The sequence below is a fragment of the Corvus kubaryi genome, unplaced genomic scaffold (genome assembly GCF_017639235.1).
Source record: "Corvus kubaryi isolate FWS band 111438036 unplaced genomic scaffold, C.kubaryi_AGA036_p1.0 split3-73, whole genome shotgun sequence".
Classification (NCBI taxonomy): domain Eukaryota; kingdom Metazoa; phylum Chordata; class Aves; order Passeriformes; family Corvidae; genus Corvus; species Corvus kubaryi.
Window position 1 is genome coordinate 43,139,183 of NW_024582091.1, and position 137,028 is coordinate 43,276,210.

At 41.5% G+C, this 137,028-nt stretch overlaps 3 protein-coding genes across 4 annotated transcripts; 2 read left to right on the plus strand and 1 right to left on the minus strand.

Annotated features, from left to right (window-relative positions):
• The first annotated feature begins 40,097 nt into the window (after positions 1-40,097).
• On the plus strand, positions 40,098-43,040 carry CITED2 (Cbp/p300 interacting transactivator with Glu/Asp rich carboxy-terminal domain 2). Its single transcript, XM_042017078.1, has 2 exons — positions 40,098-40,395; positions 41,027-43,040. The coding sequence occupies exon 2, from the start codon at positions 41,034-41,036 to the stop codon at positions 41,754-41,756; it is 723 nt and encodes a 240-aa protein (XP_041873012.1). The 5' UTR covers positions 40,098-40,395; positions 41,027-41,033; the 3' UTR covers positions 41,757-43,040.
• Positions 43,041-59,634: 16,594 nt separating this feature from the next.
• On the plus strand, positions 59,635-95,969 carry TXLNB (taxilin beta). Of its 2 annotated transcripts, XM_042017042.1 has the most exons (10): positions 59,635-59,862; positions 65,184-65,600; positions 67,540-67,631; positions 71,433-71,603; positions 77,152-77,346; positions 78,981-79,100; positions 84,254-84,328; positions 89,561-89,653; positions 90,771-90,866; positions 91,954-95,969. In XM_042017042.1, exons 2-10 carry the CDS (start codon positions 65,198-65,200, stop codon positions 92,749-92,751), a joined length of 2,043 nt encoding a protein of 680 aa, XP_041872976.1. In that variant the 5' UTR covers positions 59,635-59,862; positions 65,184-65,197; the 3' UTR covers positions 92,752-95,969. The 2 variants fall into 2 exon arrangements, with proteins under 2 accessions (XP_041872976.1, XP_041872977.1); XM_042017043.1 differs by lacking the exons at positions 59,635-59,862; positions 65,184-65,600 and adding an exon at positions 66,679-66,879.
• Positions 95,970-110,862: 14,893 nt separating this feature from the next.
• On the minus strand, positions 110,863-136,846 carry HECA (hdc homolog, cell cycle regulator). The gene is made up of 4 exons (XM_042016665.1): positions 136,636-136,846; positions 121,047-122,087; positions 117,795-117,949; positions 110,863-115,173 (listed from the first exon to the last, which is right to left on the minus strand). The coding sequence occupies exons 1-4, from the start codon at positions 136,844-136,846 to the stop codon at positions 115,009-115,011; spliced, it is 1,572 nt and encodes a 523-aa protein (XP_041872599.1). The 3' UTR covers positions 110,863-115,008.
• Between the last annotated feature and the right edge of the window lie 182 nt (positions 136,847-137,028).

Sequence of the window (137,028 nt, forward strand, 5' to 3'; positions counted from 1 at the left end):
GTTTTATTTTAAAGACAAAATAAGAACTAATGTATATGAAGCACTTACACTGTAAACCTCTTGTTTTATACAGCACTGAATTTCAGCAATAAATTTTGTGTTCAAGGTACTTCAAAATGTTTAGGGATAAGGAGGTATTAAGATTTTGACCAGCTCTTGGCTTTTGTTCTTTCTCTCTTGAAAGAAAAAAGTATTAAGGTATAAAACTCTCAAAAACTAACCCTTTAAGTTAGATGAAGCCTTTCATCCACAACTGTCTCTCTAGCAGAAGCAGGTTTGCTTAATAGTCATAAATATTTCCTGGGTCATTTCTGCAACATACAACTTTAAAGGGAGGATGGCTCACATTCCTTGTTCCATCACTACCTCCCTACCAATGGCAGGTCCATTCCCTGAGGCAGATCATATGGGACAATTGGAGGTCTAGCCAAACCATTCCCATTGCAGTAAAGATGCTTAGGTCCAGATTCTTCCCTCTGCATTTCTGCACTTCATCTAAGCTTATTTTCAGAAGCTCCAAAATTACTCAGCTCTTGTATCTGTCGTCTATAGTCAATGGAGAAAGACAAATTGCTTCAATGTGCAACCCAGCCCACATAAACCAGAATTAAAATCCTTTTAGATTTGCCCATATCTCTCCCTTGACTGCAGAGAGAATCCAAAAAAAACTAAGCTCTGGTCTTGGGCAACTTAGTTAAGCACCTGATTTTACATAGGTCTAATCTCTGCCTTTAAAAAATTTTATTGGAAAGAAACCTCTGATGAAAAATGGAAATTAACTTTTATGAAAATGTTATTATGATTTTGGTCCTGCTATCCAGATCAGCTCTGATTAAAACAAAAAAATCTTTATCTTTAGTCAGAAGCTTTGAGCTTTCAGTAACAGGATGTCATAGGACTTCCTTAAGAACCCACTTCAATAAATCAAGCAGCCATTATAAGCTGTGTTTTGAGAACTCAAGATATTGCTTGTTGGAGGAACATTTCCATGGACCACTCAGAAGGTAAAAAGGTGTTGCAAGGTGAAGATCTGAAATAAATAGGCCTGTTTGCCTTATCAGCAGGAAAAACAAATGAGGGGACACGTGCTGCAGCTTTTCTGACTAGCCAGAACTAGGCAAGGTGTCTAACAAGCACCGTCCACCAAGGACTATAATTTCTCCCTTCACCAAGCACCTTATTTTATGCATATGTTGGAGTTGAGGGATTTCTACATTGATTCTTTAATAGCCCTGCAGAAAGTGCACTGAAGTATAGCACCCAACAATGTCCTCCGAGACCATGCAAGAAGGAAGAAAAAGCACCTCAGGACAACCATTTTCGCCTTTGCTTTGTGCTAGGGTGGTTCAGCTGGGTGAACCATGTAAAGCTACGCCTGAAAAATCTCTGTTGAACACGCCATTTACCCATACTCTATCAATAACCTCCAGCTGCAAAACTGAAAATGTGACATGCTTGGACAGCTGGCAAGATTGTCAGAGTTGTGCCATCAATTCTGGAGCAACACGAGCCCCACATCATTACCTCTGCAGTTGACAAAATACCTCTTTCTAGCAGTCCTTCATGGAGCATTATTAACTGCCCAAGTAATGCAGTGAATCAGCAGCAGCTTTCAGTAGTTAGAAAAGATAAAGGTCCAAACTGATGGTGCCCCCCAAATGGTCCCAATAAGCCCAGAAACCTCAGAGACAGGAAATGACCAAAACTGAAGGAGTGATGATACTGGATGTGATTTCTGAGATAGTTATATGTTAATTCCCCTTGCCATTCTGAATGTAGTAATTGAAAATTACTAATTGCAGAGATGAACTGTCAGATATTTTCAAAGGGTTTTTTCATCACAGAAGACCGTAGTTTCTATAGAAAAACAACCTTAGACACATGAAAATTTCTTTGCTGAAGGGGACTTCTGATTCAAAAGGCAGGGGAAGATTCAAATTGGGGAAGGGGGATGTTCTAAGAAAGTCAAAGATTATTTCTCATATACGTGAGATTTTAATCCCCTAAAATGTAATTTTAGAACAATTTCAAGACAGAAAACCTATTAAACCCCCCCTCCCCCCCTTTTATATTTCTTAAATAAATGTCTACAGTTTTGGGGCATAATAAGGACATGGAGCATAAACAACGAAGTGAATAAGAAAAACAAGAGATCTCTCTCCTTGTCTAAAAATCCAGCAAATCACAATGAATCTTTAAAACAAAGAGTGCAAAAAGAGGAAATTAACTTCAGAACAGTCTCACACTGAATCTAATCACTGTTGCAACTAGCTGTTAAGAAGAAAGGGATCATTAATTGCTTTTTATAATTTTTTCTGCTAACATTTTAACCAAAAGCTGATGCTGATGCTCAAAATATTTCTGAGAACAATCTCTAAAAAAATAAATGTTAAACCTTGAAAGGATCCCTTTTTATTCTTTATAATTTAAATTAGAAAGCACCTATATGTCCTAGGACTGTGATAAGACAAATCATATATTTAATTTTATAAGTGTGTGAAGACTGGAGTGGGTTAGAAGCTACCTGGCAGAATGACCTTTTTTTTCAGAAAAGTTGACTCATCAAAACTAAAGTTAAGCAACATCAGTTTGGCTACAAAGAAAAGGAAATGTTGGCAACTCTCCAACTCAAAGAACTTATAGCAAAAAAATGCTTGAAGATCTGATTCCATGTTTTGTTTTATTGTTATAAAACTGGTTTTTAGAGTTTTTAATTAGCATATATTACACAAAGTTCTTAAAATCAAAACTGTACTGTCAGAACTTCCCTGCTATTGATTTTGGCAAAAGCTCATTTACATCCAGGTCTGTCTAGTTCAATGTAATGTAGGCACATAACTTAAAAAGAGAATTTCAAAAAGAGGACAGTGCCTTTGGAAGACATAATTTGCAAAAACAAAACAAAATGAACAGATCTGACCACAGACAATATGACAACCTCAGTAGAATTTAGAGATGAGAAAGTGCTTTTCAACCTAGAAAAATTCACCTGAGTCTGAAGTCCCATTTTTCAGCTCTGTCCAATCCCTCACTTCCAGTCCCATTCTTCACCTGTCTTGCTCACACCTCCCCTAAATATGTATCCTGAGGAATGAGTCTGCACACAAGATGTTACTGCTGAGCAACTGGTATCTAGGAACAGGGAATGGGTCTATCTATGGGGACTTGGAGCCTACATGTGCCTCATGCCAGCCTTGATTATAAAATTATGTCAAGCTCTCTCAGAAGCAGGAGTACTGGCTATGGAAATGTATTTTAATATGTCAGGCTAGACACTAAGAAGAGCAGAAATAAAAAAAAAAAACCACCTAGATTTGCATTAAGTATGCTTTGAAAAAATTAGTGGTTTGCTTCACTCATTTTCTATAATTTCACAACTTTCTAAACAAAGTATGAAATATATTCCAGATAAATTTGGATTAAATTCTTTTTCCTTTGGGTCAGAATTGCTCATAAGCAGCACCTTCATCTAAGAGTAAATTGCTGATATTGTGACACAACTTAGAAGAAAATATCCTGTTTTGCAAGGTTAGTAGAAGCTGGCCTTCACCATGAATTGCCGCCATCACTAATGAAAGTGGCTAGCTGGATGGCTAAGGAGACCTCTCATCAGGGAATGTTAATGGAGAGGAATCAACCTTATATGCAGTAAGTGAACAATCAGGTAATGGAGTCAAGGAACCATATAGGCAAGGTGGAAAATAAATGCCAGGGACTTGAGAAATCTAATCAATGCCTGATTAAGCTAATTGAAGCCTGGCCACTGAAAATTAATGATTCAGAAAATTGCTCCCAGAACAGAAAAAAGCAAAGATTGCTGGATCTCACATAAGAGACAGAAGGTTCAAATGTGAAAGCAGTTATCAGGAGATTAATACACGGTACCCAGGGTACGTAAAAGTTTGCTATCTCACCTTTTGCCACATTAAGTGTATTGCTTCCCTGCTGCTTCTCCCAGCCCAGGCACCCACCAAGGCTCTGAAGTCCACTGGTTTGATTTTTTTAACAGTAAGAATAAAGGGAACACTACAGCTGAAAAGATCCATACTGTTCTAATTACTCCAGAATGTCTTCCTTTCCAACTTCAGTGAAAACAAAGGGCTTGTGTTCAAACTGAAAAACATAAAGTAGTGATGCTAAAAATAACTATGGCATGAAATGCAAAAGACACTTTATCACATGCTTAGGTACAATTGCTCTAATCCTAATCACCAGTGTTTTCAACTAAAAGTTCCTTTAGAAACCCTTATTGATCTAGTGGGCTTTTTTTTTGTTTCTATCATCTGTGTATTCCTGGATATCCGTGGATAACTGCTGGGATCTGTAAGAGGTCATTAATTTTTTTTTTTTTTTTTTTAAGGTGGGCCTAATATCAGAACACCTGCACTTACTACACAAAAGCCTTCACCTCCACGAGAAATTTCCCAAGGTACTGGGTTTTGAAACCATTAAATTGTAAAAATACTTACAATTGTACCTTTCAATATTTAGTGCTTTCTTAGGCCAAGAGATTCCAAACCAAATTCTTGTGGTTTCCATGGAGTTCTGCTAAACCATGAAAACTAGGTTGTGAACTGTCCATAGGAGCACATCAAACAGTACTGTAATTTCTCCATTAAAAATCTGATGAGAAAAAAGTGCATGTCTTTTCTAGTACTCATTTAATTCTTGAATTTTTTCAGAATTTTTCTGATTCTATCATCTGTACCTCATTACTCATTTGAGATGCTGTCTTCATTGCAATGACATTTTTAAAAGCCATCCATGACAAAACCGAAGGTGTGACAACATTCCTGTGGCATAAAATGAATTAGGGATCACCACTTTTAAACTAACACATATTTTATCCTTCCATTGTGGCAATTTTGCTGCCAGCTTTGCTCCTTAAGTTTGTTGACATTTCTTCAACCTTAATTAAATTAATTTGAAGCATATTTATAATTTAATACATCATTGGTCTTCCATTTTCCAAATCATTAATAAATAGACCAACTTCCACCTGTAAGTTGGAACCGGAGATACTCCAAAGGTTATTTTTTTCCCTGAGGAAAATGAACTCCTTTTTTCTTACTCTTTTTCTGCTTTGTACTCTTTTATCCACAGAGGATGTTACTTTCTCAGAGTATTACTCTGCTCAGAATATCAAAGATACTAAAGTGTTACTATGCCTAACTCAGACATGCCCTGATGCCTAATGGCATACTTGCATGCAATTAATATGCAGCTAAAGAGATTCCCAAAGCTGGCTGAATGTGACACTGCTAAGCAGTGAAACAGAGGAAATGGGTGGGGTTTAGGCATCAATTCAGCTGAAGCAGGCATTCTGCCAGGCACTGTAAATCCTATCAGAACAAAGGGAACAAAAAATTCGCTCCTTGGGATCTCAGAAATCCACCAATTTTAACAGTTATTTTTGAATACAGAGAATATAAGATCAAATCGATCTTCTGCACTGATGCACAAGGAATACTTGAATCTCAGACTTCTATCTCCTCTCACCACCTTTCTAGGGAAATTACATCCTTTTGTTTCCTTAGCTGACACTTCAAGAAGTATCAGTGATTATGTACAGAAATATACTTTATCAATTGTTTTTCATTCACCTACTGTATTATTTATACATTTAAGGAACTAGTGAGGTGCAATAATCCCTTACAAAATTTGTGCCATTTTTTCCCTACCATATCATCAAACTCAGCGTTTCTCAGATTTTTTTATAACTTCTGTATTTTTAATCATCCTATCAGCTAAGTTGCCAAGAACTGAAGTAAGTCTTACTGCTCTGTAATTCTCAGGTTATTATGCAGGCTTTTTATAAATATAATATTTGCTATCTTCCAATATAATTGCTGACTTAAATAAGATAATGCGTATTTCAGTTAGCAGCTATTTTACTCTTAAATTCATTAACATGTCTGCTTATGCTCCATCCAGCTTGATGCTATCCTTAACCCATTGCTTTGCTGGCTTTGGACTCTTCAGCAATTTAGACTTTCACCTTCCCAGCTGGGTAGCAAGAACTTCCAAGTCTGCATTAAATTAAAGATGAAATTCCTTGACTTGATAGTTTTCAAAACCCCATCTCTTGAAAGGAACTCTTTCCTTCAGGATCTGCCCTGTCTTAATCTGTCAGCTACCAGTGCTGTCCTGTTTGGGTCAATGTTTGTTTTGGAAATAGAACTCACATATGGAAATAGAACTCACACATAAAAATTGTGTGGGCAATCTTCCTCACTTGCAGCAAGTTCTGCCATGTCCCTAACATCCTTTGAACAGAGATTACTGTAGTGACTCTACACTGAAAACAAAACAGGAGAGAGAACTGCCTCCACAGTGGGCAAAGTACTGTACTCTGCAGAAGCAGAGCTCAAAAGTTGTTGGAGTAGCTTTGGAAAGGCTCTCCCCTCTGTTGCATCTGTCTGGTTGCATTCATTTCTTCTAACTTAGTGCTCTGAATCAGAATACTTTCTTAATTACCAGTGTCTCAAATTTCTCTTATTTATCTGTCTGACCTTTACTGTTGATTTAGGAGGACACCAGGTCAAAAGCCAACTAAACACACCGTTCCAAAATAATTAAGGAAAGTACTGTATGCTGAGCTGCTATCAACTCCTTTCTCCAGACGGTGCAATCCTCTTTTGCCTTCTGCCAAGTGCTATTGCACAAGAAACCCTTTTCAGAAAATACCGGTCATTTTAAGTAAATCAAATAGCTCACTTTGTAACATTCCTATGAAAAACTATCAGCTTTACTTCCTACGTATGGGAGTCTTCCCTAGCTGCTGCAAGACTACTGAATTTTACCATGGAAGTCCCTCTTCTAGATCAAGTCCTACATCAGCCACCCCTTAATAAAGACAAGCATTGTTCCACAATGCCATCACAAGCTTTATTACAAAAGGACCAAAGGAATCTCACCCTGTTACTACTATACTACACATTTATTTCACAAAATCTTCAGTCTTAAATGTTCCTGAAATTATCTCAGCATCAAGAATCAAGTTCTTAAGTGTTCACAAACAGAAAGCTTAAAAGGGCAGCAAACATGATTGAAATAAAATTTCCTGTTGAATTCAAATGAGTGCATGTATTTGGTCATGGGTTTGGGGTTTTTTACACAATTCAGTCAACTTAAGTCAGATTTATCATTGATTTAGCAATCTACAGAAGTGTGCATATCATGCAGGTACTTACTGAGTACAGCACAGTAAGATGTTTAGGAATTTTAAAAGAAAACTTTAAAAACTGGAAAAGCACATACCATATAAAAAAAAAAGCTGAGATAATTATTTCTGTTCACTACAATCAAAAATCAAACTGTATTAGAATTAGATAGCGAATACATACATAAATTCTATGTCATATAACAGAAGGAAGCATTTGTTTCATTTCAATTAATTTCTTGTAGTCTTTATCCACAGCTACACTAAGTGAAGTGGACAAGAGTAAGTTGCAGCTGGAGATCAGGTGTTAAAAGACAAACTCACTGAAAAGCATAAATTTATTATATATCTGCACTTCTATTCCACGCAACAATTGCAAAATGCCACTCAGGAAATGCCATCTCTGAGCTGACTGATAAGATCATTTCGTTATCTTTTTTTTAGCTCTTGTTATTCCTCCTTGCCATACCAGTCACAAAAAATAGGCCAAGAGGGGGTGGGGATAAGAAACATTTAATAAATCTACTAAAAAAAGGCAAGTGTGTGTGTGTATATATATATACATGCTTTAAAAATATACATCTGACTAATTTTTTTACCTATTTTTTGCTGATGTGAAAAAACAATATTCATATTTATCTGTAAACAAGTGAATAGTTAAAATTAGTCAGCTTTGCAAGCAGCCTACATAATGCTTCTGATAAGAGTTTCAGGAATCTACTGGTACCTACAGAGGAACTGAAATATAAATATAAAATAATTACTAAGAATGTATTCCACCTGAGCCAGTAAATGATAACTTTCCAACCTGAATTCATCTTCTCACAACAAAGAAAAGACTCTCTGATTCTCTTAACAATTTCATGGTGTATCCCAATGTTACCACAAGCCTTGAGAGATAAGGATTTTCCTCTGTTAAGAAAATCAAGTTATTAAATTGGTCAAAGATGACTCTACCAGAAATGTATTCAAATCTTCTTTATTAATTACCATAGGAATTTAGTTTGAGAGTCAGATATAAAATTTTACTCAGCTTTCACAGATAAAATATATTATGTACAAAAATTCCCAGGATTTTAATTTAGTAAAACCCCAACAGTACTTAACTGAGCAAGTTATTCTCAGAACAGAGAGGAGCTCTGCAGGACTGATTCATTCTTTTACAGTGCATTAGTTTAATCACCTAGGAGATTTCTAACAGACGATGAAATCTAAACAGGAGCAGGAACTTCAGTTATCTTTGGATGAACATATTTAGTTTCACATTCTATCCTAGCACCAACCAAAACAAAACAATTTAAATACACTTCAGTTTCATCCACACAATTTGTTTGACTTTTGCTGGATTTAAAAAGGCAGAGCCAGATATTGTATGTTAATGCTGCAGTTAAGTTCAGGTTCTCCTGTTAATAACTCCCTTGAAATAGAAGCCAATGGGATTTTTTTCTTTTACTATTTTTTGACATAGAGTAATTGTAATAACACAGTAAAATTTGTTTAGGATAGACAAGTGAGTCAAACTAATGATTACAACAAATTATAGAGCAGCCTTCTGTTATACCCTATACCCTTTCTAAAATAATGTGTTGTATTACACAGTCTCCCAATTATCAAGCAATATTCCAGAGAGACTCTCAAGATATAGTGACATATTGTTAACAGCTCAAACAGAAGTGAACTCTAGTGAGCAGTCAAAATCAACAAACAAAAGGATAAAATCCTATTTTCCCTGTACAAAGAATACTCTTTACTGGTAAGAAGATACTGTATCAGGCCCAAACTGTATAAAAATAAAAACAGCTGATAAGAAAATAAGATATGATAACCCAAGTTAATAAAGGGCATTAAAAAAGAATGAATGTTCAATGCTACGTTGTTTATTCCCATTGTTTCAACATCTCTAGGAGACACAAATGTATTTTGTTCTACAAAAATCCCATATTTTAATAGACCATGCCAATGTTTGTATAAAAAATTACTCTTCTAGGTTCATGTTTTTCATTCCCTTATTTTTTTAATCATTTGTGTTTCTGCTTTGTAATAGTAGAATTGTTCATAACCAAAGATCTGAGTCATTAAAAAAATATAACATGCACTATCTAATTTTAAGACCAGTGTGTAGAAATATGTAACTGAGTGCTAGCATACAGGAGCATACCAAGGGGAGCTGACATGCAACCAAATTCAACTTACAAAAAAGTTTTGTGGTTTAAAGTTCAGAAAATTCTTGACCCATAGTGGCAGCATGTGGCAGTAAATCTGTATTTCCTACACCTTCCTCCCCATTCTACATGATGCTGATTGTGTCGGGAGAGACACAGTCAAGCGTCCTCCCACCTACTCATCAGATGGCTGTGCCATCAAGGGATCATGGTTTTCACTGGAGAGAGGATCTTCCCTGCACACATGGGAGGTGAGGAAAATGCTTTCCCATCTGGTTGCATGAAGTCACTTGCAAAGAAGGTCTGAATCCAGAGAAAGTAGAAATTAGGCTAACATGTGGAAGACAGACAGGTATTTTTTTGCCTTAATTCCCAGGTCCAGTATATTTTCATTTATCATTCTCTACAGCTTCGTAAATTTGAATCCAATATTGCTTTTCATTGTTGACAAGGAAAGCTTTGCCATCAACTCATTACACAAATCAGCTAGCAACTGTTAGTTATAAGGTTAGATGAGTTCTTTCCCCTCATAAAATCAAATGATCTATGCATGCAAAATACAGACAGGTCTCACCTAGTTTATCTTCTTGGTCTCTGTGCATTTAAACAACAGCTTCACATGGAAAAGTCTGAATTAAGGACACAACAGTAGCAACTAATATAGTAAAGAATCAATACAATATTTATTAAAGTGATCTGTGAGAAAAACAAGAAAGTTGTTAACCTGTTTCAGTATATACAGTTTTCAGAAATGTCCTCCAAGGTAACTGAAAAATAAAATGTTTGGTGTGGAGTGGGTTCAAAATGGAACCTTCACATAGGGATAAGAACACCCTGTAAAAAGAATATACTGCCACACATAATGTTACAGACACACTTCTAGTAAATAAACCTCCATCTGGAGCTCCACGTTTAGGAACTGGATACTGAACTTTGGAAGAATAAATTGCATTTACTTTTAAATATTTTCATAGAAAATTTTCACACTGATATAAGAATTATGTAAACAGCTGCTAAAATAAATCACCAGTATTTAGGCTGCAAGCTGTGTGGAGTACACACTGTCTTTAACTTTATGGTTGAGAGCACCCTGTGCTGTTTACCCTGTCACAGGGCCCATCTTGTTACCTGTTTCACTGCAGCACTCAGTGGAAATGGGGATATCAGTGCACAGGTCCTTAAAATGCTTACATATATTTTAAGATACTACACCTGCCAGAAGACCTTGCACAATAATTAAGCATAGCGAAGTCCAAGAGAAATTCAGATCCCCATTGTACAGTCAGAGAAACAATGCTCCAGAGGCTAGTTAAATAATTAAGTCAAGAGTTCCTCGACCTGTGTCACAAAACCATTTATCCAACCATAAATCCAGATAAGCTTTTGTATTGTGATTCTTGGTACAAATTGTGACAGGGAACAGAAGATACACTACTTCAGTGCATCTGTGTACAATTTCTCTTTTCACTGAAATTCATATTCAAAGATTACCACCAGGAAATGAATTCTGGGGCTGACCAGAGTTAGATTCACAAAATACCTGCTTGACTTTTTAGGGTTTTTTTAGGTTTTTTTTAGGTTTCCAAGCCCAAAGTTTAAAGCACCGTTTGAACATTCAACAGCCCCTTAAAACACCCCCTTCTTCCACTGCTGAAGTCAATAGGGTGCTATTGAGTAGAAGCACAACCATCTAAATAGTGACCAACCGTGCATTACTTGGTCATAAAAGACTTGACAAAAGCACTCCACCTCTCTCTCAGGAGTCCACATCAGTAAACAGAAGGACATGAAAGAACCGTTCTGTATTCTCCTCTCCTTAATAGACGTGGCAGTCCTTTCTATTTCATGGGTTACATTCAGCCATGACATGACCATCATCATTTCCGAACAAGGAGATCACATCTCCACCCTTCTTGATGGGGTTTCTTCATTTTGTGAAATCTATGTAACTATTTCTGAGTAGAAACTGGAATGCCACATGTCCCATCCCCCCAGGTGAAGAAAATCCATTACTGTCCTCCCAATCTATTACTGAGAGTGTTTGGGCTCTCACTTCAAGCATGCCACTGAGGATGAATGAAATGTGACAGTCACTGAGGGATTTATTTTAACAGCCCCATTTACATCCAAGTTCCATGTCAGACTCTAAGGAATGACTTAAAGAACTGAAATGAAGGTCAGGGCAGAGAGCAGCCTACAGAGAACCAATATGATATATCAAGCATGGGGACTTGGATGGAATTCACCCTATCCAAAAATGACCCATAGTCTTTCTGTACCACTCAGGCACTTAGAAGGCTTGCCTGTATCACATGAGGAGCCCTCAGTAGCAGGTATCTCCACAGAGAGGTGTATTGCATTGCACAGATGTGTCAACTCAGGTCCCAAGACAGCGCAATCAAATTAATGTAGAACGTGGATCTAGTTAATAAGTCCTGCCCTTCAGCAGGCAAATATAATATCATATTAGCAGTGTTACACTGTGAGCATAAGACATTAATAGGGTTATACAATCTGGCAATCTCCACATTGCTTCCCATTCTGAAGTACACATGTGCTAAATCTTACCTGGCATACTTTTTTTTTTTTTTTTTTTGATACCCCTGACACTCCAGGAAGCATTCCCATCCCAGTGCCCACAGAACACTTTAAGAGCAAACACACTTTATTTTAAAGCCTTGGGACCTGACTTCAGGAAATTGTCTCAATCCAAATACACTTTGCTGAGTGTAAATTCAAAGCTTGGAGCAAGGCCCATCGGGTAATGAACCTCAGAGGCTATTAATCCACAACCTACAATTTGTAAATGTGCAGGATACTGACTCAGTAGAAAAAAATAATTTTAAACATCTGTGGTATTCTTTCAATTCCAGATTAATTACACTGCTCAGATTGTAATGTTAGCCAGAAATTTCAAGTCTCTCCACTGCTATGTAGAGAATGCTGTAGTTTCCTTTGTGTTTATCACTGCTCTGCTACAGCAGGAAGCTTCTTGCCCAATGCAAGCTTATGTTCAGTTCTGTGTCCTACATTTATTCCACAGCTCACCTTGCCTGCCTTTTCTTTCTCTCTTTGTCTGAAGTCCTTCTGAAACTCTTTGTTACACAGCATTAATTATTATTATTACTACTTTTAAGACAAAGGCTGTGTACATACCCCCACATCACTCCATCAAAATGGTGATATAAATTAAAATCCAAACAGGCTGTTTAATCCTTTTGAGAAGCTAATAATTATTTTCAATCAGCAAAGACTATTCTGCCATTCCAAAGAATGATTAATGAGAGCAAATGTGTTTGTAATTTATTAGCAGCAGCTTGGGGTGTGGGGGGAACAACTTAGGAATGGCAGCCATAGCATCAACATCTGATGATGTGAAGGCACTTCTGTTGCATATTATAAAGTCAAACATAAGGCTGCCTCTTTGGTGATTTATACTCTGCACAGTGATACCGAATGCCTGGGTTTTTTTTCATGAATGGCTTTGCAGTTATTTTTTGTAGAACTGTCACGGAAAAAAAAGAAATCGATGAGTATGTACCTCTTCCACAACACTCACTCACCCATCAGTATTCTTCAACATAGGCTTCTCAAAGAACAGGAGTATATCACAATAAAACAGGAGGGAAAAGGCAAACAAGCAGAAGGAAAGCAGAGGATTGACTGAGATAGGAGGAGCATTAAATCCCTCTATCATAGTACCTGATGAAATAGCTTTTTGTCCTGCACACAACATAGTGTCTGAGAACTCTGTAGAGTTGAATATGTAATTTCATCTCCTCAACACCCTTGCAAGAAGAGAATATGTGCATATCAAAATCAGAAAATTGAGGCATGGCAGGGCTGAGAATTTCTTAAATCACATTATGTTATTATCTGTTCACTTAGTTGCCTAAATACTGCTAAAAACTCACTCTTGAGGTTAGACCCCCACAAGAGGACTTTACAATTAAATGGGACTTTATGTGCCTGGACAACCCACCTGACAGCAGCCAGACTCAGCATTCATTGTATCCTGAAAGTACCTTGCTTCTCGAGCATGGAGCTTTCCCTTGGTCTAAACTGCAATGAAACTTAGAAACTAGAAAGGCAATTCCTATGTCTAAATCACCAAACATTGCATTTCCCAAACAAAGTAATACATGCAGTATATATCTACAGGTACAAAAATCCAGCCTGAGATATTGCACACACATTCTACTTGTTGTAGGGGCAAGAAGAGTGTCTGCAAATGCAGAAAATCGTCAAAATTCAAAACAACAGCATTTTTGCATGCAAAAAGATCTCTGTGGGAATATTCAAGTTGATACAAAATCATCTCTGAAAGGATAGCATATTCCTCCCAAACAAGTGATAGGACCAAGCTGGAACTGTCTGAAACCCCTATCTCTTGCCTCCCTCCCAGGAGGGTGTTTCTTTGATAGCTGGGATCAGTAGCAGCACCATCTGCCCCTTCTTTTGAAGTTGTGTCACTGTGCAGAAAAAAAAAAAGCAAAACTGAAAGAACCAGAAGGAAAAATTAAGCACAGCATCACAGCAATTCTTTTCTCCCTTCTAGTAGTCCCAAAATCTTGTTTTCCTTCTTTGTCTTTACCTTTGTGTTAATGTAGAAGGATGAGAAGGAAACCAATCATGACCCATTTTATAAATAAGCAATTATTCCTGACAATTTAGCGCTTGAGGGACCCCATCTGGAGCACTGAGTGTTGTTTGGGGCTCCCTAGGACAGAATGGATACTTACAGACTGAAAAGTCCTATCATGCTGGTGAAGCACATGACCTAGGACAAGAAGTTGAGGAAACTGGACTCATTCAACCCAGATAAAAGGCTTAAGGAGAGTCTTGTTTCTATTTGCAACTTCCTAAAGGGGGTAAAAGAGACAGAGAGAAGATAGAGACGGCTTCTTCTCAGCAGTGCACAGCAAAAGGCCAAGAGGCAATTCTCAAAACTTACATCACAGGAGACTGCAATGACATGCAAAAGAAAAAAAAAAAAAAAAAACAAAAAAAAACCCATAAGAATAGGCAGAAAAAGGAAGAAGTTCACAAAGAGGTCATGAGACTTCCATCCTTGGTAATATTCAGAGTTTTCCTGGACAAGGTCCTGAGCAATTTTACCTGCTTTGAGCAGGGGAGGGTTGACCAGATGACTTCCAAAGATCCCCTCTATCCTAGCCCATTCCATGACTCTCCACAGACTTTCTCACAATGTGATAATTAGGAAGATGCAAGTTTGAACTGATGCAAAAATAAGAAGGATATGGCACACAGGATGACCTTCAGTGCCCAACTTTACATCTGCATTTTGAGGAAGCAATGCCTTAGGCTGATGAGCTGAGTTTTCCAACTTATGCAACAGTTCCTGCACAAAGGAGAAATGAATGAAATACCACAAGGTTTTCTGAGCAATCAGAAAAACTTAAGATAAATAGTTCCAAAGAAATTCCCCGTGCAAACAGCAGTTTCTGTTCAAGGCAGACATAATCCACGTAGACACTGAATGAGGCAGCATTACACGGATAATACTTTCCTAAGGATGAACTAGTCGTGTAGCATTTTGCCTGTATGTTAGACACAGATACACTTCCTTCATCAACTATCAACTGGCATGCGTGGCTTCTTGTTCCACCTCATTCTTACTTAACCGATCTATTTGCAGTGAACAACACAAGCAAAAACCTTAAGGGGGATTTTTGTATGGCAAGCTATGAATCACATTTTTTGGCCCTTCTTTTATAATCACAGGGTACTGGCCACAGCTGGAAGCCGAACACAGTTCTCCTCAGATCAACGGTCTGCTCTGATATGACAAATTCTGTGTTTTCGTTCTGTTCCCTTTGATGTCTCTCTGCTCAAGCCTCATCTTGTTTTCATTCTATACATTGTATTTGGTGAATTAGACTACAAAGTCTTGCAGAAGACATTGGTTTGAACAAGACTTCAAAAAATGGCTTAGTGCATCTGGATACCTCCAGTTGACTGACACTTTAATATAACTGGATTTTTACAAAATGATGGACACCTGCTCTTTGAAAATCAGACTCCTCTTAAGCTGTATGAAGATAAGCACCACAGAAGTGACGCACCTGAAACTAATAGACACTTCTAAAAAATCCTGTGCCTTTACTGTGATTGATAGAGAACAGTGTGCATTTACAGCATCCTTTTAAGAAAGAGCCACATGTCTGGCTCAAGGGTAACAGCATCACCAGTTTCATATGCAACAACCTATCATAGTGCACCACTATGTTAATCTATTCTGAATAAACGAGAATAGTGCTAAATTTTTAATGAACAGTGTTTCCACCTGTCTCAAGATAATGAAAGAATGGAAAGCTGTTCTTAGAACTTTACAGACAGCAAGAGTAATTAGATGGTATCGGCACCTATAACCCTGGACTGATCACACCACCACATTTTGTGCAGAAAGGCAAATTTTTTTTTAATGGCTCTATTCTTTCTAAAAGAAAATTATTCTTTGATGTTATATTACTCAGGGCTGCAGCATGAGGGAAAATAAAGCTCTATTGCACAGATCATTCTGTACTCCCACTGTTCTGTAAGAATACTAGGGTCCTGTGGGCAAAGGAAAAAGACCTACAAAACCAGTACATGGGCTCACACTCACTTCCCACCTAAGAGAAAACCTCAGCCACAAAAGAAAGTGAATGTCCAAAGAATTACCACTTGAAACTCTCCATCTTATAACATGAAGTTCTGGAATGTTTTTCCTACCTCACTGCTGTTACGTTGGCAGGGAGATGACAGGCAATACAGAGGCAAGAGCTTCATGCCCACCTTGGCAAAAGCAGACCATGCTTTAACAAGCCTCTTGTTCTCCCTTATCATTTGAAACACCTTGTGTGCATTATGGATGAAATGGTATCTCTTTGCTAAAAGATAAAGTAGAGCATCCAGCCCGTGACAGGACACTTGTATGCTTCTCTCATCAAGTCAAAATGGTGTCAAATTTCTTTTGTCTGCATTTGAAATGCAGCTTTCTCCCCCTAGAACATTTTCAAGAGCACAGATCATGTAACTCACACTAGATTGTGACACTAGGCTAGTGCAACTTACATTTATGAAGCAGAATGATTGTTCATCGTCCTGCTGCCTAATGAAATCAACTACATGAATAAATCCAATGCTAATTAAGAATACTATTTATCAGAGTATGGATTACAAAAAGACAGTGTTTCCAGTTGACTGAGTTGTGAGAAAAGAACTACCTTGCAGGTCAGCAGGTGGCCTGGGGCTGCTTAACTGATCCTGCAGAGCTGCTGTGGATGCTGAAGTTTGAGGACCTGCTGGCAGCACCAGCACTGCTCATACAACGTGGCTCTCTGGCTGCTGAACAGATCAGACAGAACTCTTCAGATGTGAAATAAAAGCAAAGATCTTACTCTACATACTGAAAATGCTTAACCGGAAATACAGTGCAGTATTTCAATGGTAGAAAAATTAAGTAATGAGGGGACATACTGAATTTGCTTCTATGTACACTCAGAGCAGGTTTGTCCTGGTTGTTAAGAACAAAGAAGGAACACAAACCAGCTTACCAGAGAGGTTAAAATTACATTATTAAAAAAAATCACTATAAAAAGTGGGAAAGTACTGAAAGTGAGGTGAGAGAATGAAATGGAGACTGATTTTAGTGAGTTATGTAGGGCATGTATAAGAAGAATCACTGAGAAAAAATGTGTAAAGGGCATGGCAGCGCAAAATAATATGATGTAGGAATACTGAAAACTGAACTAGCAGAGACCTTGACAGAGGACATAAGAATGTCTGAGGATCTGAAATGGATTTTTACAAAGGCCAGAATTAAATAGATAATGAATATGTCCTAAAATATGGTTTATAAGTGTATTGGAGAATAAGAGATAAAGATGATGGTATAGCATCTGGCATCATCAGGCTCAAACAATGCAGACAAAAATGAATCTAAATCAATAAGAACTTGGAATACTATTGGTCTTAAAGGGTTGACACCTGAAAATATTCAATTATCAAGTAAAGAAGTTAGCACAAATAAGAAAAACATGCTATCACATAAGGTGTTTATCAAAGAATGACTCCTATTTTTGCCTTACCTGTAAAAAAAAAAAAAACAAGAAAGATCAAGGCAACACCGGGAGATGAGTCTTTGGCTGTTATCAACAGACATTAAAATCTTTTTTTCTCTCTCTCTTTTTTTTTTTTTTTTTTTTTGCATTACTATGGTTGTGCAGTGGTTACACACTGATAAAAATCCCTCATGTTTCAGCTGTCAGATTTTAAATATGAAAATCCAAGACAGTCCTAGAGAGGAGTTATGCACGTTTTATTTGATTCAGAATGAACTACTCTGCACATCAATCAACTAATAAATGAGAGATCAGCCAAATTATATACAAGTAATTTCTATATTCAGAAAATCTGCTTTACTGTGATGGCTGCCCTGGGAAAAACTGAATTCAACATGTATTTCATAAGACATTTGACTTTGACCACATAATTCAGGACAACTTGTATTATACAGGACAACTCTCGCAACACTACCTAATGTAGATGTGCTACCTTAGTGAAAAAGCTGGTATTAGTGGAACAGTTTGCTCTGAGGGTTAACTGTCTAGCTCAGTGCAGAACTAGAAGTCCACAGTAAAGATTAAATGCGACTGCAAATACATCCGTTAAAAATTCATTCTGAACAGAGCCTAGATAAAACTGTGGAGTCTTCCACAAAGGCAAAAGTGATAGGCAGGTTTATAAATAAAACAAAGACACATTGTTTTACAAAAAAATACTATGCCAACTTGAAGGGGGGGGGAGGTGGATGGAATCTAGCAGCTACACAAAGAGACTAGTGATGCACATTGCTGTCTTCTTAGAGCTTTTGTCAAACTATATTTTTCTTAAGCTTTAGACAGGACACATTACCTTTGAAACATGCTGAATAGACTGTCATAAAGAATCATGGGGAGTCTAGGTTCTAACAGGTTAGCATGGGTTAAAGTTGGTTGCACATGCTAACATCACACCTCTAAACCTTTGTCTAGACAGAGCATTAGAATAGATAACTTGTTTGTAAGGGTGTAAGTATACAGAATTAGATAACAAACTGTTCCAATATTAGTAAACAAAAAATCAGTGTGCTGACAGTGGATTGAAGAAGACAGAAGTAACAAGTCTGGCTCCTTGGGAATGCCTGTTTAGCTCTCTGTTACTTATTAATAACCTTGAAAGGTGCTGTCTGAATGTGGCTAAAAATATATGGTAACTGGAAATTACAGGAATGCCTCATATACTTAAAGAATATGCCATAGCATTGGAGCACCTGCATTGACAGAGGTAATGCCATCAAGAAATGCATCATAAGGACTTGTGGGAGCTCATCCCCTTCACCTTTAGCTGCTTTGTGCATTCTTGTCCAGTGCTCAGTGGGAAAGCATAGCCAATTTGCCTAAGCATCTGTGGGAGACAATTTATTGAAGTATCTGCAGAAAAGGTAAGGGGATTGCACACTACACAGGAAGAACAGAGACACTGAGTGTAGCTGACCTGCAGGGAAGTTGCATTTATAGATTCAGCCTTTCTTCAGCCTTTCTCAGCAGACAATGCACCAAAGGGGATGGATTCCTAAATTAGGTTAACTAACCTCATCTGGCCAATCCAAGCTTCCAGTCAGGGAAGCCTACGTTGGAATGTTTACTTTCCTAAAAGCTTTAATGGGCAGACATGTTCAGTGAAAAGCTGTTCTGGGGAAATAATCATATTCTGGCAATATCAAATCAACCAGTGCCCAATTTTCATATAAAAGAAACTTTATCCATACAAAAATACATAGATGTTTTCAATTGCAAACACCATCACCTTGCTACGCAAATTTCTAAATGTGTAATGTTTCAGTTAAGGCAACATCTAAACTCTGCCAGTCATATCTCAGGCACAGAATTAAACTAACCTGCTATCAGACTGCCATCAGGAAGATCTTTTTCCTATGGTGTGAAAAGCCCTGTGCTTGGGCTTTTCAGCAAAAGCCAAACCATGCTCAGTCCATTTCCTTTGATCTCAGAATTGCAATTTGCCTTTTACTACAACTTTTGGGGTTTACTATTAAATCTCCTGGATCTTTCCATGTTTCTATTTAACTGACCATTTGGGGTCCTGAGTAGTTTAACCCCTCCAGAACACATCATAACAACATATTCCCTCAGGTTTTCAAACCTCGATCTGTCACTGTTGTGTAATGTACCAGAGTGGTGTTGCCATAGCCATGGCATATAATAGGGTGGATACCTGTTAGTTCAGTGTCGTTATGTCCTGCTGAAACAACATGTGAGAGGAGAGATAAATGAACGGTGGAAGTTGATCGTTGGGTTCTCATCTTTTGTCACTGAACAAAAAATATTAAAAACTAAATATCTGTATATACCTGTTACAGACAGATAAGAGTACAGGTACTTTCTCACCAGGTAAATATAGCCTGTCAGATTCTCTGTGGTTATAAGATGGGCAGAAAGGCCCAGAAGACTGTTAAAATACAAAGGGAGTTTCCTCAAAACGATCCATGCTTGCTATCTAGCTTATTAATTGCAGTATGTTTTATTTGACTGTACCTCCCTCCGATTCTAAAAATAGAACTGTCAGAAGGCATCGCTGTATCAGCTGGTTCCTCTCTGCAAGTTAATCTATTATACAAGAAAAGGACTTTACAAATGGCTACATTAAAGACATCTAATGAAGTCAAAGCAGCTGTTTTAAAAGGTATTCAAACAAAATATAGTCAATGAGATTTGGCCTCTGAATTTCATGTTGTACTATTAGGTATGTAGAAATTGAGCTTTTCAGGGGAATGAATTCTTTAAATTAAGTGAAAAGTCAGGCTATTTGAGCACCTCATTATGCTCTGTATTGAAGATCTTTCTCATCCATATTATCCTATTAAGGATTGCAGTGATACCACAACTGTATTCATTGGTGTAATAAAAGGACACACACAGCACTCAAACCAGTGCTTTTGATACTGCTGTCCTTATTCAAGCTTGGTTCCTATTTATCTCAACAGAAATTTTGTCACAGGATATGGAATTAAGCCATGTGTTTTTAAACCAACAATATATTACATCCTGCAAAAATGTAATTTTCTGGGCCTTACAAAATATCAAAGCTTCAAATCATTATTAATTACTTATGCATGCATATTATTCCTCCCTCCTACAGACAGATCTTCTTTGAAGCAGAATGGGCGCATTTCCTTCAGGCTATTCTGCCTTAAAAGGGTCAGCTTGAAAACCACATTTTTGTTACGCCTATCAAATGTGGTATCCACAACACTGAAAATAACACTTAAGGCTACTGCAAGAAAGAAACAACAAAGAAATATATGTCTGTATCTCTGACATTTGATTATGTGCCCATCCTAAGTAAGCTCGTATAGGCATGTTTTGCATGTTCAAGCTCTCATTTCTCCCTTCCTCAATGATCTCCTGTATCTTACCAGTAAATTAAAACCTTCCATAGTATTTTTAATACAGAGTACATTAGTGAATTGAATTTTACCAGAATGTGTGAATTTCACCAGAACATGTGTATTTCAAATCAGGAAATTTTAAGGAGGGTCCCTTTCAGTAGTTCAGAACAAGAAAGCAGGTGGCAGGTAGATTTTACACTGGACTTTTAGTGACAAAATATGGGCTATATCCCATTCTTAGCCATTAAATTGATGCCCATTGCGTCTAATAGAAAATTTAATGCTCAGGAAATCAAGGCTTTCATGTAAAAGCACAATCCTACTTTCATATAAGTCATTTTGAAATGTGATATTAGTATCAAGGGGAGCAAGTGCAAACTGATATTTTTTCAGGAACCAGTTTAATTCATTGTGCTTTGGCAAATCTGATTCCAATCCATCACAAAGTACACCACTAACTTTGTTAAACTCAGAAAATCAAATTAACAATTATTTCTTTGTGTTGCAGAAGCAATCAATAATTCCTGGAACACCTTCTGAAGTAGCGTTGTCATGATGTAGTTATATAGATATAAGTAATGGGCATTCTTCAAATGATAAGAAATTACATCAATCAATATGCTTTTCTCTAATTTAGCTCTATAATCCCTTTCCATCACATTCTGCTTTTCCTCTCACACTCCTCACATTTTCTTTTCCTTCCATTCCCACCCTATCCTCTCTCATCATGATGTTCCCTCTTCCATATCCCCTCTGTTCACCCTGCCCTGCCTCCTGTGTGTTGAGCATCAACAGTGCCACCCCTTACACCAGGCATTACACCTCATCCTTCAGCCATGGCATCCAAAGCCCTTCCTTCACTGCTGATTTGCTTCCATAAGCTGCAAAGTACTGTGTGGGTCCAAGTGCCAATTTGGTTGTCCGCACACTAAGCTGGAGAATCTGAAAAACCTGCCATGGAACCTCTTGGAGGAGTGATCCACCCTAGGGTTCCTTAGTTTCAGAATTACGGCCATGTGGATGGCACATAGGACTGGGAGCCCAGAAACTCCTGAGTGCCAGGAATAGCTTTAAGTAATGATTTTTTAAATGGATCCCGACAATTCATTAATTCTCTTTGTCTCAGATTATCTGCAAAGATTGGTATAATAGTGCTTTGCTCACCTTCGTCACAGAATTTTGCAAGAAATATGCTTGAGTTTCATTTCTTTGAAGGGGAATTATGCTTTTTCACCCGAAGGCAGAACTCAGCCCTTCTACAGTCAAGACATAAACCTCAAGTTTTATTATAGTCTTTAAGAGACATATGCAAAGTCAAAAGTTGAACAGAAGGCTGTTACTCCCATTAAGAAGAGATGTGACAGGAAAAAGCAAACAAGGAAAATGAAGACAGTGTTCCCTTTAAATTTAGTCAAATTTGGGTCCCAGAAAAGAAGGTGGAGCAAGAAGATTCCTGCTTTCAAGGGAAAGTCTGTTAAGTGCTGAAAACATTGACTACATTGTTCATGATTACTTAATGACTGATTACTCAGTAATGTTCACAAGGTCAGCAAAACCTTGGGTATCTGTCATCCGAATGCCACTTCCATGAATTTAAGTGAACAAAATTGCAGTAAATTTTGATATCTGACATTTTTAAAGGCCATATGCCTTTATGATACAGTTTATTTATTTAAGCATAGTCAAAATGTAACAAGAAAAAGAAGTATTCATACCAAAATTGCTATTCCTAGAATTGCATTTGAGTTACATGACATTACAATATAAATTATAACACAGAATCATAGAATCATTTAGTTTGGAAAATACCTTCCTCACAAGAGTATTAGAAAAATGAGTAATTAAAAATGCCAAATATATATAAGCATGAAATATGCATTTTTATTGCCAAAACAAAGCGTTTATTACAGAAACCAATTATTAAGCTATAGAACACATCAGATTTTATGAACTAAATCTACAAATTAATTGAGTGCCTAATTCCAAGTTTAGGTGCCTCAGGTTAACATTTCAGCAGTACTGCAACCCACATATCCTACTTATATTTGAGGGCAGAGCAAGAGATCAACAAGTAGGCACATGCTATGCTGTGAAGCTGCTGACAGCCCTACCTTATGCCTACTCTCTGCTGGAAATCTCACATTCAGCATTTGGTGGGGCAAGTTAGGAGGGTGCAGCAGGGTCAGGGCACACATCTGTCAGGATTAGGTGTATTGGGAAACACATTGTGAAATCTCCTCTCTGCCTGATTCATTGAAGGAACTTGAGCCTATTCTCTTGCTCCCGGAATTGGTCAAATGTCGAAGCCATTCAGTGTTTTGAAAAAAATCAGTCTCAATCTGTCCCACTGTAGCTGCTCCACTTTGTACATTTCTTGGAACACGCACATGAATCTGGGTCTCCCATATGACCATGTCAACTAGCAGGTTAGTTTCACAGGCTCTAATTCCCACTGAGCAAGAATAACTTTAATAGGAGGTACTTGCTCAAAAATGTGCTATGGCCTCAGATATTGGAAATGTGTGCTAATATGTGGCTCCAAATCAGACGAAATACAAACATGGTTTGAATACTTGCCTGCTATTTTGCATTCTCCAAAATAAAATAAAATAAAATAAAATTTCTTTATCCTAACATGTGACACACTGGTTTTCAAGGGATTTCATATTGTTTCATGGGAAATTATATACAGAGTGAACTCCACTAAATATTCTGAGAAGAAAGAGTACATCATCCCAGCATTGTGGAACTGGGATCAACTAAACTAGGCACTGAAGCAGAAAAGTGACTTCTTGGTCTGAGCACTGAAAAGGAGGGGTAAGAAAAAGACAAAGAAACACTGGTCACACCTTGAGCAAGCTAAGCATGGGCAATTAGCTCTTCATAAAATGGTACAGAAAAGAGCTTGTATACAAACAATATAGCAGCCAGTTTGGGGGCCATCTTAAGTATGGGTAAATATTTCCTGAGCACACCAACCCACCTCCAGAATAATCTTGCTTCCTACCAACTCAGGAAACTCCTGTGATGGCAACAGGAAGAGGTTATACTGTGGTACACTGAATCATCTCCATCTTTAAAACCTGTCCACACAAGAAGAACTTGTCAGCAGCCTTCCACTAGCAATAATTTGGTTGTAAACAAGAAAATGTAAGCCAAGTTTGGCCTGAGCGACACAAACTATTTAGCGACAAAAGCTTGGGTTCTCTGCATTTACCCTTTCCTATGATAAAGGAATAAAAGCACTTAACACCTTTGGCCAACATGGCCCAGTGCCAGTTCCCAAGTGTCTCCTAGCACATGGAAAGCCTCATGCACATACCAGGCAGCAACAGCGAGAGGTGCTTGTTTTCAGGATCCACACTCCAGTACTCATGGGACTGGGGATTGTCAACAGTGGTGTATGAGTGTGTACCTGGTCATAAAAAATTAAATCATTCTCAAAAGTCTGTTCTTTCCCTGCCAAGAGCATTATATTCCATATGGAAATGACTCATCTGCTCTTTGGTCACTTTCGTGGAGAGCACCATATTGTGACCACCCTCACCTTAAATTTGGGCTTGTCTACACATGGAGTTGTTCCTGATTAATTGTTCTTGATTAATGTCTTGTGTGGCCACGGCATCCACATGCAGCACTGTTCAGGAACAGCTCTAAGTGTAAACAAGCCCTTATTCACAGTAGGAGTGCTAACAAGATCAGGAGGAATGGCCCATGCTCAGCACCTCTTGGGACAGACAGTTCTTAAGTAACACAGAGTAAGACATTCCTCAGTCAACGGCTCCAGCCAAAAGACATCCTCAGAATATACACCTAACAGGATGTAAAGCACAGTCCTAGGTACCTTTTTAAAAGTCAGTGACGTAGGTGGATGCTCTCAACTACATATTCACTGTTCTGACAGACATCCTTGCCCTCACAGACCTGGAGGATCCACAGGATTTAGTCCCAAACTTGTTCAAGCTTTGCTGATTTTGGCCAAGCAGCAAAGAAAGGGGCTTCAGCTGACTGCCTGGAGCAGATGAGGCTGCACTTCCCTCAATACCAACCCCCAAACTCCTTTATTCCTTAGCAGTCACTGAATCTTGCAGACTCCTTCCTTCTTTGCTGTGGTTTTAAGCTCTCATTCTCACTTGAATTATTTTCTGTCCTTATATTTCTGATGCATGGAGACATCCTTCTTTCTCAGCAAGTTTTGGTTTGGTTTGGTTTCCCCTCCAAGTTGGTTCAATTATATACTATTATAGAGAGCCAAACCATTGTTACTCCAAGTGCCACAACTCAAAAGTACTTTCTTGAACAATTATTTACTGGTTTTGTTTCTGCTGAGCACCTACACTCAGTTCTGTCAGTAAACAGAATTTAAAGAAAAATTCCCAGCAGAAGCTATTAAACCAATGTCACCTAAGCTCTTCAGTTTTGTTACTTATATACACAAAACTAAAGAAGTACTTATATTTACTAACCAAAAACATATTTGGTAGAGATCATATCTGCTGAAATTTTATTTTCCAGGTTTTATCTTAAAATATTTCTATTTTTATAAAGATTCAAAACCTGAACATTTCATTTTACAGCCATTAATAATAATAATAATAAACTTGTAAATATAAACCAGTGTGATATTACCTACATTTTCTTCATTTTTTAAAATCTTATTTGTTAAGTTTTGAGTGTTTAGCTTTCCCAGTTTCTAGGGAGGGGTGAGTGCAGATGGGGTTTTAACTGCCTGTTTATTTCATCTGGAAAATGATATGTCTGTTGTCAGATGTGGCTTTGGAATTCTCTTTTAACAGTATATCACTTGTTTTAGACCAGGTGTTGACTGGTCAAATTACAGGAACATGAAGTATAATTTGTACTTGTCACACGGGCAGTTTTCTTAAAGGCATTAAGTACTATCTTTTTCACCTGATTCAGTGAAAAGATATCTAAATGTGTGGTGGGCAGTTACACCCTCTCAACGTGCCTCCACCCATATCACCCTGTGGATGGTGCTTTGTTGTCTCAGCACTGGAATCATGCTGGACCCAGCTGGAAAAGAGGCAAAGAAAGTGATGTGGGAGGGGCAGAGCTCTTAGAAACCATTCCTGGTTTTGTAAATAGGAAAAAGCAATTTTAATTCAAGATGATGTAGTTTCCAAGTGATTAAGCCAGAGAGAAAGATGATTTATTTTTCCAGTGGAATTGGAAAAGGCATGTAGGGAGTCACTAATGCACTCAAGGGTCCACATTGCCAGGCAGAGGGGCCTAACATATGTTCTAAAATCTCAGGCTAAGTTTATCATTAGCCATTAATTTGGTGTTAAAAGCACAGATAAGTCAATTGAAAGTATTGGTACTGAGGGCCCTTTATTTCCAATTCAAGCAGTTTGGGGAAACTTCAGACTTAGTCCAATCCCCTGAATTGAGCATGTGTTGCCCCAGGCATTTCTAAGTTGTTCAAGGGCTGCATTACAGGCTTGGACCATCACCAGGCTGTCAAAGTGGTTTTGGTGTGCGAATAGAGCAAAGCTTCTGGTTTAGTTTCTCTGAAAAGGAACAAAATTTAGTTAGCTCATACCAAAAACACTTTGCAAACTAAACCAGAGCTCTGTAAGTGGAGACAATTGGGTAAATAACTTCAAAACTGCATTGCTGCTCCAGCCTGGAATACCATGCACAACCTCAGGCACCTGAAAAAAGAATCTTGATTTCCAAAGCAGCCAAGTGCCAAGAGTACCCACCAACTGTTTACCTTACAAAACAAAAACATAACATTAAGCTACATAACAATGGCCAATTAATTTTTTTTTAATCCCACACAATAGAAATATTGAAGTCTCATATATTCTTTCTAATGCCTCATATGATAAATTACTGAATTAGAACTCCTAAACTGTGTTTAGAACAGGGAATGGGAAGCCAAATATTCAGGCCAAAAGCTACAAAGGTCTAAGGCACCAAGCAGCTGTGTAGATGGCCAGCTCACATTGAAACCACTCAAGCACAGTGAGGCGCCTAAATAACGTTGTGCCTCCTGTCTCCTTCTCCACCAAATAAACTAGGGCAAATAATCTTTAGATTTCTGAGGTTAGATTAACGGATCTTTGCTCAGACAGTTATATAATAATTTTGCACTTCAAATGCAAAAACAACTGAGAGACTTTCAGACTGTAGATAAACTAATAATACACTGCACTTTTAGTTTGTTATTCAAGGGATGTTACACAAAGGGGGATTGATTTTGCAGCTATTGCACTTGAGCAGCTCCTATTTGGGGCAATGGGCGCTTGTGTGGGAAGAACTGCTGTGGAAGCAGTCCCCATAATGCACTTATTGACAAGATTAATCCTCAGTTTTCCTTCAAAGTGATTGCAAGCTGCATCAACATTCCAGCGATCTTAGATGGTTTCTGTGTATCTTCCCATATGGTTTTAGCAAGAAGTTTTAAAAAGTTATATGGCAAAAGCTTGATTAAAAAGAAAATAAAATCCCTACATTGGGTCATATGTAGGACATTCCTCTTGGTAATCTCTCTGTATTATAGAACAGCCTCACAATTTAAATAGAAGTCAACCCAATTTACAAAATTGGATTGGACAAAACACTAGAGAACATGTTACAGTATAGGGAGTCATCATGCATACACAGTGCAGATGTACTGCTGAATGACCTAACTTGCCCATTTGCATCTCTAATTTCTATGATACAATCTCCATTCCACACTGCAATTATTTGAGAAAGAAATTAATTTCTTGGTTTCAAGGAAGTTGGTAGAGGAATAGAGGGGTAAAGAGAGGAAATCGAATTTTGCAGAGCCATGATTCCAAAAATAATTCAGCAAGGAAAGATCCTGCAGAAGAAGAGGGTAGAAAGTTATGGAAGAGAATTGACATTCAGCATGCTGTTAAAACCTTGCATTGCTAGAATAGTGGCAACAAAGTCACTCCTTGTTTCTATTGCATTCTAACTGTTCTGTTCTCTTCCACTCTTCTTTGCCATTTGTTTTTATATTTACTGTTCCATATACCAATTAAGAATTCTTAGCAGGTCTTCCAAGCAGTAGAAATTTAAATTAGATTACAAAAAGAACCTCAAAAGCAGAATGAGATTTTAAATGGATCATTGAAACTAACTGTAAAATTCTTTTATCAGAAGGGGGGAAGGTAATACTTTTTAAGAGTGCCTTAAAATTAATCCAAAATGAGTGTCACTTATTTTCAGCGTGTCAGATTTGGAAGGTCTACTCTGAGGTTAATGTGAAAGTGAATGTAAAAATATTTTAAGCTTTTTATTCGCCAAACTGGAATACCACAAAATGAAAACTTTAGGAAACCAAGGTGGTATCAACAGTATAGTATGTATACTATACTCTACATACATATAGTATGTACAGTGCCCTAAAGCATATTCCATTGAGGGAACTGAACTGGGGTACAAGTTGCTCAGGGTAAGAGTTCCCCTTCTGCCACACAGAATAGTGAAAAAGGTATCCGGCTGCGCCTTACTTGAAGGAATCTGCGGCTCTGCCATGTAGTTACTCTGTGTTGTGTAAGTCCGCAAAATAGGTGGTCCAACCTTTCCCCCACACTACCGAACTCCCATTTTGCCTCCTGCCCCATGCTGGCATGATGGTCCTATGTTGACCAGAATCACAGTACATTTTGCCATTTAAACCTGTTATTTTTTGCTAGCAAAAGCCAACAAGTAGTAAGAAAGTCAACCTTCAAAAATTGCAGTGTCTGCTGTTTGGGACACAGTGGCCTTGTCTGCACCAGTGTTTTTTTCTGCAGTCTCTGAGGATTTACAAGGCTGGTCTAACCCCATCAGTATCAGGGGTGCTTGGTGCACAGCCACAGATGGAGCTCCCTAGCCAGTGACTGTTTCAACTCCATCCACATTGCCAAAGGTTAAATAGGAGCTCTGTCCCAGCACTTACCAGTGCTTCACAGCCTCTGAATAAAAAAAAAACCAACAAAAATGAAAAAAAAAAAAAAAAAAAACAACAAAAACAAACACCCACATCAGATCCCCTTAAGGAAGAAAGTGTGTCCCTTCCTGTGAAAGGCCTCAATTTCAGAGCATCTCTGCTCTCTAGTGCTACACCACTTCCCACACACTGTCACAAGTCTCTAGTTCTTGGTGCCATTATTTTCTGGCACCAGGTGGTCTCAAACCCTTTCTTTTTTCTAAGTAATTTTCCATTCCCCACACCTATGAAGAAGAGTTTAATAAAGGTGATTCACCTAAAGCTAGGTGATCTCTGCACACAGTTTTGGCTTGTTCCCTGGGCCCAGCCAAGGGACTGACCATGGAGGACCACAACTCTCCTCCAGGCTGACAGTTCCCAGCTCGTGGGGACACCAAGACAAGCCTGCTCCAAATCCCAAAATGTGCACAGCCACCTGCTCCAACAGGCACAGCGGCAAGGAGCACTCAGGCAGGTGCTGCCAGTGGAGGTGGTGCCAAGGGAGGGGAGGGTGATCCACTTGAGGGTTGAGGAGTTGCAGGGGCTGTTGTGTGAGGCCTGAGAAGAGGCACCGGGGACGAGCAAGGCTGGGGTGAGGCAGTTGTGGGGCGGCAGGCAGACAGGAGCCCTGGAGGGGAAGGGAAGCCCAAGCTCATGTGCCTGATAGACCTGGTGTCTGAGAGAACTCTCTCCTGCAGGCAAAACAGAAACCTGAGGAATTTTCCCAAGGGAGAACGTGGTAGCCTCTGATCAGTACCAAATTTAGTCACACAAGCATGGAATCCCAGGGTTAAAAGTGAACCCTCAACAAGGCCCAAACTGGGGTGTGGGTATTTGGATGCATCCTTGATGACGAAACGTCATTTCTCTATCTTTTTTTCTTCAGCTCCTGACTGGCTGAGAGAACTGCTTCTTCAGAGATTGCTACTTACACAAAACACAACAGCCTGCTGAAATGGATTTAGTTTATAAAGTAGCTCCCCATCGCAGCAGCACTGCAGTAGTACAGACCTGAAAGTCACCTGTATAGAAGACTGAAAAACAACACTCATAGCAACAAAATCTTCTGGGTCAACAAACAAAATTTTGTGAAAAGAAAGAAGGCTTTGATGTCAGTTCTTTGGATTTTGAGCAATTTTGCGGAGTGGTAACAGGGAACCAGGGAATGTTACTTAAACAGTCCAAAGGCTTTGAACAAAGAGTGTTCACAAAAGGCTACTAAGGAAAGCCAGTTGTCAAGAGCAGAAGAGTGGGTAACACCCTGCCAGTCATGGATGCAAATCCAGTTAGGGGGATAGCACACAGGGGCAGAGCAGGAATAATTGCTTGGTTCTCTTCACAGCATTTAAGTAGTGGGGTGTCTCTAGGATCAATACAAACAGTGGCATTGTTTAATGTACTTATTGAGGTCCTACTAGAAAAGCTGGATCCGTAAGAGCAGTGGGCAAGACAACGCTGGTGAGGCACCTTGGTAAGCCTTGACAACACTAAGTAACTGAGTAATGTGTCAGCAAAGGGAATGCAGTGTAGATGAGTGCACCGTAATGCACCTTGGAAGGCATGACTTAAACTACTCATATATACAGATGGGTTCTGAATTAATTGTAACCTTTCAACAGAAAGATTGAGGCATCTGTGTGGATAGCTTAATGAAGATGTCTGCTCAGTACTGCAGTGGTCAAACACAGAAAATAAGCTGTAACTAAAAAATGGTTGACAGAAAATATTGTAACATGATTATATTAAAAACATTCATAGAAAAATTCAGTCATCAGCCTCAGAGGGATGCAGAAGAGAAATCTGCCTAGAGAATAAACCGAGTGACCTCGTAGAGGTCAATCATGCCAAGGGCTGCTGATGCCCTGAGTTACAGACTGCAGTGCATCCTAGAATCTCAGCACCTTAACTGAGCAGATTGATAACTTTTAAAGAAAGAGTACATGAAAGTTTGTTCAATGAAGGACAGACTGGATGCGTCACATGGCATGTTTATGTACCTTGTTCAATAATAAGGAAACATGTAAAAAGTGACTACAGTCAATGCAGACTGTAACTAATCTGTAGAAAACTGGTCACAAACTGTTACTGTGGTAAATAGCTTTGTTTACCACCAAAACCGATGAGACTTAAATATACATTAAAAAAAAAGAAACACAGTCTCTCTGCTCATGTAAATAGAGTCAGCCCATTAACTGTTGTAATCAGTCGAACTGATTATACAAGCCACGGAGGTACCATTTCATCAGTTGTACAGAAAATAAAAATGACAAGAGCCTTCAATTTCCAATGTTCAAGAGTCGGCAGGGTTAAGACACAAATCCCTCAGATTTATGCCTCCACCAGTGATGATATAGCTGGCAAGTTGCTTTATATTAGAGTTTTGTCCTCTCAGTTGTACGGTCATGAGGGAATCCTTCCTCAGGTACAGTGTTGTTGAATGCCTGGTATGGTTGAATGATGGTTGAATGCCATCACGAGTTCTCTAAAAGACATTACTATTGGCATTGCTAGTTAGGCAGATACTGAACTTAGTGTACCAGCAGCTTTTTCTGTGCTATGAATACCTATCTTCAGGCAAAATACATGTAACTGAATTTCAGATGTCCTTTTAGCTATTTGTTCTTTCTGAAATCAAGTTCACTTGTGCTGTGCAAAAAAAAAAAAAACTGAGTGAGGAATTGCTAGCCATAATACATGAGAAGCAACATGACAGTTAAAAATAGCATTAATCAGAGCTATAGACTGAGTTTAAGGCAGTATTAGTCACAGAGCCATTTGTTTTGTTCTGCAACACCTAATATAATACTCAAGACCATATAATATTCAAGATTAATAATAATAATAATAATAATAATAATAATAGTAATATTCTTGAGCAGTCAACTAGCCTGGAGACTTTATACATGAAAGACAATGAATGAAATGTTCAAAACATTGCAAACTGTCAGGAGTTTTGCCCTTAAATGTGAGGACTTTTAGAAAATCTGTAAATGAAAATACAGAGTGATGGATATTCCTCAAACTCTTGGAGGAGTAAAAGCAATATGTACACACAGTACACATAGTAGTAATTATCCTCTTCCTACCCTGGCATGGGAGTGGTGGGGGGGGAAGGAGATTGGAACAGCAGACAACCTCATTGAAGTAGAAGTGTAGGTCAGCCTTCACCCTTGGAGGAAATATTTTTCTTAAGATCTTGAAGACAACTTCAGATGGATGCAATAGCCCCAATACATATTCATGCTATCGCTGAACACCTTCCATACCAGACCAAATTATAGGATGTTTGTTTTATCCTGTAGGGGCATTAGAGTGAGGGAAGTTGTTTGATTTAGCATTTTCTGTCTGAACGGAAATTGGTTACTGGGCTGTCAGAGTCTGGAAGGAAGAAAGAGGCAGTGGATGTGGTTATGCAAAGAAGTTGTTGAAGAACATTACTTCACTAGGATTGATAATAAGTTGCTGGAATGCTGCCATTCACCCTGTGAGAGATTTGGTGGGGGGTGTTGCATGTAGCTGCAGGAAATGGGCTATTTAGAAGGAAAATTGCAGTGATCTTCCTGGACAAGAGCTATGAGGATTGAAAGTTTGCAGGGATAATTCATCCTGGAGCAGAAAGGAAGCAAGAGCCTCCAAAGAGTCTTGCAAAGGTAATTGGTAAGAGGCACTGGGAGTGGAATATTTAGGACACAGGGAAGGCAGAGATGAGATGGGAGAATTTTGTCCTGTTGCTTGAGTGGGACTGAACACAAGGCTATTAGAAGGGTTACCTTTTGGATGAGATTAAAAATGCCAGAGTGGATCCTGCCTGCACTGAAGTCAGTGATGATAATGACTATTTCTACTGACATTAAGGTGGCTGGAGCCCCACTCATGATCTGAAATAAATGCAGAAAACTAAGATAACTGTAAAATCTTTTGATGTCAAATATTTGTGACCACAGTAGTGATTCTTAGGCATTACCCCAAAAAGATCTCTACTAGGCATTTTCTAGGAGAAAGGTATCAGTTGTTTCCACTTTACAGAGAGGTAAACTGAGGTCTATGGAGGACTTTCAAAAGGAGAAAGGAACTTGGGTACTTAAGTCTGATTTTAATTACACTGCTGGAACTGAGAGAGAGGAGAGAACACATACCCATGTTTTGATGAGACCACTACACAAGCTATTAAAGGACTTGTTTTCCTTTCTGATTACATTTGACCATTTAAATCCATCAGCTTCTACTCTAAAAGGAAAAGAGTGCATGCTCAATTCTAGAGTAATTAGGTAATGTTGGTATTACGCTCTGAAGCTGTGAAGTGCTAATTTATGTAAAAGGCGAGTAGTAGTATTATTAGTGCTTGAGTATGATATCATCAGGCTGACGAATGAGAACAGCAAAGTGTGAAAAATTACATACATCTGCTGTGCCTGCCTAAAAACAACTGAAACCAAAAACAATTGAAAAAACATTGATGGTATAGTTTGCAACGCTCATAAAGATATGACCGATAAGAAAACAGGGTTTATATTTCCAAATAAGGGGCTACCAAACTTGAGTTTTGAGTAATTTTAGGAAATATAAACTATTTTGAATATTTACATTTGTTTAGATTTCATTATTTTTCAGGGGTTTGACTGACTTACTGTACGTATTTCAGAGCAAAACTTAAAACGTACTAGAATCAAGTCTATTGTTTCCAAATCCTAGGGCCCACAAAACAGCTACTTACACAAATGGAAACAACATTTGCTGGTGCCAACCAAAATGATAGGCTGAAGGAAAACAGGAAGTAATCCACATAGAAAGTGTGTAACTGATCTTGAGAGGGATAGCAGCAAGGCTCCTCTGCAGCAAGCATCGAGGAAGGGAGAAGCACAGATAGGCATCTTCTACACTGAGAATGGGCTGTCTGAGCAAGATTAACCCTTGCCACAGAAAACAAAGATAACCTATAGGTGTTCCAGAAAACAGACAATGTGAAGTGCTGGATTGAGATGAGACCCAGTTTGAAATATAAAGCCTCAAAATACAGCTTTGCAGTAAAAAGGTTCTCAGCTAAAGAAAGGCAGTGAAAATCCACTGAAAAGACAGGTCAGACTGGAATGATTCCCAGATTCTTCATACTTGTAAAAAATAAACCACTGGAGAAGGTGTATGCAAAGTAAGTTGCCTAAAATGACAAATGAGATGCAAAGGTTTATTGCTTACAAATTCTCCTCAACCCGCAGCATATTTCTAAAGGCCTGGAATGGATGGTGTTGCCATTACCACACAGTACACACATTATAATTATTTAATTTAGGAGAAGAACATAATCAAATCAAAAGAGAAAATGTAACTGAAACTGCAACTGTCTGCTGACAATGTATGACACATGACTCCAACACGGCAGCTGCTTGTAACCCTTTATCATCAAGAGGAGGACTAAACAACTTCCCTATTTCTTTAAATAAAAATTTTAAGTGGCAGAGTTGCTGGAGAAGCCTCAATGACCATAGTGATTATATGGAACAACTACTTTCCTACATACTACGATACCATTTTTGCACACACTTGTTTGCTGTATACTGAACTCTTGTAGTCCCATGAAAGTCAGTATTTCTCGCGTGATTTAGAGAGATTTTGCTGCATATGATACCATTAGGTCCAATAAGCATATCCAAAGTACGTGCTTATCCATATCTAAATTGGTGTTCAGCATTGCAACAGAACATTTCTCTTATATAACCATTATGTTCATTTTACTAACATTTTCTTCAAGTCAGAAATATTGAATTTGAACTTAATCAATGGAATCATGTAATTAAGTTTTTTACTGGGTATTACTAAATTCCAAGCCAGACACTCACACACAGCAGTGTCTCAAGTGGACTGTTGCGCTGTAAAGATGTGATCACCTGAAAATCCAGTCCCAAGTACAGACAGTTGCTGGATCTAAGTTGTGTCAATTTGATTAGCTAGTGGTCTGAGAAGTTAAGATTTTGTCAACCTTACTCATACTGAGAAGAATCTTACTTCCTGCACAGCCTCACCAACTTAAAATAGAATGTTTGTATGCAGATGCAAGAGAGTAGGGTACTGTGTGAAATGATCTCCCAAAAAGCATGACTTAATCATGCGTATAAATGTATCAGTACTGAGGCCTATATTTGTAATCAAACATCTTTTTCTTTTTTTTTTTTTTTTTTAGCATTCCATTCTAATAATAAGTTTCAATTATTTGGTGGACTTCAAATAAATTACTTGTCAACTACCAGTTCAATTAATTACAGAATGTATACAACAAACACTTTAGGTGTACTCATCCAGGTCTAATACATACTTAGAAGTTTGTGCACTGCTTTCTGATAATTTTTAATTAAATAAAGCATCTCATTCTACCTAAAAAAAAATTTTAAAATCTTTCTTGACCCAAACCAGTAGTTTTAGCACATGGCTTAGTCTCCAGATGAAAAAATATTTGTTCATACAGCCTAGCTCTGGTGACTGCTTTCCACCTCTGTGCTCTATTTGAAGCTTGTGTTATTCCGTTTACTACAGAAGATGCCACTGCTTTGTCAAAAGCACCTGAATGTTTCCTTTTGTTACTTCTGGTTCCCACTGATTCCAAAATGTAAAGAGTAGTGAAAAGGTCTGTGTTGGGGTTCTATGTGACAAAGTACAAATGGAATGATGCTTGATTCATTATTTGCATATGTGTGTGTTTATTTTAGTATTTTTACATTCTCTCGTGCCTCTTCAGGAAATAATGTTCTTAGTAAGTGTTCCCATTTTTGCAGAGTTACTTTTTCAAAAAAAGATACCTTGCAGTGGAATTACACTTAAGGAAGGCTCTTCCTTGGGATCACACAAGTTTGAAAGACTGCACTGAGAGGGCATATAAGGGTAAAACAAAGGAGCTTGCCATGCTTCCCAAGACATTCTCACATTAATAAGATCATGCAGATAAAGGGTACAAAGCCACATTCATTATTATCAAAATAAAATATACTAGCACATTACTATCTTGATCCATCTAACAAAAACACAAAGAAATGTGGGTGGGAAGAGAGTAGCACAATTTGCATAGCCTGTGTTCCTTACTTTTGACCAGCAATTTTAAGTGTACATCTTTGGTTCCTGGCATACCAACAAGAGATGCAAGCACATCAAACCCTCTAACATATCCCCTAGTGCTTCAAGGAAGTTCCTTGCCCTGGGTAACTTCTTTCAGAATGATTTGTTGCTAATAAAGCACACCTGTAACCCCAATCCTCAGCACAGTAACCACCTGCAATCAGCACAGAGATGGTTTATCCTGTGAAACCTGTCAAAGAAAAAATTAATCCCATACAGACTAATTGAGATAGCATATTCTATGTGTCTTTCTGCCCTTCCACTGACTTTCTGCCACTAGCCAGCTCTTAGGAACACAGTACAGATTTGCTTTGACATCACTCCAGTAATTCCTGGTAACATAGGCCACCACTGAAAGAAATCCCCAGTGGGTCATCTCTTCCACACTTGGGCTGCCCACCTGTATGCCAGGTGCACTACCTCTCTGAACAGTGGCTTTCCCTGTGAGAGCAGATTGTTGGAACAGGAGACTTAGATGCTCAGCTCTGGAAAATGCCTGGCTAGTGTCTGGACCAACAGAGGGGAGCTGTGATTGCTTTAGGAAGCTTGTGTGATATTGAACTAAGTAAACTGAGTTAATCCTATGTTTTCTGCCATAGTCTGGACTTTGGGGCTTTGGGGCTGTTCAAACAGCCAAACTTGCCAAGATAATTCCTTCCCACCTGGATACACAGAGGATCTCATTACCAGACCATGGTTACTCTTGTGTCCAATCCTTCCCCTCAATCCCATAAGAATAACAGGTCTCTCAGTAACACACGTCAAAAAACAGAGTTCCCTTTTAGTCAAAACCCCAACAGCAAAAAAAACCAAAGTGTTCTTCTCACAAAGGGAGTTCCAGGCAAAAAAAAAAAAAAAAAAAAAAGCACGTTGAGAGACCAAATAAGATTTCTCTGCTTCCTGGGTGCCCATCTGGAACAAACTTGTCATTGGTTTTCCTCAGGGTGGGCAGTGAAACTAGGGAGAGCCATCCAGCAAAGAGCTGGGGACTTTCTGCACCACAGTTCCCTCCTCCATCCCAACTGCCAGGTGCCTCTGGAAAGGGTGGGATTGAAGATAGCTTTGAAGGGGTCAAACATGAGAGCAGCCAGAAAATCATGGCTTGTCTTCTCAATAGCAGAGCATAATCATTTCTACTGAAAGGGCATTTCTTCCAGGATATCATTCTAATATAAAATTTCCTATCAGATAACCCTAGCAGCTGTCCTGACCTGGATTTTCCTGACTGCTTTGTGTCAGCGTGGGAGGGAACACACAGAAACTCACCTCCACAATCATCTGGGACAGACAAGTTACAGAGAGTTAGGGATTACATTTCCGAAGTTGCAAAAAAAAAAAGATCCAAGTCCCCCTGAAATTGGTTGCCCTGGGTATCTTGTTGCAGGGATATACCCCCAATACTCAACGAGCTTAAACATTTCCAGTAAATATCCGAAAACACACCATCTGGGATTCTCCTTTGTGATTCTCCTTTCCTTCCTTTCACCACACTCAGCAGACATTCCACTCTGGAAGGAGTGAACAGAGCCACATCTGCAAGCCAGCCTTCCAATCCAAAATGTTAACACTTAACCAAGGATCCATCTTTTTCTTTCTTTTCCATCATCATGTTTGATATTTCTCAGTGATTCCTCCTAGATGGGGCCTTCAGTCACATTCTGCTTTCAACTCTACTCCGATTCTTCACTTGAGCAGCGACTCTGTGAATCCTGCTGCTTTCATTCCCACCCCTGGCCATCTCCAGCTTTCTCCTGATATGCAGTGCCCTGGTTTCTTGCTGTCTGACTGAGGAACCAACTCGTATGCAGAAGACTTTGAAGAATATGAGTGAAAAGATTTCTTTAAATAACCATGGCTTAGATCAGGAGTGGCAAACAAATGAGATTCAGGGTTTCCTGAGAGCTCAGTGGTGATGGCCTCATGCTTTGTCCTGCCTTCCCTTAGCTGCCAGTCACAAGTCTTCCAGCCATTTCCTGGAAAGCAATCAACTGACTGTGTTCCCACTTTGCTGTGGCCATAAACAGTGACAGATTTGCCTTGCCTGGCACTGCTCTGCTGAGCCTTATCGGGATCCCATTGCAGCCCTCGATGAAGAAAGCACCATCCTGCCTAATTCTTTATACATGGGCTATAAATACCTGAAGTTATGTTTTGTATGAGTGAGGTGTCATGGAGGCTGTGACTTCCCTACTATTGCTTCTGGCAGTCTCATGCCAATTGTCCATAACTCACTTTGGCAAGCTGGCAGCTTCCAACACCTGAAAGCTGAAAATAGGAAAGGGCATTTGCAGGGTGGTGATACAATGTGTGCTCGGCTTTAAAAAGGATCGCAAACTTAAAGCAGTGGAGAGCAAAAAGGCATACCAGTACCACCATGGATATGTGACATTAAACAAACCACCTGTCATGATACACAGCTGACTACTTGCCAAATGGAACAGGATCTTATTATTCATTGTTTTGTCCTGCAAAACCTGCACACCAACAAGAAGGAAAAGTCTCCAGAAGGGTACTGTTACTTTTCTGACCATCCCTGGCTGTATTGGAGAGCCTTATTCAGTGGCAATTTCCAGATGTCCACCTACTCATGTGGATTTGAAGACCAAAAGGTGAAATCGTGGTGGGTACCCTACTTAACTGCTGCAGGAAAGGGAGCTGCAGGATAAGGTAACTTCCTTGAAGTAACTCACATTTTTAAAGCTTACTGTCCTCCCAGCACTTTGATTTCACCCCTGTTGTTCCTCACAGCTGGGATGTCAGCCAGGTATTTTCCTGGCATCCCATGTGTGCCCAACCACTGCCACCTGTCCACGTGGCTTTGCTAAAGGATTGCACCAGGCACAAAGAGACATTCATGCATCACACCTCAGTGCATCCCAGCTCTGCCTCCATCCCAAGGAGAGACAAGGCAGAGCTAACCATCCTTTTGGTTTCATAAGTCACTGTAGCCAAGTAAGAACCTGGCCCACCCAAAAGGGGACAAGACGGCTGCCACATGGACAGCCTCTTGAAGCATCCCATTTGCCCTCACCTGTGCCTCCCCAGGGAGGTCCTCCTGCACTGTGGTGCATCCTTGCAAACCACATGGAGGAGGAGAAATCCCATCCCAGCCTACGTGATGGCCGCTTTGACCTCAAATTCACAATTCTTTGTGCCGGGGGTGTGGGGGAGTGTCCTGCCTACCACTGTCACTCTCTGTGTGCCTGTAGATGGCTAAAAGAAGAAAAACAAACACGGGAAGAAGAAAGCCAGGCAAAAGCACTGTGGAAAAGTGGGCCACCATCCAGCACTTCCCTGTGGCATGCTTCCCCCAGCCCCTCAGATCTTCCCTGCTACTTCAGCATGGCTGCCCTTCAGAGAGGAGCTGGTGGATCCTGGAGCAAAAGGCAGGAGCGCCGGCCTCGGGGGTCGGGGACGGCTTGGATACGCATGGCCCTTGCCGGGACTGTGCAGCGAGTCAGGGCTCTGCCGGGCAGGGGGAGCGACAGGGGACGTGCCCAGCCAGGGCGATTGCCCGTGCAAAGCGTGTGCCCACCCGCACTCCGCATGTTCTGTTTTTCTTTGCCATTCCAATGAAAACAATCGTAAATAACGGTAATAAACCCCACCACACCGGCCAAGGGCAAGAGTGGGTGGGCACTCGTCCTGCACAGCGCGGGTGCAGTGGGGAAAAAACAAGAGATGGAAGGACGTGGGAAGTGGGGAGCGTGCCGGTATCCCCACACACACCTCCCGCATGCGGCGCCCGTGTTTGTGGAAAAAGGTGGATTTCGGATCTCGCCTCCGGGAGAGGGGCCGGCCCCAAGAACGCCCACGCGGGTTCTGGGGCCTCACGCCGGCGGATCCGGGCACCTGCACCGCGGCGGCGCCGGAGGGACGGACCTCGCCCTGTCCGGGCAGCGCTGCTGGAGCGCTCACCCCACGCGTGTCGGCGGCCGCCGCGCTGCAGCGACACGAGCGGACGGGGCGGAAGGGGCAGCGGCGATGCCCGGGCGCGGGGCCGGACGGGGCCATGGGCGGCGGGAGAGCGGCCCCGGGGTGCGCGGGGTGCCGCTCCTGCCGCCCCGCCGTGGAGCCCCGCTTTGTTCCCGGGGGAGGCGCTGAGCACGGGGTGCGCGGGTGCCTTCCCGACCCGCCTGGCCCTTTCCCGCGTGTCTCCGTACACGCGTGTGCCCCGCTGCCTGCGCGCGCGCGTTGGGTGTTGGGTGTTTGGGGTTTTTTTTTTCCTTTTCTTCTCCCCCCTTCCCCCCCCCTCCCCCGCCCCTCCCCCCCCGCCCCGCTTGCTCCAGGTTTTACTTCTGGTTGCCTGTAAGGGTTTTGCTCCTCCCTTCTGAAATCCTATATTAGCCGCGGCCAAAGCCGTGTAAGGAACACAGCTCATTGTTGGCAAGTGCCGATGCGCCTCGCGGAGGGGCGAGAACCAGCTCCGGGGCTGCGGCAGCGATCGCGGCGCCGGTCACGTCAGCGCCGGGGAGAGGGAGCCGGAGAAGCCCTCTCTATGCTGGGTGACTCTCGCTGACTTGATTCCACCGCCACCTTTGAAGGAGAAGAAGAAAGAAGCCGGGAGGTGAGTGCGGCGGTTCTCGTGGCTGGTGCCGGCTGTCCCTTTTGTGTGCAACAGGGAAAACGTGACTGTATAAACACGCGAGGAAAGGTGTTTCTCAGCTGCCTGGCTTCACGTCCTTATCTATGCATTACCGTATTTTTACCAAAATAATTGAGACTTAATTCCAAAAGTTGCTGACAGCGGCTAGGTGGGACTTGCCAATTCTTTGCTTGTTCCCCGCAAGTTAGTGAGAGTGCCTTGGGAATCCGCTGCCTTCGCGGGCGAAGCCGGGGGGCTTGGGCGCCTCCGGAGCGTGCGGGGAGGCGGCGGCGGTGGCCGAATGCGACGCTCCCCGCCGATAGGTATGCGCGACTTGGAGTGGGCAGACGTGCTGCCCGCCGGATTAGCGGAGGGGATCGGGATTTTCGTTCCGCGGGCTCCCTTTTTATTTTTCCCTTTGTACTCCATGGTGGAGTAGTACACTGTAAATTTTAGGAGTTTTTTTTTTCCCTCCACCGGGAAGGAGAGAAGACTGCAGGACCAGCGAAGTAATTTCTGTCAGGGCCAGGCAGATGCAGCTGGTCCGGGAGAGGGCGGCTGGATGTCCGAGGAGGGTGTATTTTCCTAATGTATTCACACGCTAACTTTCCAGGTGAGCCATGGCAGACCACATGATGGCCATGAACCACGGACGATTCCCCGACGGATCCGGCGGGCTCCACCACCACCCTGCGCATCGGATGGGCATGGGGCAGTTTCCCACCCCCCATCACCACCACCAGCAGCAGCAGCCGCCGCAGCAGCACGCCTTCAGCGCCCTGATGGGCGACCATATACATTACGGAGCTGGGAGTATGAACGCGAGCAGCGGGGTGAGGCACGCCATGGGGCCGGGCAGCGTGAGCGGAGGGCACCCGGCCGGCAGCATGCCGCCCCCCGCCCGCTTCAGCGGCTCCCAGTTCATGGCCCCCCCCGTCGCCAGCCCGGGAGGGCAGCTGAGCGCCAGCATGCAGCTCCAGAAGCTGAATAACCAGTACTTCAGCCACCACCCCTACCCCCACAGCCACTACATGCCGGACTTGCACCCCGGCAGCCACCAGCTGAACGGCGGCAGCCAGCAGCATTTCAGGGACTGCAACCCCAAGCACGGCGGCGGCGGCGGCAGCGGCTTGCCGCCCGCCGTCCCCCATGTCCCCGCGGCAATGCTGCCGCCCAATGTCATAGACACGGACTTCATCGACGAGGAGGTCCTCATGTCCTTAGTCATCGAAATGGGCCTGGATCGCATCAAGGAGCTTCCCGAGCTGTGGTTGGGACAGAACGAGTTTGACTTCATGACAGACTTCGTTTGCAAACAGCAGCCCAGCAGGGTGAGCTGCTGATTCATTTAAAACAAACAAAGGACTTTTATCGGTGCGAATGAAAACATTCCCCTAGACACGGTGTCTCACTTTTCAGGGCTTGAAAAGGTGAGAATCTGGAAAGCAGAGTCAACTATGCGCTTGTATAATTTTTTTTTTTTTAAATCGCTGCCACCTTTTTTTTTCTTTTTGTAGCTTTGTCACTCACCTTCCCTCCTGTAGTAATAATATCTAGCGAACTCTGCCTTTTTATGTTGGTTGCCCCCCTCCCGACCTCCCTCTCTTAATTTCCTCGCAGTAACGTGCCCATAATTATCCCACAGTGCCGAACTGTTAGATATTAATCTTGGCAAATTGCTTAATCTTGTGGATTTTGTAAACGATGATTTCCAATGACTTGAACTGCATTCAAATTCTGAGTGAACAGGGAAAAAAATTGCGTTAGTTGGTTGCATGAACTTTGAAGGGCAGATACTACTGCACAAAAGCTGCCATCCTGCTTAATTTTTAACTATGCATTGCAGTGCAGACTTAATTTTTTTTTTTTTTCTGAATACTCTAAACTGGAAGCTTAACAGATGTGGGCCAAACCTTTCCAGATCAGGAAAAGTAATACTGTTACTTAAAAAGTCTGCTACCCATTCCCCCTCCCCCATATGTACAGACAATAATATGGTGTGGATGGAATGTTGACTAGTGGCAAACATTCACAGATTTTTTTTTTTTTTTATTTTGCTTCTGTCTTCAGCGTTTTGACACTGTGCTAATATAGTTTATTCAGTACATGAAAAGATACTACTGTGTTGAAAGCTTTTCAGGAAATTTTGACAGTATTTTTGTACAAAACATTTTTTTGAGAAAATATTGTTAATTTATTCTATTTTAATTTGCCAATGTCAATAAAAAGTTACGAAATGCTTTAGTTTTTCTAGAAGTCATTTTACCAGTATTTTTCTTCAAAACTCTTCCCCACTGTCCCTGGTAAGTGGAACATCTATCTGTACAACCGTGTTGGTGTGCAAAAAGACATTCCAAAATAGAAAATACACTACACCCATATATATGTCATGGTGAACTCGGTAGATGAGCGGGATTTGAGCATACTTACAGCATAAAGCCTCATGCGTTACATTGTAATATGCCTGTCAGTGTGGTTTTCTGAAAAATAAAGTTGCCAAGAGCGCAACTTTTTTTGTGACTTGCCAACATACTTGCTTTAAATGTAGTTGTCCAGAGTTATGATGCATAAAGTATTTATTATATTTATCTATTAAACTTGTAATTTTATAAATCTGCTTTCATTTATATAGTAGACTTTGTTCTTTTGTATATTCATTATCTCACCTGGAAGACCTATGTAAAAAGTATTTGTAACATGGGAAGGGAGGGTGGTGGATGTCACCCTCTGCCTCTCACCTCACAGGGTTAACACAGGAGATTGCTGCATCAATCCAGATCTGTGTGACACTGGAACCGATTTCATTTCATTTCATTTCCAGTGACTTAGGAGAAGGGGAATATATCCTTGAAATATTCCTCAGTGGGACATCTCTGACCCCTGTCTCCCAGAAACTGCTACCAACTGAAGCCACTGACACAAATCCATACAGGTCTACTTAAAATATTTTGGAGAAAAATGCCCATTATTTTAAGGCAGCTGACATTTAGTGCCAACTGTTGCTGCCTTCTGCCCTCACTCGGCCTTTGGCAAAGCTCCTGCACAAGTTACTCAGTCGGTGAGGGCTGTGGGATCAAGACCCTAATAATACATGTAATCCTGTTTAGCCATGCTTCCCAAGTTTGATAGAGGAGAAGTACTACCGAGCTTTCTTTTTGCTTACTTTTTAATCCATGTCTTCTGAATTAGGAAGAAAAACAGCATGGTGGATGTAGTTAAATTTTAAACCTGGTCACGTAAACAGGAGGATATCACCACACAATGGGAGTGTAAATAGCAGTGTTTTAAATCAAGCTGGGAAATTAAACTGATTACTAAGACTGTCCCAGCTGGTAAGAAAAGTGATACTTGGCCTTCTTTGCCTTACAGACACAAAGCAGCTAACATGTTTATGAATGTAAAAAAAAAAAAAAATCAAGTAAATATTAAAGTATTAGCAGAGGTAGAAAGAAGGAAGTTTATGCTTCTGGGGAAAACTGAGATAACTAAATGCACTCTGCAGGCAGTGACAGTCCATGCCTAGAAAACTCTCAATACCAAGAATTTTAAAAAAGCAGCCTTCTGATTTCAGCCAGTGGTTGCTAATGTTTTGTGACAGTAAATTTTACATCAAATGACAGTAAATCATAACTTACCGACTCACCAATAACGTAAAAGAGTGTTTAGAAGAATACAGCTGTAGTTTTAAGAGCCATTGCCCAATTTGCCACTATATAAATCCTTTTTCCATTTTAAGGCTGTTTGATCTGCGCACGTTTCATTGCCCTCTTCTGCGGGAGTTAGGGAGGGTGATTTTTCTGATTCTAATCAACTTCTTGTAAAACAGACTATCAAATTATGTGCATACCAAATTGCATAGATGTTTAAAGCCTCGATGATCTTCTAAAACCAAAGGGAATACTCTCACTTTAATGATAGGCACTTTTGCTTCATAAAGTTGGTTAAACAACAGATTCTTCACACTTGAGACATCACTACTTATGTCTGTCAACATTAAATCCTTCCATGCAAGCTTTTCCAAGAGTAGGCAGTTCCATGGGCACACTGGTAGAGTCTATTTGCATACAACTCCGTGTAAAACTGAGAGCTGCTGCCTCTGAGTAACAGCAGCTACTGAAAGCACTGGCTTTGGGCAAGGCATCGCCAAGGGGGTTTATGATTTCCTAAAAGTAGACCCTGGGGAAATTTGCCAAACAATCATATCGTCTGCCTTGTCCCTTAATTTCTAATGAAGAGTCAGATCCCAATGGATAGCACAAGTGTGTATTTTTTTATTCATTATATCATCTACTGAGCAATATTGGGGGCCTGACCCTCATCTTGCCAACACAAACCCCTTGGCAATGCTCCCACTGGCCCCATAGCTGAGGCAGTAACAGGCTTTCAAGCAGATTCTCTCTGTCCTCCACACTGCTTTGAAATAGACTGAAGTAATTTATTATTGGAACCCAGCGATTAGTGAAGGATGCACAGCGACCCAGTTCTCCAGCTCCTCACGAAGGACACTGCCGTCTCGCGTCCCCCTAAGTTGCTGTCAGTACAGGAAACTTGACCTCTGTACTTTGGCTGTTTTTCAAGAACTTCCAACATGGTACATGAGATCTGCTCCTCTTTAAGCCACGGCCATAAATAGACGCGCTGCTTTATTTGGAAGGGAGGTCAGCCCTAAGCCGGCCCGCCACGCAACGTGCGCTCGGTGGGAAATTAGGCGCCGATTAGCGCAGTCCTCATCCTTTTTCCCCGGGAGTCAAGAATTCACGGGTGGGCACTGTGCTGGAGGCCGCAGGAGGGGCAGCTGCCCGCCCACCGAGGGGCTCGGCCACTGCCCGCGGGGGCCGTGGGCGCTGCGGGAGCCCCGGCCCGGCCCGGCCCCTCAGCCACCTGCGCGGGGCGGCCGCGGCACCAGGGCGCCCCCCGGTGGCAGCCGCGCTCTGTGCCGCCGGCCCGCTGAGGGCGCGGGGGGCGCAGGGCCGAGAGCCGCCCCGTGCCGGGAACCTCCGTCCTCGCCGCGGCGAGGGGCTGCGCGGGGCCAGGGGCCCGCAACGAGGCGTGCCGGGGGCACAGGAGGGGCACGGCTCTCAGCCAGGGCAGCAGGCCCAGTGCTCGTCACTGCTCTGCCCGAGGGACCCCTGGAGAGCCGTGCCGGGAGCGCCGTGCCGGGAAGGGCCGTGGATGGAGAGCCGTGCCCGCAGACGGCGGCCCTGCCCAGTGCCCGGCCCGAGCGGGGTGCGGACTCTCCAGAAATTTCTCGGCGTGGATTTACAGAAGCACACAAACCTTGTGAAAACATGCCTGTTCGTCTCAGGTCTTATTTAAAAAAAAAAAAAAAAAAAAAAAAAAAAAAAGTTATATAAACAAGGATTATCCCCTTCTTATCTTGTCTTGCTAGGGGGATTGGAAAATTCCAACATCTGGATTGGCGGAGTTCTTTTCATTTGTTTCATTTTTTAGTCACTCTTCTTTTTTTTTTTACTTTTTCCCCAGGGAGGTGTTTTCCACACTCGGTTGGATACAAAGCCCTGTGGATCGCTGGTGTTCAGCCAAAGGCTGGTGTGTGTGGGGCCCCACAGAAGTAGTTCGTCAGGGCATACGTGACTTCTGCATCAATGTCTGGCTATAGAAGTCATCCTATTCCCACCTTGTTGCTACCCTGTTCCTCCTGCCCTCCGCCTCTGCTCCCTCCCGACTGTGTGGCACACCAGGGCTTAACATGTGAGCTGGTACCCAAGGGGGCAACACATCCTTGTATCAGAAACCCCAGGAAGATCAGGGGGGCACAAGCATTGAGGGGAGGGAAATTAAGTCAGAAAAAGCAATTCTTGTCCCTGACCCTACAACTGTCCTTTTTGAAGCCTTCATTTCTTCAAAAATACTGCGGGTTTACTGCAGACAGAAATAAGAAATGCCAGTGTTACAGATCTGGGCTACACACACCGTCCTTAACCTCATCTATTTCTGTATCATCACTCATAGGGATAGCAGGGTGAACAAGGACTAGGTAACATTGACAGGAGCTGTTCAAATGATAAGACAAAGTATTTTTTAAATAGTCTGGCAGATATATTTGTCAGATAACACTGCATGTGCAATAAAACTCAGATGAGGAATCAGAGGAATTTGGAACCCAAGGCAGCAGCATTTTATCAGGATTTCATGTGTTCTAAGTGCATCATTTTGTCAGTACAGAGGAGGTGTTTTACATAGTTTATGAAAATATATTTACACATTTCAATATGGTGTCACTATTGTGCTCACGCGCAAGATAAAACTGAGTCTCAGTAACTGCAACAATAACAAAATACATCAAATGTCTGAACAGACAAGCTGCTGTTATGGTAAGTTCTCTGTTATTCTCTTTGCCTCATTTTAGAAAAAAATTGCAACACCAGGTTTTTAATAGAGTTGGTTCAGTCCCTCTCCATCTGCTGTGCCTTTCCCCCTCTTAAAAAATTACAGAGGGCCAATTTGATCACAGGCCTGAAACAGATTTTGAAATACTTATTTACCATATTAAAAAGAAGCAAAACATTTTCCACCTTTTCCACCTTATCATGAAATGCTAACCACTTTTCACACCTTTTTCTTTCACTGGGCCATTTTGTTATCTCTCTCTATTGGAGTGTTCATTTGGCAACATATTACCTATTTTATAAGGAATAAGGTAGAATAAAAGAAACTTTCAGAATTGTCAAGTTCCCAAAACTGTGGCTGAAGTTATTAGTTTGAGTACAAAGCATTTCCTAAGCTCAAAAGCTAATTACTCAGCATACACTCGTTGAAATAAGAAACTGAGGCCATTTTAACAAAGAGCCTCCTAAGAATTGCCCTGTGAGTTTCCTAGGGCAGGCTGCTTTGCTAGCATTAGTGCACTGTGCAGGAGAGGGGAAAATTTCTGAAAGTATATAAAATGTCTTATCTGCTGCTATTCAAACACAAGTAACACAGAGTATTTCAGATTTCACTCTCTCTCCCTGCCAGGATAAGTATTTAAAGGCTTGGTACTCAAAATCTCTTCTATTTACTTCAAGGTACATTATTTGATCTAATAAGTGATATTATCTCTGCCTACAAACCTCATACAGTTGTATGTCCTCCATCAACTTTGTATGAAGTAGAGTATGTACTTGAAGACAGAAATTAATTCCTAGGATTTTCCAATTATGGTAAAAGACACCAAGATTCTGCACACATCTGTTTTGTACAGAAACTAAATAGTTATATTTTAGGATTGCTTATAGGATTATAAGGGTTATATAGTTATATTTTGGGTTGCTTATCAGCAGGTTGCACTAAGGCTAGTGTGTGATCCAACAAGGAGATGAAGGGCAAGGTTCAAACACAGGTATGGGGATGAACAGAAACTCTTTCTAAGTAGCAGGCAGAAAAAAAATTAGTGATCATCACAGAGAAAGTTTTAGGGAAAAGGTTTGAAGACCAATAAATCCTTAACCACATGCTGTGAACAGGTGCCTATCAGTGGAGTGGTTGGGACAGGTTGGTTTTGCATGTTGATGGGGCACAACACTGTGTGCCAGAAAAGTGGAGAACTCAAGAAAACATGAGGTGTTAACCTTCTTCACGGACAATTATTTACAAGGAAAGCCTGAATTTTCTTTGGTGAGTGCAAGTGAGCAAAGCTGCTGTTGGATGGAGCCAATGAAGTCTGCAGTTCTGAGCACCTGCTTCTCTGCCCTTGGGCATGGACGTTGGGATATGTGTCCCTGCTCCTGGAATGCAAGTAGGGAGCAGTCCCATTCCCATCACTAGTCACAGTGGAAACCGTTGAAGCCAAAACACAGACTTGAAGCCTGTGCTCAGTCCTGCTTCTAAAAACCACCTTCTCTCTTCTTAAACCCCTTTTAATACACTATCTCATCTTCATCTGGTGGGACTCTTTCAGTGGCCAGGAAGCACCACAGGCCTTGTACTGCCTCATATCCTCCCTCTGGTTTAATCACGACAAATGTAACCATTGAAAATACTTGGGGCAGCAGCATGTTTGCTTTGGGATGCACAGTCAGCCAGTGTGGTGCATTATTGCAGCTGTGCCCTGGGATGGTAAGAGAGGGTGACAACTGGTCTGTCACAAGTCACCTTGTGTGTGACTTTGCCCTATAAGGAGAGGAGCAACCTCTGACAGGCATCTTGCCCCGTCCCTGGCTCTGCAGGGCAGCCTGCCATCCCATCGCCTCACTTCCTGGTCTCTGTCTGAGCTGTCACCTTTTGAGAACCTTGCCTGACATTTTAATTAAGCACTTTACATGAAGGATGCCAATGCACAGATAATCACACAGATTTTTGCAAGGAGCTGTTTCAGTTGTTGATACTTACTTGGAGATGCTTAGTTTCAATTCACAGTTTATGTATTGAAGCAGTGGAGTAGTTACTTACCATGACAGATAAAGCCTCACTGTCAGTGCTGCGGAGAGGCTGCAGTACTGGGAGCTTGTAGCTAGGTGTAGCTGAAGCCCTGCCTGTCTTATTGATTAAAGTATTTCAAAGAGCAGCCTTTTAATTTGATTTATCGTATACATTTTAACTGAATGAATGTAGTCAGAATGAATAGTGATGGATGCTTATGAAGTAGAGTTTTTACCTAATGCAAGAATTGCAGCTTGTCAATTCCACGATGCATTCACAAAAATTAGATTAATACACACAGCTACTCAACTCAACTGATTCCTCTAGCCCAAACCTCTTAGTCCAGGGGTCTTTTTGACATGGTTTTGTTTTACATGTAAACATTACAAGCAATGAAGTCCTTTATTAGAGGACTGTGTTGTTTTCCCCCAAGCTCTGTTACCAAGGTCTGTGTTTAAAGGGCAAGATTGGCTTCACAGGAACCAGTGAAGCAGAGCATTTCTAAATTCCAAAGCTGATCTCTTAGTATTTTGGCCTAAGGAAGGAAAGGAGACTACTTTTCTTCCTTGCCTTTCCTTCAGATCTCTCCAGCTCTTACTCTACATAACAGCTTTGCCCTGAATGGCATTCTCATAACTGTGATTGAAGATACAGCAAAGTTCAGGAGGCACATTCTATTCTCTCTCGTTTTGTGTGGGGTTTTTTGTTTGTTTGTGGTCAGTTTTCGTTTTGGGGGTTTTTTATGGTTAGCTTTCAAAAGACAGTGGTCTTGAATTGTAAAGATTAACAGGACAATTTAATTATTCGCCTGTGATTTTTCCAGATAAGCTTTATAATGAAAATCTAGATCAGTGATCTTTGGGTCCAGTTCTGACCTAGGTAACTGCTTGGCCAGTGAAGTCCAAGTCAAAAATCAAGGTCTGACTGATGGCTTACCCAGTGTAGCCATAGCCTTGGGATCACTTTTGGAGTGCAGGCAGTACTTTATGCCAAAACTGCATTGCATATTCTAAGTCTAATGCAGTTACTTCAGCTCCCCACTAAGTCACCCCAACAGAATCAGTGGGCCTAAAAGTGCTCAGAACACATTATTCATTTTAGGAGGACTATATGTTGCTTGGTCAGGGTATACCATAGTGGTATAAATTAGTCTTGGGTCTTTTAAGTCCTTCTTGAGAGTCTGGAGTGGTGTTGCTGCTTCATCAAGTTGAAGTGTTATATGAGCACAGCACTGCAGATGCAGTCATGAACCATCCTCTCTAACTCCAACGCCTCGTGTAACAGTGGTAATTTCAGATTGGATTACTTCACAATCACTATGATGACTAAGAGTCTATCTGATGTTCTTATTAACTTAATTCAAATATAGTATCACATATTTGAGTATAATCTTGAAGTGGTGTTTGGGTCAGGAATGGATTAGAGTATGTTCTGATCCATATTTTGCTCTGATATTAACTTATTGGTGTTTATTACTGTTAAAATCACTCTGATAAAGAATTATTGAGACCTTCTGATTACCTTTTTTCCTCAGTCTAAAGTGAAATAACTTGAAAATGTCTTCTTTCTTAGTCGTGTGGGTTTTTATATCACCCTGGTAGCAGGTGGCCTTGTAACTACTGAGAAGGAAAGAAAGGTAGATGGAAATGTGATTGACCAACATTTTCCTAATTTATTTTTTACTCCCCCACAAAAATTAACAGCTCCAAAGTGCTTGTTCAGTGACTTTGGTCAGCCTCTTTCATTGTGAGGAAATTGCATGTTGCTTTTTAATAAAGCTTGAGTAAATTCATGTATCACTTTCATATATGTCACATCCTAGGGATATAGACACTTTTGTTTTTCTGGTTGTTCTGCTAAAATAGTAAAGACATAGGTGTATATAATATTTAACATTCAAACCAATTCCCACTGCCAGTAAAGCATCATTGTTATCAGGGAGATTTTGTACTTTCCTTTAGATGGGCAGCTTATACCTCCTTGTGCTAAGAGTTACCAGATTCATGACTCCTCAGTGTTCGTTGCCTGAGACGGGTGATCATAATGAAATGCTGCATGACTTTCTTCCACTTTGTTGAGGAAGGTTACCTGGAAGATTGGTGACCTGTGGGTATCCTTGACACCCGAGAGTCTAGGAAGGAACTGGGTGATAGAACAGGACTTTGAAATTGATAGAGCCTCACAAGGACCCAGCTAGTCAAACATTAGTTGGTGACATAAAAGGAAAGAGAATATAGAGAAAACCAGACTTAAAAGAACTGCATTTTCTCCTTGCTTGCTCTTGGCTGGCACATAGGAGGTTTCTGGGGGTCTTACTGACTGGTGTGCCTGCCAATAGCTTTTCCTCTTTGTGACTGGCAAAAAAGTGAGAAAGGATAGGACTAAAGACTGGTTTTATTTTTTTTTCTATTTTGTGGTTGGTGATACAGTCCATAGTCTTATGAATGGTGACTATCGTTCTTGCCTGCTCAACTAGCTATCTCCTAGAGAGAAAAGATTATGGCACAGAAGCCAACACTGAAAAGCCTGAAGGCACAATCAGACAGTCGGAGCCTGCTGTGCCAGGGAAGCACAAGCACGTAACAGAATGGTGGCTCTGGGTGACTTACTCACTGGCTGTCTTGCAAGACAGGGAAGACAGGTGAGAGACCTAATGATGAGGGGAAAAAAAACCAAAAAAAGAAAACAAACTGAGAGAAGGCAATATTTACTAGTCATTAGAATATTGATATTACAATCCTGGGATTTTATTTACATTCTCCTGTGTGGGTTGTCATAGTCACAACCTCTGAAATCTCTCAGAGATCTCACAGATATTTTCTGAATTTAATGAAAATCAGAATTACAGATTTCCATGGTCATGTGGACTACAGTTTGTTTGTACAGAAATAGATTAGATTGGTTAACATTTGGGCCCTCCAGTTCTATATTAACTTAGCCCTCCTTTGTTAACAGCAGTGTGGGTTTTAGACCATTTTTATCAAGCTGACTGGACAGGTCCCATGAATTTGTCAACTCATGTAAACCCTTTGCAGAAAGTGAAGGCACATAAAGCACACAAAGACACAGAACATTTTTGTGACGTGGACCTCCCTTTCACTCTAAGCATGTAACTCTGGTCCTCGTGTATATAAAAGCAAGCATGCCACAATTAAAATATAAAAGAATCTGAGCACATCTTGTCCCCATCTGCATGACCTTGGGCAAGTGGTTATTTATTGTTCATTAGCATGTAACACTTTATGTCTCAGTTTATCCTTTCAACTAATGAGTACAGTGCGCTTTTTGCAGTTCGCTGCTGCTTGATGTTGAAGTTACTTAATAAGGTTACAATCTTGCATGCAAGCTACTACACAACTGGAAAAAAATGGGAAGCCACAGAAGTAAACCATAACTAGTGATGTATCTTGCAATGCTGTAGAAAAACAGACAATATTACAGATCGGCTGATGATGAGTTTCCAAGCGAACTAGAATTGTTCTCTCTGATTCCAAGTGGGGGGCTAAATAGTTAATTTTCTTCCCTTAGTTCAGCAATTCCCCATACTTCAAATAGTTTGAGAGTCTCAAATTACATAACTGCTCTGAGGCTATTGAGAAGCACTGAGATCTGACCCATCCTCTCCTTTAGAATGCTGTTAGAGGAAAACCACTTCTTAAATTCATAGTAATAGAATTTTGGAGACACATCTGAAGACACCTAAGGCTAAATATTATGCGTGTATCTGTCTGTATACTCCTATTCAAGTCCAGGATCTAAATTAGAGACCAAATTGCCTTTCTCAATAAATATGACTTGCGTAGTCTTTTTATGTACACAAAATGAAGATTTACTATATTCTAGCAAGTTGGGGACATTGGTGCCACCTCTTGTGGCAGCTTAGTAAAATTTGTCTTTCAGCTTAGTAAAATATGAAGTTCACTCTCACCTGATCTTTTCTTTATTCATTCTTTCATCTCTTGGGTTTTATTTTCTTCTTTATTCATTTGGTCCCACAAACATTATTATGTTTAATAAGGTGCTTCTACATAGACAGCTAGAAAACCCTTATAAAAAAATCCAATTGACACAGTTTCACGGTTCTGATCTGCCAATGCCAATATACCTCTTGCATCCTTTTGCGTTTCCCATGTAGTGATTCTCTTTCCATGCATGCCTTAAAATAGGTCATTGGTGTTTACATCAGCAGCAGTTTTAGACATCCCACAGTAGTGCTGCCAGTTCTGCTGATCATGAGATCATTCCTTCTGAACTAGCAGTTCATCATCCACCCTGTCATTATCCTATAAAATAAGATCCTCATTAGGACTTATTTCACCATCACTGTCTCTTATTTTCCCGCTTCTTTCTACAGATCTTTATCTTTCACCACAAATGTTCCCCTAATTTCCAAGCTCTTTTAAAGTGTTATCTCAATCTCTCTCATTTTCATTGTGTCAGCCCCTAATCTTTCCTCCAGTAGTTCTAGACAGGTTAGTCATAACCTCAGTGTTGTTCAGCCCTCTGCCCCCCTCAGCTTCCTTATGATTATCAGCAGAATTTGGACCTTGTCCTTCCCAGAGAAAGATGCTTGGCTCCAATTATGAGATGCTTTCCTGCCCACGTACAGCCCATACAGCTGAGAGATTCAAGCCTTCAATTTCTAATTTGTTTTATTCTCTGTGCTGCTCACAAGCAGGTGCTGCTTGGGAAATCAATGACAGCTCCACACATGAAGCAGCTGCAAGACTGAGCCTTGAATGAGTCTTTTCCATTTCTAATTTTTATAAGCCAGTTCTAGCAGCAATCTAAAATAAATGATACATATTGATAATGAAACTGATGCAAGTGAGCATTACTAGCAAATGGAAGGATTTAGAAAAGGGAGGAAAAGACAAAGAAACTACCTTTCACAAAGCAAGTCAGTATCACATTAACATACCAGAATAGATATTTTCTTCTCTACAACTCACCCTTGACCAACTTACCACTGGCATTTAAAAGACTTCCCAATTACATTTGATATGTGATTTACAGCATGATCACATCTGAATTGGGCACAGAGATTTCCCCCAGCAGGTTCACAAAATGTCTGAGGTTGATGGTTGACTTGGCCCAACTCTGTTCCCACTGAGTGTTGATAGAAGACCATTTCAAGCTAGAGGAGTATCATTTTTAAATGAAATTACATTACAAAAATAGATTGTTTCAAGATTCAGTACCTTTCTGAAGTTTCATGCTATATTTGTGTTTGTTTATAATGGTGTAAATAAGCGGTAACTTCACTGCAGTACCAGAATAACTGGAAACAGCTAATAGTGCTCTTTCCCTTCCCAATAAATTACCTTTATATATTGGAGAAGAGTTATTTTCAAACTGCTGATCTGCATTCAGGTGTGACTGCCTGCCTCACCTGAGGGTTTTCTTTACCTTTGTGTGATTTTTCAAGTGAAGCTATTCTCAACTCTGCCAAATTCTCCAAGTAGCACATAGCATAATGTATTTATGTAGAGTCTGTCTCTTGGGCAAGCTGAAGCGGTGGAAATTGCCCGGAGAAAATTGAAACCCTGATAATTGATTTTGCTAGCTCTTAAAGTTTCAAAAGACTTGAATCTTTCCAAGAATAAATCAAAAACTGCTCAGTAGCAGACCATGGGGATTCCCTCCAGATTCTTAGAGTGGTTTCCTTGCTAAAATGCAGGAACTATATTCTTAGTGATGTAGATTAAGAATTAAATTATTTGCTTAAAATAGTTAAGTCTGTTGCCTATTGGGGTTTTCTGTGTCACCTAATTTGGCTGAGTTATTAAGTGCCATTGGTAGCCAGGATCTTTGAGCTGTGGAAGAAAAAACATGGCAAACATTAGGTATATGACAAACCCTTCAGGCCATAAAATCTTATTAGAAGGCAAATCACAACCTTCCAACCCTTTTGAAATTGATGTGGAGCTAGGAAATCTGTAGAAAATTGATACAGTGCGGAATGCAAATATATTACTCCCTCTCCCCTCCTTTTTTTTACACTAACACAGGACTAAACAGGAGAGAAATTATTCCCAAGAGACCACCATGGAAAATGTCCTATTGGTCCAGGTGCTTACAACATTTCTATAGAAGTAAATTAAACCCAGTGGAGATTGGTCTTGACAAACTTTTCATTGGAACATCATAGGACTCTCCCAACACTGGTTTAGTTGTAGGTGCCAATGGCAGAAAAACGCTGCCAGATGCAGCAACCTTCTGACTTCTAGACCACTCTTCACATGTCACTATGCTTTTGTGTCTCAAGACCCATTGTGAGGGCTCTTTCTAAATTCAAATTATATGTTTTGCATTTATAGGCATTTCTAAATTCATCATCAACACTGTATTTTCATTATATACTTTACATACCTGCTTGTTACTGTATATTATCATGTCACAAGTATATTCTATTATTATGTAATGACATAAGTATATTATGTTCATATTTAAACAGAACAGATCAACTTTATTTCATAGAATCATGGAATCATAGAGTGGTTCAGGTTGGAAAGGACCATCTAGTTCCAACCTCCCTTCCATGGGCAGGGAAATTTCCACTAGACGAGGTTGCTGAAAACCCCATCCAGCCTGGCCTTGAACACTTCCAGGAATGGGGCATTTACAACATCTCTGGGCAACCTGTTCCAATACCTCACCAACCTCATAGTAAAGAATTTCTTCCTTATAACTTATCTAAATCTACCATCTCTCAGTTTGAAGCAATTGCCCCTTGTCCTATCACTGTCTCTCCATGTAAAAAGTCCCTCTTCCTCATTTTTATAAGCTCCCTTTAAGTACTGGAAGGTTGCTATAAGGTTTCCCCACACCTTCCCTTCTCCAAGCTGAACAACCCAAACTCTCTCAGTATTTTTTCATAGGAGAGGTGCTCCCACATTTTTGTAGCCCTGCTCTGGACTTGCTCCAACAGGTCCACATCTTTTTTGTGCTGAGAACCCCAGAGCTGGACAGGTGGGGTGTCATGAGGGCAGAGTAGAGGAGGAGAATCACCTCCCTTGACCTGCTGGTGATGCTGCTTTTTATGCAGCCCAGGATGTGTTTGACCTTCCAGTTAAGTTTCTAATATAATTGACTGAAATAGTGGTTTTACAGCAAAAGGTTCTGCCCCATCACGCTACAATTTGAAAAACCTGTATCCATCAAAAAATAAACCAAAAACTGTTCAGGAGGAAAGCCATGAAAAACTCGTTCAGTTTCTTAGAGAAGTTCCTGCACAAGAATAAAAAAATTATACTCTCACTGATACAGATCTGGCACTGAAGTAGCAGACCATGGCAGCGCACTGAAGTCTGCATCCCTGTGTATGACAGGACTGGGAATGCTAGTCTCCAAATTTTCTTCTGCTGCTGGCAAGCAGGGTCTCATGGAGCAGAGCAGCTACAGGTTGCAGAGGGGAGACAGCCCTTTCCTTGCCAGTGCAGAAGGCAGGAGAACCTCTGCAGCCTCTTTGCCTTCTGTCAAAAGTCTGGCCTGCAGGACAAATCAGTCTGTATGGCTTTTAGGGGATATTAGGGCTTCTGTAGAAACTAAGCTTTCATTTAGGTGGAAGAGGAAATAAGGCTTGCCATTTACATTGCTTGTGGTGAAAAAGAAACCCTCAAAACTTTTTCAAGTGGTTTTAACCAATACAGTATTGCCTTCAGAGTCTGCATTTTTTAAAGCCCTTGAGCATTTAAGAGAGAGACTCTAAACATGAACCATCAGTCTTTCACCTAAACCATCCTGTGGGACACAGAAAGAGCACACGAAACTCCCAAAAGCAACATTGGCACTGGAGGGAGTGAGGAGAGCAGGGAGCATCAGCAGGTGAGGGCTGAATGTTGGACCTGTGGAAAATCACCTAGGCAAAGAAGGGAAAAGGTATGTCAGAGAAGGATAGGAAGAAAAACCAAAGCTTCAATAATGTTGACTTAATGATGAACTTGTCTTTCCATTTGGTAAGGCTGGACACATTTAATATTATATAGAGCAAATGATAAATATAGGTGGAAATTTTTTTCCTCCCTTGGCTTCAACAGATTTATGCTGCTGATGATTATGTTTAACTCAGAAATAGGCAGTTTTTGTGACATTCCCTGTGACCTCCATGGAAATCCCACTGTGCAACACAGAGAGTGCAGGGTTATTGATATGCAATCCAGCTCATAGCTGAACACGCCTGTGAAATAAACTCAGTTTTATTACTGCAGATTCTCAAGGAGTCATCCAGCTTTAATGTGAGGAAGGTACATTTCTCCTCTCTCTCATATATTAGAGAATGATTTCTTTCTTTTCCCCAAAACAGGGACATGAAATGCCTAAAACATTGCAAAAGCTGAAACTTCAGACACTGTGCAGGCTTCACAGAAAGCATTTTCAGTCCACTCTCTCCTGAGCTGGCCAGATGTAACCATCCCAGCATGAGGAGTCCAAGTGCCAGTGAGTTGGTTGTCCTCAGCATGTAAATGGCCTGCATGGCAGTTTCAATATATGCCTCTAAATTTCTCTGTCTGGGTCTCCCTTTACATTTCTTAAGATGCTTATTTCAATTCACAGCCCAAAATCCAGCAGATCCCTTTTAATCTTCTGAAGCTACACCTACATACTCCCCACAAACTTAGGAATAATGATTTTATCTGCGCCTTTCTATTTCCTGACTGCACCAGAGACTGTTATATTTACTTGCATTTTTAGGAATAACTCAGAATATGTAGCTTTGTACTACTTGTAGCTGATTTTTATAATGAAGACAAGGACCCCAACTAATTTCTTGTTATCAGTACACTCTGATGTCTGAAGGACATGACCAAGTTCCCAGTGCCCAGTGAATCCCAGCATGTCATTTGAGCTGTGATGAGGGGTCCTGTGCGTGCTGTGAGGCTGTTGCAAAAACGAGCTGACATGTAATAGCTAGTGAAAGAGAGCAAAGCTGAACACATCTTGCCTTGTGTTTGCCAAGGGGTAAGAATATGCCAAAGTAAGTTTCTGCAGCTCAGTTGTTACTTAGTTCCTTGATAGCTCAGTTGTGCATTTTGATCTCAGAGCTGATTTTATTACAAAAGAAAAATTAACAGAGACTGGAACAGGAGAATTCTTCAGTCAAATCAGGAGGAGCACAAAGTGCCCATACAAACAGTCTTATCTTCACTGTTATTCTGATCTCTCACACTGCCCTGTCACAAACATCCCTAGAGTTTTATCTTCTCTCAAAACACAGCCAGCCAGTTTCCAACCCGCTCCAAAAGATTTTCTACAGGAGCCCCTGACCTTGCAAGCTCACTCCTTTTCAGTATCCCTAAATCTGTGACTTCCTTAGGAACACTACCAAGCCACCACCAGTGTGTGAAAGAATTGGAAGAACTGATTTTCCCTTAAGACACAATGTCTGTGCACCCTCAGATCATAGGAGCTGCCTCTTCCAAGTATAGAAGTAAGACTAATGAGAAACCACCCCAAATATGAACTTTTTGCCCCATTGTCTCCACAAATATAGGAAGACCTTTAGTCCTCTCCCATAAAAGTCTGAGATGCTGCTAACATACAGACTATTTCTGAGCTGGTACTTCTTGATACTGAGCTGCCCAGTACTGCTTTCTCTGACATCCCTTGTAAATCAGGCACAAAGCATTTCTGGTTCCTCTGTTGCCATGGATTGGTTTGAAGGCTTAATCCAAATCATTGTAGTATACATTTGTTTTGCCACCTTTTGTTTTTCACTGGAGACCAAGTCCCATTTCTCTTCTCATAGCCCTGGCTCCACTTCCAGTACCAGGCTTTCTTTCCTCCATTGTTTGCATATCTGTGCATTAAACTGACCTACATCTCCTTCTAGGGAGTGGGTAGCAGATGGTGCTTAGGTGATATGGCATCTCAAGATGGTGCTTGAATGGCTTGTGGGTCACAGACGTGGGAAATGCTGGTTGCTGCATAAGCAGCGCACAGCTGAGCTCCCTGGTGAGTCTCTGCTTGTTTGTATCAACAACTTTGGGCCAATATGAGCCAGCATGGTCATATGCAGAAAGCAGGTCAGGCAGGTTATCTTGGCAGCAATATTTGTTTGGGAGCTGATGGGATCAGGGGGGAAGCTACACCAGTCACCTCCTTCAGCACTTCTGCCTTAATGGAGAAGTTGGTCAATGCAGTGGAGGAGCCCCATGGCGGCTGGCTCTGGAGCACTCATCCTGTGAGGGGTGGTTGGGTGTTCAGCCTGGGAAAGCTTTGGAGGAGATTATCAAGAAGATAGAGACAGGCTCTTTATAGGAGTGTAAAGTGGGAAGACAAGAGGCAATAGGCACAAGCTGGAACAAGGGAGGTTAAGGCTAGGTAGAAAGAGAAACTTTTTCAGTGCCCTGACAGGTCAGATAACAGGCTTCCCAGGGGGGCCATGCAGTCTCCATCCATGGAGGTTTTAAAGACTAATTTAAAGCCCTGAGAGACCTCATCTGAGATCACAGCTGAGCTTCCTTCAAACAAGAGCTTGAGCTAAAGACATCCTGTGGTCTCTTCCAGCCAGTGAGCCTATGATTAAGAATCAGCCTGTTTTTAACAAATCCTGCCCAAATCCCAGGCTACAAAGGGCAGTCACAGCTGGGAGTTCACATTTTGGAAATCCGTCCCAGTCTTTGTGGTAGACACAGAAAAATTCGACCCACTTCGACCAATCCATAGTCAATACAGACAAATTTCACACAGCACAAGGCGTCAAGTCATTAAGGGATTAAGGCTTAAATTTGAAGGGTAGCAGCTGTGTAAGTTCCCTTCCTTTATTTTGTCTTTCTGAGGGCCCGAGTCTCTAATGTCTCGTGCTATCTGTGTCAGAGCAGGGAATAGCCAACATAGCTGGCTTACACTGCCAGCCAGCAGGCAGCTCCCCCATGCGCCTATCAGAGACAGTCCCCTGCACAGTGTGCACTCAGCCCCTGCACTGTCTGCTCCTCCTGTGTCATTCTGTCCTTCCCTCCTCACTTGGTCTTCCTGTCCCTCTCCCCTCAGTGGCAGGATTACAGAACCAGTGTCCTGTTGCTGGCGTGCCCTTGTCTGAGCTTTCTGCCTGACTTTTTTCTCTGCTCAGCTCTTCTCTTTGCTCCGGTAAGTCTGATGAACAGCTTCCTTGCTGTCACTGCTTGGTGGCATGGCACAAGGGCTTTAATGTAAGTACTTCCCTTTGGGACTGTCAACCCGCATTTTCTAGGAATAGCCCTAGGAAAAGTCTGGGCACCATGACATCTGAGGAAAACAGGGAGGTATCCAAGGTTGTTGGTGAAAGTAAGAAATGCTTCTCTTAAGAGTGATCAGAGAAATTTAAGATTACTTTCGTAGAGCTTGTGTTGAAGTGAGACTGGGGGCCATGGGTGGTCTGCTACAACAGTCAGTGATCAAGATTCAGGACATGATTCAGCAACGTGAGAGGTGAAGTAGGAGGCTTCAGAAAGCCTCCAAGTCTGGTTCTGAGCCTGTATGGAAGGAAACCTGCCATGAAACTTCCAAACTTTTGTTCAGTTTTGTGCTAGAAAATTGTGCATAAATCATAAAGCTATTCAAATGCGTGCTGATACAGCTGGTTTTATCATCACTTTCTGAAGTAACACATAGGGCAGTGTCTAGACTGTAAGAAGGTACTTGTATTTTTCTGGAGGATGATTGGAGCTACAGTAGCAGAGGCAATTCCAGAGTTTAATGTTTGCTGCTTCGAGGTGTCACTGCAGACCAATCTGGTGTTGTATGAGGATAAAAATTCAGATTTTATCAGCATATGTTGGCTGGTGCAAATATATGTAAAGCTTTGTTTTAGAGAAATGTGTGTGTATGTGAACTTAGAACATAAAGTGCTAAATACCATCACCCATTTTAGAAGAGCTTAAAATAGCTCCTGGCTGCAGAGCAGGTGCCATGTGTCCTTCTGCTGAATACATAGCAAAAGCTAAATATAGCCCAGTCTGTAAACCCTCTAGAAGTTCAAGCTGCAAGAAGGAAATCAGAAAGCAAATCCCATGAGAAGGAAGGGGAAGCACACTGTTTATAAAAGATAAACAAAACTCTGTAACAGTCTCCAAGGCAGCCTGCAAGAGAAGCTAAGAAGAAGATGCTTAACTTGTGTTTTGGTCATGCCAGGAGGGTGCCTGGGCAGCGGTGTTGGCTTCAGCAGTGCAAGAGGTGGGCTGGCACACCCCAGCACAAGAACAGTTCTCCTAGCAGCAGTGGAATGGCTACTGCAGCTCTGCTAAATCAGTCACTGGCCTTTGCCTACTGACCTTTTACTTTGGAAATGATGGCTGTTTTCAAGGCACAGTGAAGGCAAATTGTGCCATAAATGTGAAATATTAAGGGATATAGTTACCGACAAACAAACTTAGCATGTAACCAGACTGATCTGAGGCGTACGCCTTTTGCTGTTGCCTCTGGGTGCAGCGGTGGCTATGCTGTGTGCTCAGCTATGCTGAAATCTCAGTTTCTGTCCTGGGTTTTCCCAAGTTCTTAACAGAGGAAGAAGGAGAATGGCAAACAGTCTTTCTCACAGTGGGGAGGCAGCAGCACCCTTGGGGGTGTTTCCTGCTGAGGGAGAGGAGGACCACAGCAACTATTTGTATGCAGCAACTACAAGTGCCAAGTTTCCAGCCAAAACACCAGGGCCAAGAAAGGTGCTGATCTCACAGCTGTGGAACAGTTCCAGGATTTGGGAATGCAGGAGGAAAAGAGTAAACAAGATGCAACGCTCAGACTCAATCAGACTGGTCAGTCTTCCCCCTCGCCATGAAACAGGATAAGGCTGTGTTGGAAATTCAGGTGCCTGGAGGCAGCAGTAGTGGTAGTAGGAGTTGCACAACTCAAGAGGTGGGTAGTCAAAAATTGGGCAAGTCTGAAAAACCAAGGAATTCCTCTTCTGGACTCAGTCACATAATTTTTAGGCATTACTGTGTTTAAGATAGCATATAATGTAAACACTTTGGGTCTTGCTGAGATTGACACCAAAAGTCTTTTATGGCCTGATAAGGGAGAATTCCTTATGTGCATCAAGATGAAGCAGGCTAGAGCACAAGGGAGAACTGGGGCCAGCTGCAGTAAAATCTCCCAGCATCAAAGGCTGTAAGCAGGCAACTCTCAGATGCTATGTCTCCCTCAGCAGAAATTGCAACGCTGTGGAAGCTGTTGTGCAAAACAAGGTAGAGAAATCTTCACAAGGATTGTGTTTGTTCTGGAAAGCGGTTATCAGACCTCTGGTTTAGCCTGAAGAAGAACAAAATAAAACATTAGTAGAGTTATTTGTGTGTGTAAATAAAACCTCCAGTATGACCCAGCAGATGGGCACCTTTAGGTTAGAAGTTCATTGCTGTGTATTTCTAGGTTTCCTGCCTCCTTACCCTTCTGGGCTGGTGAATGGAAACTCAGCAGATGTGAATTGCCATGGTTTCAGACTGATTATAACTAATCCCTTTCTAGCCAGGAATGTATGTTAGGGAAGATTTCCTGCAAGGCCAGCTTGTAAACATCTTGTGTTAGAACCTTGATTCTAAACGTCCAGTTTCTCTTTCATTCACCCATGTTTTTCCCTTGTTACTGAGACACACCATGCACACATCAATTGCCACTGTTGATTCAAAGCCTACTGTATTTGCAGACATGCTTTGTGATTCATGTAAGGGGAAACCTTTAGCCAGACAGTGCTACCACATGAGTGATGAAGTTGGGAGTTGGGAGGCAGCCAAGGGAGAGAGTTGGGGTGCAGAGAGAACATCGACTTGAGCCTACTTACAAGGAAGGGGAGATAGAAAAGAAATTAAAATTTGGAAATGGAGCATTTTGCAATCCTGTTCTCCCTCTGTGATGAACATATTACAAAAACAGCTATTTTAAATTGGAAATATACTTTATGAGAGTTTTATTCTGCCTAAACAAGAGCTGGTAGTCCTGGGTTTTCTAGCTGATTGATTGCCAACTGCCAATTAGCTCAAATTAATGATTGCAATAGTAAACACTAGCCTGAACATGTCAGAGATAAACACATATTCTACAGAGCATCTAGCTTAGCCTTTACAATACTCTTACTGACCTTGAATTAGTTGGCAGTCAATTAACCCTAGTTTAAAAAGAGCACAAACAGGAGGGTAACATTCGTGCTATCTGGAATTATTTACCCAAATTGCACATAAAGGGTCTAATTTTTCAATGTAAATTAAACTCAATATGACATCAGATAGATATAATTTTACAATCATTTTGCAGTGATATAATGACTATGCCACAAGGAGTAAGGAAAGAACGGGATGCAATTGTGCAACAGGTCTGTGAGACCAGGTCCAAATGCATTCCTGAGCCATTTCTGCTGGCAAGCTGTATCTCTGGGAGGATTGCAGGGGCATGGATTTATAGCGAGCACTTCCTGAGCCCCACTCAAGCACTTCCTGAGCCCCACTCAAAGCTTTCAATTATTTGCTTGAGAGATGATAACTTGTTTGACTATCTTATCTGCAAGCCTGGTCATATAGCTAGAAAATCAAATCTTGAAAAATGTTGCCTTAGTGATGGCCATCACTGCACTTCCAAACATCACTTTGACTGCGGAGGGTTTAATAACACCAAGTCATTTATTACAGTAAATGACATCTCTCTTATCATATAATGCCTTTGGCCATGTTAGTTTACAATTTTGAAAGCTGTAGAAATTTAGACACTATAGAAAATATATGTTACAGCCTGTTTGAACAGAGAACAAAATGCTTCCCAGTTAGCTCCGTGTTTTCAAAGCAAGTTGTCTTTTAAAAAATAAGAAAGCAACCACTTCAGATGCTGGAAAGAACCAACCAAGCAAGCTTCTTCCCTTCTTCCTTCCACACTGGCACCATAGTAAATCATATCATTAAAGAGAGGAACAAAAATCAGTCTGGAAAAGAGAGAGAAAGGACTTGTGGCTGGAAAGAGTACAGAATTTGCGGTCAAGCAGCAGTGGGGGCTAGTTGCAAAGCAAGGCCCAGCTGTGCACCCCACACCCCTGCACTACTTCCTGAGGGCAACACAGAGGTGCCAGCATCCTCTCCCTCTGAGAGGGAAGGGGCCTTCACTACTCTGAGTTTTCCTGGTGCCCAGGATGCTCTTGCTGACACCCTCATTGCCAGGTCCTGGGTAAGCCAGAGCAGGAACATAGGTACACTGGGGGCTCTGTATTTGCCTGGCTAAGTGCAGCTGCTCAAAAATGCAAGAAAATGAAAGCTTCCCTTTGCAAACTGGGAATAAATTAGCTGAAATTTGCCCCATAAAACACCACAGACTATCAAATTATGTTGTGTGGTTGATTTTATTTCACTGTGATTTATTCTGTATTTTTTACTTTGTCAAAGAAGCGGTCAGCCACATGCAGCAAGTACAAGAGAAAGATGGTTTAGAGCTGTTTATCTTATTCTTTGCTGTTATTGTGATGGTACCAAACCACGTCTCTTGTAGATCAAGCACCATGCTGGGCTTTCCAAGGACACAGAGCAATTTTTGGTGCACCAATTTAATTTAAAATATTTTTCATGATTGTTGGAACCCTGGGTTTAGAGAATTTAGGTTTCTGGGATAATAATATATATATTTGTGACAATATGGAGGATTTGGAGTGTGGATCTTCTTCTTCTTCTTCCTTTCTCCTTTCTCCTCCTTCTTCACAAATCTAGGGGTTCTGTTATTGGATAAAAAAACCCGCAGTGCAGATCATGAAAGGTTAGTTATTGGATTATAAGTAAAAACATACTACTTGGTATTTCATAATTGGTTGATTTAGGCTTTAAAAGGCCTTGAAAGTTAGAACTCGGGGCCATTTTCCACCCTGCCAACTAAGAGGCACATCCAATGCAGCTGTATTATAGATAGGATATAATAAACAACTAAGTCCGAAAAAGAATTCTCGGTCTCCTGCGTTTTAATTCAAACTCTGAGGAAAAGAACATGAGATTCAGAGGGAAAACGAAAAAACAGAAAATTAACATGTGATTATTGACTTAAGATGTGCCAACAGGAGAGAAACTGGAAATGAAACATGCAGCTCTGAAGTGAAGCATCGGTAGCCAGCATTGCAGGTAAACAGATCAAGAAAAGTAAACATGTGGCAAATAGTGTATGAGGGAACGAAAATGGTATAAGCGACTGGGGTGTCATTTCATGTGTCATTGCTGGCAGTAGGAATAGGAGGTTTTCATTTTTAAATGTTAGATTTGGGTTTTCTCTTGGAAAGTATGTAATTTGCTTTTCTCTTTGCAGGCAAATCACCTTGGTTATTTATCTATGTGTGATATATTTGTCAAGGCAGAGCCAATGGATAAGCTGCCATCCCAAATTTCACACAAAATCATTCACATGCTGGCCAAGTTTTAGGAACAGCTTGATGACTAATTCTGTATACCTGTAAATTAACCCTCCATTTGTTTTTTTGTCAGATACTGCACCAAGCATGGAGAATGAACAGTCTTCCACCTCACCCGGGCAGGACATCCAAGGGCAGAGTGGGGACAAACCTGCCCCTGGCCTGCCATCCCCTGCTCCAGCCCCCATGGAGCAGACAAGCACGTGGCCCAAAGCAGCCATGTGTGACATCTCAGAGGAGCTGAGCCGGCAGCTGGAGGACATCATTAAAACCTACGGGTCTGCCACAAGCCTGATGGAGAAAGAAAGCACTGCTACAGGAACCGACAGGCCTGAGAAGGGAGAGCCAGGCAGCTTGGAGGATGCAGAGTATGAAGATGGAATTGAGGAGAGTGAGAAAGAGAAGCCGGCTCCTGGGGATGCTTCCAAAGCAAAGGAGCTCAGTGGCAACAAGGAGCAAAAGCTGGAGAAAAAAATCCTGAAGGGACTAGGCAAGTATTTACATAGTCACACACCCCTTCTGCAAACTCAAGTAAGAACTCCCTGGTCCTTGCTTTTCACCATGTTAAGTTTCTGGTGTGGATGATAGGGATCTACAGCTATGCTGAAAATTACAGTGACCCTTACAACTTTTCTGTAACTGATCATTATTTTTGGCATTACCCAATATGAAGGCTATATCAGATATCAGTCCTTTAAAAATAAAAGTTTAGGATTCTATCACACAACACTGATGTACTACTGGGCCACCCAAACTGGTCAGCCAAAGCTGTCAGTCCGATGACACATTGCACAAAATCTCTTTTAGATGAAGGAAAACCCAGCCTCTCATTTGTATCTCAGTGAATGTTTTCTTGTCCTGTCTCCTCAGGTATGACTACTCACAGGTCACAACAGTAATAATGGTGCTACTATGTGGCATGGCAACCTGCAGAATAAAGTCACTGTCATGCCCAGGTTATTTTTCATTTAGCAAACCCCTGGACTCATCATATAATATATATGAAATAAGCCAATACATTTATTCTCTAATACCTCAGCCCTGGCAGGGCTGTTAGTTGAGCTAGAAAGAAGTCTCAGCAAGTTTTTGTATACATGTACTTTCTGCTGGGCAGCCACTAGAGAGCAATGTAGTTACATCCCAATCTAACATGCATATAAATTATTTCCCTTCCTACATTTAACTCCGGCCAATCTTCAAGTCTCTCCTTTGCATGAAAACCCAAACCGAAATGCAGACTAAGCCTGTGAAGAAATCACCACAGGACATTCTTACAAACAAGGAACTAAGCATAGGACAGAGCATGGATGTTTTTCTCAAAAATTCTTTGAATGTCCAGAAGAAAGTTCCTCAGTTTCTATTGCCTTGGCTTTGGTGCAGTTACTGGTACCTCAGCAAGCTCAGTGAAAACCCTACCAAAACACAGTTCTCCACCTGCACTTGTGACGGTTCACACCAGCATATAATTTTAGTTCACTTCAACTTATTTGTGCTGATGCTGTAGAGAGAACTTAGTGTGAAATAAAGGATTTTCTCCATAGACAGTACTCCTGGACTGCACTAGACTTGAAGAAGAAAAAGTCCAGCCCAAAGCAGAAGGCAAATTCTGTCTCACAGCCTTGGGAAAGAGGAGCATTTGGAAAAGCATGTCCAAGCCCCTGGGACCACCAGCAACTATATCTCCAGGGACATCAGGGACGCTTTGTACTTGATGAACAATCAATGCTCAAGATTCTGCTTGTACCTGGGGCCGAAATGAAAACCAAGAGGTATCAGAGAAGAAGTAATACCTAATTGGCTGTGCAGTGATTTAGCTCTGCACACCCAGGGAGTTATTAGGCTGTCTCTGGTATACAAGCTCTCTTCACTACATCAGGGAACTGATTTACACCAGTATCACATAGCCCAGACCTGGCTGGCAGTTTCTACCACTCTCTGATTGTTTACTTCCATACCATAGTCTCCATATCTGACTTAATATTCCTGATGTCTTGTGTGGGTTGATCAGCAAAGGAGCTGAGTACACCAGATTTGATCCACTTTCACTTGCAAAGAGATCTGTTCCTGAGCCTTTGGGGTCCAGGCCTTTTCTGTCCTATTTCAGTCAAATGTGCCATGTGTCTGACCTAATCATATTGCAAAAACATTGAATGACAATGAGATTACACAGGACAAAAGCATTCCACAGACAATGATTTCGCTAGAAGAAAGCACATTACTGAGGTCTGAAATGGAGGAAAGTTCTAGCATGTTTGTTCTTATGGGGCAAAGACAAACCCAGAAATTTATAGCAAAAATTATTCCTTTCTTTCCAAAGTGCCTCATTTCACCCTGTGTTTTTACAGATGCATGCATCAAACAACCAATTTCATAATAGTACATCAGCTACAAACCACCTCTAGCATCAAATCTGTTTCTTTTTTTCTAAGGAAAAGAAGCCACCCTACTGATGCAGAGTTTGAATAAGCTGAATACTCCAGAAGAGAAGCTGGACCTGTTGTTTAAGAAGTATGCAGAGCTGGTTAGTACTGCACTGGCTCTTTTCTGTACGAACTGTCTATACAAGAAGGTATAAAAAATACATGACATGCAGCGTGGTCAAACCTCATGTAGCAGTAGTGTCTGTCCTGATAAGTGAATCCCAGAACAATTGTCATGGTCAGATAATTGTGGGTGAAAAAGAGAAAAAAAGTTAAAAGTGAGGAAAACAAGACTTAGGTCAAAAAGTTGATAAGACAGAATATTTGTACTTTAAGGCAAATCTACCAAACTGACCCACACTGGAGACTGGTGTCTAGACTCCTGCCTTCACCTCCTGCAAGGAGTTTTGCATGCCTCTGTTGTGGGTATTGCTTTAAATTATGTATTGGTGATTTCATCAAAATGAAAATACTACAGGACTTAGTATAAAGCTTCCTATATTAGGAAGCAGATAATAGACAACTGAGACTACTTGTAAGAGAAGCCACAACACAATGAAATAAAGAGTCAAAGCCTCTGCCACCATAATGTCACCCCTGTAACAATGCCACCTACTTGACTGTTCTTCCCGCACTTAAGATGGGTTATTTCCAGATGAAGGGATTTTTTTCTGTGTAGTCAAAGGACTATATGACCATAAGATGTGGAAATCTTACAAATGAAAAGGCTTCAGCATTTTACACTTTGTGGAGTGCTGAAAAATGTGTGAAGCAGAACATGAACTCTGTAATTGGTTTTATGCACAGATGTGTCCATGTCTCATCATAATGTGAAGCGAAGTTTAGCTGTCACTTTTTTCATGTAAAATCCTCTGATTTCATAAATTTGGCTCAGGCTGTTCATAGTTTATCTCATGCTTAAAGGGACTTCATGCTCACGGATTAACTGAAATAGGTCTTCTTCCTCTATAGAGTACTCTCCACTGCATTCAAATGGCATTGGAGTACTGTATAAAACAGAGGCCATATTGCCAGTAGCCCATGCAGGAGAAAGATGCTAAAACAAAAATACTGAACACTTGTTTCTGACATACTGTGCAATGTCACTAAAATAAATCATTCAGTAAATACAACTAAAACCTTGTTGAAGACAGCCTTACCCTGCTCACTCAGAGCAGCTGAGGGACACAGTGTGATTTATGGCTTGTCAGCAGTTGGCTGTAGCTGTGGCTGCTCTCCCTGCTCCCCCTTGTCCATCCCCATCACACACTTCAGATCACGTCTTGTTTTTGCTGAGTTGTTTTCCAGCCAGATCAGCTCCCTGGTCTGGTGAGCTGTGTGGTGACATAAACACTTGTTGCAGTTCAGCCCAAGGGAAGGTGTAGCTGTGTGACAGATGTGCTAGCAGTGGCTTCCCCTGCTTTAGGTAGTGCTGGGGCTGACTGTGGCTGCAGAGGTTCCTAGTCCTCGGGTCCCAATGCAGCACCAACCCTTCCCCACAGTCACCCAGCAATGTGTTATTTCCCTGCCAGCCCATGCCCTGGCCCAGTCCGTACGACTGTGTGCACACAGCAGGCTGGAGCAGGGGCAGGTGAAGGTAGAAGCCATGCCAGCGGGGATGGGGAAGCAAGACAGCGCAGCCATTTGGGCACAAGCTCTGCCACGCTACTCGCCAACAGAGAACACTTCATTCATTAAATCCAGTGTATTGGGTTAGTAAAGCAGACTGTGGTTTACTACAGCTTTTGCCTACAAACAGCTGTTGCAGAATTGTTTGTAACTGGCTTATTCTTAGAGGTCTTGAGAGTATCAGAAGTGCTGGGTGGGTGCAAGAACATTATGCTAATAAATATGAGCTCTGTCACTGTCTGCAGTGGAATCAAGATAAAACCTTTTTTTCCTAAATTGACTGTTTATTTCTCTAGATCAGCTTTCAAAAATCATAATTCCTTCTATTTGCAGTTAATTTTAGCTTCTATTTCATTAATTATTCTTAAAAAATTATCACTGGGGACCCTTTTGGCATTCCTATTTACCAGTGAATTGCCTTTTTCAGTGCAAAAGTAACACCATGTCTTAGATATTCCTAAGAACTTTGAAATATAAGTTTCCAGTGCACGTAATACTAATGGGGAAACAAAAAGCAAAAAATGCTTGGAAAACTTCTCATATCATGATTAAGACCGACTTTCTTCTGAGCCCCCTACCTCAAGCACAGTTTGAGTGAATCATGTGAAATTTGGATAAATCATTATCCACTGAGCACAGGCTGTGCACGCAAAATGTGAAGCAAAAAGAACACTTCTTATGTTTTTCAATGGAAAGGGGAAGTGGACAAAAACAAGCTTATGAAGGAAAAAAATCTCAGCCTTAATTACAGAAATGTAATTTTTTTCCTACAATACTAGAAAAATTATTTCAGCTAGTGCAGCTTGATTAGATGCAAAAGCCCTTATTGTGATCTACAGGAGTAAAAATAGACAATGCACATGTTAAAAGTTGGACATAAACTGTAAATATACTCCAAGCTGGTGAGAGCATTGTTTTGTGGTACACTTAGCTGTGATTTGATTACTAATACGCAGAGCTCTCTACTGTAAGCATAAATTTCTGAACATCTGCAAAAAACAGACGAAAGGGTAAAGTATGATGCTGTTGACTGTCTTGTTAGAGCCCCACATCATTCCCCAGTGGTCACAGACTTTCCCAGTCATACTGGGGTTAATAATTAGTACAAGTGGTACCATATTATTAGATAATGTAGTCTTAACAGCAACTGTTATTAAGGTTTGCATGTTTAAGCTCATGTGCTACTGTTTTTCAATCAGAAAACATCTGGAATTCAGAAATGCCTTGCAATGTATGCACACCTGTGATACAGTGAGGAGGATTATTGTGTGTTGGAACAGGAGATGAAATCATTAAAAGCTTCAGAGGTGAAAGGGTTCTTTGACCTTACCATTAGGGTGTTAATTTACAGTACAGGAATTTTTTTCCAAACATCCAGTGATAAACATGTATCAAAAGAAATGACCAGACTGTGCAGGGATTACTATTAGCAATTTTGTTGCTGGTCCACTTTGCCCCCTCCAAATACACCTGTCTCCCTACCAGCCTTCTAGGGGAGGCAGGAGCCATGCACCTACAGAAGAGCAGGCTCCCAGGGGAACATCAGGGACTGTCCGTGTTTCCTCCAGGAATTACATGGACATAAAGAGCCCAAAAGAGGTTTGATTCACCATGACCCACCCCCACTGATGACAAGACCTCCAGAAACACAACTGATAGATGCTCCCACATGGTCCTGTGAGCCAGGGGAGCCTGACAAGCACATGTCATTTTGGGAAACTCTTCCCTGAAGAGAATTCTCCTTGATCAGCAACAAAGCCCCCACACAAACAGCATTCCTGGTCTCCAGAACCTCTTTTGTTGTTTTTTCCAGCAGGTTCCTGGGTATTTAGGAAACTTCTTCTTTTTCAGGAAACTGTAAAATAGAGTGAGCAACTACTGTATTACCTTATGATCTGGAGAAATCTCATCACATAAAGCACTACTGACTGCTCTAGTTCCAAATGTTGAAACAAAAATAAAAACCTCCCAGATGTCCTTCAAAGAAATTCAAACCAAAGAAGGAAGAGCTAAAATGGTGTGACAAGAGTGTTAAAAATTATATTCACCCACCCACAGTACAGCATACTTGGGACTGTTGCAGCAAGCAGGCTTGGGAGTGTCCAGGTTCCTCTCTCCTCTCCCATTAATGCTGGTAAATACAAATCATTTCCTAAGAGGTTAAGAGAGTGTGAAGACTTTCCCCAAACCAAAAGAGCTCATTTTCTTTTCTTTTCTATCCCTCTTTGTTTCATTTTAATCAATTTCCCCATTTTAATCCCCATTTTGCCCAGCTGGAAGAACATCGTGCCGAGCAGAAAAAGCTGAAGTATCTACAGAAGAGGGAGGCCCAGATCACCAAGGAGAAGGACCAGTTGCAGAGTGAGCACAGCCGAGCCATCCTCGCCCGCAGCAAGCTCGAGAGCCTGTGCCGAGAGCTCCAGAGGCACAACAAGAACCTCAAGGTGAGTGGGAGCCTTATCACAGTACCCAGTGGTGGGGGGGAAGAAGATGTTGACACCTTCCCATTTCCCTCTAGTGCCAAATCAAAGAGAATTTTACATCTTCACAAGCAATATATAATTATATATACACTCTAATCTTGAAGTCCATTTACACCAAGACCCCTTTATTCCTCATTTGGAAATATCCCAGCACTTTTGGACACTGAGTTTGCCCACACTATCTCTATGCCCTCCTTGCATTATTAGAAGCTCAGTGCAGAGAAGAGCAGCAGTGCTAACAGACCAGGTCCCTCACAGTGCAGATGCAAATGCACATGCATGGACAGAATCACAGGAACACCAGCTTTGCTCCAGTGGACTCAGAGGAGGCTAGGGGGGGGGGTTTCATGTAATTCGAGCACTTGGACTTTTTCAAGTAATTTGTGAGGGTCAGTCAGTCGTGAGGTTTGCCTCATGACACCAAACGTCAAGACAGAAAGAATGCCAACATTATTTGTGGAAGTTGTTTGGATTACAAGAATCAGTTCAAAGAGGAAATTTTCAGGAGTGTCAAAAGGCTGGGATCCACATGCCATGTCTGCCAATTGCTTGGTGCATCATGCCATTTAAATGTGAAATGTATAATATGATTATGCTCCTTGAAAAAAATGTATGTTCAAGAAGCATATTTCTGTTGTGATTGTCCTTTTTTTCTGAGTGCATGTTAGTGATGGAGTTGGTATTAGTATACAAAAGGCCTCTGTTTGATCCATTCAAACCCTTTCTTTATGGCGATATAGTTATGTATAGAATTACACATTTGAACTGTCAGCAGCAAGAATTCTACCTGATATAACTTCTAGAAATGGTAATTCATTTTCATTCATTTCCACTGGCTCAGGAGTGGGCCTTCAGGGTCTTGCTCTGTCTTTCATTGTGTGCTGGTAAGAATACAGCTGGGAGAGGGAATAGGCACACATACACTCAAACTGTGCACTAGCAGAAGGATAAAAGCAGTTTAACAGATAGGGAAGCTAGCAGCAAGACTCACTGTGCTCAGTTATGGTCATGCAGAACTGGTAGTGAAAATTAAATTTGTGCTTGTCATTTGTATTAGACCTGAGCTATTTCTCTATATTGATCTACAGTGATTTACCAGGCCATCTGTGTGTAAAATCTTTCAAAAGAAATACAAGCCACTTTTAAAGTGAATTAAGAATACAGTGTATAGTGCTTTGCATAGCCTTAACTGATATTTCTAAACAAATCATATCAGTGCAACAAATCAGTGCAGACTGGGCTATAGAGAAAAAACTAGTTCTATTTGGAAAACATATTTGGAACAAATTTTGTTGAATTCCTCATGCAGTTTCCCAGCTACTTTATGCTTATGAATCTTACTACTAGAGAGAATGACTTTTTTCCTTTCTCTTTGTATATAAATACTTCATTACACATTTCATCTTTACAATTAGGAAAGTCTCTTTCCAATATCTTTTCACCTGTTGGACTGCTTTACTTTGTGACTAGGTTCTCTAAATAAATCTATAAATTTCAGACTCAGTTCTTATTTTTAATCTGTGTCTATTCCAGGTGAGCCAGGGAAGGTACCTGAGGTGATCTGGTATTAGGAAGAAGTGTTCAAATTTTCATCACGACTTTCTAAGAATTTGGAGACCTTTTAAAAAACCCAGAATACTGTCTTTCCTCTGGTTCCTGTGCTATCATTGTAGAAAAAAACCCAAAGTTAAATAAGACAGTAAGACTAAATACATTTGCAGAATGCATGAGGAATAAAGTAATAAACAAAGGCATTCATTATCTTTATCCAGTTTTGTCTCTCTAAGAATTTTAGCATAGTTCTTGGAATATTTGCCTTTATGCTTTAGCTCCTGGAAATCTGTGAATGTCCAGAAACTCATGTTCTATTTATTTGAGTGCAATTTTCTTTCACTTATGCCTGTACTGAGAGGGCCCAAAATCAGAAAATCCATCAAATGTTATTTTTAAAACCTGATGCTTAAATATTTTTATTTTGGTTTTGGCAGGACAGAGAAGCTGGTTCATAATTTTTTAGTTCTTGAGATTAGCACCTCTGATTATATTCCAAAACATGGAAAATAGAAACTAGGCAATTGTGTCATTCCAATAGCAAAGGAGAAACCTGGCCTGCCCAGATCAGAAACCCCCTCTGACTTACCATGTGGTACATTATATGCACATCACGTCATGTAAATGTCATCTTCACTCATCTGGTGTGTGGAATTCCCATTAACTGCAGATCCGTGCAGCCAAGTGGTGATGAATATGCAATGCAGAGCTGCATTGAAAATCCACAGGGCAGATCAAAGAAGAAAAATTTCTGGTTAGGACTGGATACCAGCCTCAAATTCTCACTTACATACAGTCCAGCTATTTTGATTATTTCCTTGCAGTTACACAGATGTTTAATTCTCCCTCCAAGAAAAACAGAATAAAGGTTTGTAAAATAGTGTAGTGTGTTCCCACTGCAATAAAGAGCAGCTCTGCTAAGAGCAACAGCAACTCATTTCTCTGCATGGAGTTTGTGTTCTGCCAATTATCTGACAGTTTGGTAGCTATTTAGCATCTTGTAGTGAAATGAGCATCTCAGGTCCCTCGTCCTTCCTGCCACCAGGCATTAAGCAATGACTTTCATACAAATGTCACAAAAGTCAACAGCTTCAGTTATGGGCTCAGCTCCAAACTGGCTCAGACCGTGGTGTCTGGGAATGAAGAGCACAGTTCATTGAAAAAAAGCATTCCTCATATGGAAAAAAGGCTGATATGGCTTCAGCAGACCAATAGTCTTCTGGAACTGCCCCAGAGAGGCACAAGAACAATTCCAGTGTCAATCACATTCTTCTATTTGCAAATAATCTCACATTCCTGTGCTAAATCCCAAACTGCAAAATATCCTGTCTTAATTTTAACAAGGTTTTACTCAATACATTCTTACATTCTTGGCAGCAAAACATGAGAGCAAAAGCAATATTGCACTAGGACACAAGAATATATGTTTGAAAGGGTAAACATGGAGTGCAAATGTTCAGAAGGGGCAGAGAAAAGAGAACAGGAGTTTATGGCTGGTCTCTGCACAGTGCTGTAGCCAGCTCCCCTCACCCACACCTACCCTTAATCTGTGGCTGGGATCTCAAGGATTTAACTAATGAGGGTCCCTGAGGAGCTCCCCAGGACACATACCCACCCCCCTCCCCAAGCAAACATCCTTCTCAAGTATATTTTTCTCCAAAGCAGAAGAGATACAGAGAAATACTGCATCCTGCAAATAAATGCTTGCTGGGTCAGTGTCTTTAACCTTGAATCTTTGTATTGTCTCTGTGCTCTGTATTGTATAATTTTTCTACCTCAGAAGAGCAGGAAATAAGATCTTCTGAGTAACACATGTACAAAGGGTTGGGTTTTTTACATTTGCATGATTGGTAGTCTCAGGATGTCTTTTTTCACCTTGTACTAGAACTGTTTGGTGTGACATACGCACAATCCACCTTTCTTCGTTTTATATTCATATGGACTTTTTCCTCTAGAGAGCTTTAAATCACAGTAGTGACATGTTATAACACTACTTGGTCTACTGAAACAAAATATTTTTGAGGAAGGATGTTTTGTAGCCATAGAAATAGGACTTCAGACATGCAAGTTCAATTTCTCACTCTGACTTCTGGAAGTGAAGCACCTTCTATCTGCTCAGGGCTTCACCTATGTAATGGAGAACTAAGAGGTATGAGGAGTTTTTTAAACTGTATATTAGAGATAAAATGGAGTTCTGACTTAACCAAAACTGCCTAGGAATTCAAGTTAAATTTGGAACAGTTTCAAACAAAAATAAAAAGGATGACATTGTTTGTGAACATACCCTTTCAAAAGAAATTTAAATGTTTCCTTTTGGTAATGCTAAAGGACTAGATTTAAAACATCTTCTGAGCAGTGTTTTTAACTTTACTTTGGAAGAGCATTCTCCTGCTAAAAAGATATAAACAAAAAATACCTACAAACCACTTAATTGTTGGTCAAGAAAAATGTTTCAAAATCATTCTCACCAGCTAAAAAAAAAAAAAAAATTGGAGAGCTTCTCTTTCATCTTGCTGCAAATTTTCCATGTGTCCAATTTCCATGCCATGTACTGAACCAGGACTCAACCCCCAAGTCATTTGCCCAGCTCCTCATGGAATTCTTCCTTCCTCTTAGGAGAGAGAGTCCTTCTGGGCTCACACTTTGTATTACTCTGTTTATGAGTATGCACACAGGTTCTTGTGTGAACTGCAGAGCACAGCAGGGCTCCATGGTGATTTCTGTGCACAAGGGTATTATTAATGGCTCCATTGTTTTTCTTCCATCATCCAAGGCGCTGTCATCTCTATAGCTCCCTGGACAGCAAAAGGACAAACATGCCCTACCTTGAAGAGCAGCTGTCCTAGATCAGGCTCGTGTTGTACATGCCAAGCAGAAATTGGGTCATCTGGTATTCACCTTGCTTTATGAGCAGGGCCTGAATCAACACCTGCTATGTCACATTCATGATACAAATTATACCTTATTAGAGTTGGCTAAGGCTTTATTCAAATATATTTATAGAAAATATCCATATGCAGTGTTATCAGAGATTTTTATGCAAATTACTATGCTACTTGAAACCTTATTAGAGTATGCTATTTGCATGCTGTGGAGTGAGTTCTTAACATGGTCCTGGCATGATTTGTAACTACAGCAGATATGGTCCTAGCCACTCTATATCAGGATTACATTCCCCAGAAGGGCAGACTGTCCTGGAAGAAAATGAGGAAGGAATAAAAATAGCCTGTATTTCTGGATGCAAAGCAATAAATCCAGATTCTTTCTGCATTGTCTTTCATATAAACAAATCCAAACCAGAACTTCAATAACAGGGAAAAAAAATAAATCAGAATGTCTGCTTTGATTCTGTAGGAAACAGCCCACAGGCTTTCCTTGATTCCACTAGCTAGTAAATTAGTGCAAATGTTCATGTCAGTTAAAAAGTTAGGGAAGGAAAATTGAGAAATTGGAAGAATTTCTTCAGAAAAGGATGGATTTCTCTTAAAAATTTAAATCCCAAAGGCCATGAATTTGATATGAAGATTCCTTGTTAGAAGGAGGCATTTTAAAGGGTGATTTTTTAATTCAGTTAAAGAGAATTTTGATAAAAGAGCTTTTGACTGCTTCCACTAAATATCTTCTTCCAAAGCAAAAGCTGTGATGCAGTATCATGAAGCAAGACATGCATGCATGTCCTCTCTTTCAGGCTTGCTTTGATCTGAAGCTCTGCTCTACATCCATCTTTATAAATGCAAATTCTTATTTCCCTAATTTTTTCAAAGCCACTGTGTAATTTGCTCTGTAAATTTAGAATCATGCCTAATGTTGGAGCAGATGAAAGCAAGAAAATCTCCAAAGAGGAGTGCAAACACATATAATCCTTCAAAGGGAAGCCTTATGCTACTCTGAAACAGTATTTTTCTGGAACTGCTCATTATGTCTCTCACTTACTCTGTTCTCTCCCATTTAACAACAGGAGGAAACAATCCAGCGGGCACGGGAGGAAGATGAGAAGAGGAAAGAAATAACTAATCACTTCCAGGGCACACTGAGTGAAATCCAGGCTCAGATCGAGCAGCAAAGTGAGAGGAACATGAAGCTCTGCCAGGAGAACACGGAGCTGGCAGAGAAGCTGAAGAGCATCATTGACCAGTATGAGCTGCGGGAAGAGGTGAGCAATGCCCTGGCTGCTGGCTGGGACACGCAGCACACCCGGCTGTCCCAGGGAAGGCAGGAAGCACGACCAGCAGCCTGGCCATTAGTGGAGTGTCTCACAGAGGTAACAAGGGCAGTCGCCACCAAGCTTTGCCCTCTGAGCAGGACTATGCCTGCAGCAAGCCCTCCGGTCTCTGCGGCTACGGAACTGTGTAGGACAGCGCCCTGCCCGTGGCAGCCACGGCAGCCTTGCCGCTGTGGGGAGAGGGGCTGAGGCACCCAAGCAGCAAGACGTGCCATCTGCCAGCCCCATCACAGCTCCCCCAAATCCCTGGGGACCTCCCCTAGCATCCCCTTCGTCCTTCCCACTAAGCTCCCACTGAGCACATCCCAGCTCCCATTTCTTTGGACAGCCTGTTCTGCAGGTGACAACAAATATATTTTGTTCCCTCCAGAAGCAGGTTGCTGAGAAGGGCTCTGATGTAAACTATTTGACCCCTCCCCCAAAGCAGAAAATTAGGATGACAGATACAGGAGACCCTTTGAATTGAAATAGAATTTTTTTGCAGGCAAAATGCTCACTAAGATGTAGCAGATAATAGATAGATGGGAAATTATTCTTTCTGTAAACATTGGAATTGGCCAGAAAATTTTGACACCAAAAAAATCCTCCAGTAAAATCCCAAACTAATGTTTTTTGTTTTTTTTTTTTTTAATGACAAACACTAACAAATATCACAATGGGTCTTTTTATAGTTTCTAAATATGTTTACTGTGAGACTCAGTGCAATCAGACAACATTATCATACTAAATAAAACATAAGTAATCTGTCTTTACAACCTGAAATTACTGATACAATACCTGCTTTTCCAAATCTGTTGAATCATGTATGAAGTCTTATACCAAATGAAGGAAATGTACACCCCTATCTTGTGGTATCTATGAGAAGAAAATGTGAACCGGAGGGACACACTCAGAATAATTGCTCCTATGAATTTTATCTGAGTGAATTAAGAGTGAAGAAGGCTATCAGCAACATTCATCTCCTGAAGGTCACCATGGAGGCAGATATTTTACAGGCTAGAGGAGGCCTCTGGTTTGCTTGGTCTGATCTCCAGATCCCCACTCATTTACTGTCACCCAGGCCTCCAAGCCCACACTGTGCAGGTGTGGCCAGACCAAAGGGGATGTCATGGGCTGTGCACATGCTCCCAAGTACTGCAGGTGCAATGTGTCTACACCATTGTCCACACTGTGGCTTAGATCCACCAGCCATTTAACAGCTCAGAAAAGGTGTGTCCCCAGCATATTTATTATCGATGAGCAATTATTTGATCTTCAGTCATATTAGATTATATTGATGACTTCATATGTAGACCCTAGAAGTGGCAAAAATGCTAACGCTTTTTTTTTCCTACAATAAATCAAAATTGATAATGTACACCAGTTTCCCTTCCCATGCTAATTCTGGCATAGTTTGTTCTTATCAGAGCTGTAATTTTTTAGCAATTGCAATAGATTGGGTGTCTTCTTGTTTTGCAATGTTTTTGCCATATAAGTGTTCCAGTAAATAGCTGTACATGTACGAGCATGAAGGTCTATGTAAGATAATTAAACCTGCACATTCAGCAGAATTTATTTTTTTACAGCACCTTGATAAAATATTTAAGCACAGAGAACTTCAACAGAAACTGGTGGATGCCAAGTTGGAACAGTCTCAGGAAATGATGAAGGAAGCCGAGGAGCGACATCAGAAAGAGAAGGAATATGTACCTATCCTTCTAATTTGTCTGTCTTTTATCTAACTTTAGGCCAAAACAAGCCCTGCATGCTATTTCAATAATATATTGGTTCTTCAGGTCCAATCTGGGCTACAGTAGCAGAGAAGTTTTTATAGCTACCATCAATGCTCAGTGCAAAGGAACAGCCTCTGGAAGGCTGCTTGCATTAGCATTAACAGTTTTAGAAGCACACTGCAGAGCAGTGGGTAAGAGCCCAGGCTGCTCCAGCTAGCTCACTGTTATTGTGCAGTTGGTGCATCGTGATGTTGGGTCAGGTGATGCCATTAGTTTTCAATTTTCTCTGGTATTTGATACTCCATCTCCCCACATGATAAATGCACACATCTAAACCATCAGAGAGGAGCCCAAGAATGTGGGATTGAAGTGAAATCCCCCAGATTCAAAGCCTCCCCAGGCATCCTGCCATGGGTCCAGTTTTGCCAGTGAGGAAGTCCACAGGAAGCACTTGATATGACAAAACCTCCCCTTCTCTGTTTACCTCCCTATATAGGTTTGCCAGTGCCTCTTTTAGGTGGGCAGCAGCTTTGTCTGCTCTTCCTCCCTTTCCGGTGGAGGGGACATCTCTAGCAAGGGGACAGGGAAAAACAGGTCCAGGAGGGATGTCCCTTGCAGGCACAGCTGTGATGGGAGGAGGACACTCCTCCATCTGTAGTCTCACACATTTTGTGACTCAATCAGACTAAAATTAATTTTCTCAGACTGCCTGGTATTTTCATAGCAATCCTCACATCTACAAAGGATCGGAGTTCAACGCTGGCACATGGTCCCTCTTCTCAGTGGAGGCAGCAGCTCTCAGAGGGAGTGACAGGCTCTCATTAGCTGGAAGAAAGCTTTAGCTTTCACTAGTCCTCCAGCTAGCTCAGGAGCAGCATGAGAGAGCTCTAAAGAGAAGACATTTCTTTTCCCATATCTGGGAACAGATCTATTAGCACAAGTCTGGCTAATGAGTATCTTAAAATATGGATGAAAATGTTGGGCTCTAAGCCCTGTGGTTAGGGCACAAGGGAAACACAGCATACACCTCTCACCAAAAACAGCCCATAAGAGCATTTATTCTCTTTCTCTACACTGATCTTGAAGCTGGAACACCCACTCCTGCTCAGCTTTACTCCCAGCTAAAGAGCGAGGGTAAAAAGGAGTTGGGGCTTCTCTGTGCAGATGTGCATATCACTGCATGACAATTTGTAGTCCAGCTGACTTATTCCATTTCACTCTGACACCTACATAAAGCCAAACCCCAAAATTTCATTCATAACCACTGATTCTTGGCAGATTTAAACTCCAGTAAACATGTCCAAGAAATCACTTACAATGGCAAGGCAAATATGGGCTTACTTTACTGCTGTCACTGGGAGTTCTGCTACTGAGTACCAGATTTCAGATACTGGGAGAAAAAACATCCTCAAAACAGAAGACATAAAAGACCAGGCATTGGCTCTGTGGAAAACTGGCATATGGTGTCAATGATCTTTCTTGCTGCACATCTCAGAACATGAGTTTTGGGGCTGCTTGTCACCTGTGATTGTCCCTGTTTTAGTCAAAACTTCTTTGTGTGCATTATCCAGAAATGCAGTTTTGGTATTTTCATTTCTCTTAAAGCACTGAAAGTCATCACTGTCTACAATTGGGAGTGGAAGATTTTCTTTTTGGCTTTGCTGTGTGTATGAAATAACAGGTTTGAAAACACACTACAAAACCTTTACACAGTGGGTGTATAATAGCATGCACAGTGTACAAAGAATATTTTTCCCATTGTCCAAATTAATGCTTAAAAATCCTGCCCTTGAGGTAAGCTGGTGATGTATGGCTAACATCACCTCCAAGCAAGGTAGATTTAGCTGCAGAACTTCAGGCCAAAAGCCATGCAATGAGTCAAGGCATAATTAAGCATGTCACGATTCATCACGGGTAGCCGAACACCCAGAGATCTGGCCTACACTTGACTCCCACCTCCATCCTATTGATGTGATCTTAGTCCCACCCACCCAGCTATTGTGCTAGGGTCTGTGGGAGTAATGTATATACATGTATGTATGAAATCAAGGTGCTTTTGATGGATTTTCTCACTCAGCTGTAACTCTCTCCAGCTCAGTAATGTGCAAAATTAGAACACTTTTCAGAACCTTTCTCTCCATAGAATTTTCTCATCCCTGTGCATGACCTTTGCTGCAGGATTTTGTAAATGTTCTTAAATGAAAATAATTGTATTCTTTTATCTATTTGATTACTCTTTGAAGGCTCACTTTGATGCTTTCCCATGCACTTCTTCCATGCGGGAATCTCTGCCCCCGTGCAAAACTACTTAATTTTTCAAATATTATTATGGGATAGGGTTAGGGTTAGGATTAGGTGCGTGGGGTTAGGGTTAGTTTTAGGCTTAGATTTAGGCAAGGAGAGATGTCCCCTCTTGCAGAGTTTGTACACCTCAAAAGGACCTCATTTCTTGCACCATTCACTCTACACATGCGTCAAAGAATGTGATTCTGAATTTAATCAGCAATGGCTCATAATATGGCTTTCACAAATGTCAACTTGACCAAAGGATGCAATTTTACCACCATCCTGGAACTGGTCAGCACTTCTTGGACATCCTCTCCCCCATATCAAATATTTTCAGCACTTCTAATACAAACTTTGATGTGCAATTAATTGCAGTTTAAAGTGTCTGAGGCTTTCAAGTATATGACTGCAAGGTATTGGTCAGATTTCTATATAATTGTAATTTACCAAGTCTGACAGCAAAAAAGCGAAGCTTCATTTTCACTAAGCCAGCCCCTGTGACTGTCTGGGCCTCCAGCAGCTATCCTAGCTCTAATAATAAATACAGTGTAGCATCACCACGCTTCACTAAAGTGCTGCTCTGTAAACACCACATGCAATATTTATTCATTTCTTGATACTTCAGCCTCCTTGTTACCACTTCATAGTCTATTAATAAATGTATCAGTTCTGACTCGTTTTCTCCCAGCTTGGTGTTTGCAGATGACCTCAGGCTGCATAAGAATGCGTGCTAATTTGAGCAAGCCTCTCTGTGGCTTGCTTCCATTACAGAAGAGTTTATTAACTCTTGGATTTTTACTGACTGCAGAAGCTATGTGGGTCAATAAGAGAGAGGGATTTCATTAAGAGGCAAAAGAAGCAATATTTCTTTGCCTTCTCTGTTCATCTGTTACGCTGCGGCCAAAGACATGGTGCAGGAGGTGGGATCTTTTAATTATTCCAGTCACAGTGCGTATGGAGGTAACCCTAGCTGAGATTAAAGCAATACAGATAAAAGCCCAGTTCTTGGAAGCAATGACTGGTATAGAGACTGGGTAGCTCTGAAGGTTTTCAAATGACTTTTCATTAAATCATTCAAACCCTATAAATTCTAAAAAGCACTCTAAAAAAGTAGATATCAAAGAAAGGTGAAACTTAAAAATCCAGATTTCATCAAAACTTTAAAAAAATTGATTTTTTTTTTACATATGTAAAGCATACCCTCTTCCGAGAAAATAAATGAATGAACTGATGCTCATTTAACCCACACCAGCTCTTTTTACTGGCTATGGCACAACCTATTTGAAATTTTAATCAACAAGATCTGAATTCAAGAACTTGATTTATCTCCATTGAACCAAACATCAAATTAAATTCTCAAAATAAATATTAAGAGGCAGGTATAAAACAAATACAATACGACGTTTCTTCATAATTGAGCTGTAAAACATTCTTGTCTAGGAAACTTTAGATGGCAAAAATTCAGTGCGTCCAAATCAAAAGGGAGAATTGATGGAAGAAATATTTTTTCTAGAGCTAATATATATATGTTTATATGTCTAATTCAGATAGTCTCTGTGCCACAAACAGCTGGAAGCAGTCAGCATTTTAGGGTTCATCCTCAGCTCTTTTACCGGGTGGTATTTGCATAGTTTACATGTGTTATTTCCAATAAAATATTGAGAATAAAAGTTTTTACTGGGGATCAAATACATTTTCTGCATGTGCTTCTACTCACCTTTCAGTTCCAGTACAAGTAAGATCCACTGACGTACACAATCCTTTTAATTTTCAATATATTTTTAGAGCCCAGCTGTGCTATTTTAAATACAATTTACAGTACAATTTAAGTACAATTTAATGCAACAGAGCAAAATCCTGTGGTAAAATAACTTCTTTATGTCTCCTTTCTCAAGCTATCATTAGCATTATTTTTCTAAAATGTATTTGGCCTGACTAATAAAACACTTTACAAATGTTTGGTAGACAACAGGGACATTTCTTTAACACTTCGGTAAATGTTCCCTGCTTTCAGATTAAACCAATTGCTAAAATACTACTGTGTACTACTAGTACAGCACTACTGTGTGGAAGTGCTGGCTCAGAACTGTAGCTAGGAAAGGTCTCTGCACGCCTCATTGCTACAATTCATTCAGCCTCAACCAATCCTCCACCTGCTCTATCTGCAGCCTGCACGCCAGAATGTGATTTTGCCAATCACCTTGGAGTAGGGAATCACACCTTCCCAGGAGCAGCCAGGCAAGAAACTGCAGTCAAGCTCCTCCTGGGCTGCCTACTTAACCCGAGACATTTATCACCCTGAGCTGGAATTCTCCACTTGCCAATGCAAACAGAGCCCAGAGATAACAGACAGCACAAAATTTATGACATTTACTATGCACTGGCTTTCTGAAAACGTGCAGATTTTTTTGAGGCAGGTCTGACTGTGACAATACCCACATGCTAAGTCATGGTCATTATTGCAAAAGGAAGTTTGCCATTCACTGGAGAGCAGGAATTTGGCTGGAGCTGTGCTGAAATGAACATGCCAGAAAGTACCATAACCATTCTCTAGAAGTCTGGTGAAGATATGATTAAATACCACACTTCTTATAGCCCGCTGTACTGCACACTTAATTCCAAGTAGGTTTTGAACTCCTATTCAAATATGCCTTTGGAACCCGTATAGCCTGTCCCGTATCTCAGGATAATACAAAATACTCTGTCTTACCTAACTGCTCTAACTATATTCACCTGAAAGCTAGATCACTCCTTATCATAGTAAGAGTAGCTGGAGGATGAGGATTTCCAGCTGATAAACTAGGGACCTAACAGTTTTCTCTCTGTCGCCCAAAACACAGCTCCTGAACCAAGCTGCAGAATGGAAGCTCCAGGCCAAAATGTTAAAGGAGCAAGAGACTGTCCTACAGGCACAGGTGACGTAGGAGAGGTGATTGCATGGTGTGCCTTTGTTTGCCAGTTTTTAACCCATGAGGCACATTCCAGGTAAAGTATCCAAACTACTCTCTGTGTATTCCTTCTAGCCTCATTCTACATCCCATAGACTATTGCAAAGGAAGCAGGTTATTTTCAAGCCAACTGTAAGGTAATGCCCATACTGCAAATCATACTCTGACAAGTGGGTTGTTTAGTCTAAAGAAGAGAAGAGAAGGCCCAGGGGAGACCCTTTTGCAATTTTTTGCTATTTAAAAGAGGTTTATAATGATGGAGAGAGACTATTTGCCAGAGCATGTGATAGGACAAGACGTAACAGTTTTGAAGTGAAAGAAGAGAGATTTATATTAGATATGAGGAAGAAATGCATTGCTGGGAGGATGGTGAGACACTGGAAAAGGCTGTCCAGAGAAGCTGTGGATTCCCCATCCCTGGTAGTGTACAAGGCTGTCTGGATGGGGCTTGAAGCAACCTGATCAGTGAAAAGTGTCCCTGCCTAAGGCAGGAGGACTGAACTATGTGATCTTTAAAGGTCCCTTCCGACCCTAATCATTCTATGTGCTATGATTTATGAGTGTATATAGTACTCAACCACAGAACAACGTGTGTGCCTCAATTATTCACCATAACTACCCTTCAGGCAGGTTTCTAATACAGCAAATCACTGAAGCACATATGAATCAGGAAACATGTTTACCAAACTGGAGCTGCTGTGTCCATATGCTTTTATGGACTGGGGTGCAAAAGCATCATTTTCACTAACTTTAACAGGAATTCTGTCTACTAAGGGCTTATAGAAAGGGGTCTCTAGAATTTCAGTGCTTAATTGTAATTTGAAACTTTCAATAAAATAAAATTACTCACCAAAATTACACCAGCAGTCAAGCTGGAGTGAAAGACAGTAAAACCAAGAAATAGGCAGAATATACTACACTTTGGGAGCAATGCAACAATCAACCTTGAATAGTCAAGTGAGACCTTGAATCGATGAATGAGAACACTAGATGACATTAAAAGGAGAGAGTATCAGTAGATTTTTCTAGATTTAAGAAACACTTATGTAGATTTATCTTCCTTGACCTGTCTGTGAGAAAGATTCCCCTCTAGCAGAACCTTGAGGGAGGTGGTGTCAGTCCATCAGCCCCTCTTGCAGCTGCCAATCTCCTCACCCATCAAGAAGCACCCTCCTAGCCCTTGCTCACAGTTAATCATACAGGCAAGTTGTCCCAGCTTTTCCCTTGCAGATGGTCTAATTGTTACCTGTTGAGCAGCCAAGAAATACTGGTGTTAAACTGATAACTTGGAAACATGTTAAGAGGGGTTTTGTTTTTCACATGTTTATTCAATGGCTGAGATAAGCCAGTGGCACACTGAAGAACATCATATAAACTGCTGCTGACAATAGATTGACAGGTCCTGCAATCAAACCTCAAAGGCAATCAAACCTCAAACTGAGTCTGTCCCGACTGCAAACCTGCTCCTGATTTTCTCAGAGTGGTTTTAATTAAACTTTCATGTTCAACCAGAAGAAAAAAAAAAAATATGCAGGCAGACCTCTGTAGCCAGTTTAATGAAACTGGAGGTATTGATAAAGACTAGAATATATTAGGCACACATTTGAAACAGAAAAAGTGTTTTCAGAAAAACCTAGTCAAGTAAGTCTGTAAAGGCATTGAGAATACACGTGCCCCTTGCAGACTTGTACAGACAAAAATTAGGTGATTCACTTCCTGAAATGAAACATGCAGTTAGGTGTGTTGCTCAAGTGTGAGAGCTCTGTCACTTACACCTCAGCTGGGAATAATAACATTATTAGTATTATATTTTTAAATTTTTATTATTTCCTCTATGGTAGCACCAAAGGACCTCCCTCATGGACCAGATGCTATCATGCAGGGTGTTGTGCAAGTGCAGAACAGAAAGAGCATAAAGAGTTCCTTGATGCAAACAACACAAAACAATAAATAGATATTATGTGCCATCCCTGGAAGTGTTCCAGGACAGGTAGGATGGGACACTGAGCAACCTGGTCTAGTGGAAGGTGTCCCTGCCCATTGCAGGGATGGTCTTTGGGGTCCCTTCCAACACAAGACTTTCTATGATTTCTATGATTCCATGAGGAACAGATGCATGGAAATTTAAGAGAAGACAGTGGGTCAGTGAGATAGGGAGAAGCCATAACATAACCTTCACAGTGAGATATTACTCTGTTTCAGAGGAGGTGATGAACACCCACTGCTTCCTTGAGCTGGAAAGAACTGGGGACATCCTGTTCATGCCAGCCTGTCTCTGGGTGGCACAATGTGCCTGAGAGAGCCAAATCTGGCGCTCCAAATGGTGACAGGGATCTGGCACTATCTGAGGGGGTACACCCAAACTGTGGTGCTGCTTCCCAGGATGCTGCATGCTCTCCCCAGGCATGATGCTTAGGCAGACTATTTTAGCTTCACACACTGGAACAAAATAAAAATATAAAAGTCAGTCGAGACCTTTAGTGCAACCACTAGGCCATGGCAACCAAGAAGAACATAACAAGGCCAAAGGGGTGTCCCCACTGTAGCACCCTCTCAGCATGGCAATGCTGAGGTGCCCCCACTTCCCAAGGCCTTGCACTCACAGCTGTGCTGCCTCTGCCCTCCCTGCCCACACAGTCCTGCTGGATGCAGCAAGGGGGTCCTCATCTCCCTGACCTCGGAGCACAGGTACATGCTCCTAGTGAGAGACATCTCTCACAGCCTGTTCCCAGACACTATGAAAATATTCCTTTATTATTCAGCTTTAAATTGCAGAAGCTGTTCTTGGTGCTATGGTGCTGCCTAGGGCCCCAGCTGAGGTCAGAGCTTGCCCTGTTCAAACGTTAAAGGTTTTTGACCTAATTAAACAATACGCAAAAATTGGAAGGGAAAGCAGAGACAGAATTGAGGTGAGTTTTTTTAAAACAGACCTGGGCTAGGAGCCTCAGTTGTCTGACTCCCACCCCTGCTCCATCACCTGGCTTTGGGATGCTCAGGCATTTCTCCTTAGAGCTATGACATCTCTTCCAAATGTCAGTGTTCCACTGATACACTTGGTATCAGTGTCCCACTTAGGCTGTGGAACTTGGGCTGCTAAGACAAATCCCTCTGAGTTTTTGTTTGTGCCTAGGTCACAGCTCTGGCTACAGCCTTGTATAAATTCAGACAGGCAAGCTCCACACCAGCTAGCTCTGATATTGGCACCACCGAGCACTCCGTATGGGTTAACCTATATGAAGACCATAAGTCTTCACCCAGCTCCATGGGGTAGGGTGAAGCCAGAGCCCTCCTCACAGCCTCCAAAGCCCTTACAACCCAGGTTGTACTTAGCTAGAACACATCCACTGTACTTTGCATTGGGGCACCATAACAACTATCTTGAACGAACATGATACATAATTGATGATACCTAATTTCAAAATCAGAATTAAAGCCACCCCACTATTAGCAGCATTCTGTAAATCTTCTTTTCCTCAGTAACTGCACAGAAGTATGAGAGGAGGGGGTGAGTTAGCTGGCACCACACTAAAGAAAAGCTTCTAGATAATCCTTTATCCAGCTCCCTGCTGGTGTGGAGAGAGAGGGCAACCAGCTTCCACCCACACACCGGAATACTGCAGGCTGCTCTTGAACCTCCCAATGCTCTGCACCCACCCTGCCTCAGCCACCACATGTGACACCATTACTTTCCCTAAGAGCTCCCAGGCTGGATAGATTAAATGTCTGATCACCTAAACACTGCTGGGACCAGAAGGTTCCGACCACTGTTCTGGCACCAGAAGGAAGGGAACAAGCTGGAGCTGGTCTTCTTTTCCAAAGGAAGAAAAACCACCAAACAAACAAACAAACAAAAAAGCCCCACCAAACAAAAAAAAAAAAAAAACAAAAACCAAACCAACCAAACAAACAAAACAACCAGAAAAAGTTGAAAACAAGAAAATCTTACAGAAAAACTAACCTCAGATCTTTAGAACATTTGTTCCCCCAAAACCATCTGATGATTTTAGATACAAAAAAAAAAGTAATAATGACAAAATACAGCCACAGATGAACTTTCACAGGGCTGCCAGGTATAAACTGATAGCAAAATATGGAGCTCTGGTAGTCTGAAATGCTGCCACATTGCAACAGAACTTTCTTCTGCTCTGCTTCATGAAGTGAAACTGGCAGAAGAGGCTGGCTGTGGATGGCTTTCTCTGTCTTTGTTGGCCTTGCCTACAGCTGCAGTCCAAAACAGAGCTGACAAGGTGCTCTCTCAGCTCACTCAGGCTGTGGTGCAGGGATGCATCTTGAAGGAATCCAGTGCAGAGTCACTGTGGTGTGAAAGTGAAGGGTGGGCTTTGCTTACATGCCAGATAACATAGAAAGACACTCCTCTTGAACAGGGGAGTCCAGTGAAGCACATCAAGCACTGCCTGTGCAGCTCCTGGCCACAGCCGGAGCCATCAGGTGGAAAGATGGAAGAGCGGGACGGCAGCGTGATGTGGGGATGCCTCTCCCCCAGCTCACTTGGACATCAAAAGCATCATAGCCAGGGTAGCACCCAGCTCCCAGCCTGGCTGGAGGAGTAATCCACAAGGCAGGTGAACAGCCAGGTAGCCAGGCAGTATTGAGATCCTCTGTCCGGGCTGAAACCCCCAGGTTAAAGCTGGGGTTTGGGGATGTCTGCATGGTGAAGCAAGGCTTAGAGCTCAGGCACAGCTCTGCTCACGCTGGCTCCCACCTTGAGTTAATCCCACTGAATGGTCCTGCATAGCATCAGTGGTTGGACCAGCTCAGATTAGTCCTTGCCCATGGAAGTGGGCCAGGGATCAAACCAAGGAAAATGTTTTCAGAAGTCTTGATATCTACAGAATTACTTTTTTTTTGGGCACTCTGTATAGAGACACCACAGCTGCAACATTCAGGAGAACAGGGCATCCATAATTCCCAGGTACTTTTAAAATCACTTGCCTGGCTCTTTCTATTCTTACTCAGTTTACCTTTCTGCAGTAGAGGAATCATAGTAGTTTGCAACCATAAAAAAATGCATAGAGTTTCTCTTCCCTGATGTTTGTGCTTCATGGTCTCCAAACAGAAGCTAATTTCCATGTCCAAACACAATACTTATTTTATTATCTTCTACCAAAGTAGAAGTTCACCATCCTGGATGTTCTGAAATTACTGAGTGATTTTTTTTTTTTCTCTCTGTTAATACAGATCACTCTCTACTCTGAAAGGTTTGAAGAATTTCAGAAAACATTGACCAAAAGCAATGAAGTGTTTGCCACATTCAAACAGGAGATGGAAAAAGTGAGTAGGAGCTCATGCTTAAACTCTGTAATTGATAGTTTGTTTTTAGATTCTGATATTTCTTACTGTAATAATTCTATCTGAGATGGGACCATTTCTGCACATTTTGAAGAATAATCTCATCAACATTGAAATAAGATTTAGGACACACTCAGCCACAAGTGACAGCAGGTTAGATTTCAGCTCTGCAAGCTGAACAGCAGAAAGGAGCACAGAAAGCTCTCCGTTTTAGCTAAAACTGAAAATGCCTGGAAGAATAAACATTTTACATAAAATCTAATGTGGTGGTTGGGTACAGATCCCTAAGACATACCAGAGGGGGAGTCTGGAGCCACATTTATCAGACCATGTTCCCAGGAGTGAACTTCTGGATGACTGACACTGGTACAGAGAGTTTGACATAGGCTACATATCTTTCTACCTGAGTGTGTAGGCAGAGCTGAAGCCCACCAACCCCTTTCCACCATATGGAAACAGTCCAACAAACAGTTTCCTTGGAGCTGGGGTTCTTATTTCCTGTGATGAATGGGAGTTAAAACCCCATTCCCATCCACATGTTGTACCTGCTTTCATAATTAACAGCGTTCTGCTCTGCCACCAAGGCTCAAAATCCTCATGCCCTGATCCCGGCAGCCTCTAATGATTCTTCACAGAGAGTTCTGTCTGCAGAAAACAGAAGGGAAAATGGTGCTATTTAGCTAGTGGTGTGTTTTGGAGGTAGTATAGAGGGGTGCCTAATCCAGGGGGAACTTGCCTGGCCTCGATGGCTCAGAAGAGCCCATCTTTAACTTCCCAGCAATCTAACACTGTGGTTGGGTAAAGAGACGAAGATTCCACCATTGCTTTGCCTTTTGTTTTTGTGGTAGTTTGTATGCTGGAAGTTGGCTATAATCAGTTGGTTCTACTTTTGGGACTACAGACTAGAGGCTGAAAGTTATATAGCAGCTACTTAAAATGAAATCCATCCCTTAACATAAATTATTACTTAGCACAGACACTACAGCTGCTGGTAGAAGAGTTATGAGTAGGGCCAAAGACTTGAATAAAGGGGCTGCCCTAATTTCATCTGCACCATGGAATTTCTGTTGTGATTCAGCTTTTCTTCCTGATTCTATAGATGACAAAGAAAATGAAGAAGCTGGAAAAGGATACTGCTACATGGAAATCCAGGTTTGAGAACTGTAACAGAGCATTACTGGACATGATTGAAGAGGTGAGCAGTCTTTCCCATATCAAGATGCATCCTTTTCCCCACATAAAGCTTTAACCAGGAGATGAGATAACCTGAAACTGCCAGAAGTCAGTGAAAAGTTTCTTCTTGAATGTAAGGATCTCTCTTTCAAGCTACCTTGACAATTGGATGTCTTTAAGGAAAAAGACAATCCCAGCTGCTAGGGCTTTTAAATTGTGCAGGCATTCACTACATCCATGATAAACTGAATTATGTAACTCTGAATTTTAAGTGCTCTAAAAATGGGTGATTCTTAATGCTCTCCCATAGAAGCAAATTGGCATTAGTTCACTTCATGCTACTTTCTGCATAAGAGCATCTACCCAGGGAATTAATGTGTTCTAGCTAATGAACTTTAAAATCATGCCTTTCATTAACTTCCTGTGTAGTCAAACTCAAAGAGTCAAAAGCAAGTATTGTGTCTCACCATACCTTTAAATGTGCCGTCCCAGGGGCATTGCAAAGGAAGTTCATAAGCACATTGGAACTCATTCAAAGAAGGTAAGAGGCTGCCTGAAATTTCACCCCAAACATATGCTGAACTTGGACCAGATCTTTCTGGTTAGCTTTGTAGCTCTGTGCTATTGCTACTTCGATTTCTGTATCTCTTGTTTCCTCACTGGGTGTAGAAAATGCTTCAATTCAGGATGCTCTCACAGAACCCAGAAGCAAGATAAACAAAAAATATAAAGCAGCTTGTTTTTCTCCAAATTCACACACACACCTACCAAAAGTCCAAGTAGGCTTTTGGATGCTTATCTGTATGGACATCCACTATGCTTTTCCATCTCTCCACATCATCAGTAGGTATTCCTGCAAATGTATTTGAGTGAAATTGATCTGAATATGTATGCAGAATGTTAATACACTGTAGTTACAGGGATGAATTTCCTCTTGAAGCTTTCCAAAAGACCAGAGTTATTGAAGAGCAGTTGGTGAAAGCCAGCCACCTGGCAGCATCCTCTGAGGGCTGCTTAGATCTCAAATTATTTCCTAATTGCCAGTTCCACTAATGAATTGTATGCACCCAAACTGAGCCTGTACCTTTGCCTGATGTCTTTGTCTACAGAAAGCCATGAGGTCCAAGGAATATGAGTGCTTCGTGCTGAAAATCCAGAGGCTAGAGAACCTTTGCCGTGCTCTGCAGGAAGAGAGGAATGAATTGTACAAAAAAATAAAGCAAGCACAGTTCCCAGAAGAGGTGAATGGAAACAGCATCTTAGAAGAAGAAGAAGATGATGACACTGATACAACCCCTTCCTCCTCTGAGCAGGCAAGCATTGAGCTGCATGAGAGTGACAAGAGGATGCTGAAGCAGCTGGCTGAAGCTTTCAGGGTGTCCCACAAGGCAGAGGAGTCCCTCCCAAGCAACAGCAGCAATCCAGAGACCTGTGACACTCAAACATGCAGTGCCATCCTGCTGCCAGAATCCCCTGCTCTTCTCCTTCCACATTCAGAGGCTGGGAATCACTGTGAGCAGCCCAGCACAAGCACACCAACACCCACTGAACGCACACCAGCACCCACTGAAAGTATGACAGAGGCCACCAAGGATGTGTCAAAGCCCACCAAAAGCATGCCCTCACTTCCAGACAGGGTGCTAACACCCACAGAAAGTGTGCCAATGCCTCCCGAGAGTGTGCTAGTACCCACTGGGAATATGCCAACACCCACTGAAAGCATGCCAGCAACCCCCGAAAACGTACCAACACCCACACAAAGCACACCCACTCCCCTTGAGAATACGCCAGGACCCATTCATTGTCCACCAAAAGCTGCAGAATGTGCAGATGACCCAGGAGATACAGCTGTCCAAGGTCAGTCTGCAGAGCAAACAGGGGACACAGACATGGAAGCAGTGGACTGAAGACACCATGTTTCCAGGATTGTCTTCTGTAAACCAGAGCTCTGCTTTGTCCTCTAAATTGAGACCTTTTTTTTTTTTAAAGAAACAAAAATTGGTTCCTAAAACACACTCATGTATCTGTATGCAAATGTAATGCACTTCTCTTTGCTACCACTATCCAGTAATAATGGTCTGCCAATTTTGCAGTCCTTCATCTGCTTGAAGTATAATATTTTCTTAATGACATGAAAATACAATGAAATCACAGGATCTTTTTTTCCCAGGCATGATGAGTCATCTCATTCAGCAAAATAATTTTAGTGTTGCAGTACCATGTTTCCAAAACCATTGCAATTCTCATCCATATATTTAAAGACTCACGATTAATTCTATTTGTTTTGACATTGCATAAAAGATGGCCTACTTGGACACACAAGTGATTTTAGTAAATGAGGTGAAATGAATCTGTAATTACAAAGTAAAATAGTGAAAGTATAAATGTGGTCAGCCATATCCACGGAGCAGTTCAACAACCAGAGGTGAATTTTCGGGCAAGGAAATGACCACTCAGCACTGTAGCCTAAATACCCACAAGCTTTCAGCCTTACCTTCCATTGGTCTTTCCTGCTCAGTGTTCTAGAATAGGTTTTGTTTTCAACAGAACTACAGGGAAAGGAAAAAGATCTTTTCTAGATTCCCATAAAATAACTGAAAATAACATCAATTTCCAAACTGATAGCAATTTCCAAGGTAGGGGGTCACAACTCTCTGTCTCATCCAATAAAAAACTGCTACACTGTCATACTGTTTGGAATCACAAGCCCAACAGTGGTGATCATGCCTGTTTCCAGCTCACAAATGAGATTAGAAATTCAGAAGTTGGTTGCAGATCCCAGTTTCTAGGCAAGGAGCAGAAAGCAGAGGGGAAGGTACCAGGATGTATTCCAGAAGAATAATCCTGAGATCATGCTTCTGGATGGTGCAGTCCCTCCCAGTTACAGCCACATGAACCACAGCTTCCTCCTGGCACTGCTGCATGTGCTAATGCTCCCAGCAGAAGGATGAGAACACTTGCCTGTCACCCCATTCTAGAAGCAGAGCACAAGTCAATAACCCAGAAGCAAAGAGGAACCAGGAAAGTAGAAATATCTCTCACAGACACCTCCAGGGGCTGGCTATATTCTCATCCCCTTATCTTGTCTAACCGGCTCTTCCCATCTGCCTGCCAACAACTCTTGCTTAATAATGTAGCCACCTTGCCAGAAACTGGTTTATTCTGGTGCCAAGAACAGAGATGAAGAAGGAAGGAGGAAAGAGAGGGTACCTACCCAGACAGCTCTACTGTCTCAAGCAAGGAGAGTAAGGAGGCTTTTAGAAAGAAAGTTTTAAAAATCCTGTGGACACATTCCTTGTTTCTCATCTCCTTCCTCTGAATTCCATCCAGGCCTTTCAGAGTCTCAGCTGGATAGCTTAAGAATTTGAAAAGGGCAATTAAACTCTTGTTTAAAGATGTTTAGAAGTTGAAAAGGGAAATATTAAAATCAAAGAAACCCATGCTTATAGACCGATCCCAAGAAGACCCTGAAGACGAAGTGACTCATTCAAGCCAAAGTTGAAATACACATGAACCATGAGGAAAGATGTCATTTTTGGCAGACCATGGGAAACAGTGGCCATAGAGTCCTTCCAGCATGCCACCCTCCTAAAATGGGGTTTGAATCTTTGCTTACTGCCAACATGGTTCCTACTCTGGTTAAATATGCATGTGCACTGTTTGGTCCAGCCTTTTCCAGAGCTAACTCTTGGAGTATACAGAGTGTAAGTTGTCACACTGTGTTTGGATATGGCCTGTAGCTATTATCGGTACAGTTTTCAAGTGTGAATGCTTTATGTTAGATAACAAGACCTGCAGGATTTATCTCATGTCTTTAATCATCTGAAAGTAGATAATGTGAGTCGTAGTTATCTTAAGCTCCTTTTATAAGCCTTTTACAGTGAAGAAGAAAAAGCATCTTTTGAGGACAAGTTATCTCATGGTAAGACTGGCAGCCAAGTCAGAAGGAATTACTTTCTCTCTGAAGACGATATTTCTCTTCAGATTCTAGAGCCAGCCTAACACAACAAATTTAAATTTAATATGCCTACTGTTAGGTATCTAAATTAGGCAACATGAATCCCATCAAATATCCAGATTCAAAGCCCTAAGCGAATGGCCATCTCTAAAAACCAAGCCAGTTATGTGCCTGTGAAAACATTAATCTGTAACAAATCTTTATCCTAAGATAAAAAGTTATACTCACCTGATACACTTTTTTTAGTTTCCATTGACTGAAGTTGGTAGAAATATAGTTTCCATTACAAGTTTTGTTTGTTGTTAGGGTGACTTTTAAAATTGATGCAATTTATGTACTTGTTAATGTTTTGGGGGTTTTAATTCTTGATCTTGTTTGATTCTGTTGCCATTTTAGTAACTACCTGCATGAAACCAACTTATTTTTCTTTAAATAGGCCCTTCTTTTTCTTCAAATAGTCTTCAGTTGTTGATGTTTTCTTATACATTCAAATGTTCAATAATAATGGCCTTGCAACTTTAGATTGGTTCCATTTTGCATAATCATTATGGTCACATCTTTAATTATGTAACTGATGTCTCATACCTTCCAACTTCAGCGAGCAGGGAGACAAGGATCCTGCAGATAAAAACTTCCTACATAGTTATGATTTATTCTTACAGCATCATTCCTCATGAATAAATACATAGTCTTCTGGGAAAATTACTCCCCCTCTATTCCACCTTCCTCATTTTTGCCCTTGTAATTCTAACACTGCACTCACATACTTGCAATTCCTATTACTATGAGTTTCTCTCACATACCTGTTGCTTCTCTTCTTTAATACCATGTACCAACTGCATTTTATCCCAGCAGTTTCCTGCTCATTTTCAGTGCACACATACAACACTGAAAGCACAGGAGAGTGACCTTTATACCTTTTAGTTTCAGGATTTGGTTTCATGTGTTTACAAGGAATAGGAATTGTAGGGAAAATTCTGGCTGATCCCAGGCTGCAAAGAGCATTTAGAGTCAAACTGTGGGGATGGTTTATGTATAATCTCACAGCCTGTAGAGCTGTGGAAGGCTGTAGTACCCTCATAGTGGTGGAAAATCTGTAAAATTTAACCAAGCACCTGTTAATCATCCACTGCATCAGACTGGAAGATTAAATCACCATCACCATGACAGGTTCCTGTGTGCTAACCTTCATTTTCTCATTCTTCTTCAACATTAATTCCTGGCCTCCCTTGCTCTTTTCTTCCACTGTACCCTATATAAAACTGACTCTGCACAGTATCGGTGTCCTTGTGAAAAGCCTTTGGGATGGCAGTCTGCACAACAGCTCTGCTGCACTTCCCTCAAGGTGCCTCTGCACTCAAGGCACAGAAACCCACAACACTTCTGTGGTCATCTGGAGGCAGCAAGTGGCAGTGAGACGTGTCTCCCCAGTGTTCATCATTATCATCATTATTCTACTAATCTGGTAGTCTCACCAGTCCTGGTGTGTTCTGTGATTGCCTCCTTCAGTTTTGCTTTTATTTCACACAGTTACTCCCTTACCATCAGGCACAGATTTGGGGGTGAGGAGAGGTGGTGATGGTAGCTATTTCTTCCTTACTAAACCCATCCATTGCTGCACTGCTTCCAAACCAGCAATAGTCCTTATTGGCAAAAGTTGCAAGGAAAACACAAAAATATTTTGCCTTTATGCATGTCTGACCTTTTGTCACCTCAAAAATATAACAGCTCCCCTGCTGAATATGTAAAATACGACATTTTTCAATAATCAAGGGTTTTTCCAAATGTGAGGGAATTTTCATGATAACTACTAAAATCACATTCATTATGTTAACATGACACTCTCACCTAATTTCTGATCCCCATAGCAGACCACAACACCAATAAATCTTGTTGATGAGAGGTTAGTAAGAAACAGATGATTTGTTTCAGCTTAACTTCCCCCACAAAAGCGATCAGAAGTAGACACAGGCATGGAATATACAATCCAGATGACAGAACTGCAGCAATAGTGCAAGTGTGCACACTCCTGATATTTGGAGATGGTCTGAAAGAAAGGGCACAGGAAGAGCCAAAAGAGGTAATGGTTCAGAAATAAGAATAGTATATTTTACAATATCTACATCACATGTATTTGAACAAGGGTATAGAGGGAACACTCTTTGGTCCTACTCACAGGAGCCAAATGCTGTAAGCATGCCCGGACAGAGCAACTGAACTCCTGCATCCAGACTAAGCCAGTCCTGAGTTTATCCAGAGGATGCTAAGCCAGTCCTGAGTTTATCCAGAGGATGCTACAAAGGGATGCATGTACGCCCACTCATGTTGCCTCATGACATATGTGCTCTGTCCCATTAAGGAGGGAACAACCCCATTATTCTCCCTGTCACAACTACTTGCAGCCCTGTCTGGAAGACTGGAAAAAGCTTAACATTTCATTGTATTTGGATACTAACTGTTGGGGTTTTTTTCTTTATGCATCTCTTATTTGAGATTATTTTCTCTGTTTATCCCATTTAAAATATTTTTATGCTTTAAAAAAAAAAGGTAAAGGCTTAAGTGTGAGCCAAAGTTAGTTAGATTCAGCTATGACGTGCAGATAAAATATCTGTAATCCAGACTGTAAGAAAAGCAGCCTTCGCAAAATACTCTATGTTTAGCACCAAAAAAAGCATTCTAAGGTTGTACTAAAATATTGCACCTTGTGGCCATGAGACAAAGAAGAGACGAAGAAAATAATCTCATGTTCTCAGATCAAGAAAACAAGTTCCATATTAGTAGATTTTTTTTTTTCCCTGGGAAAAATAATATAGAAAAAAAAGAGGATAAAAAAGGATATAGAGGAAGCCCCCTTGAATTTTGCATGAATCATTTTATACACTGATTATCAAAATCACCACAGAATGTGCTTTCAGAGTATCCCAGAATGCTTGTCAAGCTGATTTACCGCAGGCCTGGTTCCTACGGTATATCACCATGTCCCGCAGCTATAGGGAGGAGGAGGAGAAGAAGATCCAGCAGGCAGGAATTGTGCAGCAAGACTGATTTATTTAATTATTTTAAAAACTCTTTTATAGACCTTTTTCTTCATAGTCTAATTGGACAAAGGACCAGCCACCCCTTGGGGGTGACGGGCCAAAATCCTAAAACATCCATTATCAAAATATTTTCTACTATACCATAAACAAGACTTTTCAAGGTTGCAGGTGGTTTGGTTGTTTACATTCCCTGCTACCTCTTCTGTGAGAGAGAAAAATCTCTCACGGACTTAGAAAATAACAAGAAGTCCTCGCTAACAGCATTTTTGTACCTACAAAGCTGTAAGTGTTAAGGAATGACTTATGACCTTACTCTGGGCTGAGGGCCACATGCTTTGGGTTGTAATGCAACAGTAATACACTGCAGAAATACAGAAAGCATGTCACTAGGAATAAACCTTAAGAGGAGAATCCAGACAGAATCTGGTAGGAATTAAACCTTTCAGTGATGAGTTTATTCCCTAATTGCTTATTTTTTCATACTTTCCCCTGACAATTCTGGCACTGCCACCAGCGGAAGATAAAGGTCCAGCTATCTGCAGGTGTAAATAAGAGGAGCTGCTTTGGAGCCAGCTGAGGTCCACACATTGGCTCCAATGAGAATCCCATCCAAAAGGCTGAATTACTGGGCCAGTCCTCTATTCCTGTGAAGTGAACATTTTACCCAGGCAATACTTCAGGGGCCCTGCCAGAGACAGAATGGATTTCCTCCATTAGAATTTAGCCAATACTTGCATTAATGAAGCTATGCTTAGAAAAAGTGCAGAAAAGAAATTTTTATTGCTCACAAGGGGTCACAGCCTCCATTTTGCAGCTCATCCAAACACCAAGTGCTGCCCTGCTCCAGATCACATTCTCTCCTCAGAAAGGATGGAAGGCAGAGCACCATCTTGCCTATGAAGACAGGCTGAGAGTGTGGGGATTGTTCAGCCTGAAGTAAAGGCAGCTGCCAGAGGACCTTGTAGCAGCCTTCCAGTACCTAAAGGTGGCTTATAAAATAAAAATGGAGACTTTTTACAAGGACAGGTGGTGATAGTAAAAAGGGGAACAGTTGTGAACTGAGAGTAGGTTTAGACTAGATATGAAAAAGAAATTCTTTCCCATGAGGGTGCTGAGGTACTGGAACAGGTTTCCCAGAGAAGCTGTGGGTGCCCCATCCCTTCAAGTGTTCAAGGCCAGGTTGGATGGGGCTTTGAGCAACCTGGTCTAGTGGAAAGTGTCCCTGCCCATGGCAGAGGGATTGAAACGAGATGATCTTTATGGTTCCTTCCAACATGCAGCATTGTATGATTCTATGATTTCTTTAACCAGTTCACTGACTTCCTGCAGCTCTTCATTCTTTCTCACATTTCTCCCACCTAATGGCTGGTCTAAACCTATGCTGCATGCTGCAGCTTGCTGGACAGACTTTGTTAAAAATAGAACAAAATATGATTAGATTCAGGTTTCATTTAACATGAGATCTAGGTCAGGGCTGACAATACTGTTTGAGCTACTCCAACAGCTCTGTCTCTACACCAGGGGATGTCCTGCTCCTTTCACAAGCTTATGGCTCTACCCTCCTCTGTGCTGGCTCTGGCCCTTGTCAGGCTCTCTGATGAACTGATCTAACTCAATAGCCCAACAGAAAATTTATTCAACTAAGAAAAAAAGGATTATTTTCCCTTTTGTTAGAGGGCTGACAGATAAAGTGGGAATAGTCCTTCTGGCAGCAGCAAGCTGCTAGGTCAACTCAGGGGCACCAAAGTTGTGCTCACTTGCTACCTAAACACAGCACTGCCTAAAGCGTGACTCTCCTACTGCCACAGACAGAGACAGAATACAGGACTAGGTGAACTACTGTTGTGAGCAGCAGGATATTTGTTATTTCTTGAAGTCTAGCTACCACCAAAGGACTTCTCCCACTTCTGCTGGGTGTCACTGTCTTCTCTCCTATTTGGGCATTGGTACCTCTTGACCCAGCTCTGGGATGGTTTAAGGTTTAACCTGGTGGAAAACTGATATTGCAAAAGAAGAAAAACCTCAACATTTTTTTGCTGCAGTGGGTCTCAAAACTGCCCTACTATGGGGTTGTGGTGCTATTGCTTCACCCAGTTCAGAAACTGAGAGGAGCAGAAGGCTTTTGAGCATCCGTATGTCCCTGCACATCAGCAACACTCAGGCCATGAAAAGCTCCTCTGGCAGATGACTCTTAAGCAGCACTTCCGGTTTGCAAAGCTGGGCAGTTTTCTAGGCCAAAAAAAAGCTACCTCAAATGGCAGGCTGTGGCAGCATCTGACTTTGCAGCCCAGAGATAAAAGACACACTGTGTGTAACACTGTGAACCCCTTAAAGAAAGGGTTATGTTTCAGACACCAGGGGGCTGGAAAGATCTCTGAGGCCCAATCCCCATGTGCCAGTCCAGTGAGATGTGCTGTGGACACAGAGCTAGGAACCCTTACGAAGTAACAGGGCTATGAGAGCTGGCCTGCGTGACCTGGGCACGGGGACCGCAACAGATCTCACCCAGACAGGGAATCTTTCAAGGTCCCTCCTAGCTTTATCATTCCATGATTTTTTCAGATGTCAGCAATATTAAAGTTGGGCACTGTGATGTCCAGACCCTATTTCAATCCATCCCTTGGGAAGCATTATTAAAAACAACAATAACAAAAAAGAAAAGCAACAGCTTTTTTAAAATCAGCATTTGCTGGCATTCATTTGGTTTCTGGAATTTCTGTTTCTCAGTTTAAGTGCCCTATGACTGACACTGGAAAGCTTCATACTGCACACAGCCAGCTAGCTCAGGTTCTGAAAAAACAAAGTTGCAAGCTGAGCACACCTCCAGTGTCACAGCCAAACATACTCAGGAAAAAACCTTAAGTCCCAAGGGGAGAGTGAAGTGGTACTAGTCATCATGCTATCTGTTCCCGTGTGTTTCCACCAATTTCCAGAGAAATAAAAATAAAATGCCAGCTCTGGCAGAAACATGAGTTACAGCTTGTTCCCCCGTGCCCCCATTCAAGGCATCACTCCCCCTCAGATGCTGCACCCGCTGCCCTCACCAGTGTGCTCCTGCACGGCTGCATTTGAACTGGGTCACTCAAACAATTCAGGTTAAAAATACACCACCACAATCACCAAGAAGAGCTAATTTTAACTCAGATCATTGCAGTGATCCCGTTGGGTTTTTGTTCTGACGGTATCTCTGGAAACATGACCTCAATTCTGGTCACCATAACTGCTAATTGAACTCCACCCATCCTTTGCTCATAAAGGAATCCACAAATTTGGATGTTAACTCTGGAGTATAATGCTGTTCTCAGAGTTAATGGTAGCCTTTGCATTGACTATTTTAACAGACATTTCCTGGACCAAATACAGAATTTGGAAAGTTGTATTTTAAATCTCAGTCTGACCCCTAACACAAAAAGACGGGGAAGACACACTATCCAACACACAATGATAATGACCAGCTGCAGCCTTCGGAACTGCACACAGAGAAAGCTCTCACACACCATACAGACACCCTGGGATCTCATAGAGGAGAACAGGTCAAGTGCCAGCAGCAGGGTGATCACTCAAACTTCAAGGATCACGTCTCTGCTCCCAGTCAGTGTGGTAGAGGCTAACTGGCAAAATGACTCAGCAATATGCATGTACTAAGTTTCTTTCTTGCTCTTTTTTTATTCCTTTCTTTTTATTTTTCTTTCTTTCTTTATCTTTCTTTCTCCTTCCTTCCTGCTTTTCTTTTCTTTTTTCTTTTTTCTTTTATTACAAAATCTCATTAAATCAGTATTTATAAACCACAGCATCCCAGAACACAAGACTCTGCTTCTGTTACACTGGAAGCTGAATGAAATGTCAAAAGAATGAGGCATTTTTTTCACAGAAGGAAGAAAAGCAGTGAAGTCCATGTCATTTTTACTGGAAGCAGCCTCTGTGGGTTGGTAATGCAGTGTTACCTCCTGAAATCCAGGGTCACATTTGAATTACATCAACTGGAGACAGTTTCAAGTTTGTGCTTCTAGACCATCGCTAGACTGCCAGACCATGGCACAAACCCACAGCTTTAACTGGTGCTATTCTGCACAGCTAGAGAGTCTGTTCAGAAAAGTCTTAATGACAGAAATAGGCTTGACACAGGGTCGGAAGGAGATGAACCTGCCACCATGAGAGATGTCTTAGCAGCAGCTCTCTGCACCTGCCTTGGTCAACCCATTTCTCTCACTTGTCATCTTCTGCATCATTAAATACACCCACAACACTTTAGGTGAAAATAACTGCAGTTTACAAGCATGGTACACAACAGCATGGTACGTTCAGATGGCTCCTCAGGAAGGTGCCATGGTTTAACCCCAGCTGGCAATTAAAAACCATGTAACCACACCTTCACTACCCTCATCCCCACAGTGGGATGGAGAGGAAAATCAGAAAAGGTAAAACCCATAGACTGGGATAAGAACGCTTTAACAACTGGAATAGATTAAAACACAATAATAATAATAATAATAATAATAGTGATGAAACAGGAGATAACAAGTGTGAGAGAGGAAGAAACCCAAGAAAGATGAGTGATGCACAGTTCAGTTGATCACCATCCACTGACTGATGCCCAGCCCATCCCTGAGCAGCAACCAGCAGCTCCTGGCCCACTCCCCACAGTTCATATACTGCGCATTTGACTCTGAGGTGTGAAATACCCCTTTGGACAGCTGTCCTGGCCATGTCACCTCCCGGCTTCTTGTGCACCTGCTTGCTGACAGAGCATGGAAAACTGAGAATTCCTTGACTTAGAATAAAAACTACTACTACTTAGAGCAACTAAAGCATCAGTGTATTATCAACATTGTTTTCATACTGAATCCAAAACGCAGCACTGTACCAGCTACTAGGAAGAAAATTAACCCTATTCCAGACAAAGTGAGGACAAAAGTAGATTGAATTTCTCCTTCTGTAGAAGGTCACAGTGACCTTTGTGTGTGCAGAACAGCTGCTGACATTAACCCACCCAGGACTTCCACATCTTTAGTTTATTATGTTTGCTGTTATCTATTTCTATGTCTCTGTTACACACATAACAATACAGATTCTCAAACACAGCTTAAGCCACAGTTACCGGTGAACTGACATATACTGACATCTTACTTATTAATGTAACATCTTGAATGATGCAGCATGTTCTGTTACAGACCTGCAGAGTTGTAGAAAGACATTTTAGTGGTGTAAGCTTTGTAGCACCACAGCTGCAGGGACACTGCTGCTCTGCTTGGTGCCCTTCTACCCTGTGGAGGACCTGAGTTCCTTGACGCACCCTGGAGAATCCCACAGGCACCAGTGGATAGCAGGGGGAGACACAGAATGCAGACACCACGTGGTGCATCTGGAACTCTGTAAATATTGCATCATGATCTCTATACTTGGGACCCTGCCTGAATGATCTTTCTGCCTCATATTGCTGCTTGTAAAATGTGGGTAGTAAATGTGGTTGTGAATTATTTTGAGTGCAAGTAACATTTACTGCTCAGTAGGACCAATTGCTTTCATCTAATTTAAGATGCTCTTAAAAATTATAATCATGTAATATCTTACATTGGTAGGGAACTCTAGAGATCACCTCCCCTTCCTCAGGGAAGCAGGACCAATTTTTAAGCTACATCAGGTTGCTCAGGTCCTGTTAGTTTTGAGTATTTCCAAAGATAGAGACTGAGTGTCTCTGGATACTTGTTCCCATATTTGATTTTTCTTCAAAGTGGATTATTTTCTTCTGTCTAATCTTCCTTGGTGCAGCCCATGTCCTTGGCCTCTCTCCTTGCCATTATGCATCACTGTCTTCTCTATAGCCTCCCATCATTAGTTTAAGATTTCCTCTGAGCCTTCTCCAGGCTGGACAAAACCAGTTCTTGAGATGGCACGGGACATTCTCGTTTCATAACAAGAGAACCCACGTACGTACATGTTTAAGTGCAGCAGTGCGTTCCCTGCCTGTTCACCCTGCTGCTATCCAAGTAAAGCAGCCACCAGTCCCCAGTCATCCACCAGTCTTCCCAGTATCTCACCACGAACTCCATCACAGCAGAAATCCTCACCATTTTTTTCAGCATAGCAGCTCAAGTGATCATTTTCTAACCCAACCTGGTGAAAATGCCTCAGGCAGCTTTAGATTTAGTTATGAAAATGCTCAAGCAAACCAAATCATTTTGACCTGGCTTTTCTCAGGGTATGACTTTGTAGGCAACTGTGTCAGATGACCAGGGAAAAACTGTTGGCCAGCAGGTGGGTTCATCCAGGTCCATTGGGAACACAAAATTCTCATCCTTCTGCAACTGCAGCTCCCACAGGATGTGTGGTACAGCAACAGCTACTTGAGCACTAATTCCCATAGGCTCAGGTCCCTGTGCTTGATAGAGTTTTTCTCCTGAGGTTTTGCCAAAACTTTCTGAGTCCTCAGCAGAGCAGTAATTGTAAACAATAACATTTACACAGGTGTATGAACTTTCCACATGTACTGTTCCTGCTTGCCAAGCAAAGTGTAACAAGGATCAAGAAGAAAAATGCAGCAGCACAAGAACTTGGTTAAAGCACATCCAGGCATGCCATGTTCAAACAGAGAAAGCAAAACAAGCAAAAATCTTTTCTAATCCTTAAAGGTTAAGAAGCTTAAGTCAGTCTTGTAAAGACATTTTATCTTGTCATTACAGCCTGTTACTGACAAGCCACTCTAGAGTAGAATAGCATAGAATAGAACAGTTCAGTTGGAAGGGACCTACAATGATCATCTAGTCCAACTGCCTGACCACTTCAGGGACAACCAAAAATTGAAGCATTTTGTTAATGGCACTATCCAAATGTCTCTTAGGCACTGACAGTTTTAGGCCATCAACCACTTCTCTAGAAGCCTGTTCCAGTGCTTGATCACCCTCTTGATAAAAAAAAATGCTTTCTAATGCCCAGTCTGAACCTCCTCTGTTGCATCTTTGAACCATTCCCATGCATCCTATCACTGGATTCCAGTGAGAAGAGATCAGCACCTCCCTCTCCATGTCCCCTCCTCAGGAAGCTACAGAGAGCATCAAGGTCAAAATTCAGCCTCTTTTTCTCCAAACTAGACAAACCCCAAGTCCTCCTCCACTCCTCACAGGACATGCCTTCCAGCCCTTCCACCAGCTTTGTTGCCCTCTTCTGGATGCATTCAAGGACCTTCACATCCTCCTTAAATTGTGGGCCCCAGAACAGGTGAGGCTGCACCAACATCAAATACAGCAAGATAATCCCTTCTTTGGACCAGCTGGTGATGCTGTGTCTGATGCCCCCCAGGATGCACTGGCCCTCCTGGCTGTCTGGGCACACACTGCTCACTCGCACTGAGCTGCTGCCTGCCAACACCCCCAGATCCCTCTTGGCACAGCTGCTCTCCAGACACTCCTGTCCCCATTTCTACTTGTACCTGATGTTGCTCCATCCCAGCCAGGTGCAGAATCCAGCATTTGGACTTGTTGAGTGTCAACCCATGAATCATTGCCCAGTACTCCAATCTACCTAGATCCCTCTGCAAGGCCTCTCCTCCCTCCAGAGTCATCAGCACCTCCCAGCTGAGTACTATCAGCAAATCTGCCAGCAGGATATTCAACTGCTGCATCCAGATCATTTTAAATACATTAAACAGAAACATACCCTACAGGGCATCCCCCAGAGGTTCTCCAACCACCAAAGTCTGAACAATGTACGTGTGTGATAACCCTTTTGAAGTCTGTTGGATATATATTTTTATTTTGAAAACTTCCGCTCAATCAACTTAGCTAATAGTCACAATGATGAACTACATAACTGCGAGGACTCGTGAGGCATTAGCTTGGTCCCAAAGACAGAGGCAAAGTTGAGACTATATGATGAAGGTCTCACATGGTCTGTGGCCTAGCACTACTGATTCCAGGACTTAAAAGCCTGTCTGAAATATCCTCCCCTGTGCTGCTGCAGTGTGCACCTACAGCAGTCAGAGGGAGCAACAGTACAGTGGAGGAAAGGCAGACTTATTTTGGGGTCCTCATTGCCACACTGCAGGTTTCCAAAAGTGCAGTACTGACATTTCTGGGTCTTGTACCTTTTCAAAGTGACACAGTTAAACCACTGTAAGTTCCCACATGCACATTTATCATGCCTTGGCCTCCATCAAAAGAATGAGAAGAAAATGAGAGTTCACAGTTACACAGTATTTTTTCTGAAGACTATACACACCTAATTTAAAACTTGGCCTACTGTCTCTGGCTTATCTCGCAAAACTAAGTTTCCACTAATCAGCAGCTGAGCACAGAGGGAAGAGAATATTCAGTAGTAAACTGACCTGGAAAGTCCAAATGCTTTAGGTGTAGATGTGTGTTTGTGCCGAGGTGGCAGCTGAGTGGTCAAGAGACAACAGGGCAGCCTTGCTCTCAACCCAGGAGCAGAGCTGTGCCCTCCAGTGCTCCTCTCCTGCCAGCAAATTTTCATCAGAGGCTAGGCATGAATCATGTGAAGCACATCAAAATCTACACAAATAACAAAACTCCAGTAAGGCCCTGACAACCCTGCAGAGGAGAGTGCCAGCATGCAGACACCATCCTCAGCAAAAGCTGACTGCAACCCACAAACTCCCCTCCCACGGTGTCCTTGCCTTGGGCTGTGACCACTGCTAAGGGTGTTAACTCCCACCAGCTCTAGTGACCTTAATGACAAGACAGAGACCAGAGGAAGTCCTTTGTATTTGACAGCGGTTTCTCACCAGCTAAATTTTATATTGCAAATAAACTGAGTCATCAAACAGCTTGAGTGAAGCTCTCCTACTCTTCACCAGAGTGCGAATTCCACCTCTCCCCCAGTCTGTTGAGTCAGAACGTTTCTCCCTCCAGCCCTGCTCTGCTGCACATGTTCCAGAGAGGAACTGCAATGTTAATTCTCCCATCACCTTTTTCATGCCTTCAGCTAAATGTCCTCACCTTACCATATGAGTCAGATTTCTGATTCTTTTCTTCCTGTGAAAGGGATTTAGCAGATAAACCCTCATTAATATTAAAATTCTTATTAAGAATTCCTTGCTAATGAGATCTGAGAAACACACGACTAGACTAATTTGTACAGTGCTTATTCTCAGTACCTGTACTCTGAAGTTCCAATGTCCATCAATTATCCAAAGCACTAGTACAAATCTTCTGGCATAAACAGGCACAATCCCATTTCCACAGACTTCAGGAGACAGAGGACAATTACATTGCCAAAATCCTGTCCTGGCTTCCTAGATCTGCTGCAAGCTACTCATTTCTCATTTTTTCCAGCCACAAACAGGCAGCTGCTGAATCCTACTTCTATTAGGATCTTCCCAGAAAGCAGAAAGATGGGTGGGCAATCCTGCTCCACCTGCTGCAGAGCTGGGCCCCCACCTCTCCATGAGCACTAAGCAGTCACACACACCATGGTAGTGACAGTGGGCTCCCACCAATCTTTCAGTGCATGACTAATGAAGCAAGGACCCTCTCCAGATGTCTGTGTGGTAAAAGGGAACTTGAGCAGGCTCATGATGCTTTAGGTTCCCTGCACAACATGTCTCACATCACTGACACACAGCAACAGGGACAGCTAAGTGCTACTCCTTTTTGCCTTGCTTTTCCATGACAGCCTTTTAGATAAATCGTTCTCAGAAGGTCACAAGTGTATCAGAGATGACAGAGACAGATGGCAGAAGCAAAACAATTCAGCCCAGTCATATCCATGCTGGCCCTCTGCAGGGCTTCCAACTCTTCACACTGCATCTTGTACCTGCAAGCACCACGGTGCACAGAGCCAAGGTCAGTGGGTCAGCAAGGAGCCAGGTCCATGATCTCTCCCTGCTGTGAGCATCCCTTCAGCTCCAGCAGGAGTGGGATGGCAGAGGTAATGGAGTGGAACAGGGACTCTTAAAAGCCAGAGGAAGTTAAACTCAACAAGGCACAAGTATTGCCAATTTTTAAGTAAGGACAAAATCATCAGGAAGAATTGCCTTAAAACTTCTGACTGGAAACAGCCCGTACTCTGTAGTTTTTACTCCAACCAACCTGGCTGCCGCACTGCCTGAAGCAGTGGATTACACTTTGTGTTACTGTTCTCCCAACCATTCCGTTTCCATGTTCCACCCAGCCATATGCCGGGGTCTGCAGCCTGATCCCCTTTTGCCATCAACCTGGCAGCCAATCCAGTGGTGACTGCGCCAAATGGAGAGGCTGTCCAATGGCAAGGAAAGACTTCCACACAGTTGAATATATTTTTCGGCAGAAAACAGATTTAAAAGCAGGATAAATTCAATCATTATTTGTGCAACTGGAATATCCTGATGACAGTGCTTGTAACCATAGCAATCACTTAATGCTTTAAAGAAAATATTACCTCGTTATTAAAATATTGATTTTAGATTCTGATTCAGTTTCTCAATCTTCCTCTTGTTTCTGATCTTAAGAGGTGCTGTCTGCCTCCAGGTCTTACAAAATATATGGAAGAGGAAGAACTCAGCTCAGAGCCACCAAGTATCCTCAACTAGTACTTGTGCCTTGTGCCAATAGAATGATGCTTCCTAAATATACAAATACAAAAGGATTAGGTTGTCACGTGGGGATTGGGAGGTTTGCAAACATTATACAAGTAATCAGCTAGCAGGGATGTTTCTCAGAACAAGTCTCAGGCAATTACACTAAGCCTACATTAATCACATTTCAAACACTTCTTCATTTGAAGACAGACATTTAAAAGTTCAGGCACTGGGAAAAAAAAAGAAAATTAGGGGAAATAAACACTGAAATACTTGGCAATTGGCAATATATATTATTATTATTACTTAAGTCCCCTTGGTATTATGGCCAGATTATCTTCCATCTCCACAGACTCCATTCCACAGTTATGACTCCAGTAAGAGTCATGCAGCATTGCACAAAGGCAGCATTGATTTGTTATTCTGTATGCTCTATCTGGAAAACCAAGGAGAATTTTATTTTTAAAAGATCTAGCTGGAGCTTTTTATTTTTTTCAGCTGCCTATTAAATGAGCAGGTAACCAGGAAAATGGGACAGAGAAACCATAAGATGGATGTGATCTGCACATGTGTTTTTCTCACAAGAAAACAAGTGCAGTGCATATTTAACAAAAGGGAGTAGCTTCAGGGTTACATTACATAATGGAGCTGAATGCAAACTCTTGCATATACAGCACTTCAGGAATGTACATTAAGAGAGGTACAAAAAGGAAAGTATTTTCTTCACGGGAGGAAGGAGAAAATTTCTTCTTGAAACATGACTTGAGAGTCCCTCCTGGATGCCACCACAGTTGGTTTAGCTCTGCGCACTAGCCCATGTGAGCTTCAGATCAGGTGGTCTGTGGATTAAGGAGCTATACCAGCTGCTTTAGCTTCTCTCCACATCCCATTGATGGTGGTTGGACATCACTGAATGAAAAGCAAACATGCAGGAAGCGCAGTGACTAACAGACGTATTTAAGACCAAAATATATTCATGTACCAAGTCAATGACAAAACACTGCAGCAGCAGCTGTTTTGGAAAGCAGGTTTTGTTTTACATGGCCAGGTTCAGAATGAACAGAAATTGTTTCACAGAATACTGTCAGAATAGAAATCAAATACAAATTTCTCTGTGTGAAACCTGGACATGTATTTTTAGGTGCACACACCCACACACATATGCAGCCTGAATAGTTCATTCCCCTCCTCTGACATAATCAGGGATGCCTTTAAGAGGAAAATGAGCCCAGGCATGCTCTTAATCCAATCTGCCTGTGCCACCCCTATTTTAACTACATACTGTATCATGTAATGGCTTGAAAAGATTTTATTTCCCTTTTTCCCTTCTCTACATTCTCACAATGCTATTTAGTTTCTTCTAGCAACACAGTAACACAGCAGATCAGACCTGAAATAATGCAGTTTAGTGCTCAGTACCAAAGACTGCAGTAATTAGACTAGGGGAACAGTCTCCCTAAAATACTAGTTCTCATTTAGTTTTCCCTTTGCTTAAGGCTTAAACATTGGCTTAAGGCTTACACCATGACCCAAGATCCTTTCCGTAAAACACCAACATGGAATCACTGCAGTCACTTGCAATTAGCTGATGGCAGCTTATTCACATTCCCATCTCATGAACAGATACTCGTATTTTAAGCAGCAATTATCCAGAAGGCTTTTCACAATTAACACACAGGTTGTCAGTTTCAAGGTTATTCAAACCAGCTACAGTATCTGCTTCCAAAATTAAACCTGCACAGCTACAGTGGGCTCTTTAGAGTGTGTTTCCAAATCTCCAAATCCCACCTCATGTCTCCTGAGCTGCAGCACTCCTTCCCTCCCAGCAGTATTTGCTTTACCTTTTTTATGTCCAGATGGCCTTGATCACTTGCATCCCACCTGAACTTCTCTGTGGTAACATGTAAAGGCTGAAAAATCATGCTATAAGCATATGGAGCAAGGTTTACTAAAATGGATGATTTCATTATTAGTTAAGACTGCTGAAAAAACTTAGCCAGGAAGCAAAGATTTGCAGCTGGGCTCCCGAGATGAGGTGTTCTGTTATGATGTGGGAAACCCTCTTGCCCTAGTGCTACCCTGTTGTGTTCTCCCCTCCAGAAGCTCTTCTGACATTTCTCAGACACCAGAGGGCACATTTCCATTAACAGACTCCACCAGAAGTGAAGGATTCAGCACTCCGTCCTCCATGCAGCCCCACAGGCAGCAGCTGGCACAGCAGACAGGAGTTCCTGAAGCTGCTCCTGCAGGACACACTGCGCTACAGAAGGATCATTTCTGACGTCAACAAAGTGAACAGCACTTCAGTTTGGCAAGGTGAGACATCACACACACCCCACCACTACCCCTGTAGTACAAGACGGTTCAAAACGACAACAACAAAGCTTCACTTTAACTGACACCAAAAACCTGGTTTTACTCTGCCCTTTAAACTTAAGGCAACTGAAGTAATTCTATAAAGGGCAGGTGTAAGAAACTACTCCAGAGAACGGGGAAAGAAGAACCCACACCATTAGCTGTCTGGTATTTATTACTTTTTAATACAGAGAACTCACAACAAAATATTCTCTAACAACACACATAAATGATATCATAACCAATTATTTTAATTTCATCAACATTCATTTGCTATGTACATATTCTTCCATCTGCAAAAGTGCAATCCAAGAATGTCTCAACAAGAAACCTTTATGGACAAGTATATTTTTGAGGGGTTTTCTCACCAGTGGCCTTACAACGTGTTTGTCCTTGGTTACTCAGTACAGCAAAATGAGGAATACATGAGGGGAGGGGGGAAAAAAAGGAACGAAGAAAGAAATTGGGCTAGATGCCTCCCTTACAGGAATATTCCTTAATTTTCCAATTAAACTCATTATGAATACACTGCTCATTACTGGAGATGTTAATGTAAATAGACTATAGGATAGTCTATGGTCTGGCTATAAAACTGTGATTTTAATGACTCTGCAGCATTAGACAGAACAACAATTTCAGGCTGTTAACATTGATAAATGTCAAATTACACATCAGCATGTAAAAGATGTCCACATTGTTAGTTATGATTATCAAAATTTATTTGTAGACATCTTACTGATGGATGAGATCATTTTCACACATCCAAAATATGAAGTCTACCTAAATGCAAGTCTCTCCTATGGAAAGGAGAGTTAACTACTGGAAAGAAAAGCATTTGCACATGCAACTCCTATTACTATCACAAGGAGTATCGTGCACTTGAGTAGAATGAACCTCCAGATCCAGAGGACTGCATTCTCATTTACAAAACACATTTCAGGCAAATTTAATCTGACCATGGGCCAGCTTAAAAAGAACACACAGCATCAGAAAAACAAAAGGTAATGAAAAATAAACTAGCTAAATAACCAAAGCAAGCAGCTCCCTAGCTAGGGAGGTAATTTCCCTTATGATGCATTTATAAGCTCATGACTACTTCCAGTGCTTGTCAAGACAGAAAGCAGAGCAACTGTGGTCTAGTTTAACCTCCAAAGTAGCCAGCAGGCCCCAAAGAAGTTACATTTGAGCTTCTGCTTCTGCAAAGCCCAGGAAACTCTCACGGCCAAAGGTGAGGGCTGACTGCTTGATTGGAATCTGCATGTTACAGAAAATACTGCATTTTGCAGTAACACAAGAGCAGCTTTCAGTACCAACAAGAAGCAGGGAAAGCCTCCACAAATTAGGGATAATTTACTTTGGAGTGAAAGTTCAGAGGAATCTTTCTGTAGCTCAGCTGGTTTCCACTGAGGATCATTTTTACAGTGCTACGTGTGCTGCTAGCCTCCAGTTGAGAGATGTGTTTTACAAGAAAATAGGCATTTCCTCATAAGACTCACTTAACAGCAGAATTAAAAGGAAAAGCTGGCAAAGAACTAAATTGTTTTCTTGGATAAATCTGTATGTAATTCCTTGTCAGGGTTAAGGCTTTAAATATGCTTTCCTCTTCCCATTTTCTCAGTCTGCTCCATTCCTGGTTTTGACTTGGATGTATTGTACAACCTCTCATACACTTGTTTTTAAAGCTGGCTATATTCCCTTTATTCCACATCTACTCATTTTTGATTGTCACACATACAGGTCTAGAGAGGCATCCAAGAACTTAAAGGGCAGAATTGTAAATTAAGCTACTCTAAGTGAAGAAAGCGAACAAGTATCTAGGACAACTCCAGATCCCACTTCTCCCCTACCATGTGCATTGCACAGTGACACCTCCCCTCACCACTGCACAAAAAAGTGGGCACAAAATGCCATGTATCCCATGTGGGAACTGACACCCCAGATTCATGACTGGCACTCAAGACCAAAGCTATAATAAGAGATGTATGCTTTAATTGCTCTCATTAGAGGAGCTGTGTCTTTGCTGCATGATTTCAGGCTGCTGGGACAGCCACTGTTGTCTGTCTGGTCTGGTTCTCATGGTACTGCCAGGCAACACAACTCCAACCTTGTTAGCCACTCTATCAGGTTGCTCAACACAGCATCAAAGCTGAAGGGCTCATCCTTCTGGAGAAATTAATCCAAATTATCATTTGATTGCTCTCCACAAGGGCAGTCTACACCGCACAGCTAATTAGGTTTTATCTGCTAGAAACCTCCTTCCTGCCCAAGTACGCCCAGGCCAGGTCCTGCTCCTATGGACAATGGTTACAGTGCTGGTCCCACTGTAACTGGGCTTGGTGTAACTTCATGGTAGCCACGAAAGGACAGCGTCAGAAGTCTCCCAAAGTCCTTCCCATAACTCTCCTGGAAGAAGACACAGTTTTTCCCAAAACTGTTGCAAACAGGACAACTGCACAAAACCCCAAGAATGTGCTCCAAACCCAAAACCAAGCCCAGGAACACGGACAGAAGAGATGAGGACCAGTGGTGAAGGCTATCACAGCCTGCTAACACAGCTGCTCAGACCAGCGCTGGACCACACGAGCTGGGTGGCACCTAAGGACACTGCCCCTCGAACCAGCAGTAGGTCACCTGTGCCAACATAAGCACTCTGTGCAGCTTGAGTATTACTGGAAGGGTAGCTAATGCTAAAAGGAGCTAATTCTGCAGTGACAACACTCAGGAAATAAAACTCTGAACTCGGCATTTTTACACACAAAGAAACATGGATATTCACCTCGAGTTTTAATTCAGCAGAAAGTGTAATTCTCAGTCCAACATAGGAAAAAAAACCACTATTTTGGCTTCTAACGTTTTGTTTTCTTTCCCAGGGTGCCAGACTATCAGGGCCATTTTCAAGACCGTGATTTCAACAGATACACTCTAAAAAGATTCTGATTTGGAAAACCAAAAGACTTTAGAAGAAACAAAAAATAATCCCACCATGTAAACAGAAACAAAACCCACACTTCCCAAGTGGACAAACACTTCATAAATATACTATCGAGAAAAGCAAAAAAACCAAACGTCCCCTAAATCTCAACTGATTTGAGAAACCAAGCAAAAGATTAATGACCTATTTAAAAATTTTTATTTAGGGAAGGGAGAAATGGGAATCAAGAAACAAGAACTGCAGAGTCTACAGGGCCAAGCTCTCTGATACAAATTCACTGCTTAATGCAGTCTATTCTGTACAGCACAGAGGCATGTAGAAAGTAAATATGCTTTCTTAAAATATCTCCGTGTTTTTAGATCCTAGACTGAACACAATTTTGAAAGACGAAGGTGCAGCAATTAATTGTTTTAAAAAGTGATGATGTTTTGTACTCAGTACCTCTCAGCTCTGACAGGTCTGAGGGCCCAGATCCTACTTCATGGTTCTCCTTCCACACCAGTCACAGCAGCCTGCAGCAGGCAGCAAAGCCTCAGCCCCAGCAGGCACATACAAACACATCCCCATTCAGCTCAGCCAGTTCCTTCCCTAAAATGTCTGTTAAGAAACACCTTCAAATAAAGCATTTTAAGATCTCCAGCTTCTTCTGGTATGAACAGATGACCCAGCTGGGCACATGACAGCCCTGTTGGAAGTAGCACTATTGCCTGCACTATAACTCAGTGAGGGCAATGCACATCAAACATACATGGCAGGAAGACGTGATGCCAGAAGAATTCATTCAAGATTGCATTTTCTGGCACATATTTACATTCACTTGTCATGATACCTTAGTTTGCCCTGGTCATGGGAAATCTGAAAGAAAGCCTGCTGAGGGGACTAGCAACACTGGGCCAGCTCTTGGGCCCCTGGGAACCAATGCAAAAGGCTGAATGAATTCAACAGTAACAGATTCGTTTCTTTCCAAGGATTTCCCATTTCCACCAAGCTGGAGGAACAACCCTATGCAATTACCCATTTTCCAACTGGACATATTTCTCTGTCCTGTATGTCTCCCCACACCCTTCGTACAAACTGTATTACAATTATACAAAAAATAAACCCAAATCATTTTTAGCTGAACTTTACCCCACACATGGGATAAATTGAAAGGCCATTAAATTGGCTAGCCTCCAACCTTCACAGAGATCTTGTCAGGAGGATTCTGGTTTTAACAACATGTATATATACATATTAATATGTACACTGACAAAGAAGCTGCTCTTTCAGTTAGAAAAGAAATTAGATTTCATCACAGAATGAATCCTATAAAAAGATATGTAATAAAGTTGAAATACCCATAAAATAGCTATTACTAAAGCAAAGCTTTCGTCAATAAGCCTCCAAAACTTTAAATGAAGAAAATGGCTTCACGAAGTGGTAGTCTAGATTCCCACAGTGAGGACACTGCTGGACGTTGCTGTATTCAGAGAAATACTGCATGCCAATCCGCACATCTATTACTGGCTTCCCACAGTGCTTACAGTTCAGTCGAGCCTGGAAAAAACAAAGAAACAAACAAAAAAAACGTTTTGAAATAACCACACTCCCCTCAGCTCCTCACCTCTAGAAAAGAAGGTGCCAAAGGCAGTGCCCTGTCCTCCCCAGCAGGAGAAGGGGTCAGTCACAAAACTGGCAGTAATGGGATGTGCTGGTAAGGACACTCCTCACCTGGACTGGGAACGCGCAGGCACACACCATGCCTTTCAGATTAAAGACCACCACCGAATTCTGGGAAGTGGGTCACCTCCCACTCTGACTGATGGAAGGTAGAGAATATCAAGGTTTTGTGCTGCTTAATCTCTGAATCAATTCCTCAATCCCCAGCACAAGGAGTGCTGTCTCAATAAATCATTAATGAAGCCCCGAAGAGAGAAATTATGTATTTGTGCCATGCAATTCAACCGTTCAGGTTGACATTTGAACATCATCTGTCTACAAAATATACCAGCATTTTAATCTTTTGACTTAAAAATGCATAATTCGATCTACTTTATCAGCACAACATGGTATTGTGTCACTTTAAGTGTCTATTTAAACATTTATAATACAAATCAGGTTATACAAACTAAACATCACTTCAACACAAACTATTCTACAAAATCCAGCTGAGAAAGAAGCAACATTAACTGGGTGGATATGAGAAATAATTCAAGGTCATAGGTGAGGACAGACAGAGCTATTAATATTCAGCTGTTACACAAAAGTGAGTCTTCAGAAGAAATCTAGCTGAAAAACACAGCCCATCTGATACAAAGAAAGCAACAGGCAGCATGAAAGCTCAGCAAGCCCTTTGGAATACTCAAGAGAAGCAGAAGGGATTTGAGACTGTAAAGGAGTTAAAGAGCAAAGGTGGCAAATGAGCAGTGAGGGCCTGAGCTGCACTGTAGTTTAACCTCACAGCCCAGTACACGAATGAAAGCTTCAGCTCTCCACTGAAAAGAACAAAAAGTATTGTCTAGGCCACCTTGATTTAAGGGATTTTCCTGGATGAGGAGAGCAGGAAATTATTAAAGTACTATCCCTGCTGAGACCAGACTCAAAAAGAAATAAATCAACAGCTTCATTGCCATCTGCTCTGCTTGAAAAGCAGAAATTTTAAGAAATACAATCTACTGGTTTATGAATTTTTATGGAATTCTTAACCAAAGTGTTTTCTCCTTTTCTACTGTCCAGCACATCAGCTAAGTGTTAGTAATTTGACAATGGCTGCAGTTCGTTATTCTACATGCGAATTTGTGATGGAGAACTAAATATTTTGAAGTAAGGCATGAAATTATTCAAAATAAAACCAGAAAGGCAATTTGGATTTATATTATATACCATATTTAAATGTCATTCTTCTGTATGCACAGAATCATCTGTAACAATCATGGTGAAACAATAATGCTTATTATCTGGAAATCACAGTCACTGCAGCTAATGATTTTATAGGCAGTTCTTATATACCATGTACTGTCACACTGTCCATTAATCATGTAATTAAGGCTCTTGTATAATGAGCTCTTAAATCTTGTCTTGTACATTCAACAGAAGCAATTCAGATTTAAAGTTGCTGACTTCTACGAAGATAGCAAGTCAGTATCAGTGCTTTACCTTTAAAAGTTCCTGTTTTTTAAAAAAAGTTACAACCTCAAGAGACACTAAATTTGAAGGTAATATATCTGTCTGTAGCTATAATTGCTACCAATGTCACCTTAACCAGCAGCAGCAGTACTTGTCTTTTGAGCAACACATTTTGGTAAATATGCTAAATTTAAAATAAACTGGCATTCTGCATATTGACAAAATGGCATTTCATATGGCTTTAAAGTATGCACATTACCATGGAGTGATCCCAGTGTGAATGGGTGCATCTCTGCAAGGCTCCTGTCCTGACCTACTACCACCACCTGCGTGTCTGAGCATCTGGAGTGGAGCACTGAGTCATTCCCAGACAAATGTTTTTTTCACAGCTGTCTACCCCTACCTGCACAGCAGAAGTGCTCTGTCCATCACATGGACAATTAATTCCCTTGAATGCCAATAATCCTGCTGTCTCAGGCACACGTCTACTCTGGTGTAACCCCAAGCCTTGGATCTTCCACTCTCAAGGCATAGATTAGGCAAGTGTTTACTAACATGAAGTTGCTTCAGGCTGTGGTGGGTGAGTACCATCCCCAGGGTCAGCCACAGCAAAGATTAAGGAGAGCTGAGTAATCTCCGAGCACACTTTGAACCTTTCTGCTCCCTTGCCACCTCTTTGCTACAATTAGGATAAATCACAGTTTATGAACATGAAAACATGAAACATCTGATCAAAATGTGGACCTGTATCTGACACTAGTGATGCTAGTGATCAAGCATCAGATTTAATTACCAGTGCATTTAAAGGGAGCTTTATTTAAAAACATAAATGTATTAACCACTGACCATTGCAATGACTTTAGTCTAGCTAAAGGCCATTGTACCTCTTATGACAAAGGGACAGAGATCCATCAGCCCTCTTGTATTCCAATCATAGGTACAGGCTGGAAAAGAAGGATGGAAGGAGGAAAGGGAGAAGAGATACACAACCTTGACTTTATCTAATCAGTTGGAATTTCACCTTATGAGTCTTACTTATGTATGGTACTAACCTGACAACAGGGAGATGCTGCCAGAATATCGTAGGTATACATAGTTCCCAGCTGATGCCAGCTTCCATCCCATCGGGACTTGCACTTAATGCATATAATTTTGTGAACCCCTTCTAAGCAGTCTACACAAACAGCATAGAGGTGCATAAGCCTTCCTGTGGACAGAAAAGACACATCTTAAGGAGACTAGAAGAGAAGATTAAAACAAACATTTTCTGCAATGTGCTATCTGACCTTCAGTGATACAAATCACACATTATTTTTTTTTTTTTATAAATAGTGAATGATAAAGTAAAAACTGCTTCTCTATAGGAAATACACGGGGCTTGACTAAAGCTATGCAGAACTCATGAATTAGTCATCACCCTGCCCACTCTCCCTTACATCATTTGCTGGTAGATCTTAGCAAAATATTTTATAAAAGAAGTTGCTAAACCTCCAAGAAAAGATGCCAGGTTAAGCTGTAAGATCACTTGCTGTATTTCCAAAACCAGAATTTTGCCCTAGCTTCATCCCCACCTGACATAAGAAATGGAGAAGTGCTGAAGCTTAGTAACAAACTTGGTACAGATTCATTTAACAACTTGCCAGTATCTTCCAGCAAAGAAGGAAACAAGGACCTAACATTCCCCACAGAAAAAAAGCAACAGGAAGAAGAGCAAATTTTTTCATGTACTTCCTTCTGACTGTTCATTAACAACAAGTGTATTTTAAAACATTACATATTGCACATACAAAGACTTTAACATGCCATTCAGAACTCTGAATATATCGAGCTCTATCATGACCTTAGGCTCTGTATGCATAATGACTTTCAAAACCTGAGTTACATTTATTGTCATACAAATCAAGTGGCTCAGGCTTGGAAATCAAATATTTTCACTACATACATGTGATTAAATTTACCAATGCAAAATCTGAGACCAACTTTCACAAAAAACCAAAAATTCCTACACAAATTATAAGTACCTGGCACCCAGATTATGCCTGACTCATAGTGACTAAACTGATTTGCAGTTTAATAGCTGGCCATTAGAAGTGACCTGACACCGAGTACTTATCCTGTGACATACCAGATTTTGCCCTGCTATATAAGACAGAGCTAAGCAGTAGTGAAGTTACAGATCAGCAACAAACCAGGACTGTGTTTAACATGTGTTCACCTCAGACTGCAATTTGTGCTCTTTAGCATCAAAGCACCGAACACATCACAAACTGTAATTCAACAGACATACATCTTGTAACTCTTCTACACAAATGGGAACAAAATATTAATAATTTATGATTAGTCTATACCAGACACTTCTGAAATTAATAGTCTGTGTTTTAACTTGTTTTGGTTTTTAAGCCAACTATTTTAGAACAACAAGAAAAAATAGACTCTTCTTAAAATATACATACAAAATACACTTAACAGTATGAACTGGTAAAAATTGAGTTATTCTACACTGGCATGTTCAGCTCTAGAAAACACGATGGGATGAAACTAAAGTGAAAATATAATAAACTCTGGTCCTAAAGTGAACACTTGAGACTGGTGATGTTCAAACAACTCCACGCACAGAAGTTGTGTTGTGCAGGAAGATACATAACTGTCTCTGAAGCTCTGCACTGTTTGTGCACTTCATAAAAACTACATTGCCCCATCGCTAATTTTCAGGACATTTTTTGTACAGGAAATGGGGCACCTGGTATCTTAAACAAGCTTGAAATAAAATAAGTGATTTTCTGTTCTGAAAAGAAAATAACAGCCTGGAATAAGCTTAATTTCATTTCGAAGAGTATTTCTGGTAATAAACCATTTTACCCAGGACAAGGAAACAAAAATTTTAACAATTAATTATTCACAGCAACTTGTCCAAACAAGTTTTTCAGATATATCATCCAACAGTTAAGAAGCAATTAAGTTAAAAAAAAAATAATTTCACAGAGTTTCATTCTTAGTGGCAAATGTTAACAAATGACGAGTTTCACTATTACTAAACCAGCTTTCTGTACTGATAAAAATCACAAGCATATTGTGTGACTCCCCACCAAAGCAAATAAGCATAGTTAGCTCACAAATGTATATTCTGTTTATCCTGGAACTTTTCTGGCTTGTAGATTTGCCTATCACTTTTTCTCTTCCAAGTACATTAGGCAAGACAGAAACAATAATGTTAGCATGAATACAGTTTAGTGACTTAGTGCACAGTGATTCAAGGAAAGAAAAAAAAATAAAATACAAGGCTTACTTAGCAAAAGTATGTTACATAACACATATTATGACCACGCATGGCATACAATGTATTTTATTGAAAGGTGAGAAACTTGAATGTTAAAATACCTCTGGTTAATCCCTCACCAACACACTTTTCAACATGTAAATCTATACTTTTGACCACCAGACTAGGGATACTTTCTCTGACTTATTTTAGCCATGCTGGCTGCCAGCAGGCTGCAGGACAGGCACATCTAGCCATGTACCACCACCCTGAACACTTAAGTCTGGGCCACAGCTTTTGGGAAGCGCTAAAGCTCATGCTGGCCCACATTTACTTGTTTCTCTAGGAGGAAAAAAGAAACATATGCCTTGGCCTCAACTCATCTGAGAGCTAGGACATGATCAAGACATGCTCAAGCACGTTCAAGTTCCAAAATAAGTCTAAAACCTTCACTACTAGACTGCTGTTTAACACACCATATTAAAAGCTTACTCTTACTACATCCAGCCTCTCCAGGCCTATGTTAACACAGGTCAGACTAGAGTCTTCTCCATATTTAAAAAATACTACTTCACTATAAAACAAAACTGATACTCTCTAGTCTGAAAGCAGATGAGAGGTACCTCACCCTCATCAGTGGTGCAAATACAACTTTCACCTAGGCTGCAGCACAGTATGCTTAAATTTAAAAGGTTTAAAAGGTTGATGTGTATCTTGGGAGTAAAGCTCACAAGAGATAAATGAGCATGCACATGCTGCAGAACAGATTGGCTGGAAAACCTTCCCATGGTCTACCTAGAAATCAGATGAGAACGTGTTTAGCTGTAAGCCCAAACACAAGGCATGGATCTTTCTATACAGCATCTTTTTGTAATTCCTTCTAAGTGTTTCAATCTGATCCATGTGAGCATTTTGGACATTACTTCAAGCTTTATAGAACTTCTTAAAAATGCAGAATCGGGATGAAAATCTGTAATGGAAAGGACAGGGCACAGAAGGCAGTTCCATAATTTAATGAAACCTAGCATGACTGACAGACAACCTGTACCTTGAAGGTGACAGGGAACATCATATTCAATCTCATCATGTCTTGATGGGCTAAGGAACAGGGTCCCGTCCACCAGCGGAAACTGTTCAAACACTGGCAGCGCCCTGTGGCACAGAGCACAGTTTACAACGTTCCTGTGGCTGGCACTGAGAGCAGCAAGGATGAACTTCCGAAGGTCCTCCCCTTGGCCCACCTGGGCATCGTCTTCCATCCGCACATGGAAAGTATTCAATTTATGCCTGGGGATGTGAGTGAGCAGCTCAGACAGATCGAGCCTTCTCAGAAACTGCACAGGGGTATCAAAGTGTCCTGATCTATGTGCTTGCAAGCCAGCTGCCCCATAATCAAAATGTGCATTCCTGAACATGCCCCCACCAGCCATATTCTTCTTATGAGGCTCCAGGTGAATGGCATTCTTCAAAAACTCTCCCAAGTATCGCGAGGAACGCGGGCCACTGAAATGCGTGGGGGCGAGGATAGAGTAGCCGGTGGGCGGGGACTGGCCAGGAGAGACACAAGGTGAGCGAACAGCGTAGCTGCCACCCATGACACCCTTCTCCTGGGAGTTCTGCCTGTCCATAGAGTGCCTTCGCTGAAGGTCATTGCTCAAGCCTTTCTGAGGCTTGTTGGCTGGCCTGCCCTTTTTGGCCTCCTCTGCTGACTCTGTAATGGACCTTCCCGTACTCTTCTCCAACACTGATTTCTTCTTCTTGTCATCCTGCATTCGCTTCACCTGGTACCAGTCCGTGTCCTTCTTTAAATGACCCTGCCCACACCGACAGGAGCAAAACCGAAAAGCCAGGTCGTATCCCTTCTTGGTCCACATGTTTTGGCGACACTGCTTTTCATTCCAGCTCCTGGCTCTGCCAATGCAATTGAACTGGACAAGGATGCTGCTTTCCCACTCGTAGAAGCACTGAAGGTGCATCCAAGTGCTGTACGGACAATGCTCGTTGTTGCATATAACCTTCTGGTAGTCATCCTTCTCCAGGTCCACCGGCCTCCCGAAGCTACAGATCAGTGGAGTAGCACAAGGGGCTTCTGTAGAAGGTAAAACAAATACATTAATAACTTAATGGCCCATTTACTGCAGTACTTTCTTTAAACACTGTGACAAACACACACCAAGCTCTTACTAACAACCTGTATTACTAAAGGGCCTCAAGCACTAGCTCTGGGTCAGTGCAAAAAGCAGTATTTGCCAAAAAGAGATAAGCATGTGAAAAGAGATAAGGAAATGCACAAATAAAGAAACAAAATGACATTACAGCCTGTTTAATATTCAAAACCAAAGCACCTCAGAAGCGTTAGCCCTCCTCAAGCATCTGTGGATACTGTTGTAAGGCCTTAAGAAGCAAGGAGAAAGCTTTGTGAATGCTCCTGGAGGGCTGCTTTGAAGCCTGAGAGGCAACATGGGGAGAACACACACAAATGTTTGTTTGAAAAACAAGTAACCAATACAGCCCAGCTTCACAATCATGGGGAGAGGCAGGAATTGATCTATTCTTTGGGACTGAGCAAGAGACAACAGCTCGGGAGAGAAGGAGGAAGCATAGGACTTTGAAAAGCAAGACAAACAGCTTATGTTCCTAGTACAGAAAGGAGGGCCTTCACTACATTGCTTAGGCAAATAGAGACTATACTGATGCCTTAGGGTTTAGCTTTTATATTTTTCAGATCCTGTACTGCTTTAGTCTATAATTCTAACACTCCACAGCCTGTTAGCCACTGCTCTCCCATTCTGGTTAGACATAAATCCTCTCCGGGCCTGGACTCAAGAACACCTTGGTGTCCCAGGCCCCAAAATTTATAAACTGAGCCTCTGGACAGGGGGAGCAAACATGGGGTAATTACATCATTACCTGAAATTGTAATTGGAGAACTAACCCTGATATGCAAATGGACCAAACTTATAAAAGCGTGAAAAACCCATGACCCAGCGTCCATCTTGGGTGTAGCCCTAGGGCTCTGTACCCACAGTGTACCATTTATTGAAAGCCCTTCAATAAATACCTGCTTTTATTCTCTTACTCTTGTCTAGCCTCTGTTTTCAGGTAGCCACTCCAAGGCATCAATATCACTCACCACCACTGACATTCTGGATAGCTAAATTTCATAAACCAAACAGTTCTGCAGCACAGACAGGTGAAAAAATCCAAATGCAACATGGTATTTTATCAGCAAAGTAGCAGTTTTGCTATATCCTTGAGCAAAGAACAGTTTACTTCAATTATCTCCCAGCAACAATATCAGCTTCTACACAAAAAAATGTTCTACAATAAAACGTTCTGCATTTATGAACCAATGACGTTTTCCAGTTCCTCACCAAAGCACCACAGGCTACAGATGGCTCCCATTGCTGGCTGCTCTGTTGCAGCTGGGAGGCTCAAAAGGGATTGGAAATTTTCTACTGGAGTTTTTGTAAGAACTTTTTAGATGCTTACTCAAGTATTACAGATACTTCTCCGTATTTCTGTCTTCCTAATTCATCCACTTCCCTAGAAAGTACTGCTCCAACAGAACTGTCAGGCTGCCCTTTAACCTCTGTGTGACTGATTTCAAATACTAGCAGGCTTCTTCAGGGTCTTCTGTGGTCAAGTGCTGCCTCACCCCATCTAAAACACAGTTTCCTGAAGTTCCCCAGTCTTGGCCAGAGCCCCAGGACTTACGGCAGAGGTGCACAGAGCCTTGAGGAGAGAGGCTGCCATGATTGATGTTTTTTTCCCCTTAGGACTTTAAATTTCTATCTGATGAGCAGGTAAAAAAACCACCACTGAGTTGCATTGCTTTTCATTCATTCATTCTTATCACTGCTTGCACAAATAACACAACATAATTTGCAGTAGAATGAGAGGTTTTATGGTGCTACATGTACTTTGACTCCAACTCTCAGTAAGAGACACACTATCCATCATCATCAGTCTTACAGCAGCAATACACAAATCAGGTGCTCTACAACAACAGATCTTTGCCATGCTAGTGGTTTTGCCCTTTCCCAGCAAGTTTTTGGAAAAGGCTATAAACAAACAAAATCTTCAAGGCTACTTTCAGTAAATTCAAGATTACTGTAGTTCTTAAAACTTACTTATACAGAAGAAAAAGGCACAAATATCACAGAAAAACTTTCCTGAGCCATTCCCTGGAAGATGCCACATCCTTCACTTCATTTTTCTCTGTCTCAATAAGAATTCATCTGCAATACCTTTCCTTCAGGGAGTGGCCTATAAATTGCAACACGTTGCCAAAATCTTTCCTTTAAAGAAGAAAAAGCCTATTTCATTTCAAAATATGGACTTTTCAGTCACTAAAAACAAATTACCAAATTGAAGAGAACAGAGGTAAGAGAGGCTTTCCCTACAGATTCTTCGGACGTTCCTTCTATACATGTGACAAATATATTGTTATTGGTTGTCTTGCGTCTCTGAAAAGCCCACTAAGAACATGCAAGTTTTGAGATGTCTTTGAAAAGCACCAATTTTATTGGCTACCAGTGACTAATTTTTTTCTCCACTCTTTTAATGTGTATTATTGAGTATAATGTTGCTGGCCAAGAGCAGAAGTGAGTGATAACTTACCTGCTCTGAACCAAAACCTGTCAGTTTACCAGTTCAGAGAGTTTTCCCACCCATTCTCCCAGTCTTCGATTCAAGTCGCACTACCACAGCAAGCATCTCTGCAAAGTTTTTCTTTGTTGTCAGTCTTTCTTTCATCATATTTAAGGTCTGAAAGTATAGTTCACAATTATAGCATCCTTATGCAATTTACCTCAGAGAAGCCAGTTAAACTGAACCCGTGGAAGGCAAATCATCAGAAGGCATCTGTGAGGCAAGGTACTGGAGGCTCCAATATGAACAATTCTCACTTATGCATTTCCTGTATTCATCTATTTTGGTACATATTCCTTTCCACCACTGCAAGAAGGCAGCGAAAAAAAGAACATGCCAAAAATCCACTTATGCTCTCACTGTGCTGCAGAGAGTAAATGTTCTAACAGTTGCAGGTATAATTATAGCTGACAGCCAAGAAAGTACTACAGACAAGTCTAGAATTGAATAAAGACACTATACTTGTTCATCCATACTGGCATAGTTAACTGACTAAAAAAGGAAAACATTTCCTTGATTAGCCTCTGAACATGTTTTTGAGTTCATATGCAAAAATGTATGATCTCTAGCTCCCCAAGAAGTTTACAGACTCTTCACTATGCAGACAAAAACTGAAATTAATAAAATAAGTGACTGAAATACAAAAAATATCACCACAGCCCATGTATTCCACAGAATATGTGCGCAATTACTTAATTATGATCATGTACTGGGTGTCTAAAGGCTAAAATAAAGGCGACTTTCAACAGACTTTTTTTTCCCCCTTTTCCGTGTTGGTCAATGGAAGTACTGTGGAATGAGATCTTCTCCAGCTTCTCCTTAAGAACTTACAGATGCCAGATTACCTGAGGAACTTCCCATACAGCGTAACTATGAGCAAAAGACAAAGCTACGAATTCTGGACAGCCACGTCTTCTTCAACGTTTAAGTTCACTAGATGATTACGAAGTTTCCACACATTCTCTCATCTGATCTTCTATCTACACAGTGTGAATTGGCTGGTCACATGATCACCACAGCAAAAGCAGGTCTAGAACAGCTGAAGACAGCAACAGAATTAACCAAAGCCTTCCCTCATGCAAAAGACTCCAATGAACTGTTAAATGGTGCCACTGAGATTGCTCCAGAAAACATCATTGCCAGGAGGAGAAGCTGGTCTCTATGGATTTGTTCTGGGAACTCATCTGACATTTCACTACTGTCACTGTAGCTGCATAGGAAACACTCCAGAAAACTAACAGGTCTCTCTGCCACGTTGCTGTGCTCCACAGCATGGGTTATGCCATGCTAGTCAAAGCACATGCTTTCACTGATACAGATTTGCTATTATCAAGTCTGCTGGTTTGGAGAAGTCCTTGATTAAACTGCTGCAGTATTTCCACAACAGAAACTGAGAAGCCCAGCATGGCTAATTTAAGTTGTCTCGGTAGAAACTTCTACGCTTCTGTAGTTTTCCTGCATCTAAGAAAGCAGAAAACTCCACTACGGAAAAGCATACTGATGCCTTTTCCTGGTCTTAAAATCAAGACTCATACACGGTTAGAAGGGGAAAAGGGATTTTACCTTGGTATTTATTTTAAGGATCCTTAGGCGCACACGTCCAGGTCATATGCATCGAGATGCACCCAGCTGAGTATGCCCCAAAAAGATCGGGTATAACATTATAGGTTTTACTAATTAGCATATCTATCAAAGATTCCCCTATGAGAGGCTCGAGTGAGCCCCCCTCTCCCCAAGGAGCCCTCCCCTGGATGGCTCTAGCTTAGTTTACAAAATGTGTTCTGGAGAGGACCTTGGGGTCTGGGGCACACTGATCCCTAACTATGAAGCTTCTAAAATGTTTAGTCTCTTAGCTTGACAAACAAGTCCAAGAATGTAGGGAAAAAGCACTAAGAATACAGAAGTTACAAAAAGGTATAAAAGGGGTATAAAAGAAAAGGCAAAAATCTTCATGGCATCATACAAAAACCTCAAGCCAACATTTGGTTTTGCCTAACATTTCAAATTCCAGCAGGTGTATGTGTATAAAACAGACTGTGCAGGACCGAATACAGACTTCTCTGTACCCATGTCTCCTGCCAAACATAACCATGCCACATGTTCCTGCATAAAGAATAAATAAGAAGCAGAAAACAGCAATTTTTGTGCAATTTTGCCAGTTCTTGGCAACAGATATGCCTTAGGAACAAAAGAGACCACATTCAGATCAGTATGGGAGCCACATTTTAGGTAACGTGAAGAGTTCTTCCCATCAATTCACACCCTTGAAAGTGGTCTGGGTTATTTAATCACCATTTTATAAATGAGACAGAGCACTTATTTCAGTATTACAGAACTTCAAAAATTCTTGTTATCAAGCCCTTATGCTTCCTGTAATTAGAAATGCATTTTGAGATACTCTTCAAAAAGTCAGAGCTAGCTAGAATCATTGTCCTAATGTTTTATGATGACAGTGTTACCAATTGCTGTCAAGAGAGATTATGATGGGAAGTAAATAGAAATTACATGGCCAAACTGCCCCTCCACACCTGTAATCCCCAGCTGGTTTGTGCCCTAATTATAATTTGCTTCCAAGTAGCTAACAGCTCAACAGGTTTCTGGTTTCCAAAGCTATGAAACTGAAAACTTGAGGGAGAATGAAAGATTACATGATATCAGAGCAACACCCATTCTCCCAGCAGCCCCTTTCACAAGAATGCCAAAATAATGATAAAAGAACTTCTATTTAACTCTCAGTTTCAAGATGGGTTTCACAGCCTAAGAGAACAAAACAAGACAGCGTGCAGCTTTGTGTAGCAGAACAGCTTCAACGTAGGCTGTCAAGTTGCAACTACAAGCGCGTGCTGCTTCTTTCAAGACGTTATGTTTCCACATAAAAAAATAAATGTTTTCTCATATTCCTCTGTAGTGATTCGGAACAGTGATTCTGAAAATAGTTGGAAGGAGCAGTACATAAATGTCTTCTAAAACAGAAATAACATACAATATTCCAAACACATGCACATTTGTGCGAAGATAGCTCACTGTTTAAACAAGGCTGTGTTTTATGTTTGACAGAGCCACCATAAAATTAACTTTTCTTTCAAAAATGAGAATATGATGGAAGACTGCAAGGAAGCTGGATTGGGTTGTTTGGCTTTTTCTCCGTTTTTCTTTTCAGGTTTATAAACATCCATAAAAGCCAGGAACAGGAATAGAAACAGAACATCTGAGAAATACCTTTCAACAAAAAAAAAAATCCTCCCTCATGAACTGGTTCTACCTTTTTCATAAAAGAGAAAGGCAGTTCATGAAGACCATCCTTCCCATTTTATGACCCAAATGAAGGCAGCAGAACAACAGCTGCCTGAGGAACTTCCCTCTGGTGAAGTATACTGAGGAGAATGTTGTTTACTTGTTTACACACCCATCATAAAACCAAAGATGCACCCAGCAAGCCAAATGCAGTGATTCCATGGTTTCAGTTTTGTGACTGCTCTCATTTGTTCCAACTCCTCAATGCAGAAGCCTAAAGCAAAATTCGCTCTTCCCCTGCTATGTTCCCACATTATCCATTGTATTAAGCACCAGAGTTTTTCAGTCAGTGGACAGAAACAGATAATTATTTCCCGTACTCGTCAGCATAGGTTTCAGCTCACTGCACAGATTTGCCATCTCTGGTAAAACTCAAGGGAGGTGTTAAACATGTGAGGCTGGGGGCAGAGAAGAGGGAAGTGCGGTGGCGGCTGGAAGAGACAGCAGCCCTACTGTCATCTTAAAACAACTGTCAGGCAACAGTAGGTTGTTATGGATCTGGAAAAAGAAATTATCCCCAAGAAAGGGGTAAGGTCTTTGCACTGGATTGGTTGCAAGACACTTACTATGGCTTGTTCTTCATCTACTGTTACTCTAGCATCTCTTCATCTGTGCCAAGGACACACTAGTTGCCAGCACATTACTGAGACCAGAAGGGTTCCTGTGGGACACATACCTTGCAAATCAAGCACTTTAATCTCTACCCTGATTTCTCATGAAACTCATGAACTCTTCACAACCTTACACAGATAGGAACTGTTCACTCTGCCAGCCTGAACCAGAGCAGAGTCATTCCTGGGGAAGGCTACTCCATACCAACCATCTGCATGAATCTTCTGAATTTCCTCTGCCATCAGCATAGGTTATTTTAATTGAAGTCATACAATATTACTGCACTAATACTGTAATGCAGCTGTAGAAAATAAACCACCACCACAACAACAAAACAGACAGAAAGAGAAAACTTGAATTAATTGTCTGATGTATTTGCTTTGCTGAACCTTGTAATACAATCTAATATTCCAAAAATTACCAAGATGTGACAAAATGGTATTGTCATATTCATAACTGGTTAAACAGTACAAATAATATGGCAATACAGAAATGATCAGCCACCTTCCTAAGAGCCTAAGTGCATGCAATGAGAAAAAATACTTCACAAGTTGATCCAAAAGGCAGGCTTGGATCTTCAGTGCAGCAACAACAACAAATAACAGCTGACAAACAGTAAGAGAAGTCTTTCAAAACAGCTCAGCTCAGGGCTTATACTGGTTACACTCACAGATGATGACTGATATCTCTTCAAAACTTCTTAAGCAATCTTTGCTGAATGATCAAGATGAAAGCTTCCAGGAGGGAAGGGAAAAAACAAGACAGCAGTACCTGCTAATCCACCCTTAACAGGGGCTTTCTTCTGTGCCGTAAGACTCCCTCATGCTCTTGGAAAGAGAAGCCAAGGCCAGCAGTCCATTCTCAGTGAGCAACAGACAGAGCCACTGCCATTGCAAAGAGGAGCTGTCTGGAGCCAGTCTGGCTGACCACTTTACATCTATTATGCACCTGCACATGGACATTGTCAACAGGTGCCAACCTGGAGCCCACTCCTACCCCCCCAGCACCACGCAGCTGCAGGCAACACCTACTCTCAGAAGGCACTTAAGGAGAACAAAGCCATAAGCAGCCCAGTTCCCTCACATGCTTTACCCCATGTGCAAGATGTCACTAATTGTAATAACTGAGTAATAACATGAAGTGATCACCTTCCCCTAGAAAAGATTTCAGGTAATTAGGAGCTGCTAAACCCTGGTTCACCTGAGAATTCAGGATTCCCAGAGGGCTCAGTAGCTGCTAGGACTATCTCCATGCACTTCACTTACAGTAACTTCACACTTGACCTCCAAGGCAATCTCTTCACAATAAAAAAATAAGTTAAAAAAAACCACCTAGAAACTTCACAGCAGCAGGAAGATACGATGGAAATCATGAAGGCTTAACACATACCTGCCACATTAACACCTAACTAACAGCACAGTCTGAGCTAATGCCTGTTTATGAAATCAGCAACTAGCATGTGATACAGTTATCTGCAGCTCTCATTCAACCACCCACTCCCACCTCAACCATAACCTCACCAAAGTAAGGCAGAAAATCAAGATTGAAACTGTACAAACTAAGGAAAACAGGCACTTACATGTGCACAATAATTCTGTGGCTTGTTTACACAGCCATCTGTGCTCCAAGCTGAACCTACTGCCTACGCTGCTGAAACCCAGTATGAGAATTCACATGGTCTTGTAGAAGTCACCATAATCTGTACAATTATCATCTAGCCAACTTAGCCAGTTTCTTTCCATTTAATATGTGTTGTCCAAATACAGAAAACACCTCAGTCATCAGCTTTGGCTTTTGCTTGGGATGTACAGACTCTCTGAATAGGATCCATGTTGCCCTGACTTGTGCTGTAACACCTGAATCCAACTGGAAAGATCCCCAGAGAACAGGGCTAAGCCTCTACCTGTATCAGTGCCAGGACAACTATGCACCCCCATACTCTCAGGTGAACTCTGAATTGGTTTAACCAGCTCAGAAGACAATTGGTTCTCTGTGCCATAAGCGATCATGCCCCAGCTAAGAAGATTCCCCAGCATCATGTGGATTTTTCTGATGACCTCTATCATGGTGAATGCCAAGATTAGTGACTATCACAAGACTGGTGGGCCCTAATGTGTTCTGAACATTGGCTGTTGCTTAAGTCTGTACATGAATTGTCCCCACAGAAAAGCACTTCAACCATTAAATCCTCTCACTTTAGCCTTCCAAGAGCTTTTAATAACTTGAATTTCTACAGAGCACTAACCTTGGTGCTTCAAGAAACAGACATTCTAATAATAACTAAAGCAGACTCCACTGCACCTGCTCTAGCAAGTTTTCAGTGGCAAACTCCAGCTCAGGCTGGAAATAGAGATAACTGTGGCATGCAGTAGATGCCCTAATGCCAAGCACAGATGTAAACACTGCAGGCTGGACTTGCACAGGCTGAGAGCCAGCTAGCCACCAGACTCAGTCCAAACGTACAAGGCAAGAGAGAAAAGAAAACAGGGTAAATCAAGTGGTATCAGCACCTCTTACAGTTTCAGATCTAGGGATATTTGTGTCATTGGTCTATCCTTCCCAAGTTTCAGTGTGACAGACTGTATTTTCCACGCTAAAGGCTAAAGAAGCTGGTAAAAACTCAGTGGGAAACAGGAGATGCAGTACCCAGCATGTCTGCAAGACAGCAGCTCCTGAGTGTGGAGCTGTTGGTTCCCACAGACATCCCCCTCACGATGCCATGCTGGCTCCCAGCCCTGTCATGTACCATCTCTGGCATCTGTGTGGCACACAGAGACCTCAGTTGTACACTGCTCTCATAATGGGTATCGGCAGCACAGAAGTGGAGCTGGGGAGTGCCAGGCATACTCAATTGCCAGGCTCCAATATAAGCTACCTCCTCTCCCAGCAAGCATCCAGGATGGGAACAACAGCAATATCCCTCTCAAGCCCAGGAAGGAGGACTGACAGACTCTGAGAAACAAAGACATAAAGGTTGGAGTGAATGCTCTCAAGATAAATGTCACTAAAGTCTACCAGGAAATGCTAGTGCTCCACTTGAAATCCCACAAGCTTTCAAAATGGAATTACCCACTCCAGTGACTAGATTACTGCTTCAAGAGGCCTCTTTGAAATTACCTGATTTTCTATCAAAACAGTTTAAAGAAAGCCCATGCCCTACTAATTCTGTTGTAATTTAGACACCTTGAAGATTAGCTGTAGTATTTTACTCTGAGCTGAATGCAAGGTTTTCCTCTGGTTTTTTCCCTCACACATGCTGCAGGAAGAAAAGCAGGGAAGGATGGACGTCTGCCAGTCATGACAGTACTTTAATATCAAAGGATGTCTCAATACCCAAGGCTGTAAGCAAGGCTGAAGAAAACTTACAAATGTCTCCAAGGCCTAGAAATCATTTTGTCACTATTTGTTAGATCACTGGGAGTAAGATATGGGATGAGTACAGGCAAATCAAAGTGATCAGCTCAAAAACTGTATTTCCTTGTATGAAATAGAGTAAACAGCAAGCCTAAACCTTACTCATGAAAGCACGACACTTGAGCAATAACTAATCACACGAACACAGAATGCTGTCAGGGCACTGATAACCATTTTGATAGCAAGTAATTTAAAAAACCCAAACTTAAATGGGTGTGTACTTGCTTGCATGAAAGGATAGTATTTACTTTACTCAGTAACACCATGAACATGATTCTATTTGCAAAGATTTGCAGAACATGAACTGCATTTGCTACCAAAGCATGTAATTGTATGTTTTAAAAATCCTAAAACTAACATGAAAGTCCTTTTGAACGTGATTTGCATTGATAGAGACAGCGAAATTTGCATTCAATTGATTTCTGCAGTTAGAAGAACACAATGGTATTACGAGGCAAAATGATTTCCCCTTAGTAAATTAATAGGTATTAAATTTTGTAGTCACTGCAACAGAATAGAAACTTAATTTTCCAGGTGGTCTCACTGATACCAATGGGACTCCCTCAGGCTAAATAATCAGAAGGTGCCAATACTGAACATCACTAGAGTGCCAAACTGGAATTGGATGTTTTCTGCAGCAGGGAACATTTGACAGCAAATATTAATCCAGGCTTAAACACTACAACAAATCATTCTCTGAAAATACATTTTTAAATTAAACATTGCATTGACGCATTTTCTGTCCCTCTTTAACTATCCAACGTCCAGGATATAATTTGGTTTTTTTTTTTAGTAAATCATAATTGTTGGCCAGTCACAGCATTCAACACATTAGTCACTGTTGTGCTTACTGATTTCCCTCTCCATACACTTTTCCAACATTAGCATCTTTATTTGAAAATAAATCAGTCTTACAAATTCTTGAAACCCAGGTGAAGTGTTCAAAAGCACACAAATCTGACTGCCAGCAGCTCCACCTGCCAACCCACCAACTCGCCAGCTCTGCCACTTGTGCAGTTTAAGAGCTCACCCATAGCAAGGGGGCAAAAAATATGATCTTAAAACAGGTGGCCAGTACACTGTAGACAGTGATTTAGAGACAGTTATGCTGTGGAGGTTTTTTAGTTTAATTTGGCTGTCTTTAATGAATTCCATGTTAAAGGGAAAAAGCACAGCTAAGGAGATGCAGCTTTTTCTTTTCTCTAGTCTTCTCACAGCACCAATGCTGGAGAGACAGAGTGACAACGACAAGGGATGAAGCAGCAAGATGTTAAGTTAGAGGCCACCAAGCCAAAGAAGAGGACTTGGCTCTACTCATGAGATGAAGAATGGAAACAAGGCAAAGAAAATGAATAGAAAAAGGAATTTTAGGGTCCAAAACAACTGTATGTCGAGACTAGAGCAAGACATTCAGAGGATACAGGGATAAAACACCTGGAGCAGGGATCTGAAAGTGCCCAGCCTCAGCAAGGCAGAGACAGAACAGGAATTTCCTCCTCAGAGCCTCAGATCTAAAAATAAACCCCGTGGATTTTCCTCTTCTGATGATCTGGGCAAAGTATCCACAAGACATTACACTCTTTTATGTCTGCAGATGAAGGTAACCAACTACTGCCATGAGGAATACTGCCATCAATGGGGTAAGTGCAAAATCCCATGCAGCTGCTGGTATAATTTTATATGATGACAGCTCAGATTTTATGAAAAGTAACCCCAAAAACTAGCTAGAAAATTAGAAAATTAAAGTTTTTTTAGAAACATCACTCAATCACTCTGAAGACAGGTAATCTAAGAAATGAGGCTTTTGGTGACATCACATCTCAGTTTCCCTGTGCACTGTGATACTGTTAAACTAATCCACCCACATCCCATATCCCCCTCTCCATGACCTGTGCATCACTTAGTGCAGAAAATGGATGCACTTTGGTCAAGCAAGGATTAATCTATCATGTGGTCTGATGGAAGAGATAGGAATGGAGGACATAGCTAGGAACTGTGAATCCCCCTTGTAGGCATCATCTCAATACCTGCTGAGAAATTAAGAGTGCAAGGTGAGAAAAGCCATCACATCTGGTCAGTGGTTATGCTCTCTGCCTTCCTGATTCCCCTGTGGGAGTCTAAAACCTTCAAGCACAGTTTGAGCTCTGAACATGCAAAAATTGAAACACCACCAAAAAAAACCATAAACAAATGCCCTCCTGGGGCAGGAGAAAAGTCTGCTGACATTTCTCAGCCATCATGCCAAAAACTGACTGATAGTTTAAAGGGAAAATTGTGCAGGGATTGAGGCAAAATTTATCAAAATGTGAAAGTGAACAAGAACTTTCCACCATAAAGGGATGCTGTAATGGCAGTTCCCTATCACATGGCATAGCTAGTCAGGGCCGCACAGAGAAGCCCAGAGGAAATTTAAAACTGTTTCATTATACACATGTATGAGGGGCAGAAACAACACATGGAGCACATAAGGAAGTGTGAAGATTTAAAAAAAACCCGTATCTGAATCACTATCTCTTCGTGAGTGAAGTAGGGTCCTAATGTGACTGTGTAATTACACCATCATACTGACATCATGATGCAAAGCCAAGGCCTGCACAGATATTTTCAACTGTTAAATCTGCTGCTTTCACCTCCGCATACTTCTGTCTTGTCACATTAACGAAAGAAAACAGGTTATGTCATTATGATCATCCACTGCTTTTTCAGGGTACAGGTAGAGTAGGAGAGCAATAATACCAGACACACACAAATTATGCTAGGGCACCATACGGTGAGAGAGAAGAGAAGAAGAAGAGAGGAGAGAGGGAAGGAGAGAAGTCCATGGTCTCACAGGACCAGTGAGCCTGGGCAGCAGGAGTCACAGCACGCAGCTTCATGACCCAAAAGCAGCACAGCTAAGAGCTTCCCTGCACCCAGCAGACTTAATCCACAACTCAGATAGTCTCCTATGAACAGTCAAGACTTGACTGTGTACCTCAGAACTCTATTAACCCCACTGCTCACTGCAGCAGGCCACATCCTCCATAAACTGCTTAGTGATTAAGCAACCCTCAAGTGCACAGCTGCTTATAAATGTCTGGAGTCTAGTAATGGGCTACTTGCCTCCAGGGCTGTGGCTACACTACAGAGCTTCATGTCAGATCCACTGGGTTTGAAGATTTGCGGGAATCTGTTATCATTGTCTAATCTTTTCCCTGCACAAGAGCCAGATTCCCAATTCTGTAGCACAACCTGAACCAAAACTGTGGAAAGCTTTCCACTTACCAGTGACAATACAATTCACAAAACTTACATCTCAGGATTACCTGATGGGCAGTAGCCAGTGTAAAATAAAGCTAGCAACCACATCTACCCCTCCAGCCTTTATGATTATCAGAAAAGAAAGGTATGATGAGATGCAATGATCCTGTCAAAGCAAAGATCCGGTGTGCTGACCAGGCACTGTACAGCAAATGTTGAAGCCAAGGCTATACCTCTGTTGTGAGGGGGTAAAAAAAGGGGCAGTGAGGGATTTGGTGAAAGAGTCAAGGGATGTTTCTGACCACTGAAGTCATATGGAAGCAGGGAGAGAGAGGATAAAGCAGCGCCTCAGGTTAGATCTCACAAAGGCAGCCTCAACTTCTGAGGAAGCTGGCCAGCACAGGGGAAGGATATGCCAAGCATGTGGGACACACAGTCTTACAGCTGAAGAAGACTGATAACCTGTCCGGCTAGCAAGCTGTACCACTACCAGCATTCACTGGCATCACCTCCTGTGGCATCTGCAGATGGAGCACCACCTCATCATCCCAGGCAATACAGCCACACCAGAAACACACCGGTGCTGCCACTTATGCTTGAGCAAAAAAAAAAAAAAAAAAAACAAACATTCAAAACACTGTTTCTCCCCATCCACAGAAAAGCCAACATGCAATGTGGATGTTGGACATATTTCATTACCATACTGAAGTTAATGATAAAAATACTCTAGAAATATTCTAACTCATGTTAACCTCTTTTTTTTTCCTTGTTCACTCACTTAAAGCAAATAGTAAAGAAAAAACCTGAAACAAACCCAAAAAGGAAATTCTAATCATTCTCCATGATTCTCTGGAGAAATACTCTTAAAAAAGCAGTCTGGCAAAGACCTCATGAGCTGAAGTAATTCGTAATTAATTGATAATACTTCCAAGGAAAAGTTTCCATTAAATAATACATGGGAATCAGACATCTTGAAAACCAAACTAAGACACCTGGAACTGCGTTTCTAACAGCAGCAGGCAAAACTACCGCCACAAAGCATAATACCAGCTGTAGCCACCCTCCTACTTTTTGAAATGCATGGAGAGTAAGAAGCTGAAATCGAGCTTGGGAGAGGAAAAAACTGAAGAGTACGGACTCTGCACCGTAGTTTGTAAACCTAGAAGCAGACCTAAGAGGTGTGGTTGTTCGGCTTAGCAAAACCGAAATAAAATCTTTGCCTCCCTTTAGTTTTAGCCTGACACATCCTTTTGCAGCAAAAGAAACATGAATAGCAGTGCAAGTTTCTGCAAGACACCACCTTACCAAAACCGCTCCGAACCAAAATCCAACCCACGGACCAAAGGCAGCATAAAATGGTTGATGCGAAGTGAGCACGTTACCCTGACAAACCCAAGTGCTGTACAACGGCAAACAAAACTGACCGAAAAGCAGGACTCCATTTTTAATCGTGACGGAATAAAGTGGGGATTTTTCAAAGGAGCTCCGAATCAGCCGCGGCGCGGCCGCTGCCGGCGAGCGCTGCGCCTCCCGCCCGCCGGGGATGCGCTCTGCCCCCAGACCGCGCTCCCGGGCCGCCCGCAGCCACGGCACACGGGCGCCGCGGGGCAGGCGGGCTCCCGCCGCTCTCAGCATCGCCGCCGGGCGGCCCCCGCCCTGCAGCGGGTCACCGGGCGGGGACACCCCGACACGCAGCCGCTTCGGGGAGATCCCGCCGGCGGCAGCCGCGCAGGGCCCAGGCGACACCGACCCGCCGCCCCGGGCACCCGCCCGCACACCCCCTCTCTCCGGGCGCGCCCCCGCCGCACGGGTCCCCC

Excerpts from the sequence above, each read along its gene's own strand:
- CITED2 (XM_042017078.1), top strand. The coding sequence starts at position 41,034 with ATGGCAGACCACATGATGGCCATGAACCACGGACGATTCCCCGACGGA.
- TXLNB (XM_042017042.1), top strand. The coding sequence starts at position 65,198 with ATGGAGAATGAACAGTCTTCCACCTCACCCGGGCAGGACATCCAAGGG. Across the intron at positions 65,601-67,539 it reads AAAAATCCTGAAGGGACTAG|GAAAAGAAGCCACCCTACTG; the intron begins GCAAGTATTTAC and ends TTTTTTTCTAAG. Across the intron at positions 79,101-84,253 it reads ATCAGAAAGAGAAGGAATAT|CTCCTGAACCAAGCTGCAGA; the intron begins GTACCTATCCTT and ends CCCAAAACACAG.
- HECA (XM_042016665.1), bottom strand. The coding sequence starts at position 136,846 with ATGCTGAGAGCGGCGGGAGCCCGCCTGCCCCGCGGCGCCCGTGTGCCG. Across the intron at positions 122,088-136,635 it reads AAATGGAGTCCTGCTTTTCG|AAGCCCCTTGTGCTACTCCA; the intron begins GTCAGTTTTGTT and ends TACCTTCTACAG. Across the intron at positions 117,950-121,046 it reads TGTTCCCTGTCACCTTCAAG|GAAGGCTTATGCACCTCTAT; the intron begins GTACAGGTTGTC and ends TTCTGTCCACAG.